Below are 134,662 nucleotides of genomic sequence, written 5' to 3' on the forward strand. Positions count from 1 at the left end.
CTGAATCCAACTTCACTGACGGTCCTGGTGCTAATGCAACCTTCTCCCGACAGCGAAACGGAGCCAGTCTTACTGATGATGGTTATGTCACCACCATCCTCCGTCCCAGAGCTCGAGTAAGACCTCCTCCTGTTCACCCCTTGTGAGTTAAATTCTGAGCTAATCTCAAAATCCTCCTTACACAGGGTCATCGTGGATGACGAAGACCGCCTACGTTCTTCGAGGCCTGTTCCCACCTTGAAGTAAGGTCCCACTGGCGACTTAGCCCCACCTGGGGACAAGCCCTCGCCGCCCATCGTAGGTCCGGACGATACTTGTGCTGATATCCCAGCAAGCTCTTCAACACTCCTTTTCGCCATCCTTCATAATAGTTGGTTTGAAGGATTCTCTCGGTTTTTCAGACCTCCCCCTCGACCTTACCGGCATGGTTTCACCTGCCAGGCACTGTAAAAATATACAGTATTCGCCGACATCGCTCTTGGGTTCTTTAGTCCTACATAAGCCTCCCCACCACGACAAGGTGGAATCCCCTGGGGAGAAAATAAATTTGGCATAAGAAAATAATTTCAGAAGAATATAGCCAGTTCGTTTGTGCTGGAAGAAACGCATTTTGAATGTTCAATCTTATTTAATTTTCTTAACAGGAAAGCGAATGCAAGGTAAGAGTTTATAAGAATAAATCAGTAACATTATGCTTCCAGACACAGGAAATGACAGGAAATAATACAGAAACGTGAAACCATACGCACTGTGCATTTTTCTGTATGTGATGCCGGCTGTAAGGTACTGTAGATTAATCTCACTCTTAATGTTTTTGCTTGTCAACAAACTACTCACAATTGCGATAAAACAACTGTTTAGTTTCGACTATAATAGAAAACTAAATGCTATACGATCGATATTGACCGAATGAATAATCGATCAACGAGTCTATCTTTTTTCAAACTTTTGCTCACAATCACTTTTGCACATTCACTCTTTGTTGGTTAGTATTTTGCGTTCCTCCGTCAGTTAAAGATTACCTCAATTAAACCATATGTCCTTTTCAAACGAACGGTTATGTGTAATTTTAATATCATGAAATCACCTTTGAAGTTAGCGATATCTATTGATGTGTAAATCGACTTCCAATTTTTAAACTTAATTTGAACAATATGGTAGTATTGTTCAGTAGTGGCCGTGCCTGTATATGACAATTTGCTGGAAAAATGTTATCATTATATCTAAATATTTAAAGCAGCTTACAGCTACAGTAACTTTTATCTTGATTTATTAAATATAAAAATTCGGAATCATACATTCAAACTGCATATCATTTTTAAACTAAATAATTATAATGTGCTCTATAAATAAATTTAATACACTATGCCTATTTCACCCGAATCATTCATTATTCATTAATACAATATTCAAACATTTATTTAACAAACATTCTCTCTCTTTCTATTACAAAATAAATTATAGTATTTAAAATATTAAATCCGTTTATGTCACTTTCAATTACAATAACATTTAACACTATTCCAATCGATAAAGGAAATAACGATTAAATTAGTAATTAATTTATTTATAGTATGACAGCGCGGTATCGTTTTTAATTATAAACTTTCATTCATAAAAATTATTTTCCATACATTGTACATAATAATTGCCTACTTAATAAAAAAATGAATAGAGGCTGAAAGCAAAAAAAAAAACATCCGGAATCCGGCTTTTTATAAAACAGATTTCCACCTCAAATTCCATCTCTTCTATTGCTCCTTCATTACATTGACTTTTATTTCCTATTTCGGTGTATCATATGTCAACATTTTATCATTTTTTTGTAACAATTTTTCTTCTAAAATTTCATTTAATACTCGTAATTAAGTAGAAAATATTTTTTCCAATTTTCTTTTCATTTGCTAAGAAATACTATTTGGATCAATAATAAAATAATTATTAAATGACCAAGATTTTAAAATTGATTAGTAAATTCTTTAATATTATAATAAATTCACATTTTTCGCATGACGTCTACCTCCTCCAAACGGTATATATAGTGCCGTTATTAATTCATAATAACCATTGAAAACATGATGCATATTTAGATTCATCATGAGTTTATATTAACTTAACTCTAATGAGTTTAATATTAACTTAACTCTACTCACATGGAAATATTTGGCTACAAAAATAAATACACGAAATCTTGTCATAGTACCTACTTAAGTCAAATCTATCTGAATAATTCATGTTGAATAACCCAAACTCAGCTATTAAAACGTACAGAATATTATGTGCGAATTTTCCCGCACAACGATAAACTCTCCATACACAAGTTCTATACTGCAATAAGTTCTATATTCTTTTAAACGAATTTTTCTTGAGGGTTTTCTGATTCATTCATTTGGTAATGGCCCAGCGAAATATTCGCCACAAACTCATGTGTTTAAAATCCCGAACGTCGATCAACTCTCCACACTCTCGCAGACGATGTAACCTTGTTTTTGAGCAATTACTATATTCTTCTAAAAGCAGCTTTCTAAAATGTTTTCTGATTGGATAGTGTTCCAGCAAACTCGAATCCCTTTTTTCCAAACAAGCTCACACAAACGGTATGACCTTTTTCGCTTCATTATGGATATTTTAAGTACTATATTCTTCTAACTAAACGACACCTTTTCAAGGGTGTTCTGATTCAATAAATATTTATCAAGATGCCTTTTGAGATTTTCACCTGGCTCGTTTCTATACTGCAATATAGAAACGAGTTTCCTATAAGTGTCCTCTAATTGCAACTTTTCAGTACGGCAACATTGCGCTATTTAATTTCTTTCTTCAGTTGTTGCCGAACCGTTTGTACTCTGGTCTCCAAAGAAGAGTGTTCTTATAATTGGGCATTTACCTCCTTTTTCAGTACATCAGTTACCTCGTCTCCTTCTACATCAACACGTCTTGGTATTACAGATAACATGACTCGATTATTCTAAGTCATGTCGTTTTAATTTGGGAAGAAACTGAACACAAATTCAGCGCTCTGATCCAGTAACATTCTAGCTGTTTAAAACACAATAATAACATTCTTACACTTTTATATACACACCAAATTGGATAATACTGTACTAAATACCAAACAAATCAGTGCATGCATTTTAAGAACATAATCAATTGCAATCGAATATACACACACATTTATTGATCAAATCCGATCTATAATAAATCTTTTTTTTTTTTTGAATTTTCGGTAATATAAGATCAAATTTTGTTTGTAAAATTTTTTACACACACACATCCAGATTTTATCTTCAGATCGCTTACCTATTTTAGAAATAGGTAAATGATCCAAGTAAATAAATATAACAAATATACATTCATAATAACGAGTATAACTTGTATACAGAGAATTTCAAAAAAAAATAAAAAAGGACAATAAAAAAAAAATATTTTGAACTATAAAAGTTCATTCCTCTCACGTCTTCTTCTTTCTAAAATCATAAGAATTTTACAAAGCAACTTTTGTATGTTGTTGTTTATTCTTCTCTTTTTTCTTATAACAGAAATCCAAATGGGCATCTGACTCTCACTAAAGTAGAAAAAGATCAGTGCTCTTTGTTTTCAAATAACAACAGTTTTTATTTTGCTGTTCTTCTCTTTTTCTCTTTTTTGTTTTTTCTTGTTTATGTTTTTCTTAATTTTTTCATTGTTTTTCTTTCTTGTTTTAATGATGATGATCATTGAAGAAAATTGCGCGTAAAAAAATTATATAAGTACCTACTTACAAACAATACGTATATATAGAAAATTTTAGTAAATAAACAAAATAAAATGTGAATAATGCAGCATACATACATACATACGTACTTGATAAGTGTAAGTGTGTGTATGCAATGCAAAGTTCAAAAGGAGTGAATTAGAAAATTCATTTTTCTCTATATTGGATCCGTTTCGTTGATTATTGCCGTTTTGTTATTTATAATTTTTTACTTGTTGTTGTTTTCTTTGAAAAAAAAAAAAATAAATAAAAAAAAATAATTTTCTTTTTCCCATTTTTTTTTTTTTTTGCTTTGTTATTTTTGATTTTTTCTTCTTCTTTTTTATTCGTTTATTTGTACTTACTTTTAATTCATTGTTATAAAATAAATACGTCGTAATAAAAATTCGTGTATATAAAAATGGTGTACATGACATGTATACATACATAAATATGTATGTAATGTATGTATGTGAAAGAATTTTCCATGACGGTGAATGCACCTATCGCAAAAAACCACAAACAAAATGCACATAATTGTACAATCATTATGTAAAAATTACATTTATTATAAAAATAGTATTGTGGTGCATCTAAGAGTGCATAGATATATACATACATTCATACATGTATGTATATACCTATAAATTGTATTTATTGTTGTAAATTTTTATAAACAGAGATTTATTGCATATCGTATTTACATCACTGTATATGGATGTGTGTGTGTGTGTGTGTAACAATAAATATTATGTCTAGCTAGATGAAAATATTGTAGATTTTATAAGTAGGTATATATACAAACTTAAATGTTATTATGTGAAATTTTATACTTTACACTATAAATACATACATAATTCTGTACATATAGGTGTATACAGTATATATACAGTATAATATGTAATATGTAATGATTAAATTATAAAAATGTTTGTACATACACGTTATAAAACAAGTGAAGCTCACATTTACGACATTTAAAATTTAAGATTACCATCAGAGTAATATTTGATATATACATACAGGCATATGTATATGTATATAAATTTAAAAACATAACATTATACTGCCCGTATTAGCTATTAGATATTCTTATAATTGTGCGTTTCAATGATAATCAAATTATCGAATGTTAACATAATACATGTAATTGTGACTACTATATGTTAAAAGCAACGTAGAGAGTAAATCATCGAAAATTTCTTTATATACCACTATAATACAGTTTTTATAGAAGTCCGTCAAGTATGCAAGAGGTTCAAGAAGAGGTTCAGTATAGAAGTAGGCGATAGTTCATCTGAAGAGAATAGGGAAAACGGAGAGCGAAGTCTGTCGTCTCTTTCTGGAAGAGGGCAAAACGGTAGTGCACGTATAGTGGAAATGCCGGACCGTGGCTCGTTTGTGGGTAACAAGCTCCGGGAGGGGCTTTGTAATACTAGATGACATCTCGCTCATAAAGGTGGCTACAGTGCTGCAATTTTTTAGGAGCTTAGATATAGCGCTAATGAAAACGAGGATAAAAATCACAAAAGGTATTTGTCATTGATCATTTTAGGTTGCTAAGGATCGATATTAAGATGGCCAATGAGCTAAAGATGAACAATAAACGTAGGTTTCAAAATATATAATGGTTTTTGCTCATAAACTTTACATCAAAACCCTATCCTATGTTCATTTTACGAATATAAAATTTAGTCCTTTGGCAGTTCCAACAGCAACTGATAAATAAATTTAGTGTACTGCCAATAAAAATGTAATCACGCGAAGCACGCGTGAGTACTATTTAAAATTTCTCTTTACGTACTTAGAACTAAACTTACAGTTTTACTCGCTTTGTTTTGCTGTTATTCGAATTTTTTCTATTTCGAATTTATTTTTGACATTTGATTGCAAAAATTCCTTTATAATTTTAAAATGAATCCCATTCATTTGATGACTGATGGTATCCCTAAAAGTGCAAGCAATTGGTATATCGAATTTAGTTTTGTTTTCTGTTGTTATTTTTATGTTAGTTGTGTGATAAATCAAGATTTAGATTCAGGGGAAAAAAATAATTATATTTACTTTTGAGTTGTTGTTGTTGTAGTTGCTCTGTTATTGTTTTCTTTTTCTTCTTCTTCTTGTTTTCATTCAATTTTCTTCTATTTTTCTTGTATATATTTTTTTTATTACTTATTGTTATTATTTTTATTTGTTATTGTCCATGGAGACTGTACTTTTACTTTGCGCGCCAAACAAAAAAGTCATGCCCCTAAGAAGTGAATCCCATGCTTAAAAAAACAAGAAAAATAATTTCTAATGTTTTGACTAGCTTTTTTTTTATATTTTTGTTGTTGCTGTTGTTGCACTCTTATTATTTTTTGTTTTTCATTCTTCTATTTTGTTTTTTTTTGCTATTTCAGCGTTCTTCAATACTTTTTTTTTTTTAATTTTGATTTTATAGTTTATTTTGTTTGAAATTTTTCTTTTCTTTTGTTTTTTTGCTAACCAAAATAGTTAAGCGTTCGTTGGCTGGCTGGCTGGCTGGATGAAATTTTTCTAAGTTCATATTGCAAAGAGTATAAATAAAATTTCGTATTTTTTTTTACTTAGATTTGCGTTTTTAGTATCTATTTTATTGCATCTTAGACAAAAATGTAAATAAATAGAAAAAAAATAAATAAATTTTGAGATCGATGAACAAACGCTCTTTTCCTTTATACAATAAAAATATTTTATTAACTTTTAAACATAAATTAAATTTAGCACTATAATATTTAAAGAGATTTATACGTATGTATGTGTGTGGAAAGCAAAACAATTCTTGGGAAACAAAATATTGTTACGAGAAAAAAAAAAGAAACGAAAAATTTTACTTTCTTTTATACACACATAGTTGAAAACCTGAACCTATAATTTGAGGTCATTTCGTTCATTTTTGGGTTTTTTTGTTTTTGTTCCAACGAACACAAAATAACAAAAATTTTTGCAAAGGAATTTGCTTTTTGGTTTGTATTTATACATATGTACATATATGAAGGTACATAAATATTTGAAAAAATTTTGTTAAAATTGTCGCCCACAAACAGCTTCTCTTTTTCCATTTACAGAATATACCAAAAAAATGTTAAAACTTAAAACTGCTAGTTACAAACTAAAAATAGGAAAAAAAAGATCCATGATGCCTTATTTTCCATGATTACATTTTATTAAATACATTTTGTATGATTTGAGTTCACACATTTGGTTTGATTTAAATTAAGTTGAAAGAAAATTCGTTATACGAATATTAACATAATGTTTGTTATGAACATTAAGTTATTGACCATAATAAAGTTATCGAATTCATATCGAAAAAAAAGCATGAGTAAAGTTCGATGTCGAAACTTGTCTTATATAACGCATTGAAACAAAACTCTCTTTATCTCCTTTTCTTTATTTCCCTGTTTGAGTTCATTTAAAAGAAATTTTATGATATCTGACACAAATTCTATTTGATGAAAATAATGTGAGGTGTTTTTTTTTCACATCAAACAAAATCACAGAACATTTATATATAAAATTTTTATCAAATCAAACGAAGTCAATGGACAATGTTTGACTCTTTATGAAATATTCGCGTTCAAACAAAACTTTTTCCCTCTCTCTCTCTTTCTTCGAATATTTGATCTCATACAAAAGAAAGTTTATGATATCTGATATCAAAATTTGTTCATGGATGTTGTTTGATGAGAATTGTCTTTTTATTTTTTATTCCCCACCTAATCTATAAGGGCTCGGGTGGACATGCAATGTTTAGCTTTGTAATTATCCTTTGATTGTAAAATCGTTACACGCACATCTATGCAATCAAACTATTTCGTCAATAATCATACAATCGCATGAGTGCGCGTTTGAACATAAACCTATGGAATACAATAAACAATCAAACATTTGCAAAACTAAAAATTGCAAGTTTGCCTGAACCTTTAAACTGAGGTTGCCCAAAATTTATCAATTTTTACAAACTCTTCTAATATGTAAATAATTTTTTGTTCTCGTCAAATATGTTCAAACAACGTTCAACTATTGAAAGTTTTGATGCATTCGTTTTAATACTTAACTACTTTATATATTAAATTGAAAATATCGATTGCAAAATTTCATACCCACATAATTGACTTATTGTGTTCGTGTATGCTAGTGAGCAAGCTGGCAAAAAAAACTTTTTAATATAAAAGACAAAACAATTGAAAATAAACAAAGATAGAGAATAAATATTTCCTTTCACTTTTAGTAATAAAGCATATGTACAGTTGTACACAGTAACAACAACTATACTACACTTTAACTTTATATAATGAGAAACAACTTGTTTTTAAAATTTATATGATCATTTAACTACCGATCATTAAATATTTTTTCCATAATCAAGGTCATCAACATAACAATCAAAATACAAACAAACATAAATTTTATATTTTGATTTACTTTTTCAACTTTTATGGTTAACTCAAAAAAAAAAAAAAAAAATCTTCTTTAATTTTTGATGATCACAAAATATTTCATGTCTGTAAATGAAATATCGAATTATTTATAGGTACGAGTACATAATGCATATTTGAGAATGATTTAAGTAAACTAATCACTTATCTGAATTCTGATAAGAGATCGTATAGGATTTATAAACGAACACCTTATTTCGTCTTCTTTTCGAAATACAAGTCTTAATAGCGACATTAAAAATGCATTAAAGTTAAGAAAATTAATTGCTTCACGAGAATTTGTATGTGATTTATAAGATTTTACCTGGTTTATTTTTCCATTTCGGCATATTGTACATAATTCGAAATTAATACAATTCGAATTCGAACAATTACAGTGTTTGTATTGCATTTATTGTATGTAGAGCTTTCGCTGTATTAGAGTAAATTTTTGCTATAAAGTAGGGATTTTTTTAAATTTTCATAGGATTTCTGTAAGTTACTCTGTTAGAAGGTAATTCGTTCTCCTCTATAACAATTTACTCCTATAATATGCGGGAACTTTTTTCATTTATAGACTGGCGTTCTTCTTTTTCATCTACAATTTTCTTTAATAAAAAATATTAAATTTAATGTAGTAAAATAATGTAGTAAATTTATATTTTTTAAACTATAAACTGCTCTCTCTCTCTCTCTCCGAAACATACTCAGTTTAATGAATTCGTTGTAAAACTTATTCACTTGATTTACACTTTCAAAATAAAATATAAGCGTTTTTTGAATGGAAATCCATTCAGGAGCTTCAATTCGTTAAACCATATCTCAATAATCACTTCAATACATTTAAATAAGAAAAAATATTAAATCACACATTATCTTTAAGTTCTTAAAATGTTAAAAATGGTCATACAATTATTTTGAATAAGAAATAATTTACATTTTAAATTTTTAACAATAAACATTAGAATATTCTTTTTAATAGCCGATAATTGAATTGAAAAAGCGTATGTACTTATGAATTATTAATAACATTTTAGTTTTAAAAAATAGAAAAGAAACGTGACACGTTTCAAGTTTTCCGAAATTTCATTCTAATATCACAGATAATTTATTTAAAAATAGATCAATTTGAATAGTTTTTCTATGTAATTTTTCTAAAAATAGCGTATTAGTAAAATATTCTTGGTACTCTAATTTTGTTCATTTATTATATTACTCTGTACTTACTCATATTATTAGAAGAAACTTAAAATTATAATTAAATCATTTTTGAAACAAGTATAGAGAAAGTTCACGATTTCTCATTACCAATAATGTTAAAATTCATCTGAAAACAATTTTCAATTTTATTTTATTTAGAAATCACAGTCTAATACGAAATTTATTAATTTTTACAAATTTACTTTACAATTAAATATTTCTCAGCTTTGATATTTCTCTAACAGTTAGTCTTCTAAAAAGTTATTAATTGATTCGCCTAACAATTCTGTAGGGCTCATGTTATTAAATTTATTCACCTAAATTGAAGAATTGGCATCGATTTTCGGAATGGAATTTTTAATAACTCCCTGACATTCGATAAAAATCGTAGTGTGCTTTGTCGAATTTTCACTCTGCAAAACACAATTTTTGTTTTCAGTTACTGGCCGGCGAAAAACTGTCTTTTCCTTACAAGCATTCTAATATAAATGATCGTTTTTGTTAAAAAGTTAACTCATCACATATGTTTTAGTAAGACTGCTAACTCAAAATTCACAACAAATAGGGAAGAATCCAAATATCCGGCAAAATAATTCCATTTATATTAAGATTTCCATCTTATTAAGGTATTTCCTATTCCAGATTGAACACTGTAATAAAATTAAAATTATTTTTAAAATTATTTTATAACAAATTTAAGGTGAATTCGAGTACCCCCTTGCAGATTGTAGATTTTAGATTGTACAGATACTTTTAATCGGTTATCGCGGCCACCGTATAAAAATCTATTGGGCCTCCCTGCTATAAGGTCAGCGGACCGCAGTTTCGCCAAAATTAATGTGTAGCTCCTCAGTATTTCCCTTGCGAGTGTGCATTGAAAATCCCCCAGAAGGTACACTGACGACACCTACAACAAAATCTGGGAATAACTTCTTCCCCTCTTGTCTCTCACTGGAGAGAATTCCCACCTGGCTCTTGCCCATCTTTTTAGAGCCCCCCCAGTTCGTAGTCTCTCAGAAGTAACTTTATCTGTCGAAGGCCCGGAAGGACCTCCCAGGACTGCGTCCACGGAATGGCGTATGATGCAACCGAGTAACTCGCGAACTCGCTTGCTCAGTCCCTTCTCCCCAGCAAAGAAGTGAAGTTTTTCTCGAATCTATATCTCCCAACCATATAATTCCTAGGCAGTACTAGCAGCGGAACCTTACCGATTATGATCCCGATCCTTACCCCGATCATTCCCACTCCGTTCTTTCCCAACCTGTAGTATCCTCTCAGTTACTTATCAGTAATTTTTAGTGAGCTGAGAACTAAGTAAAGAAAGAACAAATTTAGCAAACAAAGAATACATAAAATCTAACAAGCATAAATTCTCTCAATATTATTTAAAAATAATAATGATTGTGTTGATAAACTAAAAGACTTTATTGTAAAACAAAGTGATTCAACATACAAAAACAAAGCCATACTTAAGGGCACTGTAAGGGTAAAAGGATCTTATATTTAATATTAATAATAAATGTTATAAAACATACTTTTAACGACTTTTTACATTCGATAACCAATTTATACAAAAAGAAACCGCATTAATATATTTGCTTTAGAAATAAGAGTAACAGAAAATCTGAAGAGACATAAAAGATTCAAAATGATATATCGAATATTTGCAATACGACACACATATAGATTATGTCGGTATACATGAATAAAATGCATTTTATGATATTTGATACGTCTGATGGAGCACAATCTAAACCTAATAACTTCAATGTTACTCGTATATACAAACACACTTTTTCAAAATATTTCACGTAATATGCAATCTATTTTTAGTTTTCTGTTTTTATTTTTATATTATTCATTATAGGATTTCGTCTTTTCGCCGTCTTCCTCTTTTATTTTGATGAAAAAACAAAAAAGTAATATAATATTACAAATTAAATAAAAATCTTATATAAATTTAATTCTAAAATATATAGGTAATATAAGGTAGAAGATTCATATATAAAATATAAGTATGGTATATTAGAAGAACGTTGAGACCCAGTGTTTAATTAAATATGAAGCGAATAGTTTTATATAACTATCCTAGCGACGTATACCGATTAATAACCGACTTTAAATTTATTACTCGAACGTAATGGGTAGTGCAACATTTCTTTTAAGGGAAATGAAATTCAATGTACATATAATGAGCCTATATAAGTTTCAATGATTGATGCAGGGGTCGCCGTGAAAGCAACCTGTAGGCTCGAAAAGTTAGAAAATTTAGAACTTAGTGACTGACAAGCCTTGTAAATTCTGTGGAGAAGGGGAGAAAATTCCAAGGCACCTTCTCAATAAATGTGAAGCGCTCATACATATATCCAATAAGAAAGGATTGTCCCTGTGTACGCTTACTAGTTGCAATCCCATTGCCGAATATTTTCGCGGAAAAGTCGATTTCAACAAAAATGTGGATCTTCAGCAAGTTGTGTAGGCAAAACATTGGACGCTCGGCGAGAGTAAAAAAAATCTTTTTAGGTCGCAATGTATCATCACCCCAATCTACAATATTCAATAATTATGCATTCTATTAAAAATCTTATAACTATAATTAAAAGAATAGAGGGTGCTTTAAGATATTTTCCCCTCGCATTTTTCTTACTAAATAATATGTACATACATGTATACCTAAATTTATTATACATTTTGATAGTTAACTTTTAAAGTGTCAATCATATTTTACGATAAGTTATAACGATAACAAATTTATTACTTTCCTTAAAAATTATATTCTTAATAATATACTTAATGGGTATTACCAATTGTTTTCGTGTATTTCGTAGGTCTATACCTTCATTATTTTTAATAAACATAAAAACATGTAATCCGATATGTGATTATACATACATACATTAATAATTTGTATATATTTAATCGTACATATATTTATATAATACCGTAAAAATACTTTATTATGCACCTATTATCATCATTACGTTATACAGTCTCATCACTCATTTCCTTATCTCTGTTTGCTCACTCATTTATTTTTTCACTCACTTCATATTCTTTCTCTTGCTCAATAATAATAATATGCTATGGATTTTATGAATGACGATGCACTTCAAAATTATTTAAAATTTTTTTTTATAATTTATTATTTGTTGCTGTTTTTGTTATTGTTTATTTTTATTTTGTTGCTTTTCTTTTCATATTTTGTTTTTGTTTCATTTTAGACTTGCATGTTTTGTATAATTTTAACTTTATAATTTTATTTTTCATTTTTCTTTTTTTTTATTTAAATTTAATAAGTTAAGTTTATAAACGGCTGCAGTAAAAAGAAATGAAATGTATAGAATATGAAAGAGAAAGCAATAAAAAATTCTTAATTCATTCTATCTCATTTCTTCTTATGTATGTTTTCTAGTAATATTTACTATTGTTATTTTTCTATCAATGAGGGCTCCACTCATATATAGAGTCCAAATCTAAGAAAAATGATACAGCAATAATAATATACATTCAACACATTTATTATATATGTACGTAAAACATGCAAATACAGGATGTATAATGCAATGTGATAAAAAAAAATTTGTAAGACTAGTAGAACAGTCGCCCCGAAAAGATTAATATTCCAATTTTAAAAGTTTGCTATAAAAGAGCTATTATTGAAAGTTTTTTGCAATATAAAATTTCTGCCTCTCATTCATGAAAATTAGCGGAGGTCAACCCATCCCCCTTTTGTACTCCCCAATTAGATTACCTCGTTTAATGTATACTTTACAATCATTTAATATAAAATGTTGGTTATAATGAATCGCGTTTAATCGTTTGCTTTACAGTTTGCTTACAGTCGGAAACTATACCATTCCGACATTTCATTAAAAGCTGACTAACAATCCAAAAACTTATGCTTCAACCTGGCTTTCGCAGAATGCAATTAAATTGGTAAAAAATTTACTAAATTCAAGAGAAAAAATTTACACAATTTTTTGTACTTTTAGCGAACAAGTACCGTAAAAGAACTCAAGAACCGAAAATAAATTACTAGACACCTTGTACATATATATTTCTGTAAGATGTAGAGTAGATCATAATAATAAAGTTATAGAAAAATAAAAATTTAATTATCATTCAGTAAAGAAATTTTCCATATGCACATTTCATGTGTATATAAAGTAATAATAAATAATAATAATAATAATAATAACAATAATAGGTAAAAATTATGGGGCTCCCTCCTGTTATCATTGCTGCAATAAAGAGTTTACATTTGTTATGGTTAAAGAAAATATTCAGGCGTTTACTTTATACTTATGTTTATATGTACGTTTGTAAATATATATATTCATTAATTTTTAATTATTTATACATACACATACATATACACATATTATGTTATATGAAGTATTCATTCATGCTGTGCACCTATTTCAATTTTAGAGCCATGCAATGTTCACCTATATGCATGCATATTTATGTATATGTATGCATGTATATATACTCATGATATGTCCATATTATTTATAATGATGTACTTTTATACTGTCATATTGTGTGTGCATTTCAATTTTGCTTTTAGATTTTTTTTTTCTATACTTTTTTTTAACTTTTTTTTTTCTTTTCAGTTCTTGGTTTAAAAAAAAAAATTATTTTTCAACTTCTTAATTAAAGCATCCATAGAAATTACGTCGTAATATTTTTTTTTTCCATTACATACACATTACAATTTTACATGCTGTAAACTAAAAATAATTTTTTGTTTTTGGTTTACATTAATTTGATAGTATGAAAGAATTCCCCAGGAAAAGAAGTAAAAATATCATTATTAAAAGTAAAATACCGGGAGCTAATCACGTTGACCTGTCCAAATTTAAACTTATTTTCTAACACTAGGCACTACTTCTCAAAGGTACATCTTAAAAGATGGACAGAACGGGGAGCAAGATATCCATTTGTGCGAAAGCAAGGATTTAAAAAATTTTTGCAAAGCCTATATTTATGCAATTTTTATGCATATAAGTATTTATATTAAATCAATTAAAATTATGTACTGTTATAAAAATATTTTTAATTTTAACAGTATGATAACTCAACCTTATCATGTTACTGTTATGAAAATTTTCCAATAAGCCCATTACTTTTATAAGAACACACAAGCACAAACATAAATATGCAAACCTAAGCATATAATATGTAAGTACATTAATATTTTTGTTTTGTAATTGAATTTATTACATTAATTTTATTTTATTATTATGATGTACATTATCATACATAAAAATTTACGTACACACACACATAAACATTCTTGTATGCATTTATTTTTCTTGCTCTGTTTTGAAAAAATAAAACATAAAGAAAACAAAAGAAAAAACAAAAAGGTTAAATTTAGTGATGCACGAATAACGTTACTTGATCCTAAGACGCCATCTATATTTACATATAAAAAGTGTATCGTATGTAATCGTATAAATGCATAAATAATCCATTACAGAAAAAAATAATAATAAAAAATAAAGTGCAAATAAAAAGCGTGTATACGGAAATTTCCAAAACTAGATTCTGTAAACATTATTTTTTTTTCTCTCAAGTTTTATTTTTGTTCTTCCTCTCTCTGTGCTTACTCCATTATTCATTTCTTATTATTTGTATTATAATTTTTTTTTTTTATTTTAGAGTAAATGCGTTCTTTCAATTAAATTTATAAATAAAATTTCAATTATAACTATGAATAGTAAATACACAAAATATAATAAACAAAACAAAAAATAGAAAAGAAATAAATATATAAAAATACTTGAGTTAATATTAATTAAAAAATATTGATGTAAAAACAAAAACAAAAACCAAAAGTAAAAAAAATATGTAAGATTAAATATAAAGTGATTTTAAATAACAAGAATGGAAAAATACAGAAAAAGTCTAATGAACGCTTTAGAATTTCGTAAGTATGCTGTAAGATTAATAGTCTTCGAATGCGAACAAATAATTAATTGAGTATATTAAATAAATAAAAAGTAAAAAAATCATAAACAAATTTTCGATATTAGTCCTCTTTCTGATAATAAGACCAAAATATTATAGGCTGGTTTATGTTCAGTAATTAATTTTAAGCGAAATTTTTATTGAAATATTAAACTGTTATATAATATGTTATACAAAAAAATCTTCATATTCTATAAATTAATGCGTAAAGAAATTTGATTAAACTGTTATACATACTTTCATCAATAATGCTATACAAACTGTCATACATACTGTTATACAAAAAAATCATCAATTCCAGAAAATTTAGATCAAATTGTTAGACATACTTTTATTCGAAGTGTTATACAAACTGTCATACATACTGTTATACAAAGAAAAAAATTTCATCAATACGTACTACAAAATTATCCTATTTTATTATTATAACACAATTATAATAATTATGTATAACATAATTACTATAATTTATATTCCTTCCAATGAATTAAACTTGTTTTTGTTTACAAATTTTGATTTGCCTGTCTATAATCTTTCAATTGAATATCCGTTTAGAAAAAATCGAAAAGAAGAAAGAACCTGAAATCCTTTTAAAGCTCCCAGCGTCTCAACTTTTTTCTAGCAGATAATCAAAAGCAGTTGTACTGCTTTAGAAGGTATTATTTTAATTGACTATATTTTGAACTTACTAGTATGCAATGTATTTTAAGAGTAAAAAACAACTCGATTTAACCTAAGTTAGAAAAGAACTCATCTTAATAATTTCAATAATAATTCAACGCAGATTTTAATGAAAACTATTCATATTTTAGAATACGTACATATTTAAAAAGTACGTAGATAAGTTTTTGGAATTTTGTTAAGAAAATTGAACTTTGTACTTCTTAAATTAAATTATCACTTTGATGAAAAATAAAAAATAAGATATTTACTTCTAATTCTACGTAAATTCAAATATTTAACATACAAAAAATTAAATATACAATTGTTATTATATATTTATACACAAATGTTTCTTATATCCATACATACATACATACACTTAATAATATGTAAATTAATATGAAAATATGTTCGTAAATTCGTGATAAATTATATGAGAAGAAACCAAAAATCGTATATAAGTGATAATTTAACCAGATCAGTTAATTATTGTGTAAAAAAACAGAGCAAAAAAAATTCCAAGGAAGTGCAATTAACTATATGACAATTATCATCACTAATATATCAGTTCTCAATAATAGAAAAGGAAAAATACTGTTAAAAAATTAACTCTTATTATACATATATAATACACAATTACTATCTTCATTTTGAAGTGCGAATATACGAAAAAAAACAGAGATTATGTTTCAAAAATATTAATAATAAATATTAAAAATTTTCCTATACCAATTGCAATTCTAATAAATATTCCACTTTAAAATGTAAAAGGCATCATTTATTGACAAAAAAAAATATTGAAAACGTAATATGATTAACAGTGTTAATAGCACACTGACACATAACAATATCACGTCCGCGGGAGTTCTTGAACTTGATATGAAAATTTGTAAATAATTCATAAAATAAGCTTAAGTACATCCATTACTTGACTTGATTCACTCGTTATTGCACATAAATAATGTACATCACATTATGGATGAAATCAAATTAAACTGTTCTTTGTGGAGCTCATTGTGGAGCCACTTTAATGTTACTTCACAATTAAACAAGAAATATTATGGAAAAATTCATAATTAACATAAAAATTTATTAATTAATCATTTTACTTATGTATATGCCATATACATAATTTATATTCAACCGGAGTTCGCGGCACACTCTACCAATATAATATTGTTGTTATTTATGTTAAATTTCTTTCAAAACTTTCTTACTTGTTTCTTCGAATTTTTTTCCACTTTAAATAAATATATTTTTTTTTTCCAAAGAAAGAAAAAAAACTTAAATATAATAATAATGAAAACAAATAATAAATGACGATAATAGATTCATTAAATAAATATTAAATATACTGATCTGTTAAAAATAATATTTAATATCTGATATTTTTACGAAAAGAAAAAATAAAGCTTCATACATACGTCAATCACAATAATATTTTCTAAGTAAAAGTATGATAATAATTATTATAATAAAAATAATAATAATGATTACAATTTGTTTAGTAAATAATGATATTTTGTTGAAAAATATTGTAAAATAATAATTGTATCTATTTACTTTAAAATGAAAAATTCAAATTATGCTACGTAACGCATACAGTAGAACTTCTATAACTTGAATGACTTAAAATTAATTTGAAATAGATACAATTTTGAATACAAATAAAATGTATAAAAAAAAATATTTAGTTAATTTTTGGAAAATAAAATTTAATTTATGCCAATTAGTTAAAATTAAACGGAGCTTTAAGAAAAAAAATGTGAACAAGCACAGCCAACTTGGACTAACTAGTGATAGTGAATTAAAGTGGAAATATACATGTTGATAAAATATTAATAAAATGTCGAAAAACACTAGGAATCCTCTGGAAAACACCAGATTACTTACCTGACAAACTAAAACAATCAGTCTACTATATAGCCTTTTTCTTTGAAATGTAAACTAGGCGTTACTAACGTGGGAAATTATTTTAAATTTCTTAAATTTTAAGTTTCTTCTTATTTTTTATAATTAAAAAAAAAAACAAAGAGAACGAATAAAGATTGATAGTTCGAGTAAAAAGCTCTTGACTGTTTATAGCTATATTGAACATTTTATTAAAGGCCTTTAGAAATTTGAGACCTGTTTGTGTTTTAATTACGCTTCATTAGAATTTTACACTTATGAGATGGTATTATGCAAGTATATAAAACGCGAAAAACATACTAGATATGCAAAATATTAAAAATTAAAATAGAAAATTATAAAACTGCATAATTGTTCGATTGTATAATTTTAAGTAATTTTTCAGTAATTTATTTTAAATTACTTAAAAATATGCAAAACTACCTAAAGATGCTAAAAATCGAATAAGGTCAAATTAATAAATTATTCCGCTTCTAAAAGCGTGAAATTTGGTAAAAAAAAAATTGAAGCTTCAATAAATTTCCAAGTACAAAATTGGATCTTTATGTTAGAGAAACTCTGTTCAAAATAATTGCAATTCCGAAAAGCCAGTACTGTCTTTGGGAGGCAGTTGACAAGCATGTGTATGGCGGCCTCATCACTGTCTCCACAAAATCTACACAAAGGAGAGCCCAGTTTTCCCAGCTTACGCAGATGATATTTTATCAGGCAGTGTCCATTAAAGAAATTCACAATAATACGAACCTGATTTCTATTCATTTCCAACAACTATAAGGCAAACTTCCTTAAGCGTTATGAAAAAAACCTTCGCATGACAGCACCCCTTCGTATACCGACAGTGAAGGTTGTGTTCATACTCCGACAATGAAGGTCGCATAAATTATGCTATACATATAAGTAGAAATGTAAAACTTCCTTAAAATTTTCAATTATTTTTAATTTTGGAATACTTAATTCTATTTTAATTTTCAAATTCTTTAAAAATCTAAAATTTTAATTTGCAAAAATATCCAAAAATCCTAACAATAAAAAATTAAAACTCAATGCCATTCTAAATTTTCCTTATGTGCTTTTCTATAAGTAGATTATTTTGTGTACATATTTGCAATATAACAATAAATATTTTTTTCATAAACAGTGTAAATTTATTATAAAAGATTATTGCGATTTCATGCAAAAAAAAAAAAAAATTAAAACAAAGCAAAAAATTAGAAGTTTTGCAATAATTTTTGAACCTAAACAATGAATTTTATAATTAAAGCACAAAAGTATGAGTGTATGTTGGTACGCGGATTGTTGGCACAATCAAAAAGAAACATTTTTATTTTTTATTTTTCAAAATTCTTTTCAACCATCACTTCCTAGTTTTATTGTTCAAATTTTGTTTTTTTTTTTATTTTTTGCTGCTCTTTTTTCTAAATAAAAAATCTCCAACTTTAAAATTCAATTACCATTTAACATCATTTTTAGATTAATCCAAATTAAATCGTTTCCAACAAAAAAGAGTAAATACCGGAATTTATGTTGCTGTTGCCGTTGCCGTTGCCGCTCTTGCTATCGCACACAAATACATTGACAAAGCGAATTTTTACCTTATACAAAGCATTTTCATTTTCTGTTTTTGTTTTCTTTTTTTTTTAATATTTTTATTTATTTTTCTTATTTTGTTTTGATTTTTTTGTTTGTTGTTTCTTTTTCCACCTGAAATTTAAATACTTATGTATACAAACGTAAACATAAGCAAAAATTTTAAGAAAAATGAAAAAAGAAAAATATAAAAAAAAATAATTTTAGCTAGGCTAAGCTATAAATATTCTGAAATTAGCAATGAATTGTTGAAATTCAATCCGGTTCAACATAAAAGGTGAAGGTTGCAACAACAACAACAAAAATAATAATCAAAACATAATTTTTTGTTTACGTTTACAATCGGCTGGGTTCTTTACTTTTTTTATTTTTTTTTGTTGTTTTTTTATTTTTTTGTGATTATTATTTAAAAAATTATTAAAAAAAATAAGCAAAAAATATAAAAAAAAAAATTTTAATTTTTGTTTTCAAAAAAAAATTTTTTTTTTTTCAAATATCTAAAATAAAATAAAGTACGAGTACTACGTGATTTTAAAAAATAATTTAATTGATTTTACGTTTAGAATAAAATTAAAATTGCTTCCGTTTACATATAAATGCAAATTGACTGTTAGGGCTCTGGCAGACAAGTAATTTTTGGTTTTGCAACAGTTTGATTGCTTATTTTGTCTTCCATAGGTTTAAATTTAATCATGTATACATACAACTGTATGATCGCATGCAGTTAAGCAATCAAACAATTTTTGAAAACTGATTGCAATATTTAGTGAACGCAATCGATTTGAATTGTAGTTGCTTAGATGCGTGGTAATCGATCTTACAATACAATAGTAATTGCATATTTGCCTAAATTCTTAACTGGACATAACATAAAAGTTTGATTGATGTTTGATTATGTTTGATATAAGTTTGATGCATCAACAAAAATTATTAATACAGAACATCGCATTAGAAAGATGGGTGTTTAAATAAGTACAATTAAATAAATTCCATTTAGCAATTAATGTTGTACTATACAGAATAATTTCGACTGACGATTGATCGCTAGTTTAGGTATGGATATCCGTGTTACTTTTCATATTATGTGTATGAACATTAACAATCTCACCTTATTCTCAAACTTACATATTATTAAACACGTCTTCTTGAGTATTTCTCAGTATATTTACCTAGCACATTGATTTGGATAGATGTCGTTAATGTTAACAATTAGAAATGTGATATTTGTTTAACTCTTAATTTCAAATTGGAAATTCAAGCAGGCAGTATAATTTATTCCATCTGGTTTCTTGCCGTTATTTGTCATCTAATGATATTTGGAACAACCTATAGTTACACTCTCTTCGTATTTATTCATTTTAAAACCGATTTTAATTAAAAAAAATTAATTATTTCTTTTTGTTTTAGAATATAAATTTTTTTTTTGCTTATTTAATTTTAATAATATGCGGAAATTCTGTAAGGTTTGCTTTTATTTTAAATGCTATTTTTATTTTTTGAAATTTTTATGACTATGCCATGTAAAATAAAATTAAACAGTTTTCAACTCCTACAAGTAAAATCATTCAGTGAAATTTATACAATGTCTTATTACTTAATCCTGCATTTATATAGTCAACTAATTTTGTTATTATTGTACACAATAATAAAACAATAAAAAAATTATTTCCTCTTAATTTTAACCCCTATATAATACCCCTATATAATTTAAACCCCTCTTGATTTTTGTAACCTCTCCCTTTGTTGGTATACATTAAATATCATCGATCATAATAACAATTTGTATGGGTTCGATGAATACATACAACAATACATTCGTAATCATTTTTGCTTTACTCGCTTTCATACCTACGTGATAATAAACGCGTGATGTACCTTTTTCATTTTCATTGCGTAAAAGACACGTAAGCGTGTCACTTTTTTGTGTTAATATTGGAAATACATAAATTAATTTTTTTTTAACTTAAATAAAAAAATGCGTGTATATTTAATTTCAACTTCATTTTTATCACTTTTTCTTATTTTTTCTTGTTTTTTTTTCATTATAAAATTATTGCGGTGTTGTTTTCTTTTTATTAATCATTTTGTAATTTAATAATTCTAATTAAATTAAGGTGATAAGGTCTTTGTAAAGAGTTGATTCTGAATATTTTTTTTCATTTGGAATTGTTATACATTTAATTTTGATTGTATTACATACATACATGTGTACGCGCGCAGTGACAATTTGGAAGCTAAATTTTCTAAAAGTTTTGATTCCGGTGTCACTGTGTTTTTTGTAATAAAATATATTTTTGGCGTTATAATAAAACCTTAGCGTTATAATATATCTTAACAGTTCTGTATGAAACGCACATACATTTTAATATAAAACATGAATGAACATAAGTGATTTTCAACAACTAGAAACTAACCAATATACTAGTTAAGAAGCAGCATTTAGTCGATAATTATTATTGATTATAAAAAAATCTAATTAAAATCGGTTTAATTTCTTTTTTTCTCCGTCAAAAAAAAAAAAAGTTTGATGTCAAACATTATCAATAAACCTTCATACAAATCAAACGTGCATCAAACTTCCAGCAAACCAAACAGAATGCCTCAAATAGTATTTGACTTGTTAGCAATAATGAACATATACGAACAATATATGAATTTTAAAATGGTAATATCCTGACATGTACCTGATACCTAAAGTACAATATTCTTCCCCTTACATTTTGATCAATTTAAAAATCTCCCTCTTCGTTTTGATCATATTTTCATTTTCTTTTGTCCTGATTTCACTTTTTTTATATTTTAATATCCTGTAATTTCAATCTAAGTATACTTGCCTTATAAAGCAATACATAATAAATATACTATGAGATCCCTCCTTTTTTTTGTGATACGTAGCTGTCTGGAACATAAAATGTCCTCCTTTTAATGTTCTGTCACGTGAAAAAAAAACACATATTGAGTATATTTATTTTTAATTTTGTATATTTCAAATTCTTAAACAACCTACACAAATTCTTCAATTTTGCCTCTTTTTTTTTATTTAAATCTTATTTCCTATGAAAAATTTTTGTAACTGCGAACGTACTCGTATATATTGTACGGTAGTGCCATGGGGAGCCTTAATTTTTGCATAGTGTAATAAAAGCTGGATTTTTTTTTTCTTTATTTATTTTGGCATTGCATATTTTTTATAATTATGCAAGAGAAAAGTTATTAATTTATAAATTAATTTTAATTTTTATATATAAGACTTCCTTGGTTCTTACATTTTGTTAGGGAATCGTTATTAATATATTATTATGTATTACATACATTTATCAATATACAGATTACACACATACTTATATGATATATGATACATTAATATGTACAGTTTATTCATTTATTAATATACACATGAGTGCATCATAATTCATTCCATGTAAACATTATTATTTACACACTGAATTACAAGTTATTAACAATGGAAATTGCAAAGTAAAAAGAATAAAACCAAAAAAAAAACGTGTGCTGCACTCTGCACTTTCTTTTTTCTTGCACAAAATATTAATAATGCGAAGGTAGACCATAAATGCATTTACATTTTTCATAAATCGTATATAAGAAAGGTAATTGAATACGTCATGTTGTTATTGTCACTTTTTTGTTTTGCATATTGTGTATTACGTATATGAAAACCCTTTAAATTGGAACATAATTTATTTAAAAAAAAAGAATGTTTTTTTTTTTAAATATCTGGGAAAGTAATTAAAATTCAAGCATGATACGATATCTGAATTATTAAGTTGATTTTATTAATTAATTGCTGAAAGAAATTCGAGACAATAGCACTTTAAATACAAATTTCAATCAAACATAGTTCGAACATGTTCGAACGTAAATTATATGATTGAAGTAAGTTTGAATATTCTATTTATGTTTCGGTATTCTTATAGCCCCGCGAACATATATTTAACAAAACTGTTGTATTCAATCGTTCAATCTTTGTGTTCAACCTTAAATATTTTAATCTTCCGCATTTTTTCTACATAATTCCAAAAATTTGTGCAAGCAATGTTTTATCCCCTATAGATACACTGTAAATATTCTAGTCAGTGGTCCATTTAATAATGATCCTTTTCCATGAATAATCTTGAAATTTTTTCTCTCTTCTTGTAGCAAGTTTATAATAAAAACACGCCAATATTGTGTATAACCGAGACCTCTACTCTGCTGACTGTTCCCTATACGGTGAAATCTGTCTTATATAATAAAAACTTCAAACATGTTTGAATATTATTTTTATTTTTTCCCATTACACAAATATTTAACTTCCAGAAATTAAAACTGAAAATTTTTAAAAATATTTTTATTAAATTATAATAATTAAGTAATCAAAAATTTTAATGAAATTCATTACACTTACCCTATTCATGTAAATATGTAGAAGGAAATATCATAATATTTTAATTTCATAATTAATTTAATCAGATTAATTGATACTAATTAAAAAATTTCCATAAAATTAAAATTTAAATAGGCACACATTCTATAATACCATAGACGCAACAAACAAACACACACTAAATGGAAAATTCCTGTAATTTTTTTTTTCATTCTTCATTTTTATATTTTTATTATTTATGTAACATGCGAGAAAAATTCCCAAAACAACAAAAATCAAGTTAGCAAGTGTATGACGACGTTAGAAGAAGAAAAAGAGCAAAATAAAAATATTTATGTATGTAGGTATAAAAGGCATACATACATTATGTATAGGCCGTATTATTTATGTTTATTTTCTTTTTTTCCCGCCAATAATACTATGACGAAATTGGGTGAAAAATAAAATGACAAAAACAAAAAACTCTTTAACGTTAGTTATAGGCTTAGAGGTTTTTACAAACACAAAGTGAAAATGGAAAAAAGCAAAGCAATTCAAATAAGTGATAGTGTTGTACAAAATTTTCTGAAACTTATGCATACATACGTATACATATAGGTACGGCACATACATTTTTATTGTATATTTAAATAAGGAAAAACCGAAATTGTTAAGGACCTTTGACATTTAAATTAAAAGGATACTTTTCACTAAATCTATACCTTCTACATATTTTATACATTCGCAATAAAAATTACCTAAGAAACTTAAAATTTCGGCATTTAAATTAAATCTCACAATTGAATTAAAAATTTATTGTATCATAATTCAATAAAGACCTTAAATTGAATTGACGGGCGATACAAAGCAATCCGTTTTTTTATAGTAGCCAAACGAAACAAACGAATCCAATATGTGGAGATTGCTTTTTAGTCTAAACTCTACTGTGTTACTTAACGCACTTAAAACTAATTTAATATTCACTCAGTTTTTTCTCATTAGTCCAATGTGGGGCGCCAGTTAAAAAAATATTAATTATAATTTTTAAAAAAAAAACAATATTTAAACGATATCGCGGCTGTTTAACGTATGCGAACATTTCCGTTATTTTATATATGAGGGAGCTGACTATAAAAAACAGTTCTGTAAAAAGAGAACTAAAGCGGTGAATGGCAACGGCGGACGTTTTTACGTTGTTTATTCAGAACAACACCGGAACAACAAAATCAACTGTTTAGTATTTTGCATATAATGTCACACACGCTTCGAAACAGATGATGTAGATCATTTTACCACCAGCGGCCAATTAGAAATTTAGTATCGCTTTTATTATCGCCTGCAGTTAAATTCGCAGCGGTATTTTCGCTTAATTTTAGGCAGTCCAATTTAAATCTATGTATTCGACATACATTTTACATTTCGTCGCAGAAAGTCCCTCTTATTTTGTTTTCAACTTTTACGAGTATTTATCAACAATTTCACATTGAGTAATAAGTATTTTCTTTAGATATTAAGCAAATTCGATGTTATTATTCTCTCAATAGCATATAGTTCAGAAAATTTTAGAGATTAGAATGAGAGAACAATCCGAATGGCCTATTTGATTTTGAGACCTTTGCATTGTTTTTATAGAATCGAGATTTTATCGAAGTATCTCATACCGGTTGCACATAAAACTCGAAGAATAATTCTAAAATCTACTTTATTTAACTTCAATTTAATTTATTTTAATTTTAATTCAAATTATAGAAGAATTTATAAACCACAATAGTATCATAACAAATTATCTGCTTTCCTATAATTCGGATATTTTTAGTATCACTAGTATATTAGGTGAAAAGTTTTCCATTTTATTATGATAGAACTTTTTAATTAGGATATAAAAATCCTCATATTGTGTATATTACATGAAGGTACTCGTATTTTACATAGGTGTTGTAAAATACGTATTGCGCATTCCTAAAATAATATCCGTAGTATGTGATGTAGCCTTAAGAAAAATCGGCATTAAATCTTATTTGTAACAAAATGTTTGATATCTACTTATAATATAATCATGTTAAGCAGTATAACAATATATTTTTTTGCTATTTTTCAGATGCACGCGATTGCATTGTAAAATTTAACCGTAATGTGCATGGTGTTTTAGTTTTTATTTAATTCAGTTTTCATATAATATAGTGAATACCAACAGGCAACACCTGTTTTAATATCAAATGTTACCGATTAATTGTTAAGTAGTAAATTTTAAATTATTTATTCAACACTTTTTTATTCAAGCAATTTGACTGTGAAGAAAAACCAAAATAAAAGAAAAAAATCTTCAATTTCATTAGACTATAAAGAGCTGAACAATAACGACTAAGTAATTTTCACTCATATCAGCTCATACCTTATAATACTTATTATAAGTAGAGCTCGGCTTTTTGATTTTTGATGAATTAAAAGATGCATACAATTCAAAAAGAGTTCGAAACATGGGATAAATGAAAAATAAAAATTGAAAATAGTATAAAAAATTATGGTAGGTACACTTAGAATGAAAATCAGTTCAAAAGTGGGTAAGGTGAGCGGGTGAATTTGTTTTTGTTTTGAAAAAAAAAAAAAATATTTTTTCTTATTTTGATTTTAATTCTTTACTTGATTTTTGTTTTTCAAATTACACTCTTGTACATTTCATAGTTGATAGCCTTAATTTTCTATTGTTGTATGTGTATATAAAATAAAAAATATTGGATTTATATAGGAATAAGTGTAGCATCAAAAAATTGAATCAGCGCGGTACGTACAGTTTAAAAGAGGGAAACATTGACGGAGAAATTAACCGCTTCACTAAACTGTCCCCGGTTGTTAATTCACATTACACATTCTTCGAAAGAGTTGACCGAAGTCTCCCCATGATAATTGCAAATGTCCACAACTTCTAGATTCAAATTTCTCAGATGACCACTGAAGACACCAAATCCCATAAAGAGACTCATGAAGGTTCTCACTTATAGTTTTCAAAAAAAATAAAATTTCACATCAATGATAAAGGATTTTTCATATACTTAAGTATTATACGTAACGCGATTTCGTGGCATCTTTTGATCTGCCCCTCTGAAATGTATTTTAAGCTATAGTAGAAGTATGATCAGATATCGAATTGTTATACTTGTATACCGCTACAAACACCTAATATCGACATGCACTGATTTCAGCATGCGGCACTAATTGCAGTGCTGTTATTGTTTAAGTACTTAATATTATACATAGTATTTTATACTTGCATGTATAATATTAGGTAGTATATAGTAAACACAGTAGTATATTTTGAAAGTATGTTTGTATGTATGTATGTATTTTCGATTTTTCTTTTAATAATATTGTTATTATATTTTTTTTTTAATTTTAGTTTAAATTATGTTATGGCTTTAAAATGGAATGCAGAAAAGTGAGAAATGTAAAAATAAAATCAGCAATACGGTACAGAAAAATTTTTGTGAAAAAATTTTTATACCTATAAATAAATAAATAATAATAACGTTAGTAGTAATAACATTAACACATTAACAAAAAAAAAAAAAAAAGAATAAAAAAATGTTAATAGAGATCAAGGAAAATTTTTTAGGTGTTTTGCCTAAAAACTTGCAAAAATAAAACACAAAATAGAAGAAAAAAAACACAAAATGAATTCGCAAAAAGAAGAAAAAGTAAAAATGGTAGATGAAAAGAAAAAGAACCAAAACAAACCGATATTAGCTAGGTTAGTTAGTTAAATTGGTATGGAATTTCAGTAATGCCAGTTGATATTAACATTTTAGTAAAAAAATTTGAATGAAAATTAATAAAGCTATAGGTGAAATTACGATTTCTATCATTCATATCCCTTAATTTACGGTCTCAATTTCACTTACCATAAAAACTAGTTCTTAGCTTTAAAATGACGTTATACGACACGTTTGATAGTATCGAAATGCTACGCAGTAATAGTCAATTGAATTATGAATGAAAATAATTTTAATCTGAAAATAGAGAGGAATTTGCTTCCTTTTGAACTTTTACATCACCTTCCTTTTTATAGTAAATAACCCCGAAACTATTTTGATTTTTAAATTTTAAATTCTTTTAAATCGCCAAAATCAAGTGACAATCAACAATTATATAACATAATTCCAACGGTCAAATAGGATGTCACCACCATTTGGCGCATCGAATGGCTGTTATTTTAACTACGCTGAAAGCAGTCTATGTAATTTTAAATTTTTCTATAAAATATCTATCTTATGGCATCACTCAGTTTTGACTTTTTAATATTGTTTGAATACGTATACATACATGTATGTATAAATATACTATATGTGTATGTATGTATGTAATCACACATACATAAATTGTATGCTAAATTTTGATTTTGATATACAATAATTCAACTATGCTAATATAAAATACAAGAAAAAGACAAGAAAGAGCAAAAACTAAAAAATATATAATAAAATATGTAAAAAAAATAATAAAAATAAAAAAAATTTTTTGCACTTCATTATAGGAATTTAGAGCAACAAAGTATTGAAAAACAAAACAAAAAAACTTAAAATATTTTTCAAGGTTCAAAGTATATGAGAAAAAAATGTTGAAAAAACGAAAAAAACTATTTTTAAATTTTATTTTATAGAAAATAAAATTAAATTATAAAAAATAAATAACAGTTATTTAAATAGAGCATTTTAGTTTTTAAGAGATTTTAAGAGGTTTCATTGATTTCGAACAACTTTTGCCTTACTACTCTACTGGTATACTTGAATTAAATTTTTAAAATTTTCTAATAAGAGAATATGCGTGTTCGGACCCAAATCTTTCGGAATTGTACATTTTACATACTTATGTAATTACTTAATATAGGTATGTGGATAAAAATAAAAATTTTATAACGCAAGTATATAATCGCTTTAAAATTATGGCAACGATTCGCTAGGCCACAAAATTATATTTTTTAGTACCTATATTAACAATCTTTGAAGTTGGCAACGCAAAACAAATCTCTGTCAACTTACAATGATAAAGTATCTATTCCCAGTAGAAAAAGTAATAATGAATTCATTGATGTATTTACGTAATCCGCATTACAAAGTAATCGGCATAGAAGAGTACTTTTTCCTAAAATCAAAATTTTTTGTGAACAACACCGTCAACACCGGTAACTATTTCCTTCTGTAGGTAAAATTTACGGAGAAAGATGTATGTACTTACATAAAGTGCACGATTTTCTCACCTTTAATGTATTCGCAAGAAAATTAATCGAGAAAGGAAAATACAGGTTCTGATATACAAACATATGTACATACATAGGTTAATTCGCTTTAATATTTTCAATTTATTTATTATTTCGTCAGAGAAAGAGAAAATTTAAGAGAACTAGAATATGAGTGGTAATCGCAAAAATTTTTATTTTAATGGAATCTCAATAAATTTTTGCATAAATATAGACTTATACATATGTACATGTATATGTACCTAAATAATGTATAACAATATTTTCTGTTTTTTTAAATTTTTATATTTAACATTATTAGTTTTAACTATAAAAATTTTTAAATATACTTACATACATACATACATAAAAATTATAATAATTATTATGAAGTAAACTAACGAATGATTAATTCAATTACTCAATAGTCAATTCTAGTACATACATACATACATACTTATATTTTAAATGACATTTCTCTCATCACATACAATGCATACCTGCAAACGTACATACTATTTTAATCAAAACTATAGGTGGTCTTGTGATGAATGCATATTCATACTTGCGTACATACATACATATGTTATTTATTTTTTACCAAATATATACATATACATAAAATATATTTACATATAAATATGAATATACAGTAGATATCTGAATCGCATTGAAAATTATATCACTATTTAGGTCACAGTCAAAATAAAGAAAAACATATTTTTTTTTATATACAAAAATATTACTAATGCGATATAATGCAGGCATTTATAATACGCATATGTAGGTATGTATGTATATTCATTATATTATATGTATACATGAACGTATACTTGCATTAATTGTTTAATCCAAATAATGTTATAGTTCAAGTAGTAGATTATAAGTATGTAAGCATACTAATTTTATTATCTTCTCTGCAATAAAATCAATTATATTGCGAATTTCTCTGCAAATAAATGTATATACCTACACACATGTATAGAAACTTATGCATGTACAATTGTAATAAGAAATAAATCACATTTAAAATATTCACATATTATGTACATGCATACATACTTACAAAATGTGTATTTCATATTGACATAATTAAAATTTGTTACAAAAAAAATTTTAGATTTCTAAAAACAATAGACAAATTATCTAGATATTAACGAAGAAAATCTTTATATAATATACTTAGGTACATACATATGTATGTGTATGAAATCAATATGGTATATGCAATTACATAATTGCGTGTCTAGCTTTAATTCTTAAAAATTGAATTTTCTACTAAATAATTTTATTAAAAATTATGCTTAAAATAATCAGTATCAATATAAAATAATACGTACGTATACACATATGTATGTACGTATATTCATAAATATGTTTGTCACAGGTACCTACATATGTACATACATATGTAAATTTACCTAAAAATTCTAAGAAATATACATAAATCGGAAAAATATTTTGTGAAACTGCAATCAAAACTATGCAAAATATTTTTAATACCAAAAGTTTCAAAACAACAAAAAGTATGGGAAACTAAAATCAACTTTTAATATACAAACGCATACTCATATTCATATTAACAGTATTGTTTTGTAAACATAATAAAAAAAAAACAATATAGTATGCCTATGTGTGCAATTAAATAATTTCGTGCTCCTTTACTTTTAGCTCGAAATTCGTGCACTTTATGGAACTTATTGCATATACTATATTTTAATTAAAAAAAAAAGAGGGGAAATGTAAAAATATTTCAAAATATATTGAATATATTTAGCATATAAAATACGTTCCACACCAACATTATAGTAAAAAAGAGAGAGAGAGAGAAAAAAAAAGAACGGGAAAAAATTATTGAAATTCCGACGAATAATTTTTTATAATTTTCGAATTAATTATAAAAATTTTGACAAAAAACATGACAGCTACATAATTAAATTTAGAGAAAACATAAAAATAGATTTTAATTAATCGAAAATGAAAACTTTTTCAAAAATTTAATTTTGTTTTGGGAAATTTTTCATAACAAAACAAAAACTTAGGCGCGTAAAATATAAAAACAAAATTTCATTCATACACACAAATACAATTTGTTTTTATTTTTAATTTTTACTATCAGTAAAAAATTCGAGCAGTTTGTTTTGGTGTGTTAATGACATCAAAAACATATTCTTCTATACTTATGTTTATGAATTTAGTATGTTTGCTTGCATACCAAAAATCTCTCTCTCTGGCATAGTTTCTCGAATTTTCAATTACTCAATACAATCATAAACTTTTCATAAAATATTAAATAATGCTTTTATCGGTTTATGTTTGTGTGAAGAATTTTTTCCCGTATAGCCGTACGTACGTTATACGTAGGTATAATCATGTAATCAAATATTGTTTTACGTGTGTATCATACAATGTTTTTGATGCTGTTTTATTATTAATGACGTTTTTTTATTTTATTTTATTGGAAAAGATTTGTTATTATTTTTTTTTCTGTACGGGGAACTGAAGGGACAGAATCAAAATAAAATAAAATCAAAATGAACAAAAAACTAAACAAAACACAAAAAAATAATAATATTTTTGTTTTATATATTTTTATATTTACCTTTATTATATCAAGAATAGGGTCACCAATTTCCATGTCCAATAATTCTTAGGTTATTAGTTAGTTTAGCTGAAAGTTTGTCGAAAGCAGCTATTCAAATGACATATCTGCTACAAGTGAGATAAAATTCTTTTATACGTACAGAGTAAATTTCGCTAGGGCAATCTGAAACGCTAGAAAGTAGTAGCTTCATTTGTGAAACGCTACGCTTTATGAAATTTCGAGCAAGTAAAAATTCCAACTTTATGTATGTATATATGTACATACACACATCATTTGAAAAAATTATACAAAAATCTAAGTTATAGGTATAAAACTTTCTAAAAATTTTAGAACTTTTTCGAATGTGTTTGGGTCAATTGATTAAACCAGCGATTAAGTCTGACCAATCAGCTGGTCGATGTTCCAAATATCAAACAAAAAGGAATTAATTGTGGCAATTTCGTTTTTAAAAAAAAGTAAGTCGAATGACAATAAAGTAATTTCCATTATTTGCGGCCAAATAAATTTTGTTGACAAGCATGGGTTACATATTTGACCATACTCAGGTTAAATCATAGATTTTGTCGTCTGAACACAAACAAGAAGAAAGAAGTGTTAGCATATGCGGTAACCCTACAATTTTATGTTTACTAAATCTACATACATATGTACATACATACATGCATTATTATTTTTTTTACAGAAATTTCAAATAGTTGTTCATTTGTTTGCCTTTTTAATATTTTTTTGTTATTTTTCTTATTGGTGGTATTTACAATCATAAAACTTATCTTCTTACACACTTGTGTACAATATTTATTTGGAAACAAACCTACAAACCTATAAGAATTTTAAATACACCATTCTGTATTTACAACTGGTTACAAAAATATTTTAAACATACTGTTATTTTTCTTATATGAATTTTCTGTGTTTTAAATTTTTTTGTTTTTCTTGTGTGCGTATGCGCGAAATTATATCGAAAAAAAATACCTACCACAAACTGCTTAACTAAGTGGTAGGGATAAATATTATTATTATGCTTTGCATTTTTTTTATACATACATACATTCAAATGCATAAACAGACAAAATAAAATGACAATAATTTTGAATTCTCATTTTGTGGCCTATTGTTTCTCACTATGGAATTCGATTAATTTTATTTTTTATGTAAACCTACATACATACTTACTCATTAAATATTTTTAGAGTTTAAATTAAAATATAATTTAAATAATTTGTTATACTGTTACGGTCAATAAAGAAATCTGAATTATTATTATTGAACTTTTAATTCTCTCTTGGCATGAAATTTCTGTAATTTGATACTAAATTGAATCTACGATGATTTTGCTCGCATAAGAAATAATATATTGAACTACTTTTACTAATTTCAGCCTACAATTTTCAAATTTCTCTCATATTGTCAAAGATATTTCTACTGAAAATTGGTATGCCTACAAATTTAAATTGAAATGACTTGGAAATTATGTGTGTTCCTTTTTAATATTTCTACAAACAAGTTTATTCAATACTTGGACAATATTTCTAAAATGATATACACACAATATGAACCTACATAATATTATGTACCTTGGTGTGTGTTTTGTTGTGTAGGTTTAAAACATGTAATTTTTTTTGTTTTTTAATATGGGGAAAGAGAAAAAGCTTTAAAAATTAATAATGATTAAAATATTGAAAACAAACCATAAACAAAAATATGTATGTACATATATTTTCAATTTCATTACATTTTCCAACACAAAACAACTACAACTATACCCAACGACTAAAATTAAAGGTTTGTGTAAATATTACATAAAAATAATAATAATAATAATAATAATAATAATAATAAAAAACACTTTACATTCCACAATTTTTCTGTATACTAAAAAATTATAAAGAATGCACACAATTAAATTTATGAAATAAAAATAAAACAAAGTTTTTTTTTGTTTTACATGCAGTAGAAGCATAGGTAAAAGTTTATGTTGGGTTTGTTCTCAAAACAATATTCTTGACATATTATAGAAACCTAGCCCATGACATTTTTAGAATTGAGAGAAATTCTATAACAAATTCATCATTAATTTTGCGCGCTTCAAGTGGAATTTCAAATTTTATTCGTTCTTGTATGTAACACCCTATCTTAGCTAGTTCATAATAATCAGAATAAGCTTATAATTAGAGTACTGTTTTCTTAATTCTAAAGTGACATATCGAAGATTTGACATTCTATTTATTCATTAAGTATATGAAAATGTGTATATTTTTTTTACATTTTTTTTCCGTTAGGTATCTACTCGTAACTACTCCTCTCAATTACTATTTTATTGTACAACTTGTATAAATACTTTACGCTAAATAATTTCACTTCTCAGAGTCAATTTTAAAATGGAAATTAATTCTAGACGTAAGATAAAGAGATTATTATTTTTAGCTGTAAGCTTAGGTGTCCAAAATTATGGGGATATTTATGTATCCGCAATTAGGTACAAAAATTTTTTGACAGGAAATTGTTATTAATTAATTTATAATACATTCAGTATTGTACTAATGAAAATATTGGTTAAAAAATGAGAACATGATATTAATGTCACAAGTCATGACCTCTATATTATATTGGTACTCTTTATATTTCATTTGGTTTTGAATTGTAACACGATGATTACCTTTAAGAATCTAATTTTTATAATAAAATGCATATTAAAATTTAAAATACATATTTTTTAAATAATTTAAATAGAAAATTCATACATAATTTTTATTATATTCATATGTATGTACGAGTATATAGGCACAATTATAATATTTTTCTCACATTTTGTAATAAAAATTTTATAAAAATAAGAACATACGCAACACAAAACTTAAATAAAAATAATAATAACAACAGCGAGTGGAATGTTATAATAGTGTTATACGAAATATAATTGGAAAATAAAATAATAACCTTTTTCATAATTATCTATATCTTATTATTATAGAGACCAAATACTATATGTATATTAATTTAGATGTAGTAGTAAAAATATAATATGAAATTTGTTGTTGGCTGCAGTGGATTTTTTTTAAAGAAAAAATGTAATGTTATTCTTAAATGTTGAGTGTATTTTGGCTCTGTTTTAAATAATAATAACAAAACATTTTTGTATTTGGATTGTTAGACTTTGATTCTTATATGTTTATTGTTATTATTATTTTTATATCTGTATATACAAATTTTGTTATGTTTGTGTTTAAGAAAAAAATCTATTTTTATAATAATAATGCTTATACAATGTTATGCATTTGAATAATATACTTATGTTCCACATATTTATTTAATACTTTAATAGCATTATAGAAGTGTAGGTATCTCAGTATAAAACTGAAATGAAACACACACATTTATGTGTTTGCTTTGAAATTTAAATAGAAAATAAAAGTTTCATTTTCGTATATGTATACAAAAACATAATACATTCAAGAACGAATTACGATACGAATATAGGAAATATACGATACGCTTATTTAAGTATTGTGTACGACTGTATATGAAATTCATATAAATATTTTGATTTTTTTTATTATATTTTTATTTAATACACTGTATATAATTTTAATTTTATTTTAATACAACACACATACACATGCATACGTGTATAACAAATGTGTATAAATATAACATAAATTGATAATATGTTGTATAGAAATACAAAATAGAATATAGAGAAATATAATAATAAAAAGCAATCGTATAAAAATAAAATACACAAAAATAAAACAAAAAAAGCAAAACAAAATAAAATGCCAAGAGAAAACTATATGTATATATGAAAAAGCAAAGTCCAATCGAAACCAAAAAACCAAATCCACAAAAATATTCATAAAATTGAATTCAGTCTTTTGTGACAATTCGTACTGTTCGGAAGCAATAATTCGATTGCTCCTGCGTTATTTTTAATTTTTATTTTATTAAAAAAAAAAAAAAAAAACAAACAAACAAACAAAACAAGAAAAGAAAAATAATAATAAGAAATAAAACAGCAAAAGAAAAGAAAAAAAATTTAAATAGCAAAAATATAAGGAAAATATTAAATTTTTTTTTCATCTTTGGTTTCTCAACAAATTTTTATAATTTCTTAAATCAATTTTCAATAAATAAAAATTTTTTGAACGAAATTTAATAAAATATTTTAAATTTCTTAAATAAATAAAAAAATAAATAATTTTTCTTCCATCAAATAAAAAAAAAAAACAAGTTTTGGAAAAAATAAAATAAACTTTATAAATAAATTTTAATATAAAACAAGAAGTGTATAACAGTTTTAAAAAAAAAAAAAATTTAAATAGGAAAAAATATCGTCGCGAAGCGCGAAATTTTTTTTTTTTACATAATATTTTGATTTTCATTTTAATAATTTTTTTCCTAATAATTTTTGGATTTTCACACTTCTGGCGGAACTTAAAATTCCAGAAAAGAATTTTTTTTTGTGTTTTTTAATAAAAATTTAATTGTGAATATTAAAAACAATTTTCATACATACTATACTTAATATCTGAAATAAAAACATTGGAAAAATAATAAAAAAATTAAAAAAAAAAAAACATTTTTTATTTAATAATAAAAAAAAAACAAACAAAATAAACAACAATAACACAACAAAAAAAAAAAAAAAAATAATGAAAAAAATTCTAACAAGTGAGAATGAAAATATTTCTGATTTTCTGTATAATAATAAAATATTTAAGAAGAAGAGCAGCAGCAACCATCAAATAAAAAATTACAGAATATAAAAAAAAAACAACATAAAAACAGAAAATATAATAAAAACATAAAAAGGCACATACTTATATAAAAAAACATAAAAATAATAATAAAAAAAAAAGCAAAGGGAAAAGGCAGGCATAAAGCAAAGGCAGCATACAAAATAAAAATCAAAGAAGAAATACACATAAAAATAAAAACAGTAGATAACTTTGTTTATAACTGTTCTCTTGAAAGGGGTCAATGAATTGGCGCCCAAAAACCAAAAAACAAAAATAAAGAATTCTTTTATAGAAAAATAATAAAAATTTATTTAAAATAATAAAGATTTAACAGAGGTTTTTAAAAAAAGTCTGAATTTTTTTTTTTTTGTAAAAATTAAATAAGTTATTAAACAAAAAAAAAAAAAACACTTAAAAATTAAATAAATTATTTTAATTTATTATTACATACTTACATTATAATTTTTATTAAGTTTTTGATTTAACAATTTTTAATTTTCAAATCAACAGAGAGAGAGAGAGAGAGAGATAAAGAATTATTTAAAAAAAAAAATAATTATAATAGCTACAATTTGTGTTCAAATTTAATATTTCAAAAAAAAAAAAAAAATATTGAAATAAATTTTTATTTTCTTACAAAAACAACTGAATTTTTTTTTTTTTGTTACAACTTGTATAACAAAAATAATTACTATTTACAGTGAGAATAACAAGAGAAAAAATCAATTAAAAAAAAAAGTCCTTTTCTCAATTTTCATAACAATTTAATTTTGTATAATAGAAAAAATTAAGAACAAGAATCCTAAAAAATAAATTGGACTTTGAAGTAAAAATTTGTGTTCAAATTTCAATCAAAAACCGAAATTTTTTTCTTCTTTTTTTAAAAAACAAAAACATAATTTTTAATATAACAATTTTATTTACGCTTAATAACAATAATTGAAAAATTTTTTAATTTCTCAATTCTCATTTTATAGCGATTAAATAATTTTAAAATTGATATAAAAAAAAAACTGGACATTTTTAAAAATAATATTAGTGTTTAAATTGAACAAATAATTACAAGAAGAACAAACATTCTTACATATACCTATAAAAAGAAAGACAATTTTTTTTTATAAACATAAAAATTAACCTAATTAAATTCGAATAAATTTCATTTTACAATTTTATATAGTAAAAGAGAGGGAGATATCAAAATATACTTATTAAAATATTAAAAAAAAAAATCAAGAATAAGGAAAAAAAAAATTAATAAAAAATTTATTGCTGCCATAACAATAATATTTATATAACTCCTCTTTAAAAAAAAAAAATCCTCATATATACACATACATTAATTTATATAAGTATATATTAGTATTATAAAAAGTAGTTCTCTATATAACTAAAATATATAAATTAATAATTTAAATAATAAAAATACATTAATTTATAAAAAAAAAAAAAACTTACTATAACTCTTACTCTATAAAATATAAATAGAAAAAAAAAAATTTAAAAATATTATTAAAAAATAAATAAATAAAAAAATTTAAGTAAAGCAGCGCCATAGTATTTTTTATTGTAACAAAAAAATCATAATATTAAATGCAAATAAAAAAATAATCATAATAGTTACAATAATATCACAATAAACGAAAAAATAAAAAAATAACATTCATAATAATAACAACAACAGTAAAATACAAAAAACAAAAAAAACGGGAATACCATAATAAATAATATTTTACTATAGAACAGAGAATAAACACAAGCAGCAGAAGCAGCAAAATCATTACAGATCCTAAACATAACAGCATCTCTTATATACACTCATCGTCGTCGTTGTCGCGTATCGTACGTAAAATATTTTATTATACATATATATATCTTACGTAGGTATCCTCATTTTTTTTTCTTACGTTATCCTCTCATTATTCTGGCATATATTTTTTTTTTATTTTTTAAAGTACATACCAGAGGAGTAGTATAACAGTGTAGAGTTGTACTCGAAAAAAATAGTATACATGCAAGAGTAGATACATAATATTTTTATTATTATTATCCTACATATATGCCATTCATCTACTAATATATGCATATTGTATATACATAAAATATAAATGAAGTATAATAGTTTATTGAAACATTTATATAAATACAGTGGGTAACCAATAACATAAAAATAGTAACTTGCAAACAATTAAAGTTGTAAAAACTCATACAACAAAAAAAAAAAAATTTTTTTTCTCCATTGAAGAAAGTTTAAAAAAAAAAAATAAATTAATTAAATTAAATAATTCTACTTATAAAGTATTAAATAATAAAAAGGAATTTATAAAATTATTAAAAAAAATTTACAAGCAAAAAAATAAAGAAAATTTTTAAAGGAACAACAGTAAAAGATTAAAGAAGAAAATTTTAAATAAATTTTTTTTTACTGTGATGACAGTGATTTGATCTATTGAATTTAAAATTTTTACTGTTTTCAATTATTCAAGAAAAGAAAAAAAAAATCATTTTTAATATTTGAATTTAAAACAATTTTTTTACAAGCAAAATAAATAAAATTAATTTAAATGAATTTTAAATTCTTAACAACAAAAAAATAACTTGAATCTAACACTTAAAACTTATAAAACTCTAAAATAATTAAAAATCTCTTTGTGCTTTCGTTTTCATTATTTTAATTTTCGAAAAAAAATTAAAAGTGAATTAAAATTTATTTTTTCTTAATAAAAAATAAATTTGTAGGTGCTAAATAAAAAAAAATATTTAATTTTATTTAATAAATTATTTTTTACTAACATTAACTGCAATTATACACGCAAAACACACAATTAAAAACATCATTATTAAAAATCGAAAATAATTTTAATTTTTGGGATTATTCGAAATTAAATTTTTATCTTTACAAAAAAAAAAAAAATAAATTAAAACGGGAAAAAGAAAAAATTTAATTCAAAATTGTGGATAATTTAAAAGAAAAGGCCTCCTAATGAAATGTAAAAATTGGTCTAATAAACTCAACAACTTTGTTGTCCGGAAATTGAAATCATTTAAGGTAAATATAAAAATTTTTAATTTAAAAAACACAATTATTTATTTATAATTTTTTCACAACATTTTTGGATTTTGAACTGTTTTAAGTTGGTTTGTGTTTTTTTTTTTTTGTTTTAAATGAAAATCAATTTTATTTTTATTTTTTTATCAATTTAATTATGTTTTATTATTATTTATGTTTAATTATTAATATAATTTATGTTTTAAGTATTTGTTTCAAAATAACAATTATTTAATTTTTATTTTAATTATTAGTTAAATTTAAGAATATATTTTAGAATATATCTTCTTAAATGTTAAAGAATTGACAAAATTACGGTAATTAGTCTACCCTTCCAAATGTCAAAAAATTTAATTTATTTATTGGAAATACAATCAATAAATTACTTGTACTCGTTATTTTAATAAAATCATATTCAATAACAAGTACCTACCTAATTACATTGCTATCCTGAAAAAAATTAAATTTACTTACTTATATCGTAAATGTAATCAATTAAATAATTGTACTCGTAATCATATTTAATAACGAGTACCTAACCTAACTTTCTATTTAATAATAAAACTTTAACCTGCATTAAAAGAATATTATTAAATTTTTTGATCAAACTGTACCTGTACTTAGTTTTATTAGTTACATTTAAAAATGTCTATATATATGTAAAAGTAAGTGATTTTTTGAAGTAATTAAAAACAATTGAGAAAAATTTTAAAAACATTTCTTTTTTTTGCAAATGGTTAGGTACTACTTAAGCTATTTAACATAAAATAATAAAAATAATTATGTTAATGCTCAAATTAAGTTAAATAATATATTTATACATACATAAGTAGGTCGTATAACTTATCTACCTATTTAAATTTTATAATGATAATTTTAAAAACTCCGTGGGTAATCTTCAGTCTTTAGTTAGTCAATCTTCAATTACCGTTTATATTGAAATGGTGGTATAGTAGAAATTTTATAAGTACGTACATAAAAATATTAAATTTGTTCTTTTATTATTAAGAAGGTATTTTAACTATTCACTCACTAAGTACTTATTTATTTTTTAAATTTTTCCTCGTCTGGTACTCGTATTAAAATTTTTTGCCATTATTGCGTTTTCATTTTATTTAACTAAGTTTTTAATAATTACTTATCAAGTATGTAAGTATTAAATATTTTTATTGCAATAATTAAATTTGAAGAAAAATAATATTATTAGCATAAATATCTTGTTTGTTATTAAAAAATTTAATTATTATTTATTTATTTATTAGTTTAAATGACATTAAATACTCTAATTACTTAATTACTTAATGCGTTTATAGGGCTAATCGGGATTATTGTTTATAGGGCAAATCGGGATGAGACAAAACGGAATGATAGCAAATTTAAAAATAAATCAGCGCATTCCAATTAAATTAATGATTTTGTAAAAACTTTCAATTAAATTAACAGTTTAATAAAAATAACTTTAATGGTTATTTGTAAATGTATAAGAAATTCTACTGTTATCATAATTATATATATTTGCCTAGTTAGGTCTGGGTTCTTAAATTAAAAAATTATAAATTTAAAATCTCTTAAATCTTAAATACTTTAATTTCCATTAAGTACTTATTTAATTTATTGAATTTAAAATTCGGCAGTAATTGAATTTAAAAAATTAAAGTTTATTTTTATAAATTTTGAAAATTGTTACCATAATAGTTTTTTCACTGTCCTGGTCAATATCCTGGTTTTACCGTTGGGCTTTCACATTTTCCTTATAATAAGCAAGGTACACTAGTATTTTTTTGGTTTTCCTTTTTCTTTTAATTTTTTGTTTTTGAGCTTCCTTCTGTTGTACTAGCTTATAATAATGATTTCATTACTTAAGTATTAAATATTTTATTATTAAAAATTGTGTTTAGACCTGATGCATTTTTGAATTTTGAATTTCCTTTATAATCTTTGAATTTTAAAAATAAAATAATTAAGTAAGTATTGATAAAAAATCTAATTATTTTTTTTTTTTAATTTTTTTTCTATTTATTTTTTAATAGCACATTCAATTATAAAATCTGTAAAAAACTTTCAAGTATCTGCTTCCAATACAAGTTTAAAATTTTAAGTAAATTAAGTAAAAAAAAAATTAAATTTTCTTAAAATTTAATGTGAAATTCGATTGAATGTTTTATTATGGCTCTACTTAGTATATTTTCAAAGGTAATTAAAATTACAAAATTAAAAATTTTATAAAAATAATTTTCGTGTGAATTTTAATTTGTAAATTTAATTAAGAATGAATAAATTGTTTGTGTAGTACAGTTAATTTTTGTATGTCCTTTATATAAAATTGTTAAGAGCTTAATTTCTTAATTATAATTATTTCCTAATTAATTATTAATTAATTAAAATAATTAGCAGCCCCTTAATTATTTATTGTTAATTAATTAACAATATTTAATATTAGAAAAATGTTGTTTTGAAATTATTATTGTAGCTAAGAAATTATTTTTTAAGTTTTCCTATTAATATTCAAATAAATTAAAATTGATAGATCAGATTAATAGCTAGACTATATTTGTATTTGATTTTTAGTTTAAAATCAGAAATTACGATATTTTCAAATGAAAATTTTTTGACCGACGCAATTTACAAAATCCTGAATTCTATTTCTGAATTTCATTTTAGAAGAAGAAGAAAAAATCAATTTTAAATTTAAAACCACAATTATTAAATAAAAATAATGTTAATTTTTCTCAAATACAAATACCGAATTTAATTTTTAATTAAAAATTTTAAAATTTAGTGTACCTACCTATTTTTTCCATCATACCAACATGATTACACTTAGACATCATAAATTACCATTCTAATGTCGCAATCTTCTTGATCTTAGAGCTCTTCACTATTATTAATGTAATTATCCATAAATTTAATATCGGCATTTTTGTACCCTATTATATACATAATGTTAAAGCTAAATAGAAAAGAACTCAATACAAAACCATGAAAATGAAAATATTCTTATGTACCCTATTTGAAAAAAAAAAAACAAGTTATTGATATTTTTATATTTAAATAAAATGAGCCCTTGAATTTATAATCAATTATTGTCAATTGTAAAGAAACAAAAAAAAACAACAACTTTAAATTCTAAATTAGAATTCGAAGTAGATAGAACATAAAAAGTACTTAACTAAGTATAGGTACATACCTACCTATTTATTATGCTAAGAAATTTATTTATTTTTCAATCTCATATACATAATACATTATATACACACACGAACATATTCACATATTTATTTAAATTAAAAGAAGAAAAACAAAAATTTTTAGTTTATTTTGTTTTTTTTTATCTTTTCACCTTTACCTCAATATTCATTGATGTTGAGAAAAACAAAAATAAAATGTTATACTTATACGTTGTATTATTGTTATATTGCTGTTTTTATTATTATAATTTTGTTATTTTCTCATTTTATTATTATAAATTTTTTTTTCACATTTTGAATCTCTTAATTATTTCATTATACTTGCATTTTATACTTAAGTATGTGCTTTATACTTAACTAATTCATTAGTTTTTTTTTATGTTAAGAAGACGTCGGGTCGTTTGGTATATTATGGTGAAGAGTAAAATTTTACACTAGTTTAGGGAGTGCATACAGTAAAAATTATTAAATGAGTAAGAAGAGATGCTTAATAAACATTAAATTAAGTAAATAATCATGAGAATTACTCACATTACATTACAGTATATTTTGTATTTGAAATGCATATTACATACAATACTTAAATTTTGGGAGCTGCTACTTGATTTTTGTTGTTCTCTTGGTGATTTTGATTATCGTGTACGTATAATTTAAGTATTTGTAAAAAAAAAAACAAAGCTCAGTTCCCATTTCCAATTATATATGAAATAAAACTCTGACTCTTTCAGTTCTTCAACTCTTTATTTAAAAATTATGTTCAGAATATGTAACTGAGCTAAGTAAATTACAGACTAATTCGCATTAAGGTTTTCTTAATGCTCAATCTGCTTTAATTTTGTTAAAATATTTAATGTTTTTCAATAAGATTTCGAACAATTCGGGCAATTTACTATACAATATTACGGTATATAGTACAGTTATTTAAAAAACTTACTTCAAAATTTTATTAATAATTTATAAATTAAAAATATTGAATAACAAAATTTATTTTTAAGATAAATTTAGAAAATTTGCATATGTACCTATCAGTATAAAGATTTTCTTACTAAAACAATATTTTATTGCTAACTATTACTATTATATTATAAAGGTACTCGTATGTACAATATTCGATAGAAATAATGACATGTAATAAAAATTCAATGAAATTGTTTTCTAGTTTTTCCTATTTTTTCCTTGTTTTTCCACTTAAGTATGTATGTACACTGGATATTTGCATAAATATTTACATTTTATTGAATTTTATTAATATTAACATTATCTAAATATAATATAACAATTATTTTCTATATTGATATATTTCTAATGAAATATTATGCAAAAATCTAATTGAAGGGGAATTTTGTTATTTTCAATATAAAAAATTGTCGCACAATAACAAAATTACTATACTCTAGATATCTTGTTTGTTTTAAGCTGAAAAAATTTAAATATTTTTTTTTTTAGTGTACGTCATTTGTTGTATTTAAAATTTTATATGCATATAATATTTAAATATACATATGTATATGTACATATAATTTAAATACTTCTAAATAAGATATTGTAATAAAAATATAATAATAATGATAATCCATAATTAAAATTATTATATTTGCACTTTCTTTAAATAAAACTTGGAAATTTTTAAAATTTCCCCGACATTTTTATAATTGGGTTGCTTTCAAAAGAAACATGACTACTAATTTATTATTAGATTTTGATGAATCATCAAATTAAGTACTTATTTAATTAAAATATACAAATTAAGCGAAATAAATGACTTCTTAAATAGAAAAACAAAGATAAGAAAATATACTTAAGTGCAATTTACATTTATTATATTATACTTATGTGAGTAACCTGTAAAATGAAACCTTTATCATAATTTGATAAAGTTTATATGTTTATTAATTAAATAAATATGAAATTCAACAAATTCCCATATTATTTGCGCTTCTTTTTAATAGTTTTTGTAATAGAAAATCTAAGAAACAAACACCTAATGATAATTTAATTATTTATTCAGAAATTAAACTTAATAATATACAATTCAGCAATTGAAACTCATAAGCTGAATTGTGTATCTGAATTTTGTATTACTAGATCTTGAAATCAGAATATTTAAAATAAATGCTTTAAAGAATTTTATTACATAATTAAATATGATTCTCTCTTCGCCTTTAAACTCTAATATTTTCTCTAATTTTTATTTACTTAATTTTACTAATTAGTTGGTAAAATTTTATAAATAATTACTTTTATTAAAAATTAATAAAATTTCAAATTTAAAACTACTATTTCTGTTGAAAAACTATAAAAAATAATAAAGAAGATGAAAAAAAAATAATTAAAGTGTTGTGAATTGACACCATTCATTATTATTATATTGTTATTCTTCTTCTTCTTTTTAAATATTATATCCTTATTACATTAACCTAAATATCAATGCGGAAAACAATTTATTTTCTCATTTTCATAAGTGCAAACATATTATACTTACTATAACAAAATATTACGTTATATGTATATAAGTGCTTACAAATTTTCAATATATGTTCAATACATATACAAATATATGAGAATAAAAGTATTGCCGTTTATGAAAAATATGAGGTACCTTGACTTCCAAATTGCATGAAATATTTCTGCAATCGACATTTATAAGCTGAAATTTGGTATTAATATCGTATTACTGAGTTTGAGAAGGCAAGATTATTTTGCATTCTTCTGCAATATTTCACTTAAATAATTACTTATCTGATAACATTAAAATTGTATTCAAACTTATACCCGATACAAATTTAATTGTATTCGACATTTTTAAAATAACTCTTAAGAAATTCTTAATGACCAAGAATTTAAATTTTCCAATTTTACACTTAAAGAGAAATTTATACGAATAGGATGGCAACACTGAATATTTGATAAATGTTTTTCTTTTTTTTCTTTTATTTTGTGCATATATGTACTTTTACAATATTCTCTCATATTTTATAAGTAGTGTGTAAACTAACGACTTGCATTATTTATAATCAAATAGCAATTTTTGAAAAATAGCCATAATTTTCGTAAAATATTGATATATTTGAGTACTTATATAAACAAATATGTATAATATTATACTATAAATAACAGCTATAAATATAACAGTTTTCCATAATATACAAAATTTACTTTTGCTACTTACGTTAGGATATTGGAAATTATTCAAAATAAAAAATTAATTTTCTTATTTCATACATAGCGAGCTAGTTTTAAAAAAAAAAAAAGAGTATATTTTAGAAAATTCCTGTGAGAATAAAAGCAAAAATTAAAGGAAAGTATAATCAAAACAAAAAAAAAAAATTCCAATATTTTTTGATTCCTTGCATAAGCCGCCAAAAAACCAAAAATACTTATTTAACTACTTAATAAAGTCTTAACTAATAAATTTTGTAGAACGAAACGACGACGACGACGACAAGTACATTGTATAATACAAGTACATCACATTGTTTATACCCATATACGTTTACATATAACATAACATACGTATAGCATAACATATAATATAACATCAAGTACATTAGAAAGAGAAAAAGGAAAAGAAATAAAAAAAAAACCATATTAGCTTTTTTTTTCTGTTCTTCTCTTACTCTTCCCCTACTTCCTCCTCTCCTGCCCTCTTTCACAATTTTCATATTCTTGCCATTTAATTTTTTTTTTCCTTTTGAATTTTTATTTATAGGAATTCTTTGTATAATATCCTTTAAAAATGGCAAAATAATAATAAAGAGCAAAAATAGCAAAAAAAAAACCTTCAGAAGAAAAAGAAAACTTCGAATTTTTTATTTTTGTCTGTCTCTTTTCACGTTCCTACAAACCTTCTCTTCAAATATTTCCAAAGGAAAAGAAAGCAAATAAAATTGAATAATTTATGACTTTCATGATGGATTCATGCTTTTTTATTTCTCTTATTTCTTTTTTTTTTTTGTTCTCTACTAACTGTAATACTGATGAAATATACCAACAAAATAAAAATAAAAAGTAAAGCAAGGACATCATATTCATTTCCGAGAAGTTTTTTTTAGCTTTTAGCTTTTTGTTTTTGTTTGGAAAATGAAATGAAATGAAAAGGAAAAAAAAAAAAAGAAAAAAATCACAAAACAAAAGAGAAGAAAAGATAACCGCGAGAAAATTTTCGTTTACTCAAAAAAAAAAATCTTCTCCTTTCCTCTCCTCTCTCTTCTGTCAATTTTTTTAATTATCATACCCACAAGTTTTTGGCCCCCTATCGATTGTTTTTCTTTTTTGCTATCCTCTTAATCTAAACTTTGTGAATAAATATTTTATGTATTTTTTTTGGAAATTTTGGAAAATAAATCTGACGGGAGGGGGCTGGTTTGCACTTACATAATAATATTAAATAAATTTTTAGAGACAATGCGCGCCAAAGAATTAAAAAGAGAGGAAAATTTGTTAAAAAGAGCGCAAATGAAAAATATTGACGATTTTTTTTTTGATAAATTCAATTTTCTTACACAAGAGGCAAAAAAAAAAATAAAACAAAAAAGATTATTTCGATCGCTTAAATTTTATAACAGACTGTACCTACATTATTTTTTTACTGTTTTGTTTCAGTACATATGCACTCACTAGTATTATACTTATATATTAAGTAAGGATATTTTTGTTATTATTTTGGTTTTTAAGTATAAGAAAATGTTTTCTTCTTTGTTTTTCGTGTGCGTCCTTCATAAAATATATGAGACCTTCATTTAAAAAACTGGAACAATTTTTTTTCTTCATTTTTTTTTTTTTAGAAATTTTAATATGCTTGTACTTTTTAATGGTTTTTACAGAATACACATAATATTTTGTCTTAGCAAATAAATTCAAACCAGAAATTTGTGCATATGCGTATACTTATGTTCATACAATAAGAAGTAAATACAAATTCATTTAAAATTTTATTGCTGAATTTGTCAAATTAAAATTAGATTTGCATTTCGTTAGGTGCCTTATGTCACATTTCCTAAATATTGCATTTCTGCACAATTCAGCTCAATTCAGCAATTACAATTTATTAATTCTGAATTTTTTTAATTGAAAATCGTAAAATTAACTAAAATAAGTAGCTATTGTATTAAAAATACAAATATAGGATATTTTCCCAAATTTTTGCATATTTTTAGGCGTTTTAAATTAAAATCCATGATATAATGAAGAGAAATAAAAAATCACCATTTGTGCACTACACATGTGTATGTATTTAATGTATGACATAATGATATTCATTTACTTTAATACGGTATTAAAATTTGAGAAAAATTTTCCTATATACTTAAACTTAACTATACCATGGTAAGGTAATTACGAGTATATTATATATATAAATATATACGTACACATTTTAGTGTATGTAAGTGAAAACATGAAAATCAGTAAAATTGGAATTTTTTTTTTCTTTTCTGTATTGTTTTTCTTTTTTTTTTGCTATTGTTGCCTGTGAATACGCTCAATAAATTTTCCATTTTTTCTTCTTTATATTTTTGACTCAAAAATTTTTCCTTTTTTTTTTTGTATACACACACAATATATGTATTCGTTTTTATTATTATTTCGCCTTGATTTCTACACACATACATATACAGACATATAATTACTTACATCTTTATAAAAATAGCAATATACTTAATATTTTTTTCCCCAATATTTGATGACGTCGTCGTATTTTTTTTATTGTTTCTCTCATTTTTTTTTTTTTTTTGGTTTTTGTGGAATTTAATAATGACGTCAATATTAAGTACGCATCGTATATCTAGTCGTGTGTACATCATACAATCGAAATTGAATGCATACGAAATTTAAAATGTGTGTATAGATAAACAGAGGTACATACATATATACTAAATATAAATATAACTGACATTTAAGTATAATATAAAACGTCAATATTGTTGTTATTACCTCAGAGTTTTTTTTTTTTGTATCTATTCTCATAATTACTTTGTTATCTTGTGTTATATTTTGTTTTTATATTTTATTATCCTTTCCATAAGTAGACTCAAGATTTTAAATTAAGGATTAAATTTTCTGTCCCCGATTATGCAATTGAAGATTAAGTAAAACTTGAATGTGAAACTTTAAATTTAAATGTTTAAGTACTTGAATAACTAAATGTAATGGCCTTAGTTATTTAGTTACATTTTGTTAAAAGTACTTGTTTAACTACCTGCATATATTGTTCTATTATTGTAACCCTTTAAAAGTCACTAAAAAAAATTTCTAAAACTAAAATTACTTATGGAATGAATACAACATTTTTATTTTGAATAAGTTGAAGTACTTACATACATCAAATTTGATTAATTATTATAAAAAATGTTTCTAATTATAATCACACCAATTTTATTCCAGTTACAATAAGTACTTATGATAACTTAATGTGTATAACAGTTTTAACTAAATTTTTTAAAAATATTTTGACTTAAATTCAAATTCACATTAATAAGTATGCATAATTATAAATAGCAAGTGTACTTATCTAACGTTAAGTATGTAATCGGTATATAAGTATTCTAAGGGTACTCCGGGTATACCAATTTACGTAATAATTATTATGCGTAATACATATATAAAATAGTTACTTAAGGTACTTATACATATACCCACTTATAAGTATAAATACTTGATTTATTCAGTATAGAGAAGAGAAAGTTCCAATAAGTAAGTACAAATAAAATTAAAAATTAAAAAACATAAGAAATGTAATAATAAAGAAAAGAAAAAAAAAAGCGAGTCCCTAACTTTATTATTTATTCCTACGCATTTTCTTTATATTATGTAAGGCATATGTAACTTATGTACTTATGTATGTTTATGTATATGTGCATAGGTATAAATAAATTATCCCTTATTTAGTATGAGTATAATTTGTTACGTTAAAATAACTGTTTTTAATTTTTTACATAATGCATACATATGTATAATGCTTACATATATTAATATTGCACACATATACTTATTCTTATTCAAAATAAGAATATATATATATATAATATATTATAAGAGAGTCATTATTTCAGTTAAGTAGTTACACTGACGTTTTATTCTTTTAAATTATGCAAAACTTATTATTAAGTATATATATTAAAGTATGTATATATATATAATGTATGTATGTACGTTTATTAATTTTTAAAGTATGTCAATTTCACATTTGTATATACAGGGATATATCGCGTATATCATACGATATACTCATCGTAATGCGTTAATATACTCCCTCTTTATGTACAAAACGGCTAGTATATGTACATACATACATTTCTATTATAATATAAGATTTTATATTAAATTTTGTGCGTCGCAATTGTGCACCAATTCGAATAATTTTATTCCTCGATAGTATAGTGGTTAGTATCCTATGCCTGCTATACTTCTATACCTATATATTAAGGCACAAAATATGTATTCATAAATATTATGTAATTTGGAATTTTTAAGATGTCAACTGTTAAAAGTAACTCGCATTCTTTTTTTTATTACAAATTACACTTCTCAAGTATACATACATACATATATACACTTTTATGTATAACATGTACAACATACTATTGCTGTATGAAATACCTTATATAATTCAATATTTTTGACATATTTATTGGTAATTTGTAATCATATTGAATACTTATGTAATAAAAAAAAAAACAGTGATAAAAAATATGTAACCGCAATAAATACAACAACAACAATAATAACATTAAAAAAAAAAACAATGACTGGACACGTTGAACACGTTGGTTTTGTTACTTTTTTTATTTTTTTTTTTTCGTATGCCCTTTAAAAATAGCGGATATCTTTAAGTGTAAAGCGGCCCTTCCCGCTACGCATTAAATAATAATGATTATGATGGAGAAGAGACGTAACGTAATAAATTTAATAGGGAAATTGTAAAGAGACGAGAGAAACGAATGAAATGGTGGACATGAAATGGAAGGTGTGTGTGTTTCCAATATAGGGATAACCCGATAATAATGGTTTTTTGTTTTTTATTTATGATTTCTTGTATACACATAAATCAATTTTAAATTTATTTTTATTACGTATTGGAGTAATATTGTATATTCTTGTTTTCCTCTCTATACTTATAGAGAAAATCCATGAACCGATTTCGTGTACATACGTATGTTTTTTTTTATGTACATAAATATGTTTGTATTTACTTACGTTCTATATAAATTTATCGTAAAAAAATTATTATGCGACTTTAAATTATTCGCGTTTATTAAAAATTAATACGTAAAAAAAACGGAGAAGACGAAAAGAAAAAGTAATAAATTTTTTCTTTGGAAAATTCAGGAAACTTTAATAAAAATAACAAATGAAAATTTAGTAAATTATTTTGATGGTGGAAGTAAGGAGATAAATACAAAATTTAAAAAAAAAAATTGCATATTTCTTGGAACTTCTTTTTCTTTTTGGATATTTAGAATTTATTTACGACATGCTGTTTTGTACAATTTCTACTTAAATTACATAATGCCGAACTAATTACTGAATACGAAAGAAAAATTTGTATATTAAGTAATAAATTTTTCTCAGTGTCTCAGATAAATGACTTGATTTATGCTTTTGAAGGTATGTACATTTATCAAATATGGTTGACAATGTAAATTGTACATAATTAATTATCTATGTATTTGAAAATATGAATCAAAAATCAAATTATTCCTAGCAAATTAAGAAGATCTCTTCTAGTTATGCGACACTGAGAAAAAATTTGTTGAGAATATTAGCCACTAACTGAATTTTTTATTGTTCAATATTATTGAATTTTGAAAAATCTATTTTAAATACTTAATCATTAAATATTTTTTTCGTATTATCAATTTGGTTTTCGAAAAAAAATCCCAATTGTTTTTGCAGTTATGGAATTAAGAAGACCCCAAATAATATTGAAAAAAGTATAATTAATCAAATTAATTATTACTTTTTTCTTTTTTTTTTTGAAAAAGTATATTAAGTAATTTAAATTTGTCTGGGGAAATGAAATAATAATAACAAAAAATTAAAAAAAATATAACTTTATCAACTTGTTTACCGCCTGAATATTTTTATTTTATTAATAATTTTTTTTGATTTTTATTAATAATTTTTTTACGACTTGTAAAAATTTTAGAGGACAAACGAATTATAATGTAGATACAATATGACAAAATTTTTTTTGGGAAAATAAAAAAAAACAGAACTAACCAAAAAAATATGAAAATATCAGTGATATTTTTTTGTTCTTATTTTAATTTTTTAAAAATAGAATAAAAATATTTCAATTTTTGAATGTAAATAAAATGAATTTTAAATTAAAATTTATGTTTAAAATTTTGAGAAGAATCGAAAATGATAAAATAAAAATTGACTACTACTGACTGGTTCAAGAGAGGCAAACTCGTTATTAAACAACTTATAGATCTGATTGATATTTTCAATTAAATTTAAATTTTTGTTCACAGAACTTCCTTTATGATAACTATGATTTCGAAATTACAGTATTATTGTATTTTTACACAATTCAGCAATAATAATTCATAAGCTGAATTTTTATATTAGTACTCTAACTTAAAAATTGTATTAATTGTAGTACTAATATCACAACTAAATTCAGCAATAACAATTCATAAACTGAATTTGTATATTAATACTATAAATTTAAAATTTTAGTAAATACAATATTAATATCATAATTCAGCTTATGAAATGTAATTGCTGAATTGCATATCAATACATTATTATTGCAATTTTAATATTAACGTTACTCATATTAAATATTTTACACAAATTAATCGAAATCTAACCATATTACTAATTTAACTTTGTATATAAAATTATAATTCTATACAATTTTTATTGAACATGTGCGTATAACAATTCTAAAATTTCCAAAATTTTTTTTTTTTCAAATATCATTTAAAATAACATTTAATATTGCTTTTTTTTTTGTTCTCTGCCAATTTTATTATTATTTTGTTTTTTATTTTCTTTGTTTTATATAAGTATAAAAGTATAAAAAAAAGTTGTTTTTTTTTTTTTGTTTTGTTATTCTTTGGGCGCCATACCCAACCAACCACCTTTAATTTTTTGACAATGTCATGGAATATCTTATCATATCACACATAATTGAAATAAAAATAAAATAATTTTATAAAAAAAAAAGAAACAATAAAAAAAATAACAGAGAACTACTTTTTTTTTCTATTTAAGCTTCCATATAACAAATAAGTACAATAAGTATATGTAGATATACGTTGATATATTGTAGGAAAAAAAAAAACGCACACACATTTTTTTTTTGTTTTATTCTTTTTTTTTCTGTTAGGCATATTATGACGATAAAGATATTAAAATTGATACACGCAAAACATTCTTTATTTTTTTTGTTTATTTTTATTGTTATACTTTCAAATATGTAAGTATATATAAAATATTTCCATATGCATATACCTACAAATATTATGTTCATACAAACGTATAATTATACAATATACTTATTGTAGAAATTTTTTTTTTTTATGTAGAACAGAGATAAAAAAAAGCTCAATAGGAAAAAATGTAGCTAAGCAAGACTACACTTATAACATTATATCTTGTTGTAAATATACATGTATATATGTAAGCACTCGAAATTCGAACATTATTATGACATATTATAAATGTATGCATATATTCATATAAACAAACATAAGTATACGTATATAAAATATATTTGAACAAAGTTACCGAATATTTAATAATAATCTGTTAAATGAAATTCAAATTACATTTAAAATCTAATTATTTTAGAGTTTTTACTATCGATAAAAGCTTACTTATTCATTTACTTCGGACATGACATTCAAAAATTTTATTTTACACGAGATGCAAGTAATCAATTACTGTTGTTATTATTGTTTTTGTCAGTGTAATTTTTCTTCTCATTTTAATAACACAGCTAAGTATAATTGATATTCATTGTTGATGTTCTATTATATTAAAATTATTACAATTAAGATTTGTTCTTTTGTTCTTATCTTCCTTGACTTCCAAAATGCAGTGTAATATACGGTATTAATATACAATTCAGCTTATAAATGTGAATTGCTGAATTGTTTATTAATATCGTATTATTATATTTTGAAGGTTGAAGCTTATGAATGTTTGCTTATTATCTTAATAAGCGCTTAATATTAGTATGTTCCAATTCAGCGATTGTAAGCTGAATTCTGCATTAATGCGCCTATGATGTATAAAAGTACATATGTATACAATAAATAAGTTCTGGTAACACTTTTTTTCATTTTTATAACCCTCCTATCCTATTCTATCCTACCCCCTATATTATTTTACATGAATGTTTATTCGTTCTGATTTTCCATACTTATTCTATTTTTTTTATTTCCATATTTTGTTTTCAATTTTTTATTTTTATTTATTTATTGTGTCAGGAAGTAAGTACGACTCAAAAGTTGATGATTTGTTAATATTTATTTAAAAAAAAAAAAAAAAAAACAAAAAAAAAAATCATAAAAAATTCAAGAAAAAACGCAAAATTGCATAATCCTTCACTTATTAAAAAAAAAAAAGAAATAAGAGAAATATGTAGAACATTTTAAAGAAAAAAAAAAGACAACAACAACAAAAAAAAAATGAGATCAAACAAAGATCATCAAGATTATGAAAAATTCAAGATCAAATTCTAAAAAGTGTCTCTAATAATAAACACAACCGTACACACACACAATTTTACCTACATGTATAAATTTATGTAATAGTCTAGAATTCTAGATTTCAAAAAAAAAAAAAAAAAAATTTAAGAATTGCAAATTAATTTGTATATTTTGTAAAAAATAATAAAAAATAAGAAAAATATAAAATAATTTCAAGTGATGAAAGACGATACATTATTCTAGATCTAGACAATTTTCTTTGAAATTTAAATTTTTTCGATTTTTTTGTTTTGTTTTTTTTTTTTTAAATTGAGTTCTGAATATTGTAAGAGGAGTTGAGCACTTGTTATAACAACAGCAATATGACTTAATAGTATGACCATTAGCATACTTACATACATATGTATAAGTATGTATTTTATATTATTGTAGAATAAAATTAATTAAAATATTTTAAATACACACAAATACCTATATAGTATGTGGCATACATAAATAAAATTTAAATATAAAATATTAATCATATTTGTTTTTTTTTTTAAGATTTTCAAATTAAAATAATGAAATGACATTGATTTTTTTTAAAAATTGTGTATTTGAATAATTAAATTCAAAAATTTATAAGAGTTGTGACATTGAATTAAAAAAAAATTTATTTAAAAATGAATTTATGCATACTTATTTAATACACATAAAAAATTATTATTGTATTATAATGCAGTTTTGATCTTGTATTAATTGCATTTTGAAATTTTGTAATTTAAATTTTGTTTGAATTTTTTTTTTAAAGAAAATTTTTAATTTATATGATTAGGAGAACGTGTCTCGTATATTAATATTGTAGTAAAGTTTTTTATTAAAATTACGATCAATAAGGAATTTTATTTACGAGATATTGCAGTCATTAGAAGCTATCGTATTAATATTGTAGTATGTTTAATGTTCTAATTAAAATTACAGTCAATTGGAGAGCGAAGAGCTTGTGATGTGGTGATTTATGAATTTTGTGAGAAAATGTGCTCTTGAATATGATATTAATATACAAATACAATTGAAACTGTGCAGTGTCATACTTATTGCTATGTTAGTAATAATGAAATTTTAAAGTCATAATTATTAAGTATACCAGTTTAATTATTTGATAAGAGGAGAAAAATAGAGAGAACAAAGTAATTAATGAAAACTTTTTTGAAACTAAAATTAAAAATCTGAAAAAAGGTGATGAGAGTGAGAATGAAAAATTAAATATTTTTTATTAGTAAATTGAGTACATCGGATAATAAAGTATTTTCTCATAGAAATTGAATATCGATCTAGTGAAAGAGCAGAAAATTGTGAATTTATGTTGTAGAGTAGAAGGACAGACATGTTTGTCAATTCTCTTATTATTAAAAATACTCTTAAAAATAACATTTAAAATTATTATTTAAAATTAAAACAACATACTTAATTTAAACAGGTATGTATAACGCATATAAAACATAATCTTTTATACAAGTGTTTTTTTTTTTTTGTTATTTTTAAACTCATAATTTAAAAGATTATTTATTTTACATAGCTATTTTACTCTTATAATTTTATTTTTTTTAAAACATTTTTTAATTTAGTATTTTTTAATTTCATTTGACATTTAAAACCACATATTTATCTTCATAAAATTAAATATATTTTTCTCTTGTTATTTTTTTTTTATTTGTTTTTCTTTTACTCTTATTAATGTTATAAATTTTATTAATAAATTTTTAAATTGCATAACTTTAATGGCTCTTTTTTTTTCGCTCGTGAGAAAATGTATGTAGATAATGTGGAGTGAGTGCGACTGATTAATAAATTCGGTTGAAATTAAAAACACGGGGCTAGCGACTAATATTAAATAAGAAAAATTAAAAAAAAAAAAAAAAATTTAAAATTTAAACTTAAATTGATTTTTGCAGACAAAAACAAAAACATAATTTCAAACTTAGAAAAAAATATGAAAAAATTTATTAAATATTTTTCTTCCAAGTTGTTGTTTTTTTTTTTTTTTAAATCCAATAAGTTTTTTTAAATACATACTTACTTATATACACAAAATTTTAATAATTTCTATACGTTTGCTTGTATGTAATATTAAAAAATATATAAAATTTGCTGACTGTTTTTTTTATTAGTGTTAAACTAGACATCTATAAATTAAAATTTAAATTTAGACGCGATGAAAAAAAAAAGGAAGAAACATAAAAAAAAACCCTCGCAATAAAATTGAAAAAAAAAAATATAAAAAAAAAACGGAAATCAGGAGATACTTTGTATGTGTTTTTTTTTTATTTTGTCGCCCGCTTGTCGTTTTTATACAGTCATTGTCATAATTATTTGCACGCAAAATGTGATAAATTGAATTTATTTGCTTCTGAAATCTGTAAAATTGTTTGAAAACATAACATTAAATAATGTTATTTTCTTAACAGTTACTCTAAGGTTATACTTGTATGATTCAAATGTATATTGAAAATCCCATGCAATTTTTAACCGGTAAAAATTTAATAATTCTTAAGAAATAATTTTTTTATATTAATTTGTAGTGTGCAATAATATGAAAAATTATAGCAATTTGAGTTGCTCAGGATTAGTTTTGGAACTAGTGGTGAATTAAACGCACTTTTGTATGAAATTTTTGTTATACGAGAGTACAAACTAAAAATAACCTATAAAATTTAAGTATTTAAGATTTTTTGTTTATTTGCTCGATTAAAAATACTAAGCCATCTACCGGAATAAATAAATGTGAGTTCGTGAGAAATTTCTTTCAGCTACTCTTTTGCAGTATGTTTAGCTGATGTAGTTTCGGAATATTAAGAGTGTTGCAATTTTAGAGTAATTGTTTTGAATTACGGTGTAAGCGGAACGAACATCTGTAGATGTATACCGTAATAAAATCGTTGTTATATGAAAATTTTTAAGTTTGATTTAAAGGAATTTCGGTTTAATTTTCTAATTCAATTTTTATTGTTCTATTTCTTATTTAAAAGAAGAAATTTGTCTCTTTTCTTCTTCTTCCTAACGCAATAACTTTTTTTTTTATTCTAAAGCAATTTCTATTGTTTTTTTGTCTTGTTTTCTAAATTGAATTTTTTTTTTTTAAACAAAAGATTTTCGTATTTTACTTTTTTATATACAAATAAAAAAATTTTAAAAATAAGAAGTGAAAAAATAAAAACAAAAAGTTTAGAAATTATTATGAAAATTTTAAGAAGTTGATGACTTTCAACATCAAGAAATTGAAATTTATTTTGAAATTAATTTAGAAAATATAGAAATAAATTTTTTTTTTTTTTAAGATTTTAAGAAAATATTTTAACTATATTTTGAATAAGTATAGAGAAATGAAAATTTTCCATTTCAAAAAATGTATAAAATTAAATAAGTTTACACAACTGTTCTACTGATATTTGTGCACATAAAAGCGCACCCAACCTATAAAATTTAAAAAAAGTTTGAAATATTGAAAAAATCACGTAATTTAAATTAAAAACTCAAAAAAATTCAAAAAATTTTTTTCTTAATTTTATTGTTGAATTTCAATTCTTTTATCTTGAATTAAGAAAAATATTATTTGAGAATGAAGTCGAAAACTACAACATGCACTTACTTACTCTTATTAAATTTTATAATTTCTTAAACTTCAGTTTTGAAGTTTTCAATTAAAAAATTAATTAAAATAAGTTTTCTTAAGTACCTGCATAACTACTTTTTTTTTTTTATTTTAAAAAAGTTTATATTTTAATTGAATGCTTCCTTAATTTCTTTTAATTTTTATATTAGAGTCATAAAATAATTTTACATAACAATTAATTAATCTAAAATCTGATTAATATTAAAAAATTAATTTACGATATAACAAATGTCGTGGTTTGTTACGTGATTGATTTAAAAGTATTGGCACATTACACTTCTACAACATTATCTCTTGTTTTTAAAAAGAGAGGCAAAAAAAAAGAGAGAGACTTTTAACTAATTTTATGAAAAGAGAATTACATATAATTTATGTTAATTTTGAATCGCCCATCATCTGCATACCTCTGTTGACAATGACCCTCTCTAGTGTTTAGTCTCTAATAACATTTGTTAAAAATTTCTGTCAAACACTGTCACACATACGTATATGCACTATGCTGTAATATTAAGTACATATTTTGAATATCGATGATGATTTCTGATATTCACAATTAAAAATTTTGTATTTAATTGTGAACGTATGTATGTAGTAAATTAAATATTTGCTTATAAAACCAAAAAAAAAAAATTTTTTTTGAATAAAAAAGAAATAATTACGTTAATAAATAGACCGTAAAAAAATTTATTATCGCTTTTAATTAAGACAAAACAAAAAAAAAACAATAAGAAAAGTTAGAAAAACGAAACAAAACGGTAAAATAAAAAAAAAGCAATGAATTCACAATAAATTCATTCAAATATTTGATTTGTATTTGGGCGGTACAAAAATTCCGAATTTTTTTCTTTTTTTTTTTTCTTGGTCTTCGCAGTTTTTGTTATATTCTTGATTTAAGTAATCGCTATCATTAATAATTCTTTACTAATTACTAATTAGTAGTTAAATGTATATAAAAAAGAATTTATTTTAGATTTTTTTGTTTTTCTTCATTTTTTTTTAAATTTTAAGTATTTTATGAATGAATTTTTACATAATTAATTAATGATTAATTTATAAAAAAAAAAAAAAAACAATAAGTTAAAGTTTTTGTTTTAATCAAAATTTTCTTATTTTTAATGGTGATGATTAAATTCTTCTTAAGTTTTAAAAATATTTTTCGTTTTCTTATATTTTAAATATACTTAATATCTAAAAATAGAAAATGATGAACACAAGAAAGAAATCAAATTTAATCAATAAAAAAATAATTAAAAAAAATGTGTATAGGTATATATATAAAAATTTTTTAATTAATAAAATATGGAACACATTAATTATAAAAATTATTAATAAAAAAAAATTATTAAATAATATTTAAATAAATTTTAAATAATTTTAACCCATAACATTTTTAATACTACTATTAGTGAAATCTAATAAAAATTTATACGTGAAATATAAAACTATTGTGAATTTATTAAAATATATGAGATTTTGAGTAATAATGTACATGTAATATATTTCTCTTTCAAATCTGTTTGGAATTTTGGTTTCTCTTTAATAAAATTCATTAATCAGTGATCATATAACGTACTCATATTTTAAGTTCAAAAATTTTGTTGAATAAAATAAAAAAATATTAAGCAAGTGAAGAATTAAATACGAGGTGAGAGAGAGAGTTGAAATTATGATTTGTGAGAGAAAAAATAAAACTCTTAAAATAGAAATGTATGTAGAACAAAACTCCAAATTTGCCTTCATAAAATTACAAAATTTTTTAAAATTAACACAAAAATCTTATTCAAATAAGTACCATTCTTATACGCGTTCGAATATTCTAAACTTATATACGTTCGAATCGAATTATCGTAATTTTCAAAATTCAAATTCGACATCTTGTTTTCAATAATATTACAAAAATATTTACTGTAAAGTGTAATGTTAAGTTCTACTTACTTACATGTTATTTATTATTTGATTACAATCATATTTATATTAATACTTACTCTCTGGTTAAAGAGAGTGAGTATTAATTACATACTTATACATATTTGGTTTTAATTTGTTTCAATTAACATTTTTTTGGAACAAGTTCATAACCTTCAATGTCCTTGTTTTATTTTTTATTTTTAAGAGTAAAAGCTACTTTTTTTTTGGTTTTTTACAATGGATAATGAACTTTTTCTCTTGTTTTTCATTATTTTATGTTTTTTTTTTTATTACTTATTTTGACCTAGTTATTTTTATATTTTATCGTATTTTGTTATAAAATTTACAATAAATTTTTTTATTGTTATACGAAAATTCCATCTGAAATAATATGTAATTGAATTTGTGAAAGGGTTAAGAAAAATAATATTTCTTATAATTTCTATGTCGCTATGTAAAATAAAATCTGTACTCTTTAAATTTGTAAATGGCATCCAATATGTTATACATTTAAACAGTAAAGCATTTTTAAAATGAAATTAGGAAATTTTTTGAAATTTAAAATTTCCTTTTAATATTACGCTTTTAAATTTTATTTTCGCATTTCCTTCGACTATCTTCGTATATTTTCTCTTCGTTCTCTTTATGTACTTTATGAAATTAACACACAATACAGTATAGCAATAAATTGGTTTTATTTAATTTGTTTTTACTGTATGGATTAATTATTTTAATAAATTATTAATAATGAAGTGTTGTGTTGCTACCATTTAAATTTTTCAGTGAAAAAAAGAAAATAAATAAAATTATAAAATTTCTCCTCTCCCCATCTCTTACTCTTCCTCACACTGTCCAATTCTGCCTTTCTCTCTCTGTTTATATTATTGTTTTAATTATTTTTTTTGCTTTTAAACAATTTTATATTTTGGTAATATTATTCAATTAAAAAAATATTAAAAAATTATTCGTACACAGCAGCTAAGCTACTAGCTATATATACAACATTAATTTTTTTTTATGATAAACTCGTAAAAAAATTATTTTGTAAAAAAAAAATTTTTTTTGGAAATTTTTTTTTTTTTTTTAAATTTTATGTTTTTCTATATGTATAAAAACTTTTATACATAATATAAATAATTTTTATTTTTGTTTAAAAGAAATTTATACCAATCCAACATATTTACATGAAACGCTTTTTTATTATGTTTCTAGAAATTTGAGAGAAAATAGAAAAGAGAAGAGAAAAATTTAGTACTAGCAAGCTTTTGACCTTGATATATATATATATATATATGTGTATGTATATGTACATACATATACATATGAAGTTTAGATATACAGTTATTCTCATAACATATTTTTGTTATATTACCGTATATACATATGTATGTATAACAGTATAACACAATATTTACATATTCTTAGATTATTTCTGAATAACTGTGCTATTTGCTATATTATAATCATAATCGTCATCATTATCAATATCATCATTGCCTCACATATCATAAATATAAATTAAACTTTTACTTCTTTTAAACATTTTTTGTTTATACATACATATATACATACATGCTCTGTCTATCAAGGATGTGTACATAAATATAAGTTGTATGATACATTCTTGTTTTATATAATACTTGTTATGTTTATTAATTTTTGTATATATATATATCATATATATCACATATGTACATACATACTTGTTATAAAACATCAATTAAATAAGTCGTTTTTCTTCTTCTTTTTTTTTTATTGTTGTTGTCGCCGTTTTTGGCTTTCATATTATTTATATAGCTGTTTTGTTTTGATTATTTTTGTTTTATACAATATGTGCTCATACAATGTATTTAATAATCTATTCAAATAGAAGGTAGAGATGGCAAGAAAGAAATAAAAAAATAAAAATTATACAATAAGAAAAAAATTCAAAAATGCTTAACTAAAAATTATCGAAATGATTTTAAAGATGACAAAATCCGAAAAAAAAAACAACAACAATAAGAATAAAATGGAAAAAATGCAAATCTATGCCACTTTATCCCGTCTTTCATTTTCAAGTTTTTTTTTAGAGCAATTTAAATATTTTCTTATAAGCATTTTGTTATAAAATAAAATTTTAATGTGTGGTCAACACCTTATCGAGTTATTGTATTTAATATGACAGTAATGTCGGTTGAGAGAACAATTTTTGATATTAACGTAATTTACCTATGTATGTAAGTTTCCCTTAAATTTTCCCATCCGTTTAACAATTTATTACTCAATGCTTAGTATTTTATTATTAAATTTGATTTGTCTGTAATTACTATTCTCAATTTATTCCCTGCTGTGCTGCTCTCAGTTTTCTAGAAGAGCAGATCTTGGAATGAATGTTTGTACTGCAATATAAGCAATTTTAATGTTTAATGCAATTTTAATGTCAATCAAATCTTTAAAGGCATTAACTTGTTATTTGTTATACAATCATTATTATCACTATAATTGTTATAATTATTGAATATGTTAATCGCATCAAATGCTTCTAGGAGTAAGTATATCATACTCACATTTAATATGTAAGTAACATACATTTGTGTGGTATACATACTCGAATCATAATCAAATCAAAGTTTCTGATAAAGATATACATACATAAAACATATTAGACGAAAGACAAAAAATATATGTATGTATATTAGAAATACTTAAGTATAGGCATAGAAATTCTCGTATATTTAAATGTGTAATATATGCATGTAGCTAGACAACGAAAAAATATACTTTATGTATAAATAAAAATATAAAATGTGTAATAGAATAATAAAATATAAAATAAAAAAGAAAATATATTAAAAATATGTAGGTTATAAATTTGTGTGTAGAAGAGAAAAAAAATATAAATTTTATAAAATAAAATATTAACATACATTCATACATATACAAACATAAATATTGTATAAAATCTACTCCGTTTTTTTTTCATTTTATTCATAACTTGAATGCGTGATATTTTTTTTTTTTTTTTGAATAGATTTAATAAATAACTCTTGACTTATCTATAATAATAATTTTTTTTTTTGATAATAAATAAGTATACGAAAAGTTTTAATATAAATAATTTAAAAAAAAAAGAAGAAAACAAGCAAATGATTAGCATGCAAGGGAAAAAAGTGTAAATTATTCAAAAATGTTCTACTTATATTACACTGACTACTGAGTATAAAAATTATGAATGAATGAATAAGAGATTAAGGTATTTTTTTTTTTTAAATAAAATAAAAAAGAGTAAATAAATTCATTTTAAATGAACAAGAAATGAACTACATAATTATTTAGTTACTTAATTTCAGTGTATAACAGTATAAATAATAAAAGAATTAAAGAGATTTCAAAATTAATAACATAGCAATTTAATAGCAGTAAAAATAATCCTAAGTAGTACTTGTATAATATCAACAAATTAATATTTCCCATAATTAATAATTGAGAATTTCCCATCTCAATTTGTGTTGTGAATTGCAATACTTCCGTGTACTTTTTTTATGTCCAATTTTAAGTTACTCTCACAAAATTTATAAATTAATGTCATTTTACATTTAAAAGAGTTTTTAAATCAGAGAGAGAGAATGAGTAATAATGTCCTTTAATATTATGTTTAATCCAGTATGAACTAAATTTACAGGATTTTTTATATTTCAAAGAGAGGAAATATTTGCTATTATTTTTTTTTCGCTTAATTCAGTAAAAAAATAAAGTTTTAGAATGAATCATTTTTTTTTCTTTTTTGATTAAATATATTTTTGTCAAAAAATTTTTATAGTATAAAAAAAAGTATAAACGTCTATAAGTATAACAATAAAGATAATAAAAAATATGCTCTTTTTTCATGTACTAAAATAATCGTAATTTTTGTTTTTCTCTTTTTTTTTTGTATTTTATTTTACAATTTAATCAATTTAATTTAAGTACTTTTGCTTGTGTTCCCTTTTTATTTTTTTTAATACTTATAATGAAAATGTATTATACATATAATAATAATATGTTTCTCTATAAACTTCAAAGGGAATTTTTTTTTTTGTAACTTAAAGGGGAATTTTTTTTCTAACAGATTATATTACATAAACTTTAAGTTATACATTTTTTATTTTTAGAATAAAGTTTTTATTGCAAGTATATAAATAAATATACGATATATAAGTAATAAAATATATTGTATATTATTATAAAAAAATTTAAAAGAAATTGTTATATTTGCAATAGGAATGAATTTTTTTGATGACATTATTATTTTAGTTTTTGATTTTGTATATAAGTACATACAAATTGTGTGCATTAAAAGTTGAAGTTTGCAAATTTTTAATATATGTATGTGATTTTTATTTTATTTAATATAAAAACTAAAAATAGTATGTCAATTTCTGATCTATTTTTATTTGTTATATTACATGCATACATAAAACGAATTTTGATATACGAGAAGGGGAGATTTTTATATGTTCATTATTTAATAAGGAAGACAAAATATAAAAGAGAAATATCCTTTTATTTTTTTAAATAAAAATTACAATGATTCAACATTTTTATATCGTATTTTTTTTTTTTTTATTATTATTATTGCCTATATGGCAATATATATAATCATACATGTATGTTAGGCTTATTGTTTACTTAATATGTTAAAAATAATATGTAATAATAATATTGCTTCCTTCTATTTAGATTTCTAATATCTTAATTTTCTTAATATCTACAAATAGTGTAAGGTTTTTGCTTTTTTTTTTTTACATTTTTATTTTTACTGTTATACATACATTTTTAACATTAAAAACTCACAGGTCATTGTTAAATTAAGCATGATATTGAATTAGTTTTTGTTTTTTCAGTCAGAAAAATAACAAAATTAAATGAAAATGTTAAAAAAAGAAAGAAAGAAATGAATATAGAGAAATTGAAAGAAACCGAAAATTAAACCAAATAAAAAAAAAAAAACAAAGACAAAAGTATAACAATATTAAATAGAAGGGATTTTCTTTTAATATCTTAATACAAAAGCCGTGTGTTGTAACGTATACTCTGTAGTTCTCTAGCTTCAACATGCATATATTTACATACAGAGGTAGATGTATATTTGGAAAAAAATACTATTGAATTTTAACATTTTTGAAGAAAAAAAAAACATAAAGGAAAAATGAAAAAAAAATATTTGAGGAAAAACTGTTTTCTTTACTTTTTTTTTATTACAATTTGAAACGATTCCTATCCGATATTCTTAATAGCGGTGACATACCTTTTTTTTTATTCTCTCCCCCTCTCTCTATTTCTCGTTTTTGTTGTTATTTTTATTATTTAATTTTTTGTTTTTGTGTTTTCCGTTTTTCTTCCCATCGGTAAATTATTTAAACTTGTTGTTATGTGGTCTTATTTTATTTTCTCTTATTTTTATTTTTTATTTTTATTATATTTTGTGATTTATATTTTTAGCTTTTAGTAAAAATTAGTGTATAAGAAAGAGATAGAAAATTAGAAAACAAAAAAAAAAAATTGGAAAAAACAAATTGATTAAAAATATACCTACAATATTTCATACTATATAAATATACTTATATAATATATAGTTTATAATTTTGTAATATAGATGTCGTCAATATTCTTCACCTGTCTATCTTATTTTTATTTAAGAATTAACTATTTCTTATTATTGTTGTTTCTGTTATTGTTATATTGTTATTGGCGAGAGTAGGTGGATAATAACAGAAAAAAATATTTATTTGTTATACATAAATGTGGCAGAAGAAAATTAAATACTCTGTACTGTATATATAGCACACTTTATTTGAATAATGTGCTAACATGATATACTTACTTACCATTATGTTATTGTCACACTCCAATATACAAATTTCATTTCTCCTTCTTAATTCTCTTCATCATATCTACATACATATATATTTTTTTGTTGATCTCTTGTTTTTTTTACATTTAACTGATTGTCAGAAAAAATGTTATAATGACATTATAAATGTACATATATACACATTTAGTGTGTGTATTTACCTGAAATATATTTATCAAATTTTATGCTTACAATGCTATTTTTAATATAACAGAAAATTATTTTTGGTAATTTTTAGTGTCATTTAGTTTTAATATTTATTAAAATAATGATGTTACTATATGTAAATAAAATGTTTACAAATTTCATTAAATATACAATATATACTTGCTTCATATACGTTATTGTAAGGTACGTATACGTAAATAAGGAGAACGTATATTGTAAGTTATATGTAGGAGAGAAAAAATAATAATATTAATCGTGTACCTATATTTACTAAATTCAAATGAACTAACAAAAAAATAAAATGAATAACAACAATATAAGAAAGAAGAAGAAAATTTAACAATACCAGTAAAATAAAAATTCATCCTGTAAAAAATACACTAATTAAATATAAAATGATTTTTTTCTCTCTCTCTCTCTCTCTCTCTCTCTCATTTATTTATTTATTTTTGTTTTTCATATTATCACCATGAAAATTCATTTGAAAAATAACAATTTACATACTATATTTTACAAATTGTTATACACATAAATAGTACCTATACGTGCATGCATAACTGTTATATCCATACATTTATACATATTATTTATTATTTACTGGCAAAACAACTATTTTCAATGTTTAACTAAAAATAAATGTAAAAAAATAAAAATTAAATTTTACGTAAAAGCTATACTACAAATGTGTTATACGTAACTAGTTGTGTATAATATACTCTTATACTATATGTAATTCTATATATTATATACATATGTTCTAAATGCAATTAAATATGTAAAAGCAGAAAAACACATGAAAAGAAAAAATATCCCCCATTCTATAAATGAAAAAACAATGACAAGGTGTAAATTTAGAATTAGCAAGGATAATTGAAAAACAAAAATGAAAATTTTTTGTTTTGTGAAAATAAAAATATCAATATAAGTAAAGTAAAAAAAAAAAAACGATAATAATTAAATTTATTTTTGGTAGGTTTTTTTTTTTGTTATTGCGTTTTGGTTGTTGTTTGTTGAATGACTTTTTTCTATTTACTTTATTATTTTTATTGAAAAAAAAAAAAATTTTTTTTGTTTTTCACTTGAAATTTAAATTTTTTTTTTTTCTTTTTTGGTTTCGGTTTCATTTTATTTTCTAATATAGTAGTTTTTCCTAACTTTTTAATTAATTACTTTTATAAAATTTACGAAATATACGTAAAATGTGAAATATTAAATTAAATTGTGTATTGCACATGTAAACAGGAAATTAATAAATGAATAACTAATTCGTATAACAGTTTAAATTAAAATAAAAAAAAACTTATTAATTTTCTTTAGAATAACAATTGTTCCATCGATCAGTTTATGAATTATTTTAAGTATTGTCGATTTAAGTAATTACGTGCAGGTAATTATTGACGTGTCAAGATGAAATCTGTACACTAGTATAACAATCAAGATGAATTTAATGCAGAGAAAATTTATTTATTTTCTGCCATCCCAAAAATACAATACTCCTTTCATATTGCGTATGTAAATTCATTCTGACACTCTTTTCATACTTCATGAATTTCATTAATTTACTGTTCGCGTCTTGTATTAAATTATTACGAGTATTAGTATAACAGTTGATTGAGTTAATAAAAATTATCTAATTTAATTATTTTGGTTAAATTTAATAAAATTTAAATTTCATGACGAGTTAAGGAAAGTAAAAAATTGCGACAAACAAAAACTATTGTACGATTAGCATGGCAGTAATTATTACTCTCATATGTTTTCTCAATTCAGCGATCAAAATTATTATTAGAAACAAATTAAAATTAAAACTCTCTTTCGTATTATGGCAAATTTTAAAATTAACTATTCCAGTATTCAACAAACAAAAAAAATCCTAAAATTTTAAATATACAATAATTTTTTTAATGTAAATTATTTCGAAATTCTAAGAAAAAAAATAAGAATAACATTTTTTTTTAATTATTCAAAACAAATTCGATTTTAATAATGTCAATAATTTAGGGGAAGAAAACAAAAAAAATAATCATAATGAATATTGAACACAAATAATATTAATGGCGATTATAAAGTACAAGGCGATTTAATTGTAGAGAAGAGAAGAAAACATTGTGTTGAAAAGAGCGGCAGAGAAAAGAGCCTGCTTAAGTTCCTGTAAAATTCTTTTACTCTTTACATTAGAGATAAAAAGTGTTACATTTTTTTTTTATCATAATTAGGTAGGTAGGTAAACTATGGAAGTAGATCAAAGGCTCACCTAAGAGAAAATTTGCAAATAAAATGTTTAAACACACAATAATTATTTTTTATACATAAATATGTTCTACTACATAAGTTGATATACTTACATAAACATACTTGTATATACTTAAATTTTTTTTTTGGAAATAATTTTAATTTATTTTTGATTTTTGAATAAATTATAAGAAAAAAATTATAATAAAAATTTTATATTGAAAAAAGATCACATTATTAAAAAAACTTGATTTGTTTTTGGCTAAATTTTTATTTAAAAAGATGAGCAGAGCAAAAAAAAAAGTCAAACGATGTGATAATTTTACATATGTATATAATGTATATAATGTGTGTGTGTGTTGTACATTTATTAATGAATTAACTTGTTTGTCTTCTTTATTTATTATTTGATTAATAATTAAATCAGTAAAAAAAAGAAATATGCAAAAAAACATAATAATGGTAGACTTATGGGCGACATTTTTCGTTTTTAAGGAAAAAGATCAAAGAAATGCCGAAGAGTATTCTTTTTTTTTTTTTTTAATTCAAAAAAACTTATTATTATTATTTCTAAGAAATCGTATAATAAATTTCAGATTTAAGTATAATTTTTTTTTTTTTTTTGAATATTTACATTTTATATACGTATAACGTATAATGTGTGTGTGTGTACCTTGAATCAACATTAAAACTAAACTTGATTTTGTATATTTGCGATAATGTTAATTTAATAATATTATGTGTGAAGTTTGAAGAAATTCGCTATTAATATATTTACCTAATTATATACCTAATTATACAAAATATTTTTTTCTGAATTCAAGAATTTTAAGAATATTATTATTTTTGTATTGTGAATTACAAAAAAAAAAGGGTAACAAATGTGTTTATACAATTAAAATTGTTATACATATTTAATGTTAATTTAAATAATAGAAATTACAAAATAAATATAACATTTTCAATTAGAGCCGACACAATATTATCATATCGTTCGTTTGCTGCTGCAACGGTGACATAACTCAAAAAATATGATTTCTCAGTTAATTTTACAGATCAGACCTAAGCGCTCAAGATTTTAAAATTGCGATTTTAAAATTATAAATATTCTTTTGTTTCTTCTCTTATAAAACCTATCTGTGTTGATAGCCCTGTAATTAAAATGTCATTATAAATAACAAATATTCTCTTCTAAATATAACTGTAAAAATCTTAATTAAATTTAATTAATTAAGTGTGTTTATAATTAATTAATATTTTAATTACAAATATCCTTTGCTTATTACTAATTTTATAAAAGTTTAAAGGTATACTGTTATACAAATAATATGTATATACATACACATATTCCATCCGTTCAAAATGAAAAACAAAAAATTAATAAAACATAAAAAAAATTTTTTTTTTATTCCAAAACAAGAAATTGTGTTAAAAAATTGAGAATTCACATATTTAAAAAAAAGAGAAACAAAATATACGAATAAAAAAATATAATAATAATAAAAAAAAATATCATTCAGATAAGTCGTGATTTTTCCATGGTGTCTCTTACTTTTTTATTAATAATATAAAATATGTTAATATACAAGTATAAATATATAAAAGAAAAATATAAAATAAAATAAATAATAATAAAAATCAAAATAGAAAATAAAATAAAAACTGTTATATTTTATATAAAATTAATAATAATAATTAAATAAATTTTAAATATGAGGAAAATCTGTTCGAATTGTAAATAAATTTCTTTCTTCAATTGTACCTTGAAATTAAAATAGCAGAAAGTTTACAAATTAAAAATTTAAATAAATCAATTAATTATTGAGTGTTCAAAAATTGCAATTTATATTTTATAAAATTTTGATTTCCTATCAAGTTTTGAATACAAATTAGTTCGGAAATTTCGGGAAAAATGTTTTGGTATATGGTAAAATTTCTAAAATTTTTGGCTTAAATATCCCAAATTGACAATATCTGAATGGTTATTGAATTAAATGAAATTAAAACTAAATATAAAAATATATTTGTAAACGATATTATATTTTTCTTAAATTATATAGGCATACTTGCGCATTAGTACATAACATCGGCACAAAAATTTCTTAAAAACAACAATTTAATTAATTTTATAAAAATTTTGTCTACCTTGAAAATGTTTACAAAAACGCATAAAAATTCTTTTTTTTTTCATATTTCTTTATTTAATTTTTTGATATACATTTATATATATCAAATCCCATATACAAAATATAATAAAAATTTATAAAATTTTCTCATAAAATATTTTCATAATTTTTCTTAATTATAATAAAATTTTTAAAAATATAAATTATTTAAATCAAAAATATTTTATTTATTTGTTTAAGAAAATGTTATACATAATATGTATAACATATACTGTGTTTAATATATTTTAAAATTATACAATTTCAATTTACTTGATAATATTATTCTTTGTGAAATTATGGTTTATTAATAAGTAAGGGGTTCATATTAAAGAGTAATTATTATTCTGTTATACTTTTTCTGAGATATTTTGTTGTTGAGATTGGATTTCTGTTATTAATTGCAATACAACTATAATTTTAATACACAATAATGCAAACGAAGAAGGGAATATTTATGCCATATAACACTCTGAATTCACTTTGTATTATAAACAATAAGAGAATACATTATACTACTCTACAAATAATTAAAATGTTATTGTTATTTTTATTAATAATAATTAATTGATGCATTTCAGGAGAGAAATCACAAGAAAATGAAAGGAGAAATTTAATATTTTTAAATTTATATTTGAAATTTTTATATAGAATATTTTAATGGATTAATTTCAAATAAAATTATGGGATGTCTAACAGCATGCAATTCACCTAATGTTAAATCGATTATTAAGTTATAAAGATTTTATTACTGAATTAGTAAAGTTGGTGTCAAATCTGTGTTTCGAAAGACGCCCATATATTTTCTGCTTTTTAAATGTGTGTGTTCACAATTATAACAAATTAGTTTCGTTAAATTAGTACTATTACAATAAACAATCGATTCACAACTATATTACTATACTATAAAAAAAAATAATACCAAAAAAAAAAAAAATTTCAAAAAAATTGGTAATGTGAGTGTACTCTAAAAATAATTATTTTCCTGATCATTTAAGACTCATTAGATTTGCGAATTAACTATATTTAAGTGCAAAAAAAAATGTGTTTCTTATTTTCTGGGTTATTAAACTTTTTTTACTACACAAAAAGAGAGTAGTTCTTTTGTTCGTTGTTGAATGACGACGAACAAAAACCCCACAAATAAAACTTTATTAAGTATAACAATTCTTTTCTCACACAACTTGTTCAATTGCTAATAATATTTTTTTTTGTATCCGTGATTAATTACAATAAAAACTTATGTGTTATACTGTTATACATATAAATATGCTTACATATATTATTATAACTCATAGGTAATACTTACAAATTTTGATTTTTTTGTTGATGTTATTTAATAATCTCAGAACTCGGATTTTTTTTCTCTTATTTTTTCTTCTTATATACTTATTATTTACTTTCATTTAATTTTCCTTTCAGGTTTTTTTTTTATTTTGTTTCTTCTTTTGCCATTTGATATTACTTTTTTTTTTTACCGATAAAGATTCTATTTTCGTAAAATAAAGGCAATAATATAAGAAAAAAACAAAAAAAAAAAAACATTAAAAAAAATTTTTTATATAAAAAAAAAATATGAAAAAGATCACATTATTTTTGCCCAGTCGTTTAGTCTATCACAGTTCAAATTGGTCCAGTTCAATAATCTACAAAATTTTTGACCTTGATTTTGAGCTTTAAAAAAAAAAAAAAGAGATTTTTCATGCTCTCTCTTCTTATTCATATCTCCCATCATAAGTAGTATAACATTTTTACTTATACTTAATAATTATTATACGGAATGTTTTTTTTTTTAAATTTTTTGTTTTTAATTTTTGTTTTTACTTATACTCGTATTAAGTAAGTAAAGTAAATAAATTGTTTAATTTAATTACTTTTTATAATTTACATAAACATTTCTTTTTTTACGATTTCATAATAAGTAATTAGAATTTTTTTATTTATTATTATTGTATAAAAGATAAGTCAAGAAAAATATGGAATAAACATTTTTAATTTTTGTTTTTGTAATTTTATAAAATAAAAAATAATTTTGATTATAAATTATTTTTATTATTAACAACACTTAAAACACAAAAAAAAATATGTATAACAGATTACAATATAACATTTTTTTGGTTATAATATTTTAATGCTATTATTACTTTTATGTAGAACACTTTTGTATGCTTGTTTTCTATGCCCCACACTGTTAATATGTGGAGTTGCAAAGTCTTATCAATGCACTGCTAAATACTTAAATACTATAAAAAAAGTACTCTTTACATATACGACCAAATTTACGATAAAGTTTGATAACTCTTTTTCAGACTAATTGTTAGTATACATATTTAATGTATTGAGAGTATATTAATATATATTGAGTCTCTCAATTTTATTTTTTGTCTCCAAAAATTCTTATGTTTATTATTTTATTAACAATATTAAGTATTAAACATTATCCATAGTTTATTGACATCTCTTATTTATTCATATACTAATATATATACTATGTTATAATAATATGCTTGAGAGCCACACACATTGTATTCACCATGTAGTTAATTATTATACATATTGTGTATACTTGTATAAATACGTATTAAATCGTCGTCTCTCCTTCCATTATGCTACCTTCCAAAGAATTGGACAAGAGTAAAAAAAATTCAATTCTTTTCTCATACAACATTGACGATACTGTTGAGAAATTTAATTTACTTAACTTGTGTTAAAAAAAAATAACAGGTTTTGATCTATTTTGCGTAAATTATTTTTTATATTCTTAAATAATAAAAAATTTTTTTTTTTTTAGTAATATAGTAATTTTCCACTATGAATTTAAAATACTGAAATTCGGTATTTATAAATATTTTATTTATTATAATGGGAGAGCAAAACAAGCAGAAAATAAAAATTATAACAGATTAAATGAAATTTGAGATCACATATAAAATATTGGAATACATTTAAAATTTATTTAACAAAAGCTTTCATTGAATATTTATGAATGTTTCAATGTTAACTCGCGTGCGACTTATTTGAAAAAAAATCGACTTTTTCTCAACTAATTTATTAACTATAAATTATTAAAAAAAAAAATAAGAAAACTCAGAAAAATTCAAAACTCTCACACATAATTTACTTGAATAAATTGTCAAATTTGACACAAATTTTTCAATTTTTTCTTTTAAATAATAAAGACATAATCCATTTATTATAAAACTTAATATTATAAGTATACTTTGTATGTTTTTGAATATACTTCATAAATTTTAATTTAAAATTATATTAATAATTTAAATTCTATTATTTTTATTACAGATTAACGGTCAACAACAGGTGCTATCTAGTACAATGCCAGCTATGCCAAAAGAGAAGCAAACTACCCCAATATCATTAGATGAAAATAATTTTGATGAAATTAAAATGAAAGAACAATTAAATATATCAAATACATCAAATACATCAGCTGTATCATCAGCATCATCAGTATCACGTTTATTAAGACGTTGTAATAGTAATAATTTACAACAATCACAACAACAACAATGCTGTTGTCAATTAGATGATTGTTGTCCAATATTAGCAACATCAACAGCAACTGGATCAATACAAGATCATCATAATCATTATTATAATTCAACAAATAATAGCAATAATATACAAAATAATTCTTCTACAATTAATAAAATGAATAAACAACCACAACAGCAACAACAACAAAATATACAATCATCAGAACATTGTTGTATAATTGGTTATAAAAGTTCAATTGTTTGTCGTGGTTATAATATGAATTTATCAAATAATTGTAATAATTCATCATCAACAATAACAACATCACAAATACCAACAACATCAACAACAGTTATGTCATCAACATCATCATCATCATCAGCATCATCAGCTACACCAACAGGATTTTCATTATGTACACCACAATTATTACCAACAACATCATCATCATCATTATCAACAACAATATCATCGTCAACAATAACAAATATTAAAAATATTAGTAATAATAGTAATAATAGTAGCAGCAATTGTAAATGTAGTAAAATTAATAATTTAAATGAAAATAAAATGCAATATCAATATTATAATGGTGATTCACAAACAACAACAACAACAGCAACAACAAATAATAAAAATCAATTTGATAAAATAACATCAATAAATAATAGTGGTAATAATAGTGGTAATATTAGTAGTAGTTGTAGTTCAAATACAACAGCACAATCATCAATTGTTGCAACGGCGTCGGCTACAGCAACATCATCATCATCCTCGGCACCTATAACTTCAAATATAATTGCATTATCAGTAGCAGCAGCAACATCATCATCATCATCATCATCAAATGATGGTTTAAGACAAATGAATGGTCTTAGTCAACAACAAGAAATGCAGCAGCAACAACAACAAAAACCCCAACAGCAACAACAACAATTACCTAAGAAAACACCAAATGATTTTATTTTTGAACAATATCTTGGAGAAGGTAGCTTTAGTACGGTATATCATGCCAAAGAAGTTCGAACGAAAAAAGAAGTTGCAAGTAAGTGAAATTTTTAATTACTTTTTTTAATTTAGAGAGCATACATAAGTCCTGTATTTTATTTTGAGCAAAAAATTTCTGAATTTTTCTACTTTAACAACTTATATTTTTATTGCAATAATAGTGTTATGCAGGGTAACAACAGAAATTATTTATAATCTAAAGTGATTTATTTTTCTTATAAATTTTTTAGAATTTTATCTTGCACACAACTCCAGGTTAATTTAAAGTACAATAGTTATTATTTTATATAAATAAAAAAAAAATAATATGAGAAAATTAAAAACATAAATATCCCAAAAATTCTCTATTTGCTTATTTTATTATTAAAAAAGAAAATGTACATTTTATTTGTATTAATTTATTTAATAAATAGATTATAATCTTACAGTAGAACCCCTTCTTCTTTGTTATTTTGCTATCAAATTCAAAATTTAATATTGTTATTACTGTTACGGAGAGTATAAGTTTTTTTGCATTTTGAGAGAATTTAAAGCAACACTGCTAACATACATTCTCTTATTAAGATATTTAATAATTTTGAAATCTCTGAAACACAATAACTATTGTCATTGAATTGAGAAAATTACCGAAACTTTATAATTTGAATTCTCTGATAGCAATTTAGTGTTGCGCCTATACAGTGGTTTTTATAACAGTTGATACGAGTAGTAATTGATTGTAAGATTGATACAAGTGACAAAATACTTTTACAAAAATTTATTAAGGAATATTTAAATGATTTAAAAGGTTATACAGGTACCTGTTGCATATTTAAGGCATTTTATATACATAATTCTCCATTTATGTAATATTACTCTCCCGCCCCTCCCCTCTCTCTCTCTCTCTCTCTCTATGTGTCTCTCGCGTTTATTATTGTTGTTAAATAATTTCTTCAATATAAAGTAATTTAACTGTATAAAATTTTGTTTTTATGCAAAATACTTTGTTTTTTTTTCATATATACAGAAAATATGTAGGTATATAAATGTTATTTATATGTAAATATTTAAAAAAAAAAAACAAGAAAAACAAAAATCTAAATAAGTAATAGAAGATAAAATAACAAGTCATGCAACAAGTTATTAATAGAAAGAAAAACTTTTTTTTTTCTCTTTCTTTATTATTTTTTTTATTGTTATTGTTATGATTGCTGTGTTGTGCCATTGTGTTGTTGTTGTTCTTTTCTCTCTTGTGTATTATTTTTATTTAAATAAAAAGTTTTAAGCGAATTTCTTTTATATATAAAATTTTTTTTTCTTGTTTTGTGAAAAATAAGACTAGCAAAATGATATTATTGTCATTTTATATAAGAAAATATAAAATTTGTACATTTATCTATGTATGCAGGCATATAGGTACGTTTATATTATTAAAATTTACAAAATGTTACGAAAATTTTTTGTCGTCAGATGGTGCTCTATTTGCTCTCTTTTTTTTCTATTTTTGTTTCTTTTGTACTTTTTATTTTTCTTTAATAGAAAACAGAAATTTATTGAATATTTTTATTTCTTTTCTTATTTTTTTTTTTTTTGATTTTATATATTTTTTCTACTGTATTTATACTGTTATACTTACTGTTATATATACTGTTATACTTAGTGTTTACTAGCATTTTTGCGTAAAGTTTTTGCTTTTTTTTAATAAGGACCGAAAAAAAATATAATTTTATCGAAAGTCAATTACAGCAACAGCCTACATACAATTATTTCGAATAAAAAATTTGCAGAAAAAAAAAAAATATTTTTTTTTATGTAATTTTAATTTTGTTTTATATTTTTGCCACAATTTTTAATTTTATATTTTCTTCGGCTTTTATTTTTTTTTTAATTAAATTGTAAGTAGCAAAAAAATTTAAAATTTTTGCTATAAATTTTTTTGATCGTCTGCCTAGGTATTGGGGCTTTTTGATATTTTTTTAGTTAGCAATAAGTTGAATTTTGCTATAAAATTATTGGTTTTCGGAAACTGGGGATGATTTTAGATTAGCCTAGTAAATTTCAATTTTTTTGAATAGGTACCACATCTATTAATATTGAAATGAGTTTTCAATTATTGCAAATTGTAGAAAAGTTTAACTTTCTTTTGCATTAGACAAATACATATACATATGTATATATTTATGTGGGTGTAAATTTAGTTTTTTATACAGATTAGTAAATCATTAAACTTAACTTTTTTTTTTGAAAAATAATTATCCAATTAATTGTACTTACTTTTAAATAGTTACAATTTTTCAAAAAATTTTCTTATTTTTTAAGCTTATTAATTTTCAACAAAAAGAACGAAAAAAAAAGGATAATAATATTTATATAAAAAAAAAACATCAATTTATATAACGCCCACATTAAATATCATTCATTCGTCGTAATACAAACCCCCCAATACTGCGTGTTTGTTACATACATACATACATAGCATAATAATCTACATAATAATGTAAGTGTATAACAGAAATATTTTGTATCCTATAAGTATGTTAATCTATTTTTATCATTTGATTTTTTTTTTTCATAATTTTTTTTATTTTTTAATATAAATATACAAGAATAATATTAGTATGTATATATATCATATGTATGTATGTATGTATGTAAATATCTAAATATAATTGTATATATGATTTTGATATATTCGCGCTTACCTAATAGTTTTTAATTCATTTTAATGTTATATCTTGTAATATTATATACATACATACATTTAGATCATATTTAAATATTTTATAATAAATATTGTATATATTTATACATACAAATATATGTATGTATAATGAACATTATTTAATATTAAATTTACCATATGAGAGAATTTACATTAATAAATATATTAGAATATTTTTTTAAGTTATAACAAGTATAACACAAAAAAAAAAAAAAAAAATCACAGAAATTATTTTTTGTGTGTTTGTATATCTCGCTGTATTATATATATACATCTGTATATTGTGTATTTAATATATATGTATAGATATATTTTATAAGAATATTATATTGCAAATTAAGTATAACTTAACATATTTACATACAATGTTATACGTATAAAAGTTTGCCAATATATGAGTATATATACTTATATTAATAACAATGAATAAATATGTTTTTTATTGCGGTATATTGGCGTCATCGGCACCTATTTAAAATTTCAATCACGGTCTTCATTTTTTTTTTTTGTTTGCAGTTTTGTTTCTCTTTATTCTTCTTTTATTTCATCATATTTTTTTTTTTTTGATTCTTTCTCATATTTATTTTTTCTCTGTGTTGTTTCACATATTTTTGTTTTTTTTTTCTTTTATATTATTAAATATAAATCATGTGTGTAGGGTGGTGTAATAAAAAGAATATATGTATGTACATACTCGTATACTTAGGTCTATATAAATATTGATATAATATTGATATGAAAATTGATTGTGCCTCTAATGCCCACCTCCTGTTAAATTTCCATATTTTTGCCTATACGCTTATTCTATATATATATACACTCTTATATACACTTGTATTAATGTTGAATAAAATATTTAATATTGATTGAATGAATTATGAATTATTATGATCATAATTTAATGTAAATATACATACAGTGAGCGACATAATTAATCGTACGCATGATAAAAGCGCCCGATTTTGTATTTCTAAAACGTATACGAAAATGAAATTTTGTAGGAACACTTGATTGAATATATGTTTGTGTTCAGCTACAAAAAATTGTGAGAAATGCGAATGAGTAATCCTCAAATTTGCACATTAGTTTTTTTCCTACTTATTTTTGCGACATATTTAATCGTACGATAAATTTAAGGTTATTTTTCTGATGAAAATTTTAGAATTTTATAAAAATTTTGAGTTGTTATCATTCTTAGAGGCAATTTTGAATGCAATGCGTTTATTTTTGTAGAAATTTTAATGGTCAGTATTTAATATTAGTTCGATATGGTTAAAGATAAAGAATCCAGTATTGAGTTCAGAGAACTCGCAATAAAATACCACTCGGAAGGGTTTTCTTTGGGTGAAATAGCTAAAATTCGAAAAGGGAGTAAATCAACTGTTAAAAATTTTAAGAAAACTGGTTCTTTTCGATACAGGAAAAAAACTGGGAGGCCTAGAAAATTGGACAAACGTGAAGAAAGACAAGTTTTAAAAAAAATAAGGCAAAATCCTAAGTTAACTGGTATCAAAATAGCTAAATCAATTTCAGAAAGCTATAAGAAAGAGGATTATAGTCGTACAATTCAAAGAATACGAGTATTAAACAGAAGTGGTTTTCGTGCCTAAGAATATTCTAAGAAAAAAACCGTTTATATCAGATACTAATTAGAAAAAGCGAATGAAATTTGCTAAAAGTCATATTAATTCAGATTTATCTCATTGGAAAAGGGTAATTTTTTCTGACGAGAGTAAATTTAATATTTTTGGACATGATGGGCCATCTAAAATTTAGAGAAAACAAGAGGAGGCACTCAATACAAAAAATTTAGTATCCACTGTAAAACATGGTGGAGGCAATGTTATGGTTTGAGGATGTATATCTTGATACGGAGTTGGAAGTCTTGAATTTATTGATTGCAAAATGGATAAATTTCATTATTTAAATATTCTTAAGGGTAATTTAAAAGAATCGGCTCGAAAAATGTGTTATAAAAATGACTGGATTTTTCAACAGGAGAATGATCCTAAACGTACCTCAGGTATTGTAAAGGAGTGGCTTCTCTTTAATGTATCAAAGCAACTTCATTCCCCTCCAGAATCACCGGACCACAACGCTATAGAGCACATTTGAAATTTTTCAGAAAATCAACTTGGCAAACACAAGATAACTTCCAAGGTTACCCTCAAAACTGCCATTAAACGAGAATGGGAGAATATACCAATTAAATGTTTACAAACTTTGATTGAATCAAAGCTAAATAGATTGCAAGAGGTTCAAAAATGACGTGGTGGCAACACTAAATACTAAACAAGGAATTAGAATTGAAAATCATTATAAATAATTTGGTTAAAATTATGTGTACGATTAAATATGTCGCGTTTTTAAATGAATTTTTTATGTTTTTTGTTATAATTCAAATTTTTTTTATAATTTTTGCAAAAATTTCAATTGAATTAATAAATTTATTTGTTTTAATTTTGTTTCTATTTGAAAATTGGGTTAGTTTATTTAATTTCGTTTTTTATTAAGGTTTTTTCATTCGTACGATTAATTATGTCGCTGACTGTACATATATTGTAAATATACATACTTACATAAATATCATGTAAAAAATGTTTATATGATAAAGTTTAAATGCCTTTTAGAATAAAAAATATGAAAGAATTTTTTAAAGGAAACCGGAAGAATTTTTCAATATTATTTTTTTAATAAATTTTTGTTTTTTTGTTTTTTTTTTTTTGAATTTCACTAAGAATTTGAAAATAAATGAAAAAGCAAAATTTTTGTATTTATTAAATTTTATTTGTGAAATTTATTTTAATCCTACAATATAATTATGCACACTTATTAAAATTTAATCATATTGTTGCAAATTACAGTCGAACACGGATAATTTGTATTATATCACAAAACGAATTTTAATAAAATCAAGTTTTGCATTCATGCGCGTAAAACCCCTATAAAACAAAATCACCCCTATAAATTATAATTCACTATTTTTTTATCTTTAAACTACATACTTATATAGGTACTCACTCAGTTTTTATAGAAGTGAGAATTGAAGGCAAGTTTAAAATTACAGAATTATTTAAAATTTATTTGTTATTTCCATAAACTTAATAAATAATTGCCTATATAATTGCATATATTAAACAAATAATCAAGTTAAATTAACTACATATATTTTTGAATAAATATTTTTCTTTATGAAAATTTTCCTATATTTTTACCCTTACTTATAACTAAGTATTTATATGTGTACAGTATATCATGCATGCATAAATATGATTCTAGTATTATAATTGTCTGGCTGCCTCATTTGTAATTTGAACAACAATAATATTAATTATAAAAATATATAATTAGATATACACACATGTAAATATTATAATGTATGTATAAGTATGTACATATAGAATAAAATGAATTTTTACAAATAATTTTTAAATAATTTGTTGCAAAAAATAAAAATAAAAAACAATATTTATTGCTAACATATGTGTAAAAAATTGCAAATCTAAAGTATTTTAATAGGAGGCGCGTGTAAGATTTTTTTTTTCATTATCATTATTATTTTTGAAATATTAGTAAGTAGATTAGCAAGAAAACAAATAAACAAGTATAAGAATTATGAAATTTTATTTATTTTAAAACAAAAAAAAAAATATTATTTACTTACACTTCAAAATATGCACGAGTGCAATTGTGTATAGGTTGTTTTTCAATTGCAATTGTTGCAAATTTTTAACTTTTGTTTTTATGAAAAAAAAACATTTTCTAAAAAAATAAATTGTAATTTGCAACTTTTTAATTACTTTGTTTTAATTTACACTATCGATAACTATTATTTATGAGAAGGCCAAAAAACAAAAAAAAAAGCAAACCAGAAAAACTAGAAAAAAATATGATCGCGCAAAATATTCAATGTTTGATTAGCATTTTTCATATATTTCTTTTTTTAAATTAATATTGAAATTTCATTAATAATATGGCACGTGAATTGTTTTTTTTTCTCCCCATATTGATTTATTAAATATAAGTATACATATATGGGTTTGTAGCTGAAATGAATGACAGTAATTTTATTTATAAATACAGAATTAATTCTATTTATTTAAATTTTGATTTCTTTTTTTAATTAAAATAAAAAAAAAAATTTAAATTTTGTATGATTCAACCGATTTTTTGTATGATTCGACTAAAATTTTGTATGATGCGATTGCAATTTTGTATTATTCAACTGAAATTTTATTTTATTCAACAGAAGTTTTTTATGATTCGACTAAAATTTTGTATAATTCGATTGAAATTTTGTATGATTCGATTGAAATTTTGTATGATTCGATTGAAATTTTGTATTATTCGATACGTTATATAAGTATACAATGCAATTAATATATATGTATACTTATATGTAGAACGAAAAAATATTATGTAGAAAATGATTTTGAATTCTGATCGAACAAAATGTTTGATGGAAAAAAATGTTTGAACAATTTAAGTTGATTTTCGGAACACAGAATTTTCGGAATTACAAAAAGAAACGAAAATGTTGATTTTCGAAAATACTGAGGGTGTACTGTAATAATTTTACAAATATGTAATAAATAATTTTTTATTACCGTATATTGAATTTGAAATTAATGCATTTCAAAAATTTTTATAAAAAAAAAATTCTAATTATATTTTAAAGTGTGCAAAAAGTTCATCAAACTTTTGATGAGTTGAAAAAAAAAAGCAACAAAAAAAAACAGAATGAAAGCTTAATAACACCAGTTGTTATTCAATTTTTTTTTTTTTTTTTAATGGCCAATGTTAAAGTTCTAAGTTTTGTTTTTTGCTTATTATTTTCTCTTTCATTTTTTTTTTGCTGTGTAGTTTTTGACGTGCATATGTTGTATTTGTTTTTTTTTTTTTTTACGTAAAATATTCATTCATTATAAAGTACGTAAATAAATATATTGCATGTGTTGTACTTGTTACCCTATTGTAGGTATATTTATATGTACATATATATGCAGAATTTTAATTGTCCACTTGAACTTGATTATAAAATTTTTTGTTGCGATGTTAAAATTTTTTTGTTTGTTATAGAACTCTATATATATATATGTAAGTCTATATATGTTATCGATAATTATTATTAACTATTATATTTTTAAGGATTAAAAGATTATATTAGTATATTTATTCTTAATTAAACTAAACTGTTATATAATTTTTATAACAGTACTTATATTGTTAACATTAAAATTATTATAAATCTTTTGTGATAAAGATTATTTATGGTTTTATCTACTCAATTTACAATTTCCAATATTTTAATAAATTTATAGTTTAATTGAATCGACATATTTTAGTTATTTTTAGAATTAATTGTCTACATGAATTATGTTGGGGGGCTTATGTTGGATAATACATATATGTTCGTCTCTATGTACATATTATAATCGTGTTATATTAGGCGTGGGTTTGTTTTTTATTTATAATTCAATCTTTTAATTTTTTAACATAACTTGTTTATTCTCAGATAATTTAATAATAGTATGGATTAATTTAAAAATATTATATTCATCGAATGAAATCTAATATATTAAAAAAAAATTAATTAATTGTTCTCTTCCAAATCTCTTAAATAAGCCCCTTATTATTCGATTATTTTTAATTTAACAACAAATTTTTGATATTATATTGAAGAGTATCTGATTTTCTTAGATGCACTTATATTTTATATTGAATTTTATGCCGAATTTTAAATTATTAAACGAATTACGAAAACCATTATATCATTTTTAATAATTACAAAATCTACATTAAATTATTGACTTTTAAATACCCCATTAAATTGTTTATATCAATTGTTCATATATGCATGTGTTAATAATGCAGAAATATGCTGGTATTAATAGTATATAAGTTGTACGTATTTAATTTGAAAATATTATTAAAGACTCTGGAATTATTATTAAACAATAAATTAACAGAATTTAGGAAAACAAAAGTTTTCAAATAAAAAAAACAAAAATTAAATCAATGACCTCTTTATTTTCGAAAAGTCAAAAACCATCTTGTGTTATTTCTCTCCCTTTTTTTTTTAATACAAAATTTTAAAATTTACGTTTTTGTTTATGTTTGGTCCTTATGTGTTTTTCTTATTACGTTTTTATTTTTTTCTTCCAAAATCTTTAAAATCACTTAACCCTCTCTCGCTTTTGCTTTTGTTTCTTTTCTTGTACAGAATTTTTTTCAATTAAAAGAAGAAATCCGACAAAAAGTAACCAACAATTTGGGTAACAAAAAATATATCTCACTCTTGATTTTACGAGAAATTGAGTTTATATTTGAGATTTCTGGAGAAAATTGAGAATTTTAATTGTCATTTAATGTAAAAACAATAACAAAAATTAACCAAAAATTTCCTTATGGCTCTCATCTCATTTCAATGTTATTTTTATTTTCGAAATTTTTTCTTTCCATTTTTTAGTGTTTTTCTTATTCTCTTTAAATTTTATTTTCTTTCCGAGTCCCTCAAATCTCAATGTGTTTTAAAAAAAAAAAATCCTTTTTTTTTTTTTTTGTTGTTGTTTTATTGTTCTTATTAAATGACATACGTTCTACTCTATAAATGACTGTGGTTTTCAAAATTTTTAATATTATAGAGTTAAAATTATATTTTTATAGTTTTTTATGTAGGCAGTGAATTATTATAGCATATACAACTGATATACATGCATATGCATACATACATACACTTACAAAGAATAATCAAAAAATTCATGTGTAATAATATAAAAGGATCCGTATTTCTAGATGGGCATTAAACTTTAAAGATAAGTCAGAAATCAAATGTGTTTATTATAATATTTTTCTTAGCCCTTAAATAATTATACATACATACATATTATACATATATATGTATATATACATATATATGTATACATACATATATATATGTATGGATGTACATAAAGCGTTAGCGACGCCGTCAACATCATCATCGTCACAACACAATCATCATCAACATCATTCGTAATCATTGTCATCTATTTTGAACAAAAAAAAAAAAAAAAAAGGAGAAAAATTAATGTTATTGTTTATAGTATGGTAAAAGGGAATTAATGCGCCGTCTGCTTGCTTGTTCAATTCTTAAAAATTTAAGTATAGAAAAATTTTTTCAATTTTGAGGTCAATGAATTTTTTATTTTTTTTTAAGTTAAGGTACAGCCAAATAATTTTATATATATATATTTTTCTCTTTAAGATTATTATATAAGTAATATAGGAATTGTAAGTTATTGTATGAGTCTGTATGTTTTCTATACAGTATTAAAGATGATGATTATGAAAAATTATACCTTCTCTAAAGAGTGAGTGGCATTCTCGTCATCCAAAAGGACAATGACGTTGTTCTATACTTTTGTCTGTGTGTTTTTGTTTTTTCTTTTTGGTAATTTTATGCTTTGGCTTGACGTTTTTCTTATCTTTTTTCTTATTTTGGGTAAAGAACTCCAAAAAAAACAAAAAATATGGCAGATGTTTTCACTTTTTATTTTAATAAACACAGGCGCATATATACAAATTTTTTTATATTAGTTTTAGATCTTAAAGATTTTAAGGTAAGAAGAAAAATCATCCATCCACTTACATACTCGTACAATATTATTGTATATGCATAGGAAGATAGAATGCAATTGATGATGATAATGATAACTATGATTTTGATGATGATGATAAAAGGACCTAATATTTCGGTTATTTATTTTTTCGTCTTTTTTGTTCTATTCACGCCTGAATTATTTTCATACCACAATTTTTAAAAATTATAAAAATAATCAAATCTGTTTCAATATTGTCTCTTCCTTTTCCAAAAAAAAAATTTGTTGAATTCATTTAGCAATTTACTTACATACATATGTACATGATGGACGGACGGTGTATAATAAGGAAGTATGATATACGAAAAAAGGATTTTCGTTTCCTTTTCTGTTATGAAAAGCTTACAAAGTGAAAACACTCTTCTAGTTCTCCATTCTCCTCCTCTCCTCTCATCTATAATTTTTAGTTGGAAACCAATAATTTTATTAAAAATTTTTTTATTAAATGCCCGCTCTTTAATTTTTAGAATAACTTAAATATTGACTTTTTTATCTATTACTATAATCTACATTCTTAAATAATTTAAGTATAGTTATAATCCATGTTATTTTACGTGATTTAATACAGAAAATATTATTACGATATTATAGCACGTGTATAAAATTTCCCAAAGAAATTTTATTAATATTTTATAGTATTCTCTGTCTATCATAATGTAGGTTGAATATTTAGTTTTTGAGTTGAAATGAGTTGAAATAAAAGGATCTTAATAAATGTACTTATTTTGGAAGAAATGACAGTGTTCCATTTTTTGATTTGAAAAACGAGATTAATGAATAATGGTCTCTTTAAAATTAAAATTCAAAATTTTTCCTTTAAAGGCTAAGACTTTAAAATTTGTTCCTAACTGAATTAAGTTATGAAGAATATTAAACCATTAATTTTAAAGAGAGAATCGGAAATAGAGAATAATGTGGGAAATATGTAACGTAGGGGAATTTAATTAATAATTAATATTTTTTTTTTATTTTAATCTTTTGTTTTAAAGACTCTAATAATTAAAAATTTATTTTTAACTGAATTGCGTAATTTGGGCACGCATACCAACTTTCATACTTTAATTTTAACGAGAGAACCAGTAATAGAGAATTATGCATGTGGTGAATATGTAACATAGGGGAATATTTATTAAATTTTTAATATTTTTCTGATTTTATTCTTAATCTTTACTAATTTATAAATTTTCATTCATTAAAATTACAGAAATAAAAATCAAAAATATTTTTGCATACAACGTAAGAGAAACACAAAAAAAAAATTTTTTTATTTCAAATATTATTTTTGCTATTTTTTTTTCTGTTTTTTTTTTTTAGTTTACTTAATCACAAAAATGATAACATTCTTTTTAATAATTTATTGATAAGAGGTTAATTTTTTTTTGTTTGATTTTGAATTATCATATTTTTCTAATGAAAAACAAAAATTAGTAGAAAAAAAAATAACAACAACAAATAATAAAAACTATTACAAAAAATTGAGAGAAAAAATTTTTTTTTTTGTATGGCGTTCTAGTGTGGTGTGTTAGAAGAAAAAACAAAAACAAAAATGGTGTTATTTTTTCAAGGTTAATTTCATATTTTTCATATTTATTATAATATGTTAGTAGGTATATGTATGTACATCAGTACATATACTCGTATTTCTTTCTCTTTCTATCCTTTCGGCTTTTTGTTTGTTGTTTATTTATTATTGTTTTTTTTTTCTCTCTAATGTGTTAATAAAGAGTGTTAAATACAATGTTTTTATTTTTGTTTTTTTTTTTTTCTGTCTTTTATCAACTTTTAAAAATTTCATACATGTACTAGTTGCCTACATTATTATTTAACATTATGTATTAGTTTCAAGGTATTTAGTACATTGACCTGAATTATAACAAAAAACAAAAAAACAGAAAAACAAAAAGTGATTTTTAATGTTTAAATGTAGGTATGTAAATGTGTAAAATAAATTTATGAAAGTAGGTACCTACACTGTTGTGTTTTTATTATTCTTTTCTACTTTTATTCAATAAAATGAAATAAAAATGTTCCGTGGTCATTTATGGTAAAATTAAAATTAGAAAATTAAAAAGAAAAAAATTTTTGTTTTGGGATTTAAAAAAAAAAATTTTTTTTTTTGTCTATCTCTTTCTATCATTTCTAGATTAAATTTTTGGAATTAATGAAAATATTTGTGTATAAAACGAAATTTTTGTAAAATATATATACATACTAACGTGTGTATGTAGGTAAAATTGTTCAAAAACACTTTAATTTGAATATTACAATTTAAACTTAATTTGAACAGTTAAAAAATTCATCATTATTTTTATTGTTATACTCCACTTAGAAAATATATGTATAATATAAAATTATTTGGACACCAATTAAGCACTTAATATGAATGATTAAAGTGTTGCCAGTAATTAAAAAAAAAAATGCTCTAGACCGGTGTTTGTTCTATACAATCATACTGTTATACGACATAAACATATTATTTATTATACAAGCAGATTTAATTAACATAAGAATCTTATTAATATCAGTAGGTTGTCAGTCTTAATTTTTTTGTTTTGGTACATACTTTATATAGGTACATTAAACAATTTTGAATAAATTAATTTGTTGCTGCAAAAATCATTCATGTAAATTTACTCTCCCCTTATAATTATTAATTAAATAATTTCGAACTGTCACCTATAAATCACTCAAAAAGGTAAAATTTTAGGGAAAATAATTTCTTTTTTGTAAAATGCGTTAATATTTTTTTTTTATAAACCTGATTGCTTCTTTTTTCTTATTTAACTTCTTTAAATTTATTATAATGCCTTCAATTAGGAAATTAAGCTGTTAAGCCCCCCTCCATTGTAATTGAATGTGTTATTGTAATACAAATAATGGGCTTTAAATGCCTTGATCATTTTATTTTAACACATTTGGAAATATTTTGGCGCCAAAATATTTAAACTCAAAACAATCAAAAAAAAATTTTATTTTTCACTTAACAAAATTTTTATTCAAAACATTGTGTAACAAAATTTTTGAAAATTTCAATAATTTTAATAAATTATTTAAATATTTTTTTTTTCCAATTTATTATTCGTAATACGCCAAGTACATGTGTAAATAATTTTTATAATTAATGTGAAGTATTAATTTTTTTTTTTTTAATTTTGTTAATTAAAGAATAATGTTAAAAGGTTAATAATATTTTTATAAATGATTTTAATTATCACTTTAATAATATTGGTTCTCTTTTTGTTGTTGTTGTATTTCGAGTTTTTGTAAAAAATTATATTAATTTTTTTTTTAATTTAATTAAAAAAAAATTTTAAATGATTTTTAGAAAAAAATAAACAAAAAAATTTTACATTTGTTTTTGTTTAATTAATTATAAAATTTTTTTTTTGTGGCTAAATATAATTTATACAAAAAATTTTATTACCAAATTGTTATACACTGTATGTTATACACTAACTTTACGTGTATATATGTATATAAGTTATTTAATATAAAATAAAAGTAAGTTGTATAATAATGAATTTCATTAATGTGTATAACAATAAAATAAGTGATTTTCTGTAAATATTAAAAGCGTGTATATTATATCGTCTTTCATTTAGTAAATTTGAATTTAAATATTAAGTTTCGAGAAATATGATAGCATTTAAGTATAATACATAAAAAATGTTTAATATTAACATGCATAACTGTACCTGTACATCTGTACAATGGGAACATAATAATATAAACCAAAAGATGAAAATATCGAAATGGTAAATCTTAAAACTGTTAAACATTATAATTAATATTTTTGAATTCTGTTAAAGACTGCCATGATTGCGTGAATTTTTTTCTTATTAATATTTTATAAAATTATTATAAATTAATTATTTTTCTCTAAAATTAAAAATAAATTAAATATTTTAGGTTGTCATTGAAAATTTTCCAATTTTTTATATATAAGTATATAAATTATTTCTACTGTTATACTCACCATAAAAATTACCTTATTATACTGTTATATTTTATTGAGCTAAATTAAAAAATAATTAATTTTTAATTTTTTTCTTTGCTTTTGTTTTCTGTTTCTTATTCTTTAATTTATCGTTGGTGTAGATTTTAAGGATGGTGGGTGGTCTCGATTGAATTTTTACTTTAATATTTTTAAAAAATTTTATTATTTTTTTTTTTTTTATTATATTTCTTATTAAGGATATCGTGTTCCTTTTTTTTATTTTTTTTTCTGTTTTGTTTGATTTTAATTATTTTCTTTAATATGAAAGCATGGTATGCAACGCTTTTCAAATTACTTTAAAGAATTTTTCGAAAAAAAAAGTGACTGTACCAAAAGCAAAAACAATAACAAAAAAAAATAAAACTATTTTTTTTGTTCAGTCCTAGACTTATAGAGTTTGAAATTTTCTCTTCCTTAAGGAAGATTAGAAGACAAAAAAAAAAAAAAAATTTCTTTGAACGTAAAAATTTTCTTTTACGATTATTTTTTTTTGTATTTATTTTTATAACTTTTTGATTTTTATTACCTGTGGTGGTGATTTTACTTTTTTTTATTTTTATTATTATTTTTCTATTTGTAGTTGGCAGATGTAAATTTCATTAACTATGAGTTTATTTTACTAAAAATTTACAATATTTGTGCAAATGTAGGTACCTTCTTACCTGGGATTAATGTTTATTTTGTATCCTGGCATTTATCAATCAAAAACAAAAGATGAAAAATAATAAAATAAGTAAAAGAAGAGAAAATAGTTAATGTACAAAAAATCAAAATCAATGTGAACATCAATTTTTAAGAGATTTCTCTTTTTTTTTTTCTGGTTACCTTAAAATTTTTCCTTTCTTTTATTTTGCTTACTCTATATCTTTCATCTTATGTTCAAGTAAATATCCTTATTATCCTGTATAAATATATAGCACATGTATACCGTATTTGCGCCTTATAACATCGTCTTACATTAGACATTAAATAAAAAAACCTCTCTGAAAAGGAGAAAAAGGTTTCTGTTTTTTTTTTCCACGTTGTTGTTTCCTTGATATATGTCGTCTACCTGTATAAAAATGGAGCAGATGCAATTTTGTAAGGATCGTTCGTTTACCTTTTCAGGTATAAAAATCATATTACACAAACATGTGTACAAACATATACATACATGTATATGCATTATATCAAATGTGTTTATATAGAGATATGAACGTGAAATTAAAAAAAAAAAAACATATTATACCGTCAGAAGCCAAACAAAGAATGAATATTGAAAAAAACAAAAAGAAAAAAAAATCATTCTTAAAGACTAAAATTTTTTTTTTTTGTTCCTCGATTGCTTATACAATATACATACATACGTATACATTTACGAATGTGTTTTCATACATACTTCAATGTATATTAATTTTTTTCTGTTGTTCTCTACACAATATTTTCCTTAAATTTTTTTTTTTGGAGGTACATTTTTTGTACTACACCCGAAAATTTTCTTAAAGGTAATGCACCGCATTTGTTTAATATTTTTAAATATTGACATCATGCTTTTGTATTTGTACATGCATCGGTATGAATACAAAACAGAGTATGTATGCTATGCATATGTAAGTTTTAATGGTACATTGGGTATACATATGGACTTTCTTCATGACGATGATTTCTTGCCTAAAGGTTGATCAACTTTAAATTTTTCATATATTTTTTTTGTAATGAAACATCTGTCAACTTAAAAGGAAAAATCTAAAAACAAAAAACAAAAAAAAATTTTTTTTTTTTATTAAACATATTTATTGAACGAAAAAGCATTTAAAATTGAAGGTGTTGACTACAAAAAATCATTTTGTATTTTTCTATCAATTTAAAGTTATTCGTTTTTTTTTTTTTTTGTTCAAAAAAGACATTGTATAACAGTTTAAAATCTGTATAACAGTTTGTATAACAGTTTTATTTTATGATTTATTTTTGATAAATATGCTAGAATCATCATTTTTAGAATGTGAAATATTTTTTTTCTTGAAATTTAATTTTATCAAATTAATTTTACTATATAAGTATATACATATGGACGTAAGATACGAGTATATATTTAGTTTTTATTTTCATATACATAATATCTAAGTAATATTTCATGTGATTTAACATTATAATAGAAATAACATGTTTTATTTGAATAATAAATTATAAAAAAAAAAACATGTACAACGAAAAATATTAAGTAAAAGTTTCTAGTTTTTTCCCTCCATTTTCATTTTCAAAATAAATGCATTACCTATAATATAATATTGTATTTTATTACAAAGCATAAAAAAAAAATAAAATTGGAACAAATATGAAAGTAATATGATTGATTTTACGTTTTTATTTTTAAAAGGAAATGACGAAAAAAGCAAAGAAACAGAGAAAAAACGATATTCGCATATAATATATATAAGTATTTAAGGACAACAAAAGGATAAACAATAAATAAATAAGTACAAAAAAAAATAAAGACTAAAAAAATAATATATCGGTATATTGTAAGGTGTTAGCAGCACGCGACTAAATACGCACGGAAACATTAATATTATATGTATAATATATATCAACATGCATGTTATATCACATTCGTATGCGTATGTTCAACTGAAAATTGCTTATATATACACATATTTCTGTTTTTTTTTTTTTTTTTTGTATGACAATCAACAAAATTTTGTTTTCTTTTCCGTATTCTTCATAATTTTTTTTTTCTTTTATATATGGGTATTCTGAATATATCTTTGTTATACATGTGTATAATAAAATAAATACGCAACGAATGTGAATGAAAGTACAAATGTACCGAAAAGAAAGTGGTAAACCATGTTATATTGTTATTATATGTGGTTTATAAATTCCTTATATATGTATTGTATGCTAGATTTTTTTCTCTCTTTTTCGTGTTAATTGGTTATTAAATCAGGAAAATCCCTAATTTATCTTTATTTTGTTATATATATATATATATTTTTTTTTTGACGTAAGCATTTTATATAAATATGTATGTAAATGTTTTGGAGTAATATGCATATGGAAATTTACCCACCTAATTTACAAGATGATAATTATCTTAAATTTAAATGGAAAGTGTTAATGTTAAATTTATTTATGATTGTTTTGTCACTTTAAAAAATTAAATTAATTTGTAGGGATATTTAATTTTTTATACGTTAATACATATATACATATATATATATATAAAAGGTATACACGTATTTAGGCTTTAAAGCGAATATTGTTATATTTTAAGGATGTTAAAATTAAAGATTTAAGTGTTTACCTTCCAAATATTTTTTCTTAATTTATTTTTATATGGTTGTATATAAATAACTTCATTATTAATGTTATAAACATTTGTTCATTGTCACGATTTTTATTGATTAACAAATTAAAAAGACAAATATTAATAATTTTTAAGCAATCATTAATTTCTTTGCTGCTATTTTTAAAGCCACAAATTAGAGGACATAACAATTTGTATACGAAAAATACGAAAATTTTTGGTTTTTACTTCCTGATCGATGATTCTCTGTTAATATAAATTTCATATTTTTTTTTTTTTTTTGCTATTTTTATTATAAACATAACGAAAATTAACATTCGCATACATATTTATAAATTTCTATAATAAAACTATATCTCATTTATTTTAATAATCTATATAATCGAATCGAATAATATTGTAACAAAATGAAAAAAAATAAATACAACTTGTTTATTTTTAATAAACAATAATAAAAAAGTAAAAATAAAAATTCTTATTATACAATCAACTTGTTTTCAAAACTAAAATGATGTAAAAATTTTATTAGACGCACATATACATAATCTGTATAACTTTATACAGATATGCATACATATAATAAGTATACGAAATATGTATTTTATTATAACTATTTTAAGATGTAATTTTTTATTTATATTTAATATTCAATATAAAATTCTCTTGTATAACAATAACATTTAATAATAATAATATATGTGTTTTATATACCAAATATTATTATAAATAATTTTTAATAATTGAATAAATATGCGTAAAAATGAATAATAATAAAAACAAAAATTAATATTATTGAAAATAAATACAAGGAATAAAAATAAGCAAAAAAAAAAAATAAGAAAAATTACAAGGAATTTATAAATAAAATAAAAGAATAATAAAAATTCAAATTTAATATCACTTTTTTCTTATATATAAAAAATAATATTAAACATAAAATGCGTGTTAACTATTATATACGTATATACCTACACGTCATTTTATTAATTTATTGTTGTATGAAATATTGTAGCTATCTTTAAATGATTAGTTTTTATCTTGTACAACAATATATGTACCATTAACTTAAATGATGTCAGAAATGTTGTTTTGTAATAATATAGAGATTATTAATAAATATAGAGAAGGTAAATAAAATCTATTGATTTGATTTGTGAAAAATAAAATATCATATTTTTCGGCTATAATTAGCATATATTTAACTAAAACAAAAAAAATAATTTTTTGTATAACAGTTTTGAATGTCGTATAACAGTTTACAATTGTTTCATATAATCAAATTTTTTAACAATTTTTGTTTAAATATAACAAATAAACAAAGAAATTAAGTATAAATAATAAATAATTTCCGTATAAAAGTTTAAATTGATATATAATAATCTTGAACTATCTATACATATTTAAAAAAAAAATCTATTTATATTGAATTTATTATGAAAAAATTCATAATAATGAAAATTTTTTTTAATGTATATTAAATAAAAACAAAAAACTTGTATATCAGTTAGAAAATTATTGATTTACTAACCACATTATAACAGCGTTAGTAAAACCAATAAAATCAACTAATAACCGCAAACTCTGTAAAAATCATCACCTTTAATTTCTATTTTTTTTTAACTACATAATTTTGTAAAAATAACTAATTTAATATAATGTGAGTAATTGTGCTGTTGATGTCTTCAATTCACCACCCCATTTTAATGAGCAGTCAATTTTTTTTTCTAACGCTTAAACATTTTTATGTACTTTACATGTTGAATTGATTGTAGAGGAAAGTTTAGGTGCATATAAGTACAATAATAATAACAAGCGTACATATTATATTATTCATACATATATAATTGATTGTATAATAATTTTGCATTAAAATAAAGTATAAAAGTATGTAAAGGCGCAAAAAGAAACAAAAAAATAGAAAAAGAGAAAAAAAAATCCTCTAAACTAGATCAATATTATATTGAGAATTGTTTACACTAATGCACTTTGCTGCTTATTATTTTCATTCGTTTCTGTTTTTTCTCTCTAAAGTTTTATTGTGTTTAACACTATATGACTATACATTTATAACTGCATTAATATTATGTATATATATTTTTATATTATTAAGTTTTTTATGTTAAATCAGTGTAACAAAAACAGCACATTATATTGTTATACATACTCATATATTACATTATAAAATATTGAAAAATAAAATTACTCTACATTGCACATACACACAACTCAATAAACAACGTTAAAAAAATAGGATAAACTAAAACAAAAAAAAAAAAAAGAAATAAAAATTAAGCAAAAAAGTTTTTTTTTACTTGTTTTTTCTTTATAGTTTTACGTTTTTTCAAGTATAAAATAGAATTGAAAAAAAAAAACAGAAAAACTCAAGTACAAAGTTTCAAGAATAAGAAATTAATAAGAGAGATAGAATAGTAAATTATTTATAAAATCAAATAAAATATATAAAAAAAAAAAAAAACAAAAAATATACATGCTTGTGTCTATGTGCAAAATGTTTAGGGTTACCAAATGATAAAAAATTATTTTAAAAAAGCTCCAAAAACCAGCTGCATTTTTCTTTTATAAAATCATTAAAACAAATTATTTAAAATTTTCTTTTTGACTTTGAGCTGAGAGAATGTTAAATGAAGTATAAAAATTTGAGTATATTGAATAGTGTTATACAGAATATACTTAAATATACGAATATTGAATAGTGCAGTATAACGATAATTGAATTTTTTTTAACAATATATTTAGTGTTCTCTTGTTCATTAAAACCATTTCATAATCTAAGTTACATACATATATATTTTTCCTTATTTATATTCAATGTGTTATACATATATAATTTTATTGGCAGCCTCCTTAAATTAGTATAAATATTCATTGAAGATGTGTAATTTTATCACAAACAACAAAAAAAAAAAAATTTAAGAGTTTTATTTTCTATAACTACATCATTATACTTTTTAAATAAATAGTTATGTGTTATACTCGTATAATGTATAATAAATAATTTCATACTGTACTAATAGTTTTATTACCATTTTTTTTCTATTCTATTAAGAATACTGTCTTAAAAGAATGTAACTAACTTTTTTTTTCTTACTACTTTCTAAATATATCATGATTTTTTTCATAACAAAAAGTGCATATAATATGCAATAAATAATGTTATACAATATATATAATGTATAAAAATATATGTAGATAGTATTTTTTTTTTCTACTTTAGAGTTGATAAAACTGGTAATGTCTAGTATTTTTCTCCGCTTTTTTTTTTTTTTGTTCTTAAAATATGTATTATGCTTCTTGTTTGGTTTTTTTTTAATATTGAATGCATATTAAAAGTTATACTTAAGAAAATTGCAAACATTCCATAAATTCCATTATAAAAGAAACAAGAATAATGTTATATATACTGATATGCCTATGTTTATAATACATATATATACTTGTATATATATTTTTTTTATTTCGGTTTGTTTTTGTTTTTTTCTTAAGTTTTCAAAAGATAGTTTATTATACATATTATATGAATAAAATAAATAAAATATAATTGAAGAATGAATACTGTTATACATATCTATATCACATTATTTTATATATTTTAGAATATGTATGTACGTATGTGTATAAGTTGATACATTCTCAATTATAAAACAATATATAATACTCATAGATCATTTGATCATTGCAAATTTTTTTTAATCAACAAACTATTATACATGTATATTTATATTGTCCGATAAACACATTCATATATAAAATAAGTTGGTTTATACTTATATGAATATTTACAGATATGTATATATAATTGGACTTATTCTTTGCAGTATATCACTATCAAATTTTATACATAAATGTATGTAATGTAATTATGTATTACGTATTTACGTACGTGCTATTTAAGATCTTAATTGAAAATTGCAATTCATTTTCTTTGACTTTGTTTTATGATGTTTGTTTTTTAAAATTAACAAAAAAAGTTGTGCTTATTCCTTATATATACACATATTATATGTATATAACAGCTCATGAGTACATTATCAATTGATAAAATAAAAAATTTTTGTGTGTACGTTTTCATAAATTTATAGAATAAACTTTAAAAAAAAAACTAAAGGAATGCAATTTTTATTTTATTGATTTATTCAATTGAATTTCGTTTTTCTATCTTTATCAATTAATTCTTATTTTTTTTTTATTATTTTTCTATTTCAATTTTTCATACGCACATAAAAAAAATTCTTATGAATTAATAACAAAATTGTTTAATAATTTATTTGCAAAAAAAAAAAAACCAAGAATATAACAGTATACAATAACAATAAATTATTTAAAATTTTAATTTATGATTGAAAAATTTTTTATGATTTCATAATTTATTAAATACAAAAATTATGATTTTGTTCACAACTTGTAATAATTATCTATGTTGAACGATCTGATTTTTTTAACACAATTATTTGTTCCAAAAATGCAATATTTTGACCGTATAACAGTTTCCAAATTGTATAACAGTTTTTAAAAAACCGTATAACAGTTTAAAAAATTGTATAACGGTTTAAATATATATAATAGTTTAAAATTTTTCTATAACAATTTATGTTATACATTAACATGTATAATGAAACAGAAAAGCTTCTTTTCTCTATCCTATACAGTTCTTATTATTTTTTAATTCTCTCGTTTTCATTTAAATTTTAATGTATAACAGCAATAATCAAAATATTGTAACTAAAAAATAAGTAACTTTCCAAAAATTATTTTAATAAATTATACATAACGTACATTCATGCATACTTTTGTACATATTTCATTTTAATAACAAAAAACAAAATGAAGAAGAATTAAAAGTTATAATGGACAAAATAAAAGAGTCCGAAATATAGAATGTCCGAAAAAGAATTATCTTAAAAAAAAAAAAGTTTTAAGTTAAAGAAGAAAAACTAAGAAAATCTTTTCCTAACTATTTAAAAGTATTATTAATTATAATAAAAGGTAAATGAAAAAAAGAAATATATTTAAACCCTACCTGATTGGTTTTTTTCTGTATAACAGAAAAAAAACGATACAAACGAAAATAAAAAAAATCAAAGAAAAAAATGAAAAATTTTTCAAATTAAAGAAAAAACAACACGAAACAAAAACACAAAAAATTAACCGAGAATTTTATGTTTGAAAAAAAAGAATTTAATTTTTTTCGAGGGAAAACTCTTAAAAAAATTTCCTTGAATCTAAGTATAACAAAATAAAACAAAAAAAATATAAGAATTTAAAACATGTAAAAACGGTACTATACTCGAATTTCATTGTATGTGCATATGTATTGAAGTAAAAATGATTTTTACCACCTGGGAGAATAAGAAAAGTTCTTTGAACTATAATAATCTAATACAAATGTAAATATACAAAATAAAAAAAAGAAACATATACAAATATAATCATTTATTATTAATATAACAATTTCATCTTTAATTTTTCCCTCTACATTTTTGATTTGATTTTTATCGTCAAACTATCGTCTTATATAAAACACTTTATATTCATATATAAACTGTTGTTATTCCTTATTAAATATAAAGTACATATGTACTTACATATTACATTCTTCAACTTCTAAACAAATATACTAAATACATATATTGTTATACAAAATAATAATACATAACGATATTGGTATTGGTTTCATTTTGTTTTTTCCATTTTCTTCTTTAATTTAAGATCATAAATCATATTTTTTGGTAAAAACAAAACTACAAGAATAAAAGTAGGAAAAAAAAAACAAAATAGAGAAAAAAAAATTATTATAAATAAATAAAATATTTGGATCACTGGGCAACAAAAGCAGAAAAAAAAGGAAAGAAAGAGAAAATATAAAAAACAACAACAAAAATTTTGTGAAAAACTGAAACAACAAATAAGTGGCAGTAAATTAGATTTTTTTTTTTTCAATTTGTTATATTTTTTTTTTGTTTATATTATATAGTTTATAGTTTTTTAAAAGATCGAATCATAAACATACACAATATATATGTACATATGCATATACAGCAAAGACATTAATATAACGTATAACATTATTTGAAAATTATTTATATATAATAAAATTAATACTAATTCAATAATTAAATTGGAAAGTTTTTTTTTCTTAAATTCATTTATTTTAATGTTGTTTAATTAATCACATAACATATGTATTGTGAAAACTGTTATACAATAAAAATTTCAATTACATATACCATTTAACTTAACTTCAAATTTAAATTAATTTCTTTTAACTAAAAAAAAAAAAGAAAGATACGAACTTTCTTAAGTAAAAGTCAAATTCTTGAACCCGAACGTATATATTTTAATAGTATTAATAAAAAATAACCAATAAAATGAATTAATAACAAAAAATTTTCTGTATTTAATTTGCTATTACCTATTATAATTAATATTTTTAAAATTTTAAGTTAATTTAATCAATATTTAAGTATATACGTACGCATACTGAAGTGAATATAAAAATTGCTTCTTTTTCCAAATACTGTAAACGCAATATAACAGTTTCTGATAATTTACATAATATCGTACAAATACCTAATAAAATCAATTATACAGAAAGAAACAATTTTTTTAATGTCATGGAAGTTAATGGCTATATATGTATGTTATTTGATTTAAATATGACGTATAAAATTATATAACAGTTTTATATTCTATTATAGTGTCAATTACAAGAGAAAATAGAAAAAACAAAAAAAGAAAACCTGAAAACCTATATAAAACAAAAATTTTCCCGCCAATATTGCAAGTAAAATAAATTATTGTTTTTTTTTTTTTTTACCCATCTACTACCTACCTACCTATACCTACCTACCTTCCTTCATATACAAGAGTGTATAAAAATATTTGTTTTTGATTTTTTCTATAGCTACATTCATAAGTATTCATAAGTATAATGTATAAAATATATGTACATAAGAAAAATGCATTCAAGTAGGAAATATATACATACATACATATGCTTGCAAATGTACTCATATTTATATAAGTACATATATGAGTATATGAGTTTAAATTTGGTATACTAAAATAAAAATTTTCTCATGGAAATTAAGAAATTTTCTTCTTTTTATTTTATTTTATTTTTTGTTGACGTTTTTTTTTTTTTTTTTTGCTTTTCTTTGTTATTTTTCCCTACAAACGGTGAGAAAGGAATGTGTTTTTTCTATGTATATCTATATATGTATATAATTATGTTTATGCAGTATAATAATTATATTTTGTTTATATGCACAAAAACACAGTAAACATTTTTAATATTTTTATGAAAACTGTTAATATTTTTGATTTGAACGGTAAAAATTCACATGGATTTTTGTATTTATTTTTTTTTGTTGATTTTTTTTTTTTTTATTAATATCCGTTTGCCTTTCGCTTTTCCCACTTTATAATAGTGAATAAGCAAGCTGTTTATTATTTAATATTTGTAGCTTTTCAGAAATTATTATTAATTAATTCAAGCAAATAAGTAGTTTACTAACGCCAATAGCTCGAAATTATGTAAATATTGCGAATATTTTTTTATTAAAACTTAATTACAAAAAAAATATATTTTATTATATTTAATAATAGAGTATAACAGAATCAATTTAAATTGTTAATTATTAAAATGCCAATATTAAAAATTAATTTATTTATTATTTGATATTTACTATGGGAAATAAAACGTGGTATTTTAAATTCTTCCTTAATCCGTTAAAATTAAATATCAATATAACATAGAAAGCAGGGCAGCCATATTCTATAAAATTTTATATTTTTTCTTTTGTCAAATTCTATTCTTTTTATAATAAGAAATCTAAATGCAATGAATTGAATAATATTTGTACGTAATGTTTACTACTTCCATGCGTATAACATTTAAAATAAAGAAAAACAATATGCAGTGAATGTGATCTAACAAGCTTCTTACGTATTCATCTATAAATAATGCTTAAAAAGAGAGCAAATCAGCAATTATTTAAGAACACTTTAAGTAAATAAAATATTTATTATGTAAGTAATGCATTCTATAATTGGAATTCATATACATATATACATATGTATATAATGCATTATAATGCACATAAAAAATCCAAACATAATCTTTGATTAAATTTGGTACACGTACAGAACTTGAACTAAATAAATATAAAGAAAAATTCAGAGAGAAAGAAAGAGAGCAAACGACAACAAAAAAAAGAGAGAATTAAATAATGCTTAAACGATGGATATTGGATAATAAATAATGCACTCTCTTTATTCTGGAAACAAAAAAAAAACGCAACAAAACAACAAAAATATCAAAGAGTCACGCTTAAATCTTTTATACATAATTTGCGTTCTTTTTCTTCTTTTCCCCAATAAGCAACAACTGTTATACTCAATAATGCTATGCTTTATTTAGTATAAGAATAAGTAAAAGAGCAACATTATGTTTGTATGTATATTGTCACTAAGAATATAAGAAATTCGAGTTTCTCCATTCCATCCAATCTTAGGTACTTCAAATATTTTATGGAAATAAAAATCAAAGAAAATTAACGAGAAAAAAACAAAACTATGTGACAAGATCGAAGGCAATGAACAAAAAAAAAAAACAAACCATATTTAAAAACACAAATGCATACACACGTATAGAAGAAATGAAATGAAACACCAAAAATAAGTAAGACGCCGGAAGGAATTATGATCTAATGAGAACAACTGTACGTGTTTATAAGAGTTCAATATCTTTTGGGCATTTTTTCTCTTCTTTCTCCTTGTTCTTGTTCTTTTTTTTTTTAAGTTATTACTTACTGTTATTGTTTTTATTATGTTTATATAATTTTGAAAAATATTTAAGTTGTACTTTATTGCCTACTTAGTTTTCTTTTATTTTTTCTTTTAATTTTGTTATATTATGTTTTTGTTATAGGTACTGTCTTGTGTAATTTTTATATTCTTGTTCTATTGCACAGGCATTTTATTATTTAAATGCAGTTATACATGTATAAAACTCGTGTATAACAGTTTTCTTTTTTTTTTTGTTATTGTTGTTATTTAATTTCACATATTTTATGTTAAGTTTAACTTGTTGTGTGTTTTATTGATTCGATCTCTGAGATCTTGTTTATTTTTCTCTTTTTTTTTTTTTAATTTTTACTTTGGAATTCCATGCATATTTTATATATGTATGTATGTACTTTAAATTTTCTACTTATATCCATGCATATAGTTTAGTTTTTCTGTATGATATTTTTGAATCTATGTTTTCTACTGTTGTGTTGTTCATCACTTTATGCATTTTGAATCGAATAATTGTATTGGATGCGCCACTGTAATCGCTTTTACTGTATTTTCAATTTATACAAGTTTTATTGTACCCTTATTGCGCATAATTAATTTATGCTGTTCTAAAAATGAATTAATATTGAAATATTTATGATGTTCGATTCATTTACTATATTTAATTTCATTATTATACTTTTAACATCTAATAATGTTTATTTTTCTACACTTCCCATTACTTTTCGTTTGTTTCTAAAAAAAAAAAAAACATAAATATTTAATAGGCTTGTAAAGTATATGCTTATATTGAGATTATTATAAATTTTATTATGTTGATTATTAAGTTATTATTATTATTGAATGTACATAAATACATAAATATATTATTTGAGACTTAATATTATAAAATTAATGATGTAATGATAATGATTATCATTATATTATGAGAATAACAAAAAAAAAAATATACATTCCATTCAAGAGAACTCTAGCTCATAACGCAAATATAATAATTGCGTTAAATTATTGTAATAAAAAATGACTGTGTTATTGCTGAGAGGAGTTTAAAGAGGGAGAAGGCATATAACAGAGTTAAGTGCAAGTAAAAGTAAATTGTAGTCATGATTTATTTTATTTTATTTTTTTTCATTAAACACTTTCTAGAATGTTGTTGCGTTTTCTTTGTTAAAAATACATGCATACGTAATAATTAGAAAATTTATTTTAATTATTTATTCAATGATTGTTAGAGTGCACGCGGTTAAAATGAATATTGTATTTAAGAAATAATACAGGCATAGTATGGAATGTCATATACACAATATACATATGCACATACTTTTCTGCATCTATGGTAATATTTCCATTGATAATGATAATTATTGATGACCGATGATGATATTGATTATTAAATGAAGAGAAAACAAAGTTAAGTTACAATTCAACGAGAAATAACTAAGAAAGAAGAAAATTAACAAAAAGAAAAAATCTCACTCTGATCTTTTTGGAATTCAGTTTTGTTTTTTCCTCTTATGCTTTTTATTTCTGTTTTTTCATTTCTTCTGTTATTGGGTTTGAAGTTTTATGTTATTTTGTTGTTTTGTCTCTTTTTTTTATTAGAGAAATGATTTCAATTTCGAATATTTAGGTACATAACTGCTTATATAAAAGATGGCGAAAAAATGCTCTTAAGAAGAATGTGGAGGAGCATTATAAGAAACAATACGAAAAAAAAACCTGAAGAAAATACTTTTAGAAAAAAAGATACATAATTTATAATTCAAGTAAAAAGAGAAAAAAAAGAGCAAAAACACGAAGAAAAGGATCAATGACACTTAAGAAATTTTTGTATTGAAGAAAAAAAAAGACAACATAAATGTGTGTATGATTAGAGTGAACATTATATAAATACAATCGTGGACAACTAACATTAATATAAATTAATAAGAGTAGCTATACAAAAAATACATATATAAATGCTTAATAATAAGAATATGGAATGTATAGGCATTATGCGACATAACAGAAAAAAACTGAAGCTATGACGTAGTTAGAATTAAAGAAGATAGAGAGAGACGGCGTGGTACAAACAAATATTAATTGAAATAATGTTAAAAATAAGAATGTAAAAATGAAAATGTGATCAAATGAGTAAAATACTAGTAAAATTACTAATAAATACTAAAAAATACTAAATAATTAGTTAATTAAAAAATTGCATATGTTTAGGGGCTTTAAAAAAAATGTAATTGTCAATATTAGAAATGTTTGAAAAAAACTTTGTTTTATAATTTTATGTTTTTCTTTAATTTGGAAAAAATATTTCAAAATTTTTATCCGGTAACATAAATTAAAGAAAGTATGCTATTAGCGTAACTAGCGTCTTCAGTCAAAGAAGCACATACATACTTGTACATACATAATTAATGAAAACCAAAATTTTTTTCCTTATGTATGTATTACTTGTATACAAACATTATATTCCTAATACATTTTCTATATGCACTTGACAACCATATATTTTAGACATGTGTGTGGTAGTGTGCGTATACTAATGAAGATTAAATAACCTATCGAATTAAAATTATAAAATCGTACTTCAAATCAATCAAAAACAAAAATATTCATAAAAAAATATACAGTAAAAACCCTGCAATTTAAACCGTTTCGTACAATAAAAATGTATGCGCCATCTAGTGTTATATCTTGATAGAAGATTTTACTTGATAAGTCTTGTGTAGGCATTTAAACATTTCTCTTTGAGACATTTCATTATTGATTTATAATATTCTTCATAACATTATAAAACGTGTTCGTCAACAGTTATACTGTTGACCAATTTACTCAATATGCTATAAACATTTAACTTGTTACTCGTCCTACGTATATAAATATTTGAGTGTTTTTCTCTTTCAATGTTATACTGTTTCCGATCATTAAAATTTCTGAAAAGATAATAAGAAAAATGAAAATATTTAAAACAAAAATTATAATGAAATTTTTGATTTATGCTCATTTATAAATGTTTCTTGTTTTTCTGTTTTCTCATAAATGTGTGCGTTATTAAACAAAAAAGAAAAATATTATAAAAATTATAAAACAACAAACAAATAAATTTAACAAAAAAAAGTGAATGGTTGGTTAAAAAAAAAAAATCTTCATTCTCTGTTCATTATTTTTCAAATACCTTAAGGCTTTAATAACGGTATATTTTTACGATACGATCAAAGAATACAACATCAATGAATTTTACTTTTTTTTTTATATTTTTTCGATTTTATACAATTTTTTTTTTCGATTTTTTTTTTTTAAAGTATTAGTATAGTAAATTTCATTTGAAAATGAAGGAACAAAAAACTTCAACTTACCAATATTTTGACAATTCAGTAGTATTTTTTTGTTAGTACATACCTACAAACATACGTACATATATATTTTGTATTTTTCTTTTATTTTATATTTTATCTCTTTTGTTTTTCTTATTTATTATTTTACTTGAATCAAAGAAAAATATTTAGGTTAACAGAAATAATAACAAGCAAAAAATTAAAGAATAAAAAACATAAAATTCAAGAAGAAGAAGAAGAAAAAAAAAATCAAAATGTTATAAAAAAAAAAGAGTAACAAAGTATAAAAAAAAAAAATTTCTCTACTTGTCATCACTAATAATATGAAAAATTATGAATGAAAAGTTAAAATAAAAAACAAATCAGAAAAAATATTGAAAACATAAGCAACTGAAAACTGTAAATATGTAGATATTTTTATAGATATGTATATTTAAGTATATATAAGAAACGCAAATTTACATCACTGTTATACTCAAATATTTACTTTCATAATATTTAAAATAAAACACAAAAATTTTTAAAAATTTTAAATTGTTTTCAGAAAAAAAAATTTAATAAAAACCTCCTAGCATTTTAACATTGAAATTTTGTAATTGTAACTGTTATACATATTTCTTATACATAATTATGTGTATATAAATAAATATTTTACATAAATATCAGTATACTTACTTAATATGAATAATATTGTATATAAGTTGTCAATGTTACATAAAGTACATACATACATATATACATTATAAATGTGTGACACTGAAAGCAATCAAATGTAAAGTATTTCATTTCTGAGACCCGGATAAAATTTTGTTTATTTAGCACCTTTAACAATTTATTTTTTCTCTGTTTTTAAATATTTATTTATTATACTTACATACGTCATCAAATAAAAATTTTGGATTAAAATGGTCGAGAGAATTTTGATCGAAAATTTTCATAACACATATTGTGAATATGCGATATAAAAATTTTCGATATATTAATTTCGATACTTTTTGTGTTGAATGCACAAAATGAATTAATTCGATACTTTTGTGTTGTGATATTTCATAGTTGAAATTATTAAAATCTTCAGTAATAATTTCAAACTTCAACTTTATACAATTTATTCATAATAATTCGAAAATTATTCATATTTATTGCGTATTCACAATAATAATAATGAATGTAATTGTAATTATCAGAATAAATAATTTATTTTTTTTATTACTACAATAATTTGTTATTGTTATTATTAATCTTATTTACGTAAAACTACTAATATTTTCAAAATATATCAGTCATAGAGTAAATATTTATGAAAATATTTAATGATTACTTACTATATTGTGAATAATATCAAAAAACCTTATTGATTTTAAATGTAATCAATGAGTAACTCTAAAATTGTACTCTAATTTTCTTCTAAAATTGCATAAAATAAATATTTAATAGCTTACAAAAACAAATATTGTGTACTATGGCGTCAATATTATTGCGTTTTTTTTTCGTTATGTTATAGAACAGTTTATAAGTACTAGAATCAGAAAAAATTACAATAATTTCAAAAAAAAATTTCATGTTCATAATTATTATCAGTATAAGTACTTCATTCATAAACCGAAACCAAAATTGTATATTGAAAAACCAAAAAAATGAAAAAAAAATTTTCATTATCAATTAAAATAGCGGATATGACAAGTTGTTATACAAATATTCGAAGTTGGTATTTTTATTATTGTTGTTTTTTTTTTTGTGAATATCTTTAAACAAACAACAATTTATATACTTCGTTGCGTACACACACTTGATGACTTTGTAATCAAAATTTCCAGGAATAAGATTTTTTTTTTATTAAATTTTTGTGTTTTACTTCTTGTATTTTTATTTTGTTATTGTTATTGTTCTTGCCCTTTACTGTTGTCGTCGTCGTTTGTCTTAGTTATAGTTTCTGAAATACAGCGAGTATCTTATCAAGAAGTTGAAAAAAAAAAAAATAATAATTTTTGTGTTATAAATTTGTCAATAATTCCTAGAATTCTATTATCTTATAATTTTCTATTTTTAATTTTTGCTCTCTAAAATTTTTTTAATACCTTTATATATAAAAAAAAAATTTAATAGAAATATTTAATAATTCAATTTTTCTTTTTTCTTATTTTTAGTTAAAGTTTGTGAAAAAGCTCATATCATACGTGAAAAGAAACAAGAATATGTTAAAAGAGAACGTGAAGTTATGCATCGAATGAGTAATTGCCCTGGTTTTGTTAATTTATATTGTACATTCCAGGATGAATCTCGTTTATATTTTGTAATGACATATGCCAAAAATGGTGATTTATTACCACATATAAATAAAGTTGGCTCATTTGATTTAGAAGTAACACAACATTATGCTGCTGAATTAGTATTAGCATGCGAAAATATGCATAAACGTGGTATTGTACATCGTGATTTAAAACCGGAGAATATATTATTAGATGAAAATATGCATACATTAATTGCTGATTTTGGTTCAGCAAAAATAATTGATAATAATCGTGATATGTATGTAACATCATCATCATTAGGAACAACAACAGCAACAACAACAACAACATCATCATCATCATCCCCGTCTTCACCTTCTTCATCATCTTTATTATCATCGACAATACAAACACCATCATCAATATCATCATCATCATCAGCGATGTTAAATTCAACAACAACATCAATAGCAAAAGGAACAACAAAAATATCATCAACTTCATCACCAATTAATAATCATAATATTAATAATAGCAGTAGTAGCACTAGTAATTATATTCAATCATCAAATAAATATCGTAGTAATAATTATCGTTTATATAATGATAATGAAAATGAAGAAGCTCAAACAAGAACAAGACGTCGTAAATGTAGTTTTGTTGGTACAGCACAATATGTATCACCAGAATTATTACAAGATGGTACAATATCACCAGCTTGTGATTTATGGGCATTAGGTTGTATTATATATCAGATGATATCAGGTCTTCCACCATTTCGTGGCAATACAGAATTTTTAATATTTAAACAAATTTTAAATTTAAATTTAGAATTCCCAGAAGGTTTTGATAAAAATGCTGAAGATCTAGTCAGAAATTTATTAAAATTAAAACCAGAAGAACGTTTAGGTGCCCAAGATAAAATTGGTTGTTATGAAAGTATACGAACACATCCATTTTTTGATGGTATTAATTGGGATACAATTCGAATACAAACACCACCAACAATATATCCATATTTACCTGGTGCTAATAAAGAAGATGATTTACATAGCCATTATAGAGTACCAGAAAATTTAGAACCAGGTTTAAATGATAAACAATTAACAAGACTATTAGGTTTGGGTTTAATGGGATTTGAAATGGGAGATAAGACTGAACCAAAAAGTAAGTTTACTTTTTTAATGTAAAAAAAAACAAATACATACACAAAATTTCATTATTCAGTTAATTTTATCTAAATTTTTTTTTAATAAATTTTAGATAATTTTAATTTAACTGAAACTGAAATGAAAAATCGCCTTGAGGCACAAAAAGCAGATAAATGGAATGCATTCGCTGATGGTGAATTAATATTAAAAAAAGGTTTCGTTAATAAACGTAAAGGATTATTTGCTAGAAAACGTATGTTATTATTATTAACTGGTCCAAAATTAGTGTATGTTGATCCAGTTGCAATGATTAAAAAAGGTGAAATACCATGGAGTCCAGAATTAAGAGTTGAACCAAAAAATTTCAAAATATTCTTTGTACATACGGTAAGTATTTTTAAAATAAAACCACTAATTCAATATTTTTTGTAATATATTCAATGAATAAAAGCTAAAAGAATATAAGAATAAAATTTATTTTAATGAATATTTGAAGATAAAACAAAAATAGAATCTCAATCTTTAAAATTTAATATATATGTACATAGTTAGATAAATCAAATACAAATAGCTAAAAAAATTAAATTTCACACCTCATTTAAACCTGTTCATATTTTTAGTAAAGCAAAACACGTGCCCCATAAATTTCATATAATTTTTTTAACTGTTTATTATTTATGCAAATTTTAAATATAATTTTTTTTTTTGTCTCTTAGTTCTCTCGTCATTTTAAATTAGACTTATTAATTTATTAAATATTCAAAATGAATTTTATATTACTTATGACTTGTTTTGGAATAATTTTTGAAAATTTTGTAATAAGCAAAACTATAAGTAAAAATATTTTAGCATAAACAAATTAAATTTTGCAATTTTGGGAGTATTCACAATAATTTTACACTTATTATTCCTGTTCTTCTAAAAATATACTATTATAAAATCGTATTCAATTATGTATTTTTGCTAATTAATTGAAAATTAAGCAAAAAATTTAGTAGACATTTTAATTAATTAATTAGTGAAAATTAGTTTTAAATATTTTTAAGTATGTTTTCAATTATAAAATTTTAAAACAATTGATGGGCAAACATAAAACAATTTGTTTTAATCAAACAGCATTTGTTTATTAATTATTATAAATTAAATTGAATTTGAATTTTTTAGTTTTAAAAAAAATTCAATTACAATATTGTCCAATAAATTAAAATGTAGAATATTATAAATTCTAATGTTAAGCAAGAATTGAACAAAACTAAAAAAAAAAACAAAAATAAAATTGCAAAATGCGAAAAAATTCCCACAAAATCGAGTTTTTAGAGGTGCGGTTCATAAAAATATTTTGATTTGTTTGTATGCTATGATCAAATAATATTTTATAAAAAAAATAATAAAAAGAAAAAAAATAATAAAAGAGTAAAGCAATAAAAAATGAAAAAAAAATTGTTAAGAAACTTAAGTTACCGTAAAATTTGAAATTAATTTAGGGTAACACTTTTAAATAAATTCCGGTTATATAGAACCATTAAAATTAAAAAATAATAGTTTTTATTTTATTGCCATTTCTTTTCTTTTTTTTTTTACAAATTTTTTCATATTTGAAAATTATTAAACTTTTTGTTTTTGTTTGTTCTATTTTTAATAGTTGAACCCCGTGTCTCAGACACTTTATTTTTTTTTTTTATAATATTTTTTTATTATTATCATTAAAATTGATCATTTTATTATTATTAAATTAATATTAATAATAAAAGCAGCACGTTTTATTTTATTACTTTTAAATTAAATATAAAAATTTTTAATTTTTTTTAATAGATGTTGAAAAACTTTCCATAATTATTGTATAAAAGAATTCTTTATTAAAGAAATTCTAATTCCAGTTTTTTTTTTTTTTGTATATGATCAAATAAAATTAAAAAATAATTATGATATTTAAGTATTTAATTGCCTCGTGACATATTTATTAATTGTCCTCATATTCATTAATTGTTATAAAAATATTTTAAGTTTAATTTTTTTGCACACAAAAACAATAAATTGAATATATTACAAATTAAATTAGAAATTTGTTATTTTTAAAAAAAAAAAAATTATTTTCAAAATATTTTATTAATTTTTTGAATTTTTTTTTTTTTATTTTTCAGCCAAATCGTACATACTATCTTGAAGATCCTGATGGTTACGCATTAAAATGGGTGAATGCAATTGAAAATGTTCGACAACAAACATATTCTAATGTACCTAGTAATATTAAAATTGGACATCATTAAAGAAAATAAAATAACAATACTTACATATTATTATATGTATATATATATATACGTTAATAATATTCTATGTAAATTTTGTTTTTCTACACCAAATACCAATAATTAAGAAAAAAAAAAAAAGTTCCACTCTCCAAAATTATCAATAAAACAAGAAAATTTATATGAATATGCAACAAGAATGAAGCTCTACATTGTACCAGCGCTACTAGCAAAAAAAAAAAATATAAAATAAAAAATATGCAGTTTTCAATTAAACAAATAATTTTTTTTTTTGTATATATATTTTTAATTAAAGGATGATTTCAATTAGTTTTCAAATATACCATAATAAATGTACATATTTAATAAAAATTAATATCATCCTTTATATATGTATATGCAGATTTAAAAATTCACAATCAAGAACCAAAAAGGCAATAACCAAAAAAAAAAAAATGATTAAATAATTTTTTCTTTTTCAATTTTTTTCATTTTTTTAATATTATTAAATATATATACATATTTATATATATATATGTACCTAAATATTATATTATATACATGTTAAATTAAATTAAGGATATTTTGAATATCAAAATGTAAATCAATATTAAAAAATAAATGAATTAAATTATTATTTTTAAAATTAATTAGTTAATATTAAATAAAACATGTATATATATATAAATATCTATGTATATATATATATATTTTCATATATATAACAGTAAAAGTACATGTAACAAAAAAAAAAAACAAAAACTGAATCCTGAATTATTATAAGAATGAAAAGAAGAAAAAAGAAATGAAAAATAAGAAATAAAAAAAAAAATTTACAATTTAATGTAACTGAAACCGAAAAGAAAATAATTTAAAAAAAATATATATATTATATTATTATTATTATTACAATTATTATAGTAATAAACTATGTAAAAAACAAAAATACTTATTATATATAAAAATAAAAAATAAATTAAAATGTAAAGAAAACAAACAAGAAATAAAACAAAAAAAAATGATTTTTTAAAATAAATCATTATTATTTAAAATATACATACACACACATAAAATATAATATAATAAAAAAAAAAATATAAATAAAATTTATTAATTATTAAATTTAATATTAATTATTATTATTAATTATTATTATTATTATTAAAGAAAAAACATAATAATTATAAAAATGTAGTTAGTCGCAATTGAGAATAAAATTTAAAATTTAAAATAAATACAAAAAAAAAAAATTTGAAATTAAAAAAAAAATATGTAGATTAAAAATAAAAAAATGTATATATATATATGCGTAATAAATATATTTATAAAATATAAATATATGTAAAATATATACATATATTTGCATACATATTAAATTAGATCTAATAATATTTTAGAAAATAAATTAAAAAATAATTATTGAAAATAATAAAAATGAAGAAAATAAAAATATTAATTTAATTTGCTAAATTATAAATTATGAAAAAAAAAAAAACACAAAAAAAAAAAAATATGAAATGAATTAATTTATTTTTATTCTTTATATTTAAAAACTACAAAAAAAAATAAAAAAAAAAATACAAAAACATAAAATGAAAATAATATAAAATTAATATGATTCAATACACACACACACACACATTTTGAATGTAAAACAAAAAAATAATTTTGATAAAATTTTAAAAAAAACTTTAAAACAAACAAAATAAAGAATATAATTTATATTATTATCTATCTGTATACATATATATATATCAAATGTATTAATTAATTAATTTAAAAAAAAAACAAAAATGGATTTAATTCAAAAAAAAAATTTATTAAAAAAATTTAATTTAATGTTTAACATTTTTTTTTTTTATTTTTTCATTTTTAATGTTTAACATTTTATAACTTTTCTCATATAATATAAAAAAAAAAAATAAAAAATTTTCATTTTCAAAAATAAATAATTAAAAATTTTAATTATAAATTTAAAATCATTTAAAATCATTAATGATTGTTTTTCTATTGTAAAATCATTTTGCTGCTAAAATTTCATTTGAACTATAATATTAATTATTTATGAAATAATTAATTTAATATTTAAATATAATTTACTCAAAAATTATATAACTTTAATAGAAAATTGAAGAGCAAAAGAAAAAAAAAACAAAAGAATAATCAAAAATAAATTATTATTATTATTATTTTTTTATTTTGTTTGATTTTATTTAATTACAAAATATTACAATAAAATTGTTAATTAAAAAACTATTATAATTTTCATTAATTTTTTTTTTCATTTTTGTTTATTATAATTAATTATATTAAAAATGATTAAACTATGATTTATAAAAATTGATTTGATAATTTGAAATTTAAATAAAAATTTAAATAAAAATTTATAACTAAATATGTAAATTAAAAAAAAAAAAAAAACAAAATTCAAATTTAATTATAATTTAAGGATTTATTAAAAATTAATTTGTAAAAATTTTTTTGGGCATACTTATTATAATATTATACAAACATTTTCATTTAATTTCTGAATTATCATTAAAATATTTTCATTTTAATAAAAAAGCAAAAAAAAAAAAACAAAAAAAAATAATAATTAATTTAGAAAAATAAAACAAAAATCGGTCTATATTTCCTATTTTTAATGGAAGTTTCTTTTATTTTTTTCTTTGTTTCTATTTTAATTTATATTAAAAATTTGAATATTGAGTTGAAATTATTATTTATTGAATATTTATTTTTGAATAATTTTTTTTTTTTTTTCTTTAATAATTTCCAAATGAAATTTAATTTATTGCAATATATGAAATTAATTTGAAAACGAAATTAAATCAACATTATTTTTACAAATATCGAAAACAATTCTTTTGAAAAATTTTAATTTAATTATTGAAATATATAATACAAAAATATATAAATGAATTCCATGACACTATAATAGTAATAAATTTTTTCAATTGAGATTTTTTATTTATTTTTTAATTTTTTTTTGTTGCAAATTCTAAATCCACTAATAATGTTTTTCCATTATTTGTACCTTTTGTAATATGAGGCCATTTTTTTTAATAGGGCTCAAAAATTAAGAGATGATTTAATTTTGAATTTTTTTCTATTCTTTTTTTTTTCTATTTTAAAAAAAAAAGCTTCCATTAATTGTTATAATTAATTAAATAAAAATAGCATTTACCAAAAGAAGAAGAATAAAAAAATGAAAACAATATTTCATACAAATATGTATATATATATATATGTATATAATATAAATTTATGCATATATAAATAATGTACATATTTATTAATATTATATTATACAAAAAATATATATTATTTATAATTGCTTAAATAATTTAATATAAAAAAAAAAATAAAATAAAACAGAATATGAAACTATAAATTTAATTTAGTGTAATTGTATAATGCAAATGTTTTTTTTTTGAAAAAGAAAAACATGCATATTAAAAAAGAAAAAATCTAATAAAAAATTAGTAAGTTTATTTTGAAAAAAAAAAAAAAAACAAGAGAAATAATTAAAATTAGTTTAAAAAGAAATAAAATTAGTAGTTTATTTTAAACAAAAAAAAAAAAATGCCCTATTGAAATGTGTAAGACTATTAAAAAAAAAAAATAATATAAATAATTGAATAAATAAATAAAGAATAATTTAATTACATGAAATTTTAAAGATTTTTTTTTTATTTAAACTTTTTTTTTTTTTGAATATTTTTTTTAGTCCTTTTTTTATTATGATTTTTGAAAATGTACACCCATATTCTTTTAGTCAAATCACTTGATGTCATGGGTTGTTATTCAAAAATCCTTGTAATTTTCTGAATAAACTGAATTCCGAAATCTGAAATTTCTATAGTGAAAAATAAAATTCATTTTAATAATATCCAATTATCCGAAGTAATGCGACTAACAGAATATGGAGTAGTAGTGTTTCTTTCTATGTTGTTGTTTTATTAAAAAAAAAAAAACTTAAGATAAAAAATGGTTTGCATTTTCCTGGTTTCAAAAAACAAAAAAAAAATCATCTCACATATAAAAATATATTAAAATTTTCTTTTATTTTGAGTTCGAAAGAAAAATAAAATAATTATTTTTATCTTTCTTTATTCTAAAACGCAAAGTTACAAACTAAAGTAGAACTCTTAAATAATCAAATAAAGGAAAAATAAGAAACTCAAAGAAATATTTTTGTTTTCCAATTTATGAAATAGAAATATTAAAAAAAAAAAAACAAGTGTTTTATAAATTTCTTTACAATATATAAATATTATTATTTATATTTATTAAGAACAAAAAATTATCATATGAAAAAATAATTAATAATATTGAAAAAATAATAGAACAATACCAATAGAGATGTACTTCTTCTTCTTCTTCTTGTAGAGTTAGAGAAATTTTTTACTTCAATTTTAAAATAATTGTTTAAATTATTTTGTTCTTTTATTAAATATTTTAAAATACAAAAAATATTAAATATAGTACAGATTGCAACAAAAAAATTTATATTATAAGGTTGTCTACCAAAATGTAATAGATTTAAAATCAAATTAATTTAGCAATTCAAAATTATATTGCTGAATAAATCAAATTGATGTTAAAGATCTGAGCTAATTCCTTGTACTATGTAATTTGATTTTCGTAAAACAATGTCCGTATTCAAAAAAAAAAAATGATGAGATATTACTCAATCAATTTGTATTGTACTAATTTTCCATTCCTGAAAAAACGAAAATCGTTTGGCAAAAAATCAAATTAGATAGTAAGGCCCTTGCATTTTAGTAAATGCCTCCGTAAATTCTCTCTTTTTTATGTTTCATTTCATTCAAAATACACAAAATTTATTATAATTGTAATCAAATTTATAAAACACTCAAAATACATTGATTTTAAAATTAATTGTTAAAGAAAGATTTTTTCCAAAAGAGTAGAAATAAATGAGAAAATACAAAACCTTAAAATATTAAAAAACAAAAAATATTAAAATTTAACAAAAGAAGAAGCAATTTATGGTTTAATCTATATAGTTGAAAAAATAAAAATTTAAATATTATATATACATTTGCAATATATACACTCGATAAATAAATAAAAATGAAAAAAAAAAAAAACAGAAATTGAAAAAATAGTGAAATTAAAATGTACAACACAAAAATAAAATAAATATTTTTATTTGATCAAAAAATTAATACAAAATAAAAAAAGAAAGAAGCATAAATACAATTAAAATCTATTTAAAATAATAAATATATTCTTATTTTAAATATTTTAAAACAGAAAAATCACAAATACAATAGTAATTAAAAATAAATAGAATATTATATAAATACTATATAGTTATCTATATATTCCGGCGAAAAAAAAAATTAAATATTTAATTATAAAAAAATTATTAAACAAAAATAAGAGTTTTAGCAAAAACCTACATTTTTAATTTGATCATATTATAAAACAGATACAAAAAAAGCAACAGTTTTGAGAAGACTCTTAATAAAATTCTATAGTTACCTAAAAGTTTTATATATAATACAATGTATAATAAAATATATAATAATAATAATAATATTTTATATAATGTAATTATGCATATTATATATTTTAAAAATTAAAAACACATTGACAATGTATTAATTTTGCGTTTTTCTAAAAAATCAACTAGTACGAATTTAATTTCAATTTCATTTAAAAAAATTAGGCGAATACCTGTTGATTCTGTTAGTCGTATCATTTGACTCGATAACTAGTATGTTATTTTGAAAAATTTTAAGATTATCGAGAATAAAATCAATTTCAAAAATTTGAAATTCAATACCTAAAATTAAAATAATATTACATGACCTGAAGTAGGGATTCGTCTAACAAAATATTGGTAAAAGTTTCATGAATTGCATCTTTTATGTTATTTAATTTTATTATTTAATTTTAAAATAATTGAAATATAAGACAAGTATCAATAAATTTTTTCATTGTGTTAATAAATACATAATTTGATGATCATAGTAAGAGGTCTATTTTGAGATTTGTCGTCATTATTCAAAAATAATTTATAATTTTCAATAATAAATACCAAAAATTCAGTAAAATTATAAATATAGAAAATATGAGACCTGAAAATGTTTTTATAAAAAGTTTTATAAACTTTTAAATTTCAATATAAAAAAAATATACCAATAGCAATAATTATTATTTTTAATATTATGGCTCTCATCAGGAAAATTTAGAAAAAAAAAAATATATTACTTAACAATTTTTAATTACAGATTAAAGATTCACACTTATTTTCTCTCATTATGTACAAGTTCTCATTACAGGATATAATAAGAAAAACTAAATTTAAATCAGGGATAAATAAAATAAAATCAAATAAAATATTTTCTATTTTATACAAATATAAAAAAAATATGAAAAAATAATCATAAACAACCATACCTTCTTTTATTTAAAATAAATATCTATTTCATAAACATAATTATCCTTCATTTGTTGCAATTGTGACAAAACCTAAAATTTCTGGAGTAATTTATACAGGAATAAGAACTTTTCAAAATATTTTTTATTTCTTCTTCTTCTCACATATAAAATAATGAATGCTAGAACGAGAAGAATAATTGTATTAACTCTTTAAAAATTTTAAAATTAGATAATTGGTCAAAATGTCAGTGTGAGTGATATTTAAAAAAAAATAATATACGAAAATTATAAAAATATAAATATGAAATATATATAAATGTAGCCGCTATAATTACATAATTTTAAAATTAAAGAGAAATAATTGAATAATTAAAAATAATTAATAAAAATATTAATTTAATAAATAATAAAACAATATAATTTTGCAAAATATGCAGAAAATAGAAAATAATAAAATTAATGCAGAATTATTTTCAGGCAAATTTTGTGTAAATAATATGAATATAAAATTAATACGTAAAATGGAACTTGGAAAATTAAAACAAGAAAAAAAACGAACTGAAAATTAAAAAAAAAAAATTTATTTATTTATATTTTTTTTATTTTTTGAAAAATTTGAAAACGCTTATTGTTGTCACCATTTTTTTTCTTTATACTATTAATTTTTAATTAAAATAATTTTATTTTTTATATTAATTTAAGTATATTTAATTATATTAATTACATGCATAATATATACGTATATTTAATTAATATTATTTATAATTTATGTAAAAAATAAATTAAATATTATAATTATTTCAATATTATAGTTAATTATATAATTTGTATAACAAAATATATAAATTTTAATGGTATTGTATAATTAATTTTAATTAAAATAATATAATAAATTTAGTAATTATAATTTAAATTTTGAGAATAATTAAAAATATAATAATTTTATTTTTTACTAAAATTAATTATTTTAAATAAGTTATCAAATATAAAATTTTCATTCATTTGTATATTTTTTTTCTTTTAAATTAATTCTTAGTTTATATAATCAAGTAAGAAAATAATTAAAGAAAAATAGAATTAAATTCTTTTGTTTTTTAATTAATTTTTACGAATTAATCAATTTTTTATATTTTATAATAGTTTCTATTTATAATAATCTTACATAATTTTATGTAATAGTTTTAATAACTTTTTTTTTTGTTTTTTTTTTTTTTTGTAATAGCATAAATATAAATATATATATATATATACATATTTTTTGTTTTAATTTTTATATGAATTTCAAAATTATGGTAAAAATAAAAAAAAAATATTTAAATATTAAAAATAATATAAATAATATGAAATGTTAATAAAGCAATAAATTTAAGAAATTAAGAAATAAAATAAAAAAAAATGGAAGCAGACAAAAGAAAAACAAATGAAAAAATTGAAAAATAATTAAAATAATAAATAATTTGTAATCAATATTATTTTGGTTTTTGAAAATTGAAATTAATTTAAATTAACAAATTGAGCACCTATTATATTTAATTAATAAAAAGTAGAATAGAATACAATTGAAAAACAAAAAGAAGAAAAAACAGTTCCCAATAATTTATTTATAAAAATAAATAATTTAATTTTTACTTTTTAAAAAATTTTTAAATAAAAATTTAAATATTTTTCTAAAATAATTTATTTTTAATTAAAAACAATTAATTATTTTAAATTATTTCTGTTCTATAAATTTTTTGCTCCAAATGTACTACATATACTACATTAGTTTGTAATCTAGATAAATTTATTTTTTTTGCCTCCTATTTCTTTTTTGTGAAACTTAATCAATTTTTTAAATATAATTTATTAAATATTATTTATATTTTAATTATTATTAATTAAATTAAAAAATATTATTATAAATATTTAAATTTTTGTTTTGATGAATAACTTGAATAAATAAATAAATAAATTAAATTGTAATTTTTATGAAACAAGCAAATATAAAAAATGAAAAATTGAAAAAATTAATAATAAATATAATTAATAAATGTATAATATAAAAATAAATAAATATAATCTAGTAAAATTCAAAATACAGAAAGAAATAGCAAAAAAAAATAAAATAAAATATTAGAAAATGAAAATACAAAGAAACAAAATAAATAGAAATAATAAACAAGATAAAAAGAGACACTATTTAAAATAGAACGAAATAGAAAAATAAAATTACATAAAATAATTAATTTATCAATAAATTATATTGGAAAAAAAAAATATTCAATTTCTAAAAGAGTATTTTAAATTTAAATTAAAATGAAATGAAATATTAAAAAATTAAAAATTATAGAAAAATCACAAGGAAATTAATTAAAAATATTTTTATTTTTTGGGCAATAATTTTTTGTTTTATAATTTTATTTTAATTTTTGGAAAAATATAAATGTAAATTTTATATTTTAAATATTTTTTTTTTGTTAAATTGAAAAAAGAAAATAACTAAAATTAAATTGAAATTTAAGAATATTAAAAAACAAAAAATATAATTTGAACACTGAAAACAAATGAAATAAAAATAAAAATAGAAATAAAAAAAAAAGAAAAAAATAAAATTGAATAATATTCAAAAATTAAAAAACAATTTATTTATTATTTAAAAAAAAAAAAATTTTTTTTTTATTTAATTTTTATAATTTCAGGTTATTTTTATTTTTGATTTTCGGAATTTTAATTTGAGTTTGAGTTTCTTATATATTTTTTCCAATTTTCTTTTTTTTATCTAATTATTGGGGATTTGTTAAGAGTTACATGCATTATTGGGGATTTCCGATAATTCAATTCCAATATAGGTCTTAATATCAAAAAACACGTTCGATAAAATCTGCAAGTGTGAAATCTGAAAAAGTATTAGAAAATGATAGTATTGTAATTACAAAAGTAAAAATATTATAATTAGAAGAAGAATATCTAGTATACAATAGAAAAATGAATTACTCAAGTATATTATAAAATCTGCAAAAGTATAAAATATTCTCAATTTGTTTGGAATTGTTAATTAAATTTAATTTAGAATTTGTAGTGGATTTAGAGTCGAGAATTATCGAGAATCACCTAAATTTAAATGTGATGATATTAGAAATGAAGGCTTAGATTCAAATCGAATTTAATTGAAAATCTGAAAAAAAAAAAAAATTATTAAACCTGTTTAATGGTTTTCTTTTTTTGGATATTTGAAATGGTATATAGTTTGCATTTTAGAAACTATCTATTACAAGTTAAAGATATTTGAAGAAAATTTTTTAAATAATTATCATTAACAAAGCATTTTAAATATCTTATATACAATAAAATTGTTGAATGAGGGATCATATGAGTTCATTGGATTGATGTTTAATTAAAACTCTACTTTTCTTTCAGTATTATTTTTAATTCTTAAAAATTATTATTAATTTACAATAGCAAAATTCCATAGGCAAGATTTAATTTAAAAAAAAAAATTAAAATACAATCATAAAAAAAAATTAAATTAAAATAAAACACGAAAAAAAAAAATAATCAAATATTCAATAAAAATTATAATTTTTATTTTGGTTTTCCGATGTAGGGCTGTGATTTATTAACGATTAAAAAATTTTTACCATAAAATTATATAAAAATATTAATTTTTTTCACTTTTTTTTAGTTGTCCCTTTTTGTTTTATATTAATTAATATTATTTACTTAAATCTTATATTCAGCCTTATTATGAATTCCGTTAGCAGATGTGAAATTCGGAATATTTTGGGAATTACAAATGTCATATTATTAAATATGAAGAAAAATAAATGTCAAAAGTTTACGAAGGAAATAATTACATATAAGAAGCAATTTAATATGAATGGCCACCATAAAGAGAAATGAATTCATATTATAAATTGAAATGTAAAAAATTTGACACTTGAAAAATAAAATATTATGATTATAATACTCCGAGAAATGGTACTGCCATTGTTGGTTCATAATCTCTACCAGTGAAATTCATGATACGGCTGATTGTTTTCTTTTTTTTTTTCATTATTCTTTAATATTTTTTTAAAAATTGTTTTTTTGAAATAATTATTTTTTTTTATTTATACAATATATTTCATTTCAAAAACCAGAGGAAGGAAGCAACTATTTGAAAAAAAAAAATTATTAAAAAAAAATAATAAACAATAGTATGAAGAAAATAAACCTGAAACTAAAACCTAAAATTTATTAAGGAAAAACAAACTTAAATATAATTAAAAAATATATTAAAAATAATAATAAGAAAATGGAAAATAAATCAAATAAACTGAAAAAATAAAAAAACAGAGAAAATTATGTCTAGACAACCCAAAAAAATATAGTCAAGAGAGAAGCAAACGGAAAAGAAAAAACAAAATTAAAAATTAAATAAAGAAATAGAAAAGAAAAAATAAATTTATTTTTTGGTACATTTATTTACAACAAAATTAAAAAGAAAAAACCCATATTTAAAAAGCAAAAAAAAAAAAACAAAAGCAAAAAATATATATACATTAATAATATATTAATAAAATATTAATAAAAAATATCGCATAAAATATTTTAAAAAATAAGTGAGAATAGAATAATCTACATAAATGGTGCATAAATATTAAAAAAAATACAAAAAAAAATTATTTTTCTCTTCATTTATTTTTAATTAATTACATATTTACTACATAAAATATATCTAGAGAATAATAATATATAAAATTAATATTGAAGAATAATATATATATATATATATATACATATATATATATATATATACCTAATATTATAGTTGTAAATAATTAATAAATCAAAAAAAAACAAAAATTTTTTTTTGAAAAATAATACAAAACTAATTCAATTCTCATCTATATTTATTCAATAATTTTTAATATAAATAAAATAAAATGCAAAAATATTTTATTTCCAACCTTATATAATATAGTTTTTGCACATCCCTGACATTTAATACATATATACAGTGACATTGTACACTACATTAATTCTTACAACAGTGTTGACTATTAAGTATTTAAATACGAAGTATGGAAATATACGAAGTGCATTTATACACACTGAACTGAAAATTCTACATTAGAGTCCCAGCATTAAACCGTATGAATAAAACCTCAGCTATATGGTTAATTAAATTTATTAGCACTAAAAAAGCATTAGTGTTGTCTTTAATCCTATTGGGATCCATGAAACTGGGCACATAATTTGTCTACAATACTCTGCTGCTAATGAAACCTATTTCACTATTTGTTACTATATCATCTTTGCATTTTCTTTTGAATATTTTAAAGGATACATAAGATATAGTAGGAAACACTTGTAAAATTCTGGAAATATTTAAAAAAAATAATAAAAATTTCATGTGGCAGTAAAAAAATGTTTTGACATTTCTGATATTTCTTTATTGCGCAAAATACGATAAGCAGTTTCCGAAAGATTAATATATTTTTACAGTATGTGCAATGTACAATTTTCGAACGTGCTACAAGTTAGAATTATTCTATAGAATTAAATTATGTAGTATTTCTGTATTGTGAATTGCTGTATTTTCCTTGTCAGAGTTATTATTACTCGGAGAGAGTTTTTGTTAAGATTATCTTTTCAATTTAGAGACCACAAGCAATTTTTCTCAATATTAATGTTAAGGTATTTTAACAAATTTTACTCTTTAATTTTGTTCACAATAATTTTCAATATAAGAGATTTTCAAAAAAGCAATACTGCATGATAACAATATTGTGGAAAGCAATATTGCAAAAATATAACATGGTGAATATACCTTGTACATATTTTTAACTGTTCTATAAAATCAAAATAGTTCATAAAAATTTAACTGCGCTACTCATAATTATTTCGATATAGTGCGAAAATTTAGCATTGTTTATGAAAATGAAATATAGCCCATTTTTCGATATATATAGCAATAAACTGCGTTTATGAAAACGCCTATAATTTTAATTTCTCTCTGAGAAATTTTTTTATTCACAATTATTATTTAATTCACCATTAATATAATTTATAATTTAAAAATAATAAGGAATATATTTTGTTTGCCCTCGCAATTAAATATAATTTTTATATAATTATTTAATTTAATAAAAATAAAATAATATATTGTTGCATTAAAATATTTTTTGATTTACCTTCTACGCTCTCTTTATTATAATTTTATAAAATCTAATTTGATGAGAGTTCTGATTATACGATGAGCTTGCTGAATATAAAGTAAAAATAAACTTAAAAATATAAAACTAAATATATATATGTATATCTAAATTGTAAAATTGTTAAAAATACGTAAATTAAAATATGTTTGTAACAAACATATAATTACAAATACAACTTTAAAAAGAAACAGAGAAATAAAGAAATCTCATTAAAATTATTATTATTATATAAAACTGAGGTGAAAAAACTGAGGTGAAAAAATTGAGGTGAAAAAATTGAGGTGAATTAGCATATTACATGGTACTTACTATATATATTACATTATATTATACTAATATTGTTGTAGAACAGAAAAACTAAAAAAAAAAAACAAAACAAAAAAAAAACAAGAAAAACAGATTTGAGTGAAAATGTTATATAGGAATAGGATAGAGAATAGGTCAATATTTTTTTAAAGCAATTCTTTTTTAATATTTATAATTATAAAATAAACTTGAGAAAAAAAAATATTATATATATAATTCAATTATATTTTAATATTATGTTTTTTCCAAATACATACATACATACATATATATATATATATACATAATATAAATAAGATTTTGGCAATATCACAATTTGACATAAAATATATATATATATGTATAATAGTTTGGTAAATAGATAACATATTATATAATAATATAAAAATGCAGTTAATAGTTTTTAAGCTTAAAATAAAAAATTATAACAAATAAAATATTAATAACACAATTATATAATAATTAAATACCTACATATATATTGTTTGTTCAAATTCATGAAATACATAAATATTATAAAATATATAAAAGTGTGAATATAATTTATTTCTTATATATATTTATATATAAGTATAATATGAAATTATTATTATAATATTAAATAAAAAAAAAATTATTTTTAAAATTTATAAATTATAATTTTCAATACATATTTATTTTTTATTATATTTGTATATATATATGTATATACATCTTTTATGACTTTAAAATTTCAGTAATGTGATATTAATATACAATTCAGCAATTATAATTCATAAGCTGAATTGAATATTAATATTGTATTAAAGCAAATTTTATAGTTAGAAATAACTAATAATAAACATTTATTTGAAAATATTAACCAGCGGGAATTCTCAATTTTTTTTTTTAACAAGCTTATTACTTATTTATATGGATACGAAAATATTTTACAAATTAGTTTTATTCAGCAATTATTAATTTTAATTGTTGAATAAGTTAATAACATATAACAATTATACAATTCTATTGTTGAATAAAACTGTATACTAAATAAGTTAAACTGATATTTAATTTGAATTTTGATAGATGGCTATCGGTATTTAAATTAATACCAAAATTACAGTTATATTATTGAATATTTTAACTTAACAAAAGCGAATTTCGATAGATGGCTCCGGTATTTTAATTTTTTTATTTTGTAAATTCATTGACTTTAAATTTCAGCAATATACGGTATTCGAATGCAATTCAGCTTAGAAGTTGTTATTGCTGAATTATGTGTAATAATAAATTTTAAAAATTTTTTAATTCAAAAATTACTTATATATACTTTGATACCTTCGGCATTATTTTACATTATTCGGCATTTATAGGTTTTTTCCCTTTTTCGACTTTTTGAGTTTTTTTTTTCTGATTTTAATTAAGCACTTATTTTAATATAATTCTTATACAATATAATTATTATATTGTTATATACATAATATACAGACTATATATACAGATCTAAATTGAATTTTATATATTTAATAATTAATTTTTTTGATTAATTATATACGCAGGTATAAATTCGAAAAATACATTCATTATACATTCTTAGAATGTATAAATTGAAATTAAGAAAACAACTATTTTTGTTTTAATATACTATATATATATATATACATATATATTTAATCAATACATATACATATTATACATACATACATACAATTCCTTTATAAAATATTCATATAGAATGAAAATGAAAATTTCAAATATTTTTAATATGAAAACATTATATTTAATATTATTAATTAAATAAATAAATTATAAAAAATATTACAAAAATAATTAATTATAATTATGTAATTTATATTATTCTTCATAAATTATTTTTATGCGTTATTTTTAATAAAAAAAAAAGAAGAAAAACATAAGAAAATTAATTTTTGTCATTTGAATAAAAAAAAAATAACAAAAGAAAATATTTTTTCTCAAAATAAAAAACAAGAAGAAAAATACACAAAAAATTCAAAAGTCTTATTTAAACCTCGCAATAAAAATGGTATAAATTTTTTTTTCTCTCTTAATTATTTTTTATGTTCACTTGTATTTTTTATATATGTTGTGTTTTTTTTTTGGTCTAGAAATATGCAAAATATATTTATTCATTTGTATATACAAGGAAAATAAAATAAAATAAATTATTATTTAAAAAAAAAGACAAAAATTATAATAAAAAAGAAAACAGTTATGGTAGAAATTAAAAATCAAAAAAAAAAAAAAATGCAATATTAAAAATAAAAATGCGAAAAAATTACAAATAAAAATTAAAATAGTTAAAACTCTTCAAAAATAATAAGAACAAGCAAAAAAATACACACATATAACAAAAAAAAAAATATAACAGTTATATAACCGATAAAAAATAGTACATTATTACAAATACATTCAAATATGTTATCAAATATAACAAAAGTAAAAAATAAATATTGAAAATATTGAAAATGAAAATGATAGAAAATGAAATAAAAACAAATTTAGAAAAAGGGCAGAGCAGGATAAAATAATCTCTATAATTATATAAAATTAAAAATAATTATATAATAAATTGCAAATTAAAAAAAAATATAAAATTTTTTTGAAATTTTTTTCTAAATTCAAGATTATTTTAAGATTTTAAGAATTTTTTCAATTTGAAAATTAAAAATTTGATATATGAATTAAATTCCATTTTATATTTTGTATATTTTGACACAAATGTCATTTTATAGTTTTGACAGAAAATAAAAAACAGTTTTTTCAGACAGAAATTCGTGGTGCGTATAGTACAGGCATGGGGAACCTGCGGCCTTAAGGCCGCATGCGGCCTTTTAACTGTTTTTTAGTGGCCTTTGTCCTTAAAAAAATTTATTTCTTATATTTCTTAAAAATTAAAATTTTGCTGCCAAATTTTCGAAAACAAATCAAACATTTAGAAAAATAAACCGTGCACATAAACTTTCAAATTTGAAAAGTAAAAATTGGAAAATTCAAAGCCATGAAATTTCTAACAACGTTTGAATTCAAAATTTACATACATATTTGTTTGAAAACAAACCCATATTAATATTTGAATCCTATGTCCGGGCTTCTTTCAGAATAATTGTATGCCACGCTAGTAAACTTTTCCAATAATTTTAAAAAAATGCTTTCACACATTTGTTTGAGTTCAAAATTTATTTATTGTTTGAAAACAAACATATATTGATATTTGAATCCTATCAAAATCAAAAATTTAAAAGAAGCTCAAACTTAAAATTATTATAAAAAACGTATCCTCTCCTGTTTCGGCACAACTTATTGCTGTGAATCAACATTTTCACATATGACGCAAATTAAATACTGCTTGAGATCCCAATTAACTAACGCTCATTGGGAAGACCAACTAAGATTGAAGACAACGAGGCTGGAACCAAATATAAAATTGTTATCGAGCAACAAACAATCACAGAAAAGTCATTGAAATAATGAACCATATTATTTTATTAATAATGTACATACTTACTTATCTATTTTTATTTATGAAATAAACTGTTTTATGTTATTTTTTATATTCTGACATAATTTTGTTTTCATCAACCTACACAAAGCAAAAATTTATAACCTTTGGACTTTTTTTAAACTTTGCGGCCTGATTGATTTTGCATTGACTAAAATTTGGCCTTATATAGAGAAAAGGTTCCCCATCCCTGGTATAGTAAAAATAACGAAAATTTCCGATTTCAATCAAAATAAAATTTGTAATTTCGTAAAGATAAGAAATCAATTTCGTAATTACAAATAACAAATCAATATTTATGATTGATTAATTGTATTTACATATATAGGGGAAATTTATTACTTTTCAATTAGTTATGTCATTGCTGTACACATACATATATATATATATATACAAGAAAATCTGTAAAATGGGTATAAAATAATAATTGATTTTTCGAATATAAATATTAAATGTGCAATTTAAATTCTTTTATCTTCAAAAAGACATTCTTTTTGAAATAATTTCATTATTTTTTTTTTTATTAATTTTTAATAATTTCGAATTTTTAATTAAATTAAGGAAATTTTGGAATTACAACTCTATCATTTCGAGGCATACCAAAACAATTTTTCCTTAATGTATATTATAATGTTGTACCAAATAATATTTTTTCAGAAAATTTTTATTGAAAAAAATTTATTTTTCTATTTCGAAAACTTTTCGAAATTTAATTTTTATTTGAAATTTCACATATAAAACATCAAGTATTGAAACTAAAATTATTACAATTTTCTATGAAAAATCTCTTATTCTTTTTCTTACTTTATTTTACGATAATATATCAATAAGTGAAAAACTCTATCGTATATCGAAAATATTGAAATATCGCGTTTATTTTCAATTAAAAAGTTTTTAATTTTTAATTTGCAAATTTATTTTATTTTTTTCATCTTTAATATCAGTAATATTTAAAATAAATTATTTTTCTTTTCTGTTATAATAATATCAAAATTATTTTAATAAATTTAAAAAAACATATATTAAAAATAATAATAAAATAATTAAAAAACGAATTAATAATTACAACAAAATTAAAAAAAAAAACTCAATTTTACTTAAATTGCAACTCAAAATATTATTAATTAAATGTATATATATATATATATAGAAATATTCTTATATCTATAATATAAATATAAAAAAAAAATAAATAAAATAAAGATTCAAAAGAAAAATAATTGCAAAGAATGTGTTCTTCAAAAAAAAAAAAAAATTAATAATAATAATAATAGTAAAATAAATATAAAAAGTATTTATAAAAAATAATCATATAATAAGCGTATATTATAAAAATTATTAATAAAATAAACTTTTACTACCATTATTTAAAAATATAATTATTAAAATTATAAAAAATTATAATAATCTTGTAAAATAAAAATTAAAAGAAAATGCGAAAAAAATTAAAAAATATAAAATCATTTATAGCAAAATTTTGAAAAAAAATTTTCATTTTATTAAAATCTTTTATTAAAAAAAAAATATTTTTAATTTTTAGCTTTAATTTTTTTTTATTCAATTTAAGAAATGTATTAATTATAAATTATATTTAATAATATACATTCATTAAGAGTGTATAATTAAAAAGGAAATGCGAATTCTTTTATTATAATAATTAATAATTTTATTTAATTATTTTAATATTAGAAAGAAAAAAATGTAGAAATTATAAAAAAAAATAATTTTAAAATTAAACAAAAAAATTTTGTAAATACAGAACAACAAAAAAACAAAATCAAATTACATTCATAAACATCAATACGAAAAACTATTAAAATAAACACATATGAGATTGAGGTGTGTGACTAAGAAAACCCTCCATTGAATATTCGAAAAATGTTTTCGAAAATTTTCGAAAATATCAGAAAACGAAAACATACTATTTGAATTATTTATCAAATTTCTGACTAAAATGTAATAAAATTAAAAAATAATGGAAAAAATTTGAGAAATTATTTAAAAAATAATAATGAAAATAAAATGGAAAACATATGAAACAAATGATCCAAATGAAAAATTTCGAAATGAAACAAAATATGTAATTTATTTGATTTTATTAATTTTCAATTATAGAAAAAATTAATTAATGGAGATATTCAAAATTAAAATTCAAAAATTTCTCCCGAAATCCTGAATTGTTTTCTATATCATCTGTATATAGAATATAAAATATAATACTATGATAATTACAAGTAGGTTACACACATAAAATTTCAAGGCAGCTATAGCAACTAAAAATATAACAATTAGAAATCAATTAAAAATTTTTCCCGAATTAGAAAAATTTATTGTGTGTATTTAAGCAAAAAAAATAATCAATTATGTATTTACGATATTGTTAACAATATTACAAAATAGAAATTGGTGTGTGTACACATATAAAAAATATTAATGCATTTATTTTCGAAATTGTTAATATTCGAAAAATTTTTTTAAAATAATTTTACTTTTGAAATTTGCGAAAATTTAAAAATAAATGCGAAAAAAAAAAAAAAATCAAGGATTTCCAAATATTTCTGCAATTAATTTGTTTAAAAATTAATTATACATAAAATTGAAATTAGAAAAATATTATTCCCTTTTATTGAAAATAAATTAAAAATAATAAAATATTTCAAAATTTCTATAAAATTCAAATAGATTACAAAAGATTTGAATGATGAATTTGCTATGAAATTTTATTTTAGTACAAAAAACTCTTGTGTACATTTTGAATAAAGTTATTTTTTTTACTTATCCTAAATGTATGCAATATTTTTTTTTAAAAAATATTTAACATGAAATTTATTTTCAAATATTTCAAATTGTAATTTTTTTCAACAATCACGAATAGAGAATTAAAATTAAAATGAATATTTAAATTAAATAAAATTAATTAAAATTTACTTAAATATTAATTGGTATATAATAATTAATAGTAATTTAATTCAGCAAATTATAACAATCGTATATATCTGCATAGCACTATATAAAAAATTTTTGAATAATTGAATATCTCCATTTCATATTTTGGTTCTTCTTTAATTCTAATTTTTAGTTAATTATTAATAATTTTTTAAATTTTTCATAAATTTTGAATTAATAAAATAAAATTCTTAAATTTAAAAGTTGGTACTGGCAGTTTACATTTGCCATATTGTGTTCATATTTAAATAAAATATTAAAAAAAAAAAATTTTTTTAAATTTAAATAAAAATTTATTATTAATAATTATGTACTTAAAGAAAATAATATTATATAAAAAACCGGAAATTGGAATGTAAAAAAAACAAAAACAAAAAATATATCGAATTATTACACATAATAATAACTCTTACATATATAAGAAAAAATAATAAAAAATAAATAAATAAAATTGAAAAAAATATGGCTGAAAGTTTTTGATATTTTGTATTACAAATTATAAAATAAATTAAAAAAAAAAACAAAACTATAAATATAAATTAATAACTATAAAATTATTATTTATTTAATAATTAAATAAAAAAAAAACAATTTTCTATAATAAAAAAATATTAATTATAATATTTTCGTAGATTTAAACAAAAAAAAATACCATAATACGTTCATTATTATTAATTAATTATAATTACAAAATTTATTATAAAAACGTACTTATATAATAAATATTATACTTTCATGCCATGTACATATATACTTATATAATTTTAATTTAAATTAAATATACAAAAAAAAAATAATAATTATTATTATTAAAAAATTATCAAATAAAATTTAAAATAAAAACCAAAAAGAAAACGTACTTCGATGAATAAAAATAATTTTCGTTTTTTTTTTTTTTTTTTGCAAATTTATATTATAAAATAAATAAAATTTAAGTTTAAAAATGCTTAATTATTATAATTATAAAATTATATTATTATAATATTTAAAAAAAAAAATTGAGAAAAAAATATCGGCAAAAAATCATGAAAATTAATTAGAAATTTATATTCGAAAAAAAATCTTATATAATTTAATTTTTTTTTTAGAGAAAAAAAAATTATACAATAATAAGAAATTGATTTAGTTTTAAAATTTTACTTTATATAATAAAATTATATAATGATTGGCTTAAAATAAAATGTGGAACCAAAAAATATATCAGAATTGTACGGATTTGAATATAAAAGAAAAATGTTACTATTTGTTAAATATATAATATATAAAAATTACATTATATAAATGTATATATAAGTACATATACATATATAAGCCTAAAAAGTGAATTGAAAAAAAAAATTAAATTAAATTAAATTAAATAACATTTAAATAATTTTTATCTTATTTCTCTTATTATATAATTTTGAATTCAATATTTGAGAGCAATAATTCATATTTAATACATAAAATTTTTTAAATAATTTTCATAACATTTTCCATTGAATTATTAAAATTTTATCTTGATTTTGTTGATTTTTAAAATACAATTTTAATATATTTTTAAATTATAACAAAAATATAAATAATAATTTGAGAAATCATTAATTAATTTATTTTTTTATTTCAAAATGTCTGCACAGAGAATTCAATTTATTCTCATACTACTCGTATAAATACTGTATAACAGAATTCCATATTTTTCTGAGTGAAATCATAAATATAGCTTCGCACTTTTGTACATGGTTTGAATGGTCTATTCAATTTTTAATTAACTGAGTATATGGTTGACCATCTTTACTGTGTGTTTACCTAAAAATAAAATAATATATTGAATTTTCATTAATATAACAAAAAATTATATAAAATTATATTTTTATTTTTACAATAAATAACTAGCTACTTTTTGTATTTCCTAAGTTCCTAAGATTTCATAAATATATGAAATTTTTAATTTTGTTCTCAAAAAATTTCTCATTCTCCTTCTTATGAGTTTTTTTCATATATTATTCTCAAATTCTGGAAATATATCACCATTGCTCTCAAAATAAAAATTCTCTAGTTTACGATTTCAAATAATTTGGTATTCTATAATCGATTATAAATTATAATATCGATTATGTATGTAAATAGTATAGTATTACTAAAAACATATCAAACCGGGCGTGTAAAAAATTTAAAATAATTTTTATATAGTAATTTGGAAATTAAAAATAATTATTAGATTATACTTACAAACTTCTTTCTAAAACTAAAACTATATAAATAAAATTGAAAAAAAAATTTTTTTAATAAAGTTAAAAAAGAAATAATAAAAAAAAATTTAAACTGTTTTTTGTACATTTATATAAAACAATAATTATATATTTAACAATTAATAATATTTGTATATATATATATATATATATAGATCATATTTTATACATATTATTATTATATATAAAATAATATGTGTTAGAAGAAAATTGAATTATTTAATTAAAAAAAAAAAAAAACAAAAATAAAATAATTTTCATTTTTTTTTTACTTCTATAAAAAATAATTTCTATAATTTTCAATTATAAAAAAAAAAAATTAAAGCAAAATAAATAAAATAAAAAAATTATATTTTAAAACAAATATGGATTTAAGTATAACATTATTATATGAAATAATGATAAAGCTGATTGGTGCATACATATTATACTCTTTATTATTTTAAGTATATATAATTAAATAATAATTAATTAAATTTTATAAAAATTTTATGTAAAACTATTTTCACTCTTTAATGAAAAAAAAAATGACACATTTCTTTTTTAAGCTGAAATAAGTGACATTTATTTGTGATTTCCGAGACTCGATGTTGATTTGTTTGCAATCGATATTAATTTCGATTGACGACATTATTTGGCAATTATTTGACATTACTCAATTATTATTGTTAAAAAAAAAATTAATTGTAAAATTGGTTTGAATTCACAATGAATTTGCAATTTTAATTCAAAAAATGGTTTAAATTTGACAAATGAAAATGTGAGGTTATAAGATGCGAATTTAATTGTCAATTTTGAAATAAACTTTCTTCATTTTTAATTTCATTTCTGTTAAATAAACCAAAATCAGATTAAATTAATTAATTTCTTTTTATGACATAAAAAATAATTTAATCATGATTTATTGAAATCTAATTGAAATTTTATAATAAATAGTTTTATTATCAATTGAATATTGAAAATAAATAATTAATTTAATGATAATTTAATAAAATTATAAAAAAAAATCATGTTTATGAAACAATTAAAAATTATTATTACTATTATTTTATTTAAGTTTTTTAATTAAAAAATTTTTATTTCCTTTTTAATATAATAAAATTAAAATTATAATAAAATTAAAAAAAAAAATTAATAAAATTAAAAAAAAAAATAATAATAAGTATAATAAATTAAAAATATTGCAATGGAAGGTGAAAAATACATTCGGTATACGTCTTTTTTGATTTGCTCAGCCTATATTTTCTTAAAAAAATAAAACAAAAAAAAAAGAAATGTTTTCCTTTTTCAATATTTTTATTTATACTATATACATACATATATATAATATATTTTGTTCGTTTTCTACTTATATAAATGAAATTTTTAAAAAAAATATTAAAAAACAATTGTATATAAATATGCAAAATTATGCAATTATTGTATTAAAATATATTTCTACATAATTATATATACACATAAAAAAATATAAATTTTGAACGTAATTTAAATCAGGAATTTATTGAGAAAAAGAAATATAGTTGATTATAATAATAATTATAATAATATAAACATTTTATAATTTTGAAAGTTAAAAAAATTTATTAAAGCTAAATTATTTAAATGATTATTACGAACAGAGTACGAATGATATCAAGAGTATTTTTAATTCAAAATTAATTAGAATGAAAGTTGTAAAAACAGGCTGCTTCTCAGTATATTAAATGTGTGCAACAAATGACATTAGTCACAAAATTCAAAGTTGACGTGACATAGACGTCATATAATAAAATTTGCGTTGCCAACGCAATTGATTAATTTTTTTTTTTAATTTGATGTATATTGTACGAGTACTTGACAAAATGAATAACGAAAAAATGTTGTAATTTTTGAAATTTCAAATTTTCGGATTTATTGATATAATTTTTAAAATGTCAACTGATTCATTGTCATTTGCAAAATGAGGCGATTAATGTGCTTAACATGAGCATCGAATTCAATCGACCTCTCTTTGCTTTACAATATTATCGTTATGTTCAATTATGCAGTTATGTAAATTTTTCTGGAATTTTAAAGTAAATTATTTGCAAAATTCAAATTTTATTATTAAATCTTAAACTGTGATCATTTTCATTTATTAAAATAATTGTAATTCACTCTTGATTTCTACATCTACATATAAATAAATTTGGCTTTATAAAATTTTCTTTAACTTACCATTAATTCTTATTTTTATTTAATTTTATAAGCTTTTATATAATTTTTATCTGTTTCTCTTTGCGACATATAAATTTATAATTTTTCTTTTAAAGAAATTAAAAAAAAAAGTTAAAATTTAAAATAAAAGAACGTAATAATTGAATAAGGTAAAAAATAATTAAAATATTTTCTATAAAATAAAAAAAGAAATAAAAAATAAAAAAAAATTATTAAATTAATAAAAATAAAGCAAAAAAAAAAGGAAAATGAAATTTTACAATTCTATTTTTGTTTAAAAAATAAAAAAAAAATTTGCACTTTAAAAATGAAAAAAAAAAAAAAAGATTTTATTGTTAGCTTGTTAAAAACTTTCTACAGAGAAAAATTTCATTTAAAAATGAAATATTGAAAATGAAATTTAAAACATTGTGAAATGAATGGAAATTGAAAACAAAATGAAACCAAAAAAAAATGTCATTAATGAAGAAAAAAAAAACCCTTTCGAACACTATTAATTATAAAAATTGAAATATTGAAAATATAAAAAAAAATTCTGAAGAGTTATTATAATAAAAATTAAAATTAAAAAATAAATAATTGATAAAAATGAAATGAAAAAAAAAAATGGAAAAAATGAAAATGTAAATGAAAAAAAAAAGAAAAAAAAGGAAAATTAG

At 21.4% G+C, this 134,662-nt stretch overlaps 1 protein-coding gene across 2 annotated transcripts; it reads left to right on the forward strand.

The window, feature by feature from the left end:
• The first annotated feature begins 39,270 nt into the window (after positions 1 to 39,270).
• Positions 39,271 to 110,780, forward strand: LOC129613550 (3-phosphoinositide-dependent protein kinase 1). Of its 2 annotated transcripts, XM_055527665.1 has the most exons (6): positions 39,271 to 39,492; positions 41,523 to 41,685; positions 73,647 to 74,886; positions 106,767 to 108,017; positions 108,114 to 108,388; positions 110,143 to 110,780. In XM_055527665.1, the coding sequence occupies exons 2-6, from the start codon at positions 41,659 to 41,661 to the stop codon at positions 110,266 to 110,268; spliced, it is 2,919 nt and encodes a 972-aa protein (XP_055383640.1). In that variant the 5' UTR covers positions 39,271 to 39,492; positions 41,523 to 41,658; the 3' UTR covers positions 110,269 to 110,780. The 2 variants fall into 2 exon arrangements, with proteins under 2 accessions (XP_055383640.1, XP_055383639.1); XM_055527664.1 differs by lacking the exon at positions 41,523 to 41,685 and having other exon boundaries at positions 110,143 to 110,778.
• The last annotated feature ends 23,882 nt before the right edge of the window (positions 110,781 to 134,662 follow it).

This window comes from Condylostylus longicornis, unplaced genomic scaffold, assembly GCF_029603195.1.
Source record: "Condylostylus longicornis isolate FDR11 unplaced genomic scaffold, ASM2960319v2 ptg000084l, whole genome shotgun sequence".
NCBI classification, from domain to species: Eukaryota; Metazoa; Arthropoda; class Insecta; order Diptera; family Dolichopodidae; genus Condylostylus; species Condylostylus longicornis.

What these genes read in the sequence shown, in the direction of transcription:
- LOC129613550 (XM_055527664.1), top strand. Translation starts at nt 39,427, where the DNA reads ATGAAATGTAAAAATTGGTCTAATAAACTCAACAACTTTGTTGTCCGG. An exon ending in AGATAAGACTGAACCAAAAA is followed by an intron (nt 108,018 to 108,113) that starts GTAAGTTTACTT and finishes AATAAATTTTAG; the next exon opens with ATAATTTTAATTTAACTGAA. An exon ending in AAATATTCTTTGTACATACG is followed by an intron (nt 108,389 to 110,142) that starts GTAAGTATTTTT and finishes TTTATTTTTCAG; the next exon opens with CCAAATCGTACATACTATCT.